The 127500-nt window shown below is 40.7% G+C and overlaps 1 protein-coding gene across 3 annotated transcripts; it reads left to right on the forward strand.

The window, feature by feature from the left end:
• Window positions 1–31555: 31555 nt before the first annotated feature.
• LOC137604848 (neuropilin-2-like) lies at window positions 31556–111835 on the forward strand. Of its 3 annotated transcripts, XM_068329005.1 has the most exons (19): window positions 31556–32543; window positions 42333–42513; window positions 53525–53706; window positions 61214–61441; window positions 63726–63881; window positions 63970–64139; window positions 67412–67567; window positions 74666–74810; window positions 78290–78465; window positions 78707–78880; window positions 80181–80325; window positions 88591–88665; window positions 89473–89637; window positions 93874–94142; window positions 94261–94357; window positions 96750–96782; window positions 105877–105939; window positions 108156–108521; window positions 109712–111835. In XM_068329005.1, the coding sequence occupies exons 1-18, from the start codon at window positions 32468–32470 to the stop codon at window positions 108482–108484; spliced, it is 2820 nt and encodes a 939-aa protein (XP_068185106.1). In that variant the 5' UTR covers window positions 31556–32467; the 3' UTR covers window positions 108485–108521; window positions 109712–111835. The 3 variants fall into 3 exon arrangements, with proteins under 3 accessions (XP_068185106.1, XP_068185105.1, XP_068185107.1); XM_068329004.1 differs by having other exon boundaries at window positions 108156–111835; XM_068329006.1 differs by lacking the exons at window positions 105877–105939; window positions 108156–108521; window positions 109712–111835 and adding an exon at window positions 100565–105465.
• The last annotated feature ends 15665 nt before the right edge of the window (window positions 111836–127500 follow it).

The following is a 127500-nucleotide window of genomic DNA, read 5'->3' on the forward strand; positions in this document are numbered from 1 at the left end:
TTACACAAATGCAGAGCACAGACAAAGTCCAGAGGACGAGAGACGGGAGGATCGTAAACAAAACGGACAGGTATTTTAACAAACGTTCCTCTACAGAAAACTTTTCTTTTCTGTCTTCTTTAAAATGTCTTGTAAGTCAATCCTTCTTCTGTACATTGGCATAAAAATCAATATATCTGGGAACACTTAGATTATTTTTATTTGACTGTGCTTTGATCAGCTTGCCATCAGTGCTGAATATTGCATATGTGTGCCGATAACAATGTTTTTTTTTCAAATTAAATCTACAGTTATTTATCCGAAATCAGGCTTTTTTTGAGCAAGGAGAAGAAAAAAAATGTCTATAAATGTTTTGGTCTTTATTATAGGATGGAAAACAAAGACCATCAAAAGAAGTTGCCGTCCACTCACAAATCTGTGTTTGTTCTCCTTCAGCTGCTCCATAGTGTGGGCTGATGTATGTACGGAGTTTGACGTTCAAAGGCTGCTTTCCAGCTCACTCGCCAGAATAAATGTTGGAACAGCGAGTTTCTGCACAACAGACATTATGTTGGAACGTGATTGTTTGCTTTTCAACTCACATTTTAGTGTGGTCATACGCTTTTGCTCGACTATCTGAAGCTGATCGTAAGATTTTGTATTTCTTCTTTCTGTATGAACACATCCACTTCCAGCTTTTTATGTAACAGGAGCTCCAAACACCTGACTCAGACGATTGACAGCAGCCAGCTGCTTGGAATATTTAGAGTGTGGCACTTCCAGTATAGTATCACACCAAGACGGCAATGGTCATTCCTGTTAAATTCGATGTTAAATTGAAAGACTGTGCAGCAAAGTTGTACGAAGATGTCTTGGAGTCTTCCCATTATTCAGTGCAGTGAACTTGTACAGCAAGACATCCAAGCTCATCCTACCAGTGTCATCAGTGGTGGAAGAATTCACAGCCACTAAAGCAAGAGCAGTTAGCAAACTTCTTCTGTATGAGGATGAGAAAGTCAAACAAGCTAATAAGTCCATCAAGGGTGGTAGGAAATGGAAGCCGCAGCAAGCAGTGAAGGAGACAAAAGTCCACTGGAGGCACCATGACGTCGTTAGAGTGGTCTGTCAAGGGCAAACAGGACTTGGAAACTTCAAAACCAAGAGGTGGCGCAAAACAAATGCCAAAAGCAGGAGAGGACTTGTGGTGGAGTGGATCCTTAACGCGGCAGAAGAGTACAGACGAGTTAAAGCAATGTAGCTCGCAGCTCAAAGGCAGTGGATCTAGTGGGACGGTGAATTGGAGTGTCCACTTCCCTGGAAAAAAATCTAGGGTAAAGACCAGGGCAAGCTGTCCTTCCTCTTGCAAGCAGTTAATGACCTGTTACCAACCCCAAGCAAGCTAAAGATCTGGGGGAAAGAAGGGGATCCATCCTGTGGGCAGTGCGAAAATTAATGTTGCAAGTAGACAGCAACATTAGTGTGCTACTTCTTGCAGAAGATGGGTTTGGGACCCTGATTACTGAGGAAAGACAACTAGGAGAAAGCAGCGGTAGTGAGACTACCTCAACATGGATATGGCTGATAAAAGCTTGCAGTCCCTGGCCGTGGACACCACCAATCTGAGGTGTTTGAGGATGATAGGGGCGAAACATCAAAGACGGATGGTTTGCAGCTGATGATCCTGAGGTTGATTCTAACAACGCTCAGACAATCCCATTCATTGAGTACCAGCAAGAGGAGAAGCATGGAACATCTATGCAGTGTATACATTACACAGATAGTCTGTCATGTGTCCAATTATAGAAGCTTATTTTTACACATCCATATATTTTAATGAATAAGTGTTGATTTAGATCCAGTGAATGGCCTTTTGATCAAAATTACAGCAAAGTGTCACGGTTCGGTGTGGGTGCTGTGTTGCTCTGCTGTGCTGGGGTGTGGCAGGAGAGGCAAAACTTTTGGGCGGAGTCTCATCTCCACACCTGTCCCTCATCTCAACATCTGGACTTGACCAGGTTTATTAGCCTGAGGCTTTTTAAGCCTGGTTCTCTTTCTTTCTGTCTTAAATTGTTTTGTACTCATGCTCTTGTGTCTTGTTTAGTGGTATTCTTAGGTTTCGTTGTGGTTCCTTGATTTCTGATTTGCCTGATTAAACAATGGATGAAAACTCCTAATTCTGTTCCTGACACAAAGATCTTGCAGAAAATGAAACTTTTTAGTGTCTTTGCACCAAGACACATAAACAGAACATTTTACAATTATTTACACACACACACACACACACACACACACACACACACACACGCACACACACACGGGAGGAATCTGTGTTCTTACACATCAAAACACCGAAGCTGCAGAAATGGATTTCACCTGGTGTGGGTAGAGTTTCATCCTTTAAGTCATGAGACTTTATTAGCTGCTTAAAACATTAGCGCAGAGGGAGTTTCCCTCCACTCAGAGTGCTGCATTCCTCAACACACACACACACACACACACACACACACACACACACAGAAACCCAAACCTTCATTTTCCATCCTTCCATCTCCAAGAAGCCAGCCTCTCTCCATTGCTCTATTACACCAGATTCACACTTCGACTCCCTCTCTCTCTTCTTCTCTCCGTGTCAGTCAATCCCTTGCTCACTCACTCACTCACGCACGCACACACACACACACACACACACACACACACACACACACACACACACACACACAGAGTTGGTGTAATGTTACGATGTGGCCTGTTAACATTCCCAGGCTGGCCATTGACGCTTTCCAGATTGTGCTGTTTATACAAACGCTACCACAATGGAGCAGCGGAGACAGAAGAGGTAAGGGGATGGTGGATTGAGGCCGTGCTGTAAATTATGAATAAGCAGGCAGACCTGACATGCAGGGAAACGTGGATCTGTATACCCAGAGTAACACACTTTCATTTGCAGCTCTGGGCGCATGTATATCCACCTACACAATTGGAGTACGTCCTGCAGAAGGACGCTCGGCTTTTCGTATCTCATTAAACTGTTGAAATGCCAGCCTTGTTAAAGTGGCCTTTTTGATTTAATTGAGAGGCAGAGTGTAAATAAATGCTTCAGTCCAGTTTGTTTTCACTGGTCTCTGCAGCGCTGTGCTCTCATTCAAGACCAATTCATCAAGAAGCTATCACCGTCATCAGTTTTTCTCCATTTCTTTGCGTTTATCTTTTATTTTTCGTCTTCAGTTCATTTTTCTTGTGCACTTTCATTTTCCGTCTTTTTCGTCCTCTTAGTATGTAAAACAGAACTAACTGGGGTGATCCCCAGCTGTATTTTAAGCGGGCAAAATGAGTGAGTCCCATAAAACAATAAATGTCTGTGAGCCGTTGAGGAAGATGTGGTGTGTCGTTCTTAATTCTAGTAACTCTCTTCCCTGGTTTTTTATTGTGGCTGCACGATTAGATCCCACCCACACAAACTATCTGTAAAATGTCAAAATGTGCAATGTTAGACAAAACTGAAATATCTGATCACTCAGTCTTTCGTCAATATAGCAGGTTTAAGATATTTCTCTGGCACTTCACTATGTTTGGATCACTTCAATACTTAAGAAGAAAAACAATTTCTTCAGGCTTTAGTGTTTGTTTGTGCCGCTCATATATTTTACAGGCATTGCATAATTTTTACAGAATCAAACTTTGCAAAAATAACTTGCAGGCTGTTTCAAAAGATTTGCTGTTTTTAAAAAAAATGTTTCCAATCACAGGAATGAAAGTTTGAGATTCTTCTTTCTGCCATTTTTGTTTGGTTAAACAATTGTTGCAAAGAGAATCTCTGAAGAAGAATGTAGATATTTTTATTTCCAATCTTACGTAGGTTTTGTAAAAGGTCCTGCTGATAAAAAATCAAATATTTATTAAATCCTTGTTCAATTGCCTCTATAAAAGTGTGTGTCTGGCACAAATGTAATATCGTACACAGAATAAACTCCTCCACTCTTAATCTGCTAAGACATTTTTCATTCAGTGAACACATAAAAAAAAAACAGAGGTGGAGGTGGATGACAGGTTTTATCCTGCAGAATGACCTCCAGAAAAATACAATGGAGAGGAAACACAGCTCAAGAGGCTGAGGTGTGGATCATGGACCACAAAGTCAAAGTAGATTATAGGAATAATACAAAGACAAGTATGCTTTCTATGTATGAATGCATTTAAATCTCAGTCCTCAAGTGGAGTCAGAAAGATTGACCCATTCAGATAGAGATAAAAAGATGTGTTGTCTTGTCATTTTAGCCTCGTCTATCTTCCCTCTCCACTTCCTCTCCATTCATTACACCTACTCCAGTTGTTCTCTACCTCTCTGACAGATACCCAGGCTTCTCCAACCACAAACAGCTTGCAGTGAAGCAAAGATCCGAGAGTGCATGCTCAATTGCTCGCTCACGCTACACACAGACCGAGCCACTCACCCGTGCAACCTCGCAGACCGACAAGGAAATGTGGTCCACACTCAAAAACAAACACAAGTAAACACAAAGCCATACACTCTTATATGGGTGCAAATGTCACACTCTAAATCCTCTCATTTCCTTTTTCCTGTCGCTGCTCAGTCAGGCGTGTGTGACACTCAGAGTGCAAACAGTCTGAGCAGGTTTTGCAAGGCCTCACACACACATTCACACACACACACACACACACACACACACACACACACACACACACACACACACACACACACACACACACACACACACACACACACACACACTGAAGGGATTTGCTTTCAAATATATGCACACTGGCCCACACATTCACACCCCCATGGATGCTAAAGATGTGGTTCAAGTCCTGCCAAGTGACCCTCACAGCTTCATCACAGGTACCAGTTGTTCCTGAATGGACACATTTGAGAATTGGGTAATAACGAGGTCCGAGAAAAAAAACGGATATATATGTCAACTCTGTGTGTGTGTGTGTGTGTGTGTGTGTGTGTGTGTGTGTGTGTGTGTGTGTGTGTGTGTGTGTGTGTGTGTGTGTGTGTGTGTGTGTGTCTGCTGGTCAGACACACACACACACACACACACACACACACACACACAGACAGTCGTCATCACCAGCAGCGTGCCCATGTCTGCCCTTCCTCCAAATATTCCTGTGTTCAAAATCTCTCAGTGACACTAAGGAACATGTTTTCATGGCATCATTTTTTACTGATAAATCCACTTTTTTTTAAATTCTGCATTCATTTTTTCCGTGTGTAAAGGGTCTGAAGATGAAATGCATCAGAAGTGTTTGCAGACAACAGGACAAACAGACTGACTCGATAATGACAACACACGATGAAGGACTGTAATGACCCACTTGGTGCTTCCTGGTGTCTGGTCAGACTCTCAACATGTATACAAAACTCACAGTCACATATTAGATTAACAAACGCATGCCCATGAGAGTTGTGCTGACATACAGTGAAGGCTGTGTGAATGTCCATTAACACTGTGAATAAATGAATATGCTCATGAGTTAATTTAAAATATCACAAGCACCGTATTGATCGCTCCATATTGCATTGATGACCACATTGACCGGGATAACCTCATTGTCTTTTCCACTCATGCAAACATGGATACAAACACAAACTCCTACACTTTGCTGCAGGCTAACATTACACATACAGGACCTATGAAAAAGCTCCATATTTAGTGTACTTATTATTTTTTCATGAAATCAAATTAAGTTTCTGTCTTGACAGTGTTAATGTAAAGACATCATTTTGGGTTGTATTGGAGACTCAATTTCATTTTTTCTAATGAGTTTTTTTGACTTTTTTTCACGAGAATAATGAATAAGCAGCTCAAACTTATTACTGGTTCATTACTGTTACGTTTGCATCACTGACATTTGTCTCCTACATCGCTTTTGTGTGAGTATTTAAATCAGCACAACTTTGAATGCCTAATGCTAACACTTCGCATAAACTTCAGGTATGCAGTATCAGAGAAGTGGGTACAGTGATGCTATGATACTACGTGTGAAGAAGATAGTTCCGTGCCCTAAGCGAGGCTGACACAAGTTGAGTCCAACACTGTGGACACTGTAAGCTGCCTCTTAGTTCTAAAGTTCAGATGTTCTTTAATTCTTGTAAGTCTGCATAGACACGCAGAAGCAATGTTGTCATTGAAGTCATTGACAATGACCTGTTTTCATTTAGGTACCACAGGAAAACGATTTAATTCTAACTCTGGGCACTGTCATATTCCAACCTTAGTGGAAAAACTTGGTTTCCAGGAAATCCTTTTGGAATTAGATCATATAAATCAATTCTCCGTAAGTCCTGGAACATTTACATCACAAACAGGGAACAGATCACCATAAACTATACGGGTCTGATTTACTACAGAGAGGATTAGTTTTCCTTGTTGCTGTATGACAAGTTCAGAATTTGTTAGCGATAACCTCTTTGTGACGTCCTATTCTTTCATTTCTTCGTGGACGAGATCGCTGAGGCCTTGTAGCAGCCTTAGAAGAAACATGACTGCGACACTTTGGACATTGATCAGTGTCTTATAATTGGCTGCAGATCTTACAATCATCTGGAGGTGAGCAGAGGAAAGTGTGTGAAAGCTGTGCTCACATATGCGTGTTTGCTTGTGTTGCTTTGCCTTACGCTGTGCACCAGCACTTTGGACACACTCAGCCTACATGAGCAGCTGCGTAGGCGGACCAGGAAGACACGTACTAAACCTTCTACTACAAAATCGAATGTTAACATTAGCGAAGGTACAAGGGGTTGTGTATCTGTGTGTGCATTCCTCGTACAGATTACTGACTTGTCTGATTTTTGTGTGTTTGTGTGTTTAGGGTCTTGCTGGCGTGCAGTTCTCTGTGTATTTAATGAATGAGGAAGGGCAGCAAAGGTTGAGCGCAGTGCTTGCTCCACAGCTGGCTACGACGTATCATAGCAACTCCACATGAATAATAATCATAAACACACACAGACACACAAACCCATACACAATAACGAGACATTCTATTCCAGCTACTCCTGTTAATCTCTCTCAGCTGTCTCTGCTCTCCACTGAGATCCAGTTTACATTAATCATTTATTTACTTTGTCATTACTTAAACCGCGATTTAGACTTAAAATGTGTTTGTTTCTTTTTCACTGTGCTATTCCACTTGTTTTTGATGGTTGTATTTGCACATAAAAGCCATGGTATTTCTTCTGCTTCCAGAATACTGAAACCCACATTCATTCCTCAACACTGATTGGAAGGTGGAGGTCAGGCAGTACGCAGGTTGTACCTTTTCTTTGAATCTGAAAAGAGCACTGTTGTTCTCAATTTAACATCTGTTTGTTTCCTAACCTGATTAAAAAAACTCACAGGTTGTAATTTTGAGTTCATTTTTGGGAAGGTCTGGTGTGTTTGGAATTCTTTGTGACATGGAACTCAACACCGACCCCCCATCCCTGATGGGACTTCTCACATTGCTCTGATCAGCTCTCACTGATGAAAATGTGTTTCCACTGGAGGCACATTAAAGCCCACAGCGCCTCGTCCGACAAGCTGTGAATGAACCTGGATTGTATCTGTTTTCTGAAATCATCAGAGCAGCTGGTTCCTCTCTGGCTTCACCCAGTCCTTACAATCTGGACACATTTCTTATTTCTTCATCTCTATGTTCTACATTTTTGTGTTTTGGAAATTTGACTAAATTGCGAGAAAAAAAAAAGAAAAAAGAATTGCTCAATTTATTTCCACAAATCGTTTTGTGTGAGGTAAGCTGGACAGACAAGAGCATACTTTTTCCACCTCGGCGAATGTTTGAATGCTACTTAAGGCCCTTTTTCTTAAGTCTGCCTAAATTTATGATGACCCTTTGAAAGAATTTGAGCGTATCTTTGGGAGTTAACTACTTCATTTACCTTGTATCTACAGCTTATTTTCCATTTAGAGATATGACGTCATGTATTACTGTGACAATGATATCTTTTACCCTGAATGGTGGTCTGCAAAATATCTGTTGGGCTACTTCTCTGCTTCTCCGGTGAAGCAGCACTCACAATTTCACTCACAATCCCAATTGGTCAAATGTTGGTGAAAACAGCAATTTTCCAGTACTTTTAAGAAAAACTGTGAATCCCGGAAGCAGAGTAGTGGTTGAATTGAATGCTGCTTATCCATTTGGCTTTCAGCCAAAGCCCATAAACACGTTTTCAAGAAGCCAAAACATGTTTAAAAATCTGCTATTTTAGAATTGAAACCAGCAGCTGAAGCTGTAAAGTTCGGCCATAATTTATGAATGAGTGAGACAAGATTTTAATTTTTAAAAGTTGGGTAAACATATTGTGAAAGCTACAAACTGAACTGAAAACTGAAAAATAGTTCTTCTAGAAGTTGGAATTAAAGACGGACATGAGGGATTGTTTGTCACACACTTCTTTCACATACTTGACCTTTCGTCATCTCACTTTTCAACTGTTGCTCTCTTTTCTCTTCCTCTTCCTCCCTTCTGTCAGTGGAACACTCTAGTGACTTCTACAATGCCCCCCCCCCCACACTCAATCACCTCTCCTTCCTCTCTATCTGCACCCTCCGGTTTCATAGGCTCAAAGTGCAAACAAACAAAGTCCAACGGGCATGCGACTAAATAATCGACCCGTGTTTGAGAAACAAACAAAGACCGTGAAAGTACGGAAGTTTTTTGCAGCGCTTCTAATCTTGCTTCCTCTGAACATACACACAAGAATCGAAGAATTGAAAAGAGGAAGTTATTGACTCTCCTGACAAACATGCACACGCACACACACACACACCTCTCCTCAGCAACATGGTTTGCTGTTCTGTGAGGTGAATGAATCAAAGAACCATGCAATGGTCATTTAGCAGTATACAAATGTATGTACACAGGTGCAAAGAACCCGTCACAAGGGATGAGGTCACCTGTAGTGTTTTTGTCAGTGGGAGGAAAAAGAAGAACCCAGAGAGAAGCCACACAGACATGAGGACGATATCAGAACAACAGAATGGATCCACATTCTCAGGCAGGTTTGAACCCAGGCTGTTCTCAATGAGAGGCGACAACACTCCCCACCGTACTTCAGGGCCGCCGCAGGATAACAATAATTACCTCCTGAACTAGAAAATACTGACAGACCTCCACCAAACAGGCAGCAAGCACTACACTTTGAATCTTAGGAAAGAGACAAAAATAATAGTCTGATGGTCAATACAACAGTCAGCAAATGAACCATACCAAAGTCACACCGTTCAGAAGTGAAGTTTAGTGAGTCTCTGACAACTCCAGCGTGTTACATCCAGTGTGTTACATCCAGCGTGTTACATCCAGTGTGTTACATCCAGTGTGTTACATTCAGTGTGTTACATCCAGCGTGCTACATTCAGTGTGTTACACTCAGCGTGTTACATTCAGTGTGTTACATTCAGTGTGTTACATTCAGCGTGTTACATTCAGTGTGTTACATCCAGTGTGTTACATCCAGTGTGTTACATTCAGCGTGTTACATTCAGCGTGTTACATTCAGTGTGTTACATTCAGTGTGTTACATTCAGTGTGTTACATTCAGTGTGTTACATTCAGCGTGTTACATTCAGCGTGTTACATTCAGTGTGTTACATCCAGTGTGTTACATCCAGTGTGTTACATCCAGTGTGTTACATTCAGTGTGTTACATTCAGCGTGTTACATTCAGTGTGTTACATTCGTTAGTCGGAGCAAATGAAATGGTAGAATTTCGAAGTGTTCAATAAAACCTGAAACTGTTGTCAGATGAAGTTCAAACCAAACAATTAATCATTGAATCCTGACCTGGTGCTCACTGTGGTGATGTCACCATGACGACTTCACTCAGATCTGCCTCACACCAAATGAAGTAATACAATGTGATTCTGGATACCTCTGAGCTCATGTGTTTATCATCAGTAGTTTATGAGTTATCAACAACTCAACAACAACAATACAGTGTGTACACCCGCGCCTAGATCTGGATCATGATCCACATCTGGACGCAATGATGCAGAGTGGAGGAACATCCTGACTTGGAATGTCTGGATGTTTTTGAGTGATTTATATTGTTATACTGTATGTTCATGAAATAGCAAAAGACTGCTGAAAAATAGGAGAAAAACACTGGTGACAGAAGGAAGCTTTAACAAACTGACACTAATTACAGGTGTGAGAACAGATTCTGCAGAACAGGGACTACTGACATTCACTTCTGTTGTCCACATAATGCGTTGTCATGGAAATATCTTCTTTTTTTTGGTGGCGTTAGCTCATTAAGCTAAATTAAGTCATTTCTAGTGCACGCATGTAGATCAGGGGAGAAAGCTGAATACAAAAAAGAAATTACACCCAAAACAGCGAAGGAACAGATCGTAATGAAGGCAAGAATGAGAAAAAATAAGAAGGAAAAATATCTTCCGCTGTTCCTTGAAACTGAGGCCTGTGGACTGAGGCCACACTAATGTGGATACAGTTGAAAGGGGAAATGATACTGGGGAGATCTTTGGTGTTTTCAGATCATTAAAAGTTTGTGGTCAACACAAAATTGCCAAAACATCTTTGAGAAACTTAGATTTCTTTGACTTTTTTAACTGCATGTCGGTTTCTTAACAGCAGAATTCTTACTGTGTGTGTGTTACAATTCATTTTTTATTTTCTGGATAAAGGTCTCAACTGTCACTTCTCATTGAGATGTGCACAGATCATTTCACAGTGGAGAGACAACTCACCAAGACCCACTAAAATCTTGGTTTTGTCTTCATTGGGAAAATCATTCCTTTGACTATCGTATCTGAATTTTGTGTCTGCAGTGGAACCAGCTCCCGTCCTGTAAAAATGACTTTAGGCTGGTCTGATCTTATGACATATATCAAAGTCTGTACTTTTTAATATCACTCAGTTGGTATGGAATAGTTAGTACTTTATTTAAAACCTGCTGTCATATTTTCTGTGACGTTCAACATGATGCACCAGAAGAAAAAAAACAACAACAACTAAATCAGTCTGCTAAATGCTAAATGAGTCAGTGACATATTTCAGTGGATTTATGGTGTAAACCCTGTATACCTGTGTCCTGTATGTGATTCGCAGACTGAAGCAGCTGTGTGGGAATTAACTTAAGCCTTGGCTTAAGTTTAACATTTGAAATTTTGCCTGATCAGCGTCATAGCTATAGTTTTTTCAGGGCTCAATTCTGATATTATTATAAAATTAACTTTTCAACCCCCCTTTTGTGGATTTAGTCCAGTATGTACAGGAAGAAGGTGTATTAATTAATGAACCTTTATGGGCATGTGAGCATTAAGTCATGAGACATGAAATAAAGAAAATGTGGACTGTGCTTTCACCATTCCCTTTATCGCCTGTGATTTCTGTGTGATTCATTATATTCGCCTTCTCTTTGTTTTCTTTCTGCTCTCCTGCTCTCTTTATGTGTTTTTTATGTTCTGTTCTCTTTCTCTTCTATTACTGTCTCTTTCTTCCTCCGTGATTTCTTTTTTTACAACCTCATTTTCCCTCCCTCTGAGAGAGAAGGAAAAAAAAACAGAATGTTGAGTTCATGAGCTCATTTGCTTGTTTATATTCATTTATTGAGATATAAACCACTGATGGAGTCCAACCGGTCCTCTCCAGCTGCCTGTTGCTGGTGTGTGTGCTTGTGGACCGGCGTGCACACGCTCTCTCTTAGGAGGATGGAAATGAACTTTGAAAGTGAGCCACAACTTTTTAATGTCTCCTTTTCTTTTGAACTCACTCATATTATCCGGCGCTCCCTGCCTCTGCTGTTTGTCTCAGTGCTTGCCTATGACTGCATGTATAAGCGACCTGGGCATCTCACCAACCTTTTGTAGCTGCAACATTTCTGGTATCCCAGTGGTCCAGCAGTTTGGCATGTCTGCTATGCATCATTAACGACCACTCTTAGACACGTTCCATTTGTTTTCTGATACATTTAGATATTTAAAAACGAGTTCTTGACATTTCAGTGATCTGTGCCGTGCTAAGCGACACAAGGTGTTGATGTCAAACTATAAAACAAGTACTTGCTATAAAGTTTCTGCTTTATCTACACTGAGCGCTCTAAATGACAGAATTTACAGCTCTAATGTGAAGGTTGTGAGTAGACACATCCTCCATTCTGCCTTTGTGTTATTAAAACGCATCCAAACACAAATCAGTGTCCAGGAGCTGTTGCCTCGTTCTTTAATGATTGTGCTATTTCTGTAGATGTTCGTCTGTCATCACCTTGATTGATTGCATCAGCACAACATATAGTCAGTGCATGCCTGGAGGCGGGGGCCAATCTGTTATATCCAATTAATCTGTCTTGCATTACATTAGATGTGGCGGAAGTCTATCTTGATGGGTGAGCACCTGATGATTTAAAAACCTCAATGCTGTATTTCTAGGAGTTTCACTTGGGGTGATTTTGACTTCATTTGGGGCTTTATTTGTATTTCAACTATTTATTTACTTTCATGACCTTTAACACCTACAGGGTGTTGGTCTGTGGGAACAACTGTCCACTTTGTACTTATATTGGCGGTGTGTAACGACCACACAGCTCCAGTCAAGTTTGACTTGATTTGACGGTTTGTGCAGCAATAAGTGTGTCTTTTTTTTAGAACATAATTCAACATTTTTTATTATAAATAGATCATAATGACACAAACAAAAGTTGCCATTAATTTTGCATTCCTGCCTTTGGTTTTTAAGCGAGGCAACTGATAGAAACGTATTCGAAGATGTGGGGAAAAAAGAAATCGCCTCTTATAAAACAGTCGACAAATGATATGATGTCAAGTTTACACAGCTGCTGTACCTGCCTTCCAACTTATGTTGCCTGGTAATATCCTGAGCTGTGTTCTAAAAAAAACACACACAATGATGCTTTTATTATGAGTTTATGTTGCTGTTAATGGTGCAATAGTCCAACTGTTTCATAGATTGCTTGTGTCTCATTTAACAGACGTGTCAAGACATCAGTCTTTGCTGTGTGTGTTTGTTTGTCTGAGGTTAAAACATAAAATCTTATCCATCCAGAGATGTGTGTGTTGCCTCTAAGTGGGTGTTAATTGATGCATTCTCTTCTTTTGTCTGTTTAATGGAAAAGCACTTCTCATTAAACTGTCACTCATGAATGTGTATTTGTGTGCGTGTGTGCGTGTGTGTGTGTGTGTGTGTGTGTGTGCGTGTGTGTGTGTGTGTGCGTGTGGAACAAGAGAAAGGAAGAAAGACGGGAGCAGGCCATTATAATACAGTGTGAAAGGAGAAGAGAGAGGTTCTAAAAAGGGGAGCCGAGGGAGGGAGCGCCAGAGAGGTGCAGAACAGACAATTACAACAATTAGCGTGCCATTTAAAAAGCTTTCCTTCAAAGCTGTTTGATATTGAAATGAAGAAATGCGTCTCTGCAGGAGGCTGCTGGGAAATTAGCCTAACAATGTGCTAACCGACACACACACACACACACACACACACTTGCTCTCCATCACCTGTTGAGGCTTCTTTCCTCGCTTTCCCAATTCAGTCATTTTCAGTCATTAGAATTAATTTACATTCAATTCTTTTCAGACCAATTCAGTTAAGCTTCATGCATTTGAGTTTGGTGTGTCGTGCTAATGGTGAATTTACTGTGTTGACAAAACATACAGACAACAAGATTAAGACAACACTTTTCGATTCAATCAGTTTCCTTTGTTGTCTGTTAAGGATTTTGATTTGTACATAAACATTAACAACAACAAGGTGGTATGATGAGTAGCTCTGATTCTCCATTCATTCATTCATTCATTCATTCATTAATTCATTCATTCATTCATTCATTCATTCATTCATTCATTCATTCATCTTCTGGAAGACGAGATGACCATGGTTGTCTTCAGCTGCTTATCCAGAGTTGGGAGTCACGGGTTCTGCTGGAGCTTATCCCAATTGACTACGGGTGAGAGGCGGGGTACACTCCGGATGTGACGCCAGTACATCACAGGACCACACGAAAGACATACAACCACTTACGGACATCTTGGAATGACCAGTTCATCAAAGCTGCATATATTCGGAGGTGGGAGGAAGCAGGAGAACTCAAAGAGAACCCATGCAGACATGGAGAGAACATACAAACTCCACCCAGAAGGAAATTACACCCTGAACCTTATTGCTGTGACACACAACAGCGCTGCCCACTGAGCCACCAAGCTGCCTCTTTTTCTGATTCTGATTATTTAAATATAAAGACAATGAAAGTGATGAAATCAATCATTGTATGTACACATTATTATAAAACATAATTCTGCAAATCTCATTTTAATGCCATTTAATTTCTATTTAATTCCCTTTATGTTTCCACAAAGCTGAAAAAATTGCATTTAATTGTACAATGTTTATTAATGTTTTAAAAGTGACCAAAATACCACATCGGTCAAAGAAGAGGAAATCAATGAATGTGGAGACTTATAGGATGAACGAGTGACTAAATATAAAAGTGGGACATGGAGGGTGTACTACATGTCCCAGCATGCCTCCCTGGGTCAGCGAGATCAGACAGAAGCAGGTGGCAAATGGGGTTACTGAGGTGTTCTACTTCCCTTATTGTTGAAAAGTCGGCCTAGATGGGACAGGATGGGTGAACGGTGGACAGATGAAACGATTTTTCTCATTATTTAAGTTCTTCTTTCTACATCTCATTGCTTTGACTTAGAGGTTCACACACAAATATGGGAGTAATAGAGGTCACAGTGATGGTTGAGACAGATAGATAGACCCATTGTGTTCAGGTCTGTGTGTGTGTGTGTGTGTGTGTGTGTGTGTGTGTGTGTGTGTGTGTGTGTGTGTGTGTGTGTGTGTGTGTGTGTGTGTGTGTGTGTGTGTGTGTGTGTGTGTGTGTGTGTGTGTGTGTTTAAGAGTCACAATCCATTAGTCTTGATGGAGTGGGGCAGCAGTGGGGGGTCACACCAAGAGGCCAACTGTGTTTATCAGTAGTTGACCATTGTTTACCCAGGAGAAAAGAGTTGTGTTAAAGCTCCTTATGTTTGTCTGTGTGTCCTTGCATAATAACTTTCTTTACGACAGGTTTTCTGTTTCTATTTGACTCTGTCATACATCTATTTCCTAATCTTTCATGTTTTTTTGTGCCGGACCGACCTGCTGACTGACAAATTAGTCTCTATTTAAATGGCAATCTTGCTGAACTAGAATCTTGAACTCTGCAAGGCCAGCTGGTGTAGTCACTGGGCTCTTCGACTATGTGGTCGACTTATTGACTGACTAACTGACCAGCTGAATGACTAAGTGACTACTAAATACCCTTTGCAGTGGCAATTCTTCACTGACCATTTGTCTTTTGTCTGTTTTATTACAGCGCCATAAAACTCAGGAGTGAGAGAAGAACCCTAAAGACATGGAGCTGTAAATAGAGAGTTGTGTGTGTATGTGTACACGCATGTGTGTGTGCGTGTGTGTTTGTGTGTGTGTTAAAGTGAGAGTGAGAGAGATGCTTCATTAAATCCTTTGTATTACATCCGGTGCCTTTTTGTAAGGCCATCCGCTATAAAGAAGGGAAGGAGAACCTGATTGTAGAAGAGAAAAATATAAAATACTGAGCTGCAGCGGTCTTTTTCAATGTCATCAACCCCCACTGCTACCTTCACTTCCATCTCCATTCTTGTTTCTTGCCAATAAATCTGCACAATCTACAGTTATCTCAAGAAAAAGAGGTTGCATCTTGGAAATAAATTTTAAAAAAAGAAGCTGAAAGAATATGAGATTGAATTTGGGAGAGAGTATCAGAACTGAGGAGCAGTTCACATGAAGGCCCTCTCACCTAAAAAGGCAAAACGTTTGCTGCATCCTGGTCGTTTGTTTTCTAGCTTTGTTTTTGACAGCAGGCTTCAGTCTGTTGTCATATAAGAAGGCAAGATGCAATGCCAGTGGAGACAGGTCTTTATTCTCCACCAGTGCAGAAGTAGCGCTGATTTAGATGCTCTTTCACATAAGGAATTACACCTGAACTAGTCTGGCCACTAACGTGGAACATTTATGCATTTTTGCACATGTCCTCTGTGTGATCAAGAAGTCTTACTGAATTATAGGAACTAGTGAAATATTTTTTCAGTGTTTCATGAAAAGACTGGACAGATGATTTAAATTGTCATTTCTCTGTTGGGAGTTTCAGTGGATGCAAAAAAACCCCAAAACATTACATGGATTATGATCATTCTCACTCATGTCCCATAATCTCAAAACTGTATGTATCTGATCTAGCACCACATGTGAAAATAACTCAGGGTTTTCTTTTGGGTTTTGTTTTTGAGTTTACATAACCCAGAATTAAAAATAAATCTGACTTCTGCCACATTAAGGTGAACAAATCTGGATTTGGTCTCTTCAGCCTACTGATATGAAACCAGCTGCGGTTTTCTCTGGTCTTCAATGAGAGCTGAACTTCAGCGGTTGCCATTCCCTCATTGACCACAAATGGCAACACTGATCCTGAAGCAACCGCACCAACAAAAATCATACATTTGAACAAGACTCAAAATAGCAATGTTTGCTTTGCTGGTGTGTTTTCAATTAGTGTACTTGAAGATTAAATGATGAAAGATTTTGAGGGACTAACCAATATGTTCGGTATGCAACCAGAAAAAAGAGAAAGAGAAGATGAAATCTGTTCAAAGCTTTTGAGTGGTGTCTTCATACCAGAACAGGACAAGAGACTGATGTGAAGAAAAAATAGAAGAGTGAAAAGAGAGGGGACCATTGGGAAATTCAGATAACAAATAAAGACTGCATCCATGCGTGAAAGAGAGTGATTTACAGTGATTTTTTTTAAAATCTCAGCACACACACTCAGACAAATTAGTACCTACGTTATAGAGAATCAAATTATCACAATTGTTACTACTGTGAGAGAAAACCAACCACAACTCAACTTTAGTGAGAGATGAGAAACTTTTATATTCAGTGGCAATGATTTTCTTTGTCGCAATATAGTAAAAATATTGTATTTATTTCTTAACAAAAATGTATTAATTAGATCTTTCCTGCTGTACCCTTATTGTGTCAATCCTTGCTCATTTGTTAGGCTGCTATTGACAGTGGACTGATTCAGACCCCGGCCTGCGGGCTGGATAACTGATCACAAAACTGAACAGGATTTCAAGACAACACTGTTGTTGTTGGGTGGGTGTTTTTATTGTCTAGTCACAGCGCCTGAGGCCTGTCAGCCATGTGTTTGATTGTTTGACCCAGATTTCAGGCTGATATATTAATCTAACATGATCACTCATGTCCTGTCAGAGATCTGAGGTGAACTGACATCAGTGTGTGTTACACTCCCATTGCCGCCTGTGCTTTCCTGTTTGAAGGCACACAGACAGAACTGTGTCCAGTGCTGTAGCAAAAGTGTCCTTACGTGTGTGTGTGTGTGTGTCACCAAGCTATTCAGTCCACATAACTGCATTACACGCTAGTTTTTATGCATGTATTTATGCATGTGTGTATTTGGTTTGTGTTAACACATTTTAGTAGCAATGGTAAATGAAACAGCTGCTGACCCCCTCCAGTCTCTGACTTGTCTCAGATGCTGTTCATCAGCCATTGCTCCTCAATTAATTAATAACCACTTATGTATCTATGTATCTGTGTGTGTGTGTGTGTGTGTGTGTGTGTGTGTGTGTGTGTGTGTGTGTGTGTGTGTGTGTGTGTGTGTGTGTGTGTGTGTGTGTGTGTGTGTGTGTGTGTGTGTGTGTGTGTGTGTGTGTGTGTGTAGATGGTGGTGGTGGTGGTGGTGGAAGGGGGGGGGGTCAACCATCCCATTGAAGCAGCATCTCCAAATCAAATTTGTGGAACAAGGACTCAACCCCTCATTTCCCTTTCTCATTTTGCTCAAGTTGCCCACACACACACACACACACACACACACACACACACACACACACACACACACACACACACACACACACACACACACACACACATAGATGCATGCACGGACACACATCTGTTGATTTCCTCTAGGTAGATTCTTATGGTAATCTGGGGGCTCCAGGTGTTAAATCTACCAGCTGCAGGAAAAGGGATTTTACTGGAAGCAATTGCAAGTTTCATCCATCTATTCATTGACTCACCGATCCTTCTATCTGTCCATCCATTTATCCATCCATCCATCCATGCATCCATCCATCCATCCGTCCGACCATCTGTCTGTCCGCCCATCCATCCATTCAAACAACCAGGCAGACATCCAGACAGAAATTTGTCTTCCTTTACTGAGAAATAGGATTTTCTCCATGAAGCAGCAGCGTTTTCCTCCCTTTCCCTCAATCCTCCATCCATTCACTTCCTCCTTTATCTCTGCCAGACAGTAAAAATAGGATTTTCCTTGGAAATGACTCCAATTACGATATCACTCCCTCCCTGACGGTCCTTACTCCCCTTCCCTATAAATAGATTTGTAAGTACAACTGTATACTCGTCCCCTGGTAACTCTCTCGTCATCATAGTGCTAATCCTCAAATACGCAAATATAAAATTTAGATAGCGTTGTAGGAGGTGAATTTTTTTCGTTTATGTCTTCCTACCTCTACTTGTGTTTATTCAGAAGACTTCCTGATTGACCCAGAGTGAATCACCATTGTCTAAAACTACAATAAATTAAACTAAAATAAACCTTGTTTGCTTCCTTGTCTTGTTTTTCTTGTTTCTGTGGATGACCAGGTCATGCCTGGACTAAGATTGATGTGTTCGAAGAAACCTGGTTTGATATGTTTACTTGCTGCTTAGCGTCGGTTTACTTGAATAACATTTCTTTAATAAAAAAGGAGACACTGTGTCACCATCTAGATCCTGAACCTGGAGTCTTTCAGGTAGAATACATGCAAGGAAAAATAACGTGTTGCTAAAACAAAGCAGCTGCATGAATAAACATTTAAAAAATTATTCTGTCTAATCTATCTGTTTAATAAACTACATTCATCTTCCAATCATTTTTGCAACTGTGAGGACCTGTACCCCAAATCAAAATAATCTGTGATCTGTGTGGCTTTTGTTATACAAACATTATTACACACATAAATCTGCACTTACAGGCACTCCGCATAAAACTTTCAGAGCAAAAGGTTATGACAAAAGGCATCAATATAACAGCCGTCTGCCTCCACAAAAAAATATTGTCTTGAATTCCCTTGTGATATTAGTTTTTGTTTGCAAATCCGGCAAGTAAGCTGGGTATCATAAACGCTTTGTGCTACAGATTTCTGATTTATTCCCTTTGGCTAAAGAAATACACATTTACTAACACTTCAAACAGCAAATACTTTAACATATAGATACAATCAATCACCAACGTTAAAGGTTTTATACTTTTGGGACTGAAATAACTTTATGGCTCCCTGCTTTGGTTCTTTCTATTCCCTTTCATTCGCTTTTGTTTTCTTTCTTCACATGTTCTTCAATTTCATTGTTTTCCTCCTCTCCTTACATTTTTGCTTGCCATTCCTCTTTCCCTCTTTCCTTCCTTCCTTCCTTCCTTCCTTCCTTCCTTCCTTCCTTCCTTCCTTCCTTCCTTCCTTCCTTCCTTCCTTCCTTCCTTCCTTCCTTCCAATCCTTCCTTCCTTCCTTCCAATCCTTCCAATCCTTCCTTCCTTTCTTCCTTCCTTCCTTCCTTCCTTCCTTCCTTCCTTCCTTCCTTCCTTCCTTCCTTCATTCCTTCCTTCCTTCCTTCCTTCCTTCCTTCCTTCCTTCCTTCCTTCCTTCCTTCCTTCCTTCCTTCCTTCCAATCCTTCCTTCCTTCCTTCCTTCCAATCCTTCCTTCCTTCCTTCCTTCCTTCCTTCCTTCCTTCCTTCCTTCCTTCCTTCCTTCCTTCCTTCCTTCCTTCCTTCCTTCCTTCCTTCCTTCCTTCCTTCCTTCCTTCCTTCCTTCCTTCCTTCCTTCCTTCCTTCCTTCCGTCTGGACATCGATGTCTGGCTAAAGCTAACATCGTGCTTGTATGTGTTGTGCACCTGCTGCAGCGGTGAAAACCTGCTATGAGATTTGATTGACCGTAATGAATTTGATCAGTACTGACTCGGCGATGTGGAAAAAGCACCCACTGAGTAATCCATTTTTGTCAAGGAAAATTATGTGTTTCAGCTAATACGTTTAATGCCCGTGCTTGATGCAATGCATTGTGGTATTCAAGATAATTCAAATTTAAGCATAAGAGTACATGAAGTGGATTTACAGTAACCACATAAATGTGACACGTTTGGCTTCCAGTAAACCTTTAACCTCATGGATATATTTCCTTATTTTTTTTCCATAAATACCTGCAACCGCCACACCGACGCTGCCTCCTGGATTTTCTTTAAATGCATTGTTATTTTTAATCCTAACTTGAACAAGTTTGATATTCCTCTCAATTTTGTCTCTCTTGCCCTGCCTCATATGGCCGCCTGAAACGGTTTGTGGGAAAGAGTGAAACCAAATCATTTCTTCATCCTTCAGTCCCACCAACACTCTATCCCCTGTCACACATCTGCTGAAATTCCTTTCCTTCAATCCTATAAGTGCGGTAGTATAAAGGTCAAAACTATTTTCCATTTCCGTCCTCTATAGGAGACAAAAATGTCACCTGCACTGTGTATGAGCTCTAGGAGAGCTTGGAAATGAGGTGTTCGAGCAGTGCATCCTGAGTGTGTGCGTGTGTGTGTGTGTGTGTGTGTGTGTGTGTGTGTGTGTGTGTGTGTGTGTGTGTGTGTGTGTGTGTGTGTGTGTGTGTGTGTGTGTGTGTGTGTGTGTGTTTGTCTGGATTGCTTCCTTTAGTTACAAGCTAGGACAACAACCAGATTACTTCAAGGTTTTTACAGTCAACATTAGCATAGAGAGGGTAATCAAGACAGGAAGAATGAATGAATGAATGAATGAATGAATGAATGAATGAATGAATGAATGAATGAATGAATGAATTTGCTTGGGGAAGAATTAAGGGAAAAGTCCCCCAAAACACAGGTGTTTTTAGTGACACTGAAGAATTGAAAAGGGTGGTGTTTTCATTTATTCGTTCGTTCATTCGTTCATTCATTCATTCATTCATCTACTCTTATCCTCTGCTTTGTGGATCATGGGGCCAGCAGTCTCAGCAAACATGTCCAAACTACCCTCTCTCTAGAGGTTCTGGGGGTAAACTAACCCACAGATATAATCCCTTCAGCGTCCTGGGTCTCCTCCCAGTGGTGAGTGGCCTCAGATAGTTCACTCACCGAAGCTGACCCCTGTTGATGTGAGGTGCAGCAGTATGACCATCACCACATTACAGTGCTTATGCATGGAGGTTATAAAGTGGAATGATGACATGAATCACACAAAGGTGAAGCTTTTCTCTGTAACCCGACACACTCATGCTCCCTAACGGCGTCTATTCAGTCAGCCCTCAGAGGGGGTTAGAAGCCGTCTTATCAGTGTTGGGTTTCGTGACCTATCTTCTTATCAGTGATGACAGGACACTCTGTCTGCATTTATTTGAGCGTTGATGTTGTAGATGATTAAACTATTACAGGTAATCCTATCAACTTACTAAGGCATCCCTCCGTAAACAAAAATCATTGTTCTTGTGCTTCCTTCAGGCCAAGAGTTACATTCCTCAAACACAGACATCGACAGTAATCCCTAAGGCTGCCGTTATCAATACCGTCATTAAACAGAGAAAGATGCACAGTGCATTCAGTTCCTGGACATGTGTGTGTGTGTGTGTGTGTGTGTGTGTGTGTGTGTGTGTGTGTGTGTGTGTGTGTGTGTGTGTGTGTGTGTGTGTGTGTGTGTGTGTGCGTGTGTGAGTACACACACCTTTGTGTACTACATACAAACCAGTGACCCATGTACTCTCCATGTCACAGTTGGGCGACTCAACCGTAAACAGGTCTGTGTTTAGTTTCTCTTTAACAATAGTTGGATGTGACTGTACTGTCTGCAAATGGGAAGTAGTGGGTCATGGTAACTGTGTGTGCGTGTGCGTTTCCTGTACATAAAAGTACAGATACATAGCTCTAATCACTGACATTGTATTGGTGGTGCCTCAAACAAAGAGAATGGAGTGACTAATGAACTGATCTGATAGAATGATAACAGTAAAGAATGAAACAATGGAGGAATGAAAGAAGGGGATGCTGGAGGTTGAAGGGTTTTCTCAGCCTCTCCCCACTTTCCCTTTCATAAAAGCTGTCTTGTTTTGTCGGATGCTGACTGATGGTGCTAAACGCTGTACCTCAGCTGTCAGACTGAAAACATCTTCTTGTTAATTATCGGAGATGTATCAGACTGATACCTTCCACAATGCACAGCTCTTAGTTGTTCGGCAGGGACAAAATACAATCAATTATATAAAACCAAATGGTCCAACATGTTCAAACAATCAAGATACACATGTGTTTTTGGAATAGCTAATCTCCAATGTTGAACAAAAATAATTTGCAAGAAGGACGTTAAGTGAATGAACCCTTGAAAAATTCATGAGCATGTTGCAGAAAGTAGCTTCATCTTCCAGTGGGTAAAGAAATAGAGCTGCAGCAGTTCATTAGCATTTGTTCCAAATGTTCAGAATTTGATCTGGTAGTCTCCCATCTCTCCCTTGAACACACAATGCCTCTGAGTGCAGCCAACAGAGTCATTCAAGGCATTTTAGTAAAGTAACGGTGAAGAAATATGAAAGGGGATGAGAATTTGTTCTCGGAGCTCTATCTGTTCTTTTGACAGCGCACCATCGCTCACAGAAGTAGCTATTATTGACTTTTTGGAAAGTTGAGCCTCCTGCCTAGCTTTTACCACTTGTGTGCCATTTGTCTTTATCCAGGATAGACCTTTATGTGCTCTTACAGTTTTTTTTCAAATTTTTACAAGTGTTTGTCCAAACAGTAGTCACATTTTCTAAACTCTAAACACAATTAGCATAGCATCGGTCTTTTGTGGCCATACCATCCACACATTTCATGTTGCTTTCACACAATATGCAGTCAGGGAACATATTACCACAATGCTTTCATTTTCTTAACAGCTATACCTCCCAACAAAATTATGGATTGTTTTTTCATTATTTACGAATGTCAACACACAACATCCCACAATAGCAAAAACAATATTCCAAACCTTAGATACAGTATAAAAACCTCTGCTTCTGCAATGATATCAGTTCAAAAACAATATATCGCAGCTGATAAACAATTGAATATTTTTTTTCAATTTTTATTTTTCAATTTTTAATTTTAGATACTTAATTAATCCCCAAAGGAAAATTCCTGGCACACTCTAGTTAGTCAAATCAAATCACATGCATATGTTAGTGTGTACAGGCCCTGAACACACAAACACACACAAGGGGGTCTGTACGCATGCAGGGGGGGGTCGAGTGGCGGGCAGCCCCTTTATGATGCGCCCAAATGAGCAACTTGTAAGGGGGACGGCACCTTGCTCAAGGGCGCCTCAACAGTGCTCCGGAGGTGAGCTGACACCTCCCACTGTCAGCTCACATTCCGGGTATTTTGGGTGGGAGTTGGAATCGAACCGCCGATCTTGGAACATTGGCCACTGAGTCAGTGCCCCCCCTTGACACACAGCTGATCATTACCAAGGGTGGATCCGGCGTACCAAGCGGTTCAATCCCAGGTGCATCACATTGGATGATATATGAGATCGTAGAGATTAGAGACGGTAATTTTGTGTTTTTTTACGTAAACCCCCCCGCCCCGCTTTTTTCTGGGCTTTTAATGTTGTTGTTTGTTTTTTGTGTTCATAACGCTCTTGTGTGTTTCATGAATATTTTGTTCACTGAAAGCTTTTTCCTTTTCTATCATATTGTAAACAGTATTTTTACTGTGCCTCCTGTAATAAACTGTAAAGGACAAAAACTGATTTGCTCTTTACTGGAATGCTTTTGAATGTGAACATTGCATGTGGACATAAAGTTCCCAACCAAGACATTTTGTGTGCATTTTGCATGCAAATACCAGTAAAACTGAAACATAAAAGTCTATTTTATTTTTATAATGTCAACAATACCCACTATTTTGAATCCTGGTGTACTTTGACTGACTGCATGTACCTTATGAAGTGAAAACAAGAATTATTGTTTGACATGGTAATTTCATTTTGAGTCAAATTTCCAGTGTTTTGGTAAAGTGTGTGTGCAGAGTTAGTATATATTCGCATAGTTAGTATATATTTAACAAAATGTGTTTTTGAGAAGAAAATTAAACATTTGGTCATTGTGCTTTGTAGGTGTGAGTCTATGTTAAGAGTTTAGAAAAAGTATTTGAAGTATGGGTAAGCGCTTGTTAGCGACTGAAGAAAACTGTAATTTACCCTTTAACTTATTAATGTCACGGTTTGGTGTGGCAGTTCTGGTGTGTGGCAGGGAGAGGCCAGGCTGGTGGGTGGAGCCACGGCTCCACAACTGACTCATCCACACCCCCGTTCTGATCGTTCACACCTGAACTTCATTGCGGTTGTTATGATGAGGCTCAATGACAGCTAGGTGCTGGTTCATTTCTCTTGTTTGATCCTGGAAGTCTGTTATGTTTCTTGCCTGTCTGGAGAATTCTTTCAGTTTTGAATAAATCATGGATGGAAGATTCGCTTTTGGTGTCCTGCACTTGGGTCCATATCCCGCCTTTCGTGACAATTAATCCTTTAGGTGCAACAACAACGCGTACCACCAAAGTAAGTTACAACATGAACAACAATAACAATAATGATAATGATTTGATAATGATGATGATAATACAGTTGAGGATTGAGAGATCAGTGCATTTTGTGATGGTTAGAAGAGGGCAGCAGCTATGGAGAGCGCTCTGTCACACCAGGTCGGGTGCATGGCCCTGAGTGTTGGAGACAGGAGGTTGGCATCATGGGAGGAGGAGGAGGCTGCGAGATGGAGTGTGATGATGGAGCTTGTCAGTTGGAAGGAGCACTGGATGGAGAGGGCTCGGTGAATGCGGAGGAGGATTTTGAGTTGTTCTTGAGGACAGGGGGAATGTAGACAGTGGGTATGGGTGGTAACATTTTTCTGCATGTGCCGTTTATGTGGGGCATTTGTGCCTATCCCAGCTGACTGGTAGGGTACATACTGGACAAGTCACACGTTTATTACAGAATCACACATTACATGACAATCTATTCACACTCACAATCATGCCTGTGTTCTATTTAACATAACCAGTTTACGATTTAACGTTTAGGCCTGTGTTGGTGGGAGGCAGCTGTACTACCTCCATACAAGAACCTAACGGTGCTCTCCCCGTACAAACATGCTGCCCTCTCACAATTCATACATTCTTTTTTTCTTGGTCAGTTTTAAAAATGATAGCAGTTTGAAAGCACAACTACATTTTGATTTGAAGACATATTCTGTCTGACAAGTTAGCAGTGCCTGTTGTTTCCTTCTGAGGAACGCAAAGGTGCTATCTGTTGCGACGCGACCATCTGAGTCAAGCATGAAGAGATGACATCTATATCAGACAGAGACAGACAGAGGATGATGGGGGGGAAAACTGGCGGGATGAGAGTAAAATGATTATAAGTATGAAAGGAAAAAAGACAAACAGAAGAAATGGAGAAAAACGAACAATCTGGGCAGTGACATTGCTGGACACTGGCTTCTTTGTGTGTCTACATCAGTGAACGCCTTGTGCTTGTGTGGGTCTGTCTATGTTTGTGTCTTGCTATCATCTCCGTGTCCTTGCTAATAGCTGAGCGGACTCCCCGCAGACTCCACAGGCTGTACTGTGATCATCGCCCCACAGTTGTGCATCCACACAGAAACACGCACATACACATGGATAACGTACAACAGGCTCAAATGTGCACATTAATGCATCCAAATGTAAAAAAAACAGACAATATAATGCAGAGGTAAATGTTAAATATATTTGCAGAATGTTTGCAAGAATATATACAGTATATATAGTGTGTAAGTTGGTGTTTGTACTCATAAGCTCCTGGTGTGACGCTGCGTGTCTGTGCAAGTGTGCCTCACTGCATGTGTGTAAATCTTCACAGATCTGTGTGTCTATATCTGTACTGTTGTGTGTGTGTGTGTGTGTGTGTGTGTGTGTGTGTGTGTGTGTGTGTGTGTGTGTGTGTGTGTAACATGTCTCAGCTCTGCTCAGCACTAAATGAGTATGTCAGTGCAGCCCATGTTAACTGTTGACATACTAATTTACAGTGGCTTCCTGTAGGACATGCTCAGTAATATGGCTTATTGATGAGGCCACAGGGAGTGTGTTTGTGCAAGTGTGTTTTGTAATTCTTTGTGTGTGAGTGTGTATTTTTACTACTGAGTGTTTTCAGTATGTGTATGTGTGTGTACGTATCCCCACACCGGAGATGAAATATCTGCCATGGTACAGATAAATATGGTCAGTCCATGGGTGATGTATGCACACATAAATATTTACTCTGTGTGTGTGTGTGTAAATGCGTCTGTTTGTGAAACAATTTGATAGATGTGGTGAATATTATCTGGAAACATGTACCTTCCAGTGGAGAAGAGAAGAGAAGGAAATATGATCATTGAGCAAAGAGATCTTGAACAGGAAATTGCACAATGGTGAAAAACTGGACAAAACACAGCTGCCACAGCGTCCCTGGAGTCTGGAGGTGTCAACAGGTTGATACTACACACACTTGTGCACATGCAGAAGAAGATCTATTACACAAGAGAGCTTCCAACTATGGAGTGGAGACGGACATCAGACGCATACACAAACATTTATTCATATGCACAGAGGTGGAGAGAGGTTGATGGAAACAGAGCTGCTGGTCCCTCTGAGATCACCACATTCTTCATGTGCCATTAACCTGAAAGATGGATGGAGGGAGGGAGGGAAGGGATGGTCATTGGAGGGATCAAGAGAAATCACACTGGGCTGAGAACATTTGGTGATTACTTTGGCTTACCTTCATAACATTACTGTTCCTTTATGCAGCCTTTTATTAGAGCTATACTTTAAAGTTGGAAAATGGTTAACAAATGCAAATGTAATAACACAAAAAAGTAGTAATGAAGTCATTTCATATTCACGTTTTGCATATAGAAGAGAAGAGGAAATACTACACTAATACAATACTAAGCCATCGTTCATTCTTAGCCAGATCAAACTAATGTCCCATTATGTCTTCATCCCCTACAGACAACATTGGCTGTACAGGTAATGTACAGGTAAGTGTATGCTCGAACCGGGTTAGCAAAAGGGGTCTTTTGCGCCTTTATTTTGCCTGATTGTTCTATATAAAGGCTATAAAAGTATAGGTAGCAAGCAGCTAACTCAACAAGAAGATGTCCATCACTATGGATTATGGAAGGGGAAGAGAAAAGGTTTAAAAAAACAACTTTGTGCATGTGGAGGCTCAAGGCAGTCGGTCTCCATTTCTTTATTCCCAGAGGTGAACTTCACTCAAACCTTGGAGGGGTAGGACGGAGGAAAAGAGGGACACAGTGGCACTGTGTGGTGGGGCGAAGGAGAGAAAGAGTGAGAAGGAGACTATAGTGACAGAGAAGCACAGACAAAAATTCATAAATTAATGAGATGAAGGGAGGTAGGCAGGGAATAAATTCAATCATTTGTTTACCTGAACAAGTGAGAGTGTGTTGGTGAGGTGTGGACAGGACCAGTTGTGTTTGTCAACAGGCCAGCAGACAAGTTCTTCCCCTGACGCAGAGCAAGGATCCCCTTACCCTCTAGTGTTACCCAGCTATGTCCAACACACACACACACACACACACACACACACACACACACACACACACACACACACACACACACACACACACACACACACACACACACACACACACACACACACACACACACACACACACACACACACAGACTCTTTGGTGCACCAAAATGCAGTAATTGGTAGTAAATAACAGTCCAGAAATAAACTCACCAGATAGATGAAACCATATTTTAACGACTCTCTAGAATCAACTTCAAGCAAAATTCCAATAAAATCTCAAATGATGCTTTTTGTACAAAGCTTTTTATTGATCGTTAAGATGTTTTGAGCTGGTGTATGAAGAAAAAATTGGCAACCTCAGCTGGCAAGACAATGCGGAGCAAGAGATGAAGAAATGAAGGGGCTTGGTTTTTGTTTAAATATAGCAATGAGAGTGCTCATATTCTATCAGTGTCTCCTGGAATGGTTTCACAGTGTTGCATTTGGTTGTTCACATAAAAATTGATAGAAATAGCTGTGTCAAGAGGGAGAAAAGAGCTAGGGAAAGATTCTGGCTCCTTCCCCACCTCTGCACAGCTGGCCAACCACAACCAAATTTGATGTTGGCTCTGTGTGACATTTCAGACAAGCCTGGAATGCTGCAAAGACAGTGGCAGCAGAGAGAGATCATTGAACCCATGACAAGAGGCCATCATGTAAATTTTACAATGTGATATTTGCTCTCAAAGATCAAAAGTTGTATTAAGATCCCATCCACCAGTTAAAAAGAGCTGACGAAAAGGTTTCAGATAAGATAACTGAACCAAAATAACTTGAAATTCCAGTGCTGTATTCCAGGCAGCCAACAAAGCATTGATGTGTGTGAATACAACTACTCATAAAAAATCTAACACATTTCAGGGAATTCAGCGTTATTGGTCCAGATGAAGCCCAGGCTGCCAACTAATGCTAGGTTCATACCTACTGTACATAGGGTGAGGCTGAATAATGTACTCCTTTCAATGAGACTCGCAGCATTTTGTCCATTTCCCTAAACTGATGTCAGCGGTGACTTCTGGGAAACCCAGTCTGCTGCTTGGCAAGCAGAAAAGGTGTCATGGATTAGCTTATCCTAGTTTCACAACATATTGCTGTAAGTTATACAGAAGAATGCATGAAGGGAGCGTCCAGGCAGCAGCAGTCCATGTGACGAGCTGCTGTGAATTCAGAGACATTCGTAAAGGTTACAGCTTACATTTCCCATTTGAAGCCTTTCTTCCAGCGTGTGGATACTCACATAAAGGGTGCTTTTTTTGCACCCGGTGTGCTTAGTTCCCACATGAAACCAAAACTGAAAATTATTTTATGATGTTTTCATACTTACACAGCAGTTTGATGACTGGATGTGAAAGTAGATTAAAAAAATGTAAGCAAACTCTCATCTTTGAAAACCACAGCATGCCTGTTTTTCCTCTTAGAGTAAATTCTACAAACTGTGATTCAGTCAACCGTTACATTGATTTTAACATATGACTCCTCTGAGCTTTCAACACAGGATAGATACCAGTTGGCCAGGGTGAGTTTGGTTCTTTTTAGAGCAAGGGAGTACAAGGGGAGGTGAGTTCAGGGGTCGTAGGACAAGAAGGAACCAGGGACAGGCTGTGGTGACTCCCAGTCTCTGTCCTGTCATGGGAAAAGAACGTCAAACCTTCAAACCATCAGCTGTGGGTGGGAAACATATGAATGACAGCTTGCTGTCGTCAACATGTGTCACTGATTGTTTGGGTCACATGTCCTGAACTCAGACCAGTGATTCACCTCCTGACCGGCAATTCTCACTAAAATAAAGTAGAGCTGATAAGAAAATGCGGATCTGACCTTTTGACTTCCCCTTGTGATTACTATAATAAATAAATAAATAATAAATTGTACACTTGTATCTGTTTGTTCACAGAAAAGCTAAAGGAGATATAAATAACATCACATGGGATCAGACCTTGTGTGATTTTTATATTCCATCGCAGAAGAAAAAGAGGTTTTGAAGGGATTTTCTTTCCATGAGATAACTCAGGGCACAACGTGATTTCCACTGAGCCGGCAGCACCAAGTTCAGCTGTGTCATTATGGTCTGTATGTGTATGCGTACGAGAGTGAATATGTGCAGGGTGTGTCCTGGGAGGCCATTACATGAGCCAAGGTTTGGTTATTTTTTCAGATCACAAGCTTTGGTGTTTGCTGCAGGCCCTGAAGCACACCTTCCACTCACTTACAACCTAAATTACACTATAGAGGAAAAGAGAGGGAGAGAGAGAGATTTTTAACATCACGTTTATTCACAAAAGTCAAATTACAAAATAATCACGTTGACACAAAATCCAAAACAGATTCATGTAAAGAGGATTTTCAATAGTACTGTGCATTTTCTGAACAAAATTTTTTGAACCTTTTAACATTTATCAAACTAAAAAAAACAGACAAAATTAAGAAAAGAAAAACAATTATCCGTTCTCCACAATCATCTCTACTACAGTCATGTCTTTTACTTTTTTCCTTAGTTTTTTCTATCTATAAAACTCTTCATCTGTAAAAACTGGTTCACCACTTCTTGTTTTACTTTTCATATAAAAGCTGACGCTATCCAGGAACATGTTGAGGTCAGGAAATTTTTTTTTCTACTTTTGCCCTTGAACCTTTTGTGTCTTGCAGGATTTTTTTTTACCTTTTGCGAACCATATTTTTCTGTTACTGCCTCTTTCAGACTGTTGTCATTTTCATTCGCAGAGCTATTTGTATCAGGAGGTGTCTCAGGTGTTTCTTTAGCAATTTTCTTCGATTTATTCATGTGTTAGTGTCTTTCCTTTAAAGCTATCTTTGATAATTCCTTGTCTATCACAATATCAACATCCTCTCCGTCCTTCTCCAGCAGAGACTCTACCACCCTTGTGGCTGTCTCTCTGGCCCCTTCAGAGAGAGAGAGAGAAAGAGAGAGTGGGCAAGCAAAATGCATTTTCCCCTTCAAATTATCCGCTAGCTGTTTGACATTCAACCCCATTTCTGTATATGTGTCTCAGCATCCTATAGCTGTTCACATTCTGCTCGTCACTGACCTATATGCCCTTGGTAAACAGCTTTTTGCCCTGGCCTGCAGACAAGTGTGTGTGTGTGTGTGTGCGCGTGTTTGCATCCAGGAGCTGAACTTTTATCACCACAATACCTGCTGCTTTGCATGACAAGTGGTCAGAAAGTCGTTTCTGCAGAAAAGAAAATCCTGATGTTAATTACAGCAGGTCAAATTCGATATCTAATGACCGTCCGTCCGTCCGTCCCTCTGTCCGTCCGTCCGTCCATCCATCATCCATATATATTTTTTAATCTTTCTTCAGATTCTTCAGTTTTAATTAGTTTTGATACACATGGCTGGCTTTTCCACCCTGATGCTGTAAACTAACAGTTTTTTTTAAAGCTCCCAGCACTACTACAAACGTCCCAAAGGTGTACACTGGACCTCTTCTTCACTTGTTTTCTGCCTTTCTTCTCTTTACTTCTTTCTATCTTTCTTCTCCCTACCTCCTGTTAAGAGGAGAGATAAGAGTGGATATATATAAGAAAATGAGAATCTAGATAGAGAAAAGAAGAAGAACGAGGAGAAATGTAAGAGAGGGAATCAGAAAAGAAAGCGGGAGAGGGTGAGGCAAAAAAAGAGGGAGAGAAGGTAGTAAGAGGGAGTTGGAACTTGTCTTTAATCAGCGAGGAGCTGAACGGAGGCGGGCCGAGGTGCCTACTGTAATCCGATACACGTGCACGCGCACAGCGCGCACGCACGGAGCGACAGGGGACGGAGTGAGCGGTCCTGCTCGCTGCCACTAACCCGACGGAGATCGGAGGGGGAAGAGCGGAGCGCACTGTTGGAGCTGCCGGGAGATGGAGCGAACATAGAGACACACACACAGACCGACAAGGACAGACGCGCACCAGGGAGAGAAGTGTGTGTGTTGCAGCGGAGAAACGCGCAGTTTGCACGAGTGGGGAAGAGCGACGCGTTTGTTTTCTCCCGAGCAGTTTTACGCACGCCGGACCTGCCTCTTCCAGGAGATGTTTTTTTTTGTGTGTGGTTTTTTTCTTTGTTTTTTAACTATTATTTTGCAAGAACCGATTGTAATCGTGACACCAAATTAAGATGAAACCCGGTGGGAAAATATTGTCCGTTCTTAATCACGCGTGCTTTGAAATAATTTGAATTTTTTGGAACATTTTATAGAGACGAGCAGAAAACACGTGTTACTTTCCACGTTTTGATAAACTGAGTTATATGAGCATTCATTTTGTGTCATTTAAGTCAGATACTTCTACTTTCTTTGAATTTTGCACCAAGTTCTGTCAGCCTTGTGTGTCTTCGAGGTTTACAGTTAGACGCTTGTCGAAACTGACAGGGGACAGCGCTGCGGACTGTGCGCACAGCAATGGATTTCGAGGGTTTTTAAATGTGTTTAGAGAACAAATGTTGCAAAATTTAGATCAATTTGGCCTGAAACAATACACATGTATTTCCCCTTAAAGAGAGCACACACTGACTTGTCCAAAACAACTAAAGTGTATCCGGTGTGATATTTTTGGAGAGCCCTGTGAACGCAACTCGGCGTTGGAGGTGGATTTTGGGCACTGATTAAGTTGCGCTTCAAAGATACAGACAAGAGTGGAGAGGGAGAGGAAAACAAGACTTTGGACTTTGTCCCAGATATATAGAAAAATCCACGAAGGAGGAGGAGAGGCGCTTTTCTCCAAATTAAACGAGAAAGGATGGATTTAATCACATGGCTTTGTGGATGTTTACTGGCTTTTCTCTTGCCTTCAACAGTAAAGGCAGAAGGAGGAGGTAAGTTTGACACTTTTGCTGTCCGCTAAAATCACGCAATCACGCGTGGGTGTAAAATGTTAAATTAAGCCGCTTTTGCAGAAGCTGTTTCACAATCCACATTAAATCAATAACGCACATTAGATCTGGGATGTTTGGCAGAGGATTTAATAATATCCCGTCAGATCAAAATGCGTTACGAACTAAGAAGATATATTTTAAGGAAAGCAAAATCATCTTTCGGAATTTGCAACTCGTATTATTTAAATAAAGTCGTTTCTCGCCAAAAGAGCTTGATGAATGGGGTTTCAGCACTATTGGGAGGCAGAATTGCTGTTTACGGTCTCATGCGAAGGACATGTGAGATAAAAAAAGTGAGGAAACAATTTTTAAAGCAGTGACCATCATAAGGATATTTATCTATTTTACCCTGTCACAATGACTTGGATATTCGGATGACGTTTTAAGCAAATTGTGATTTTTCAGAGTATCGCTGTAACGCTTCAGTTCTCTAAGCCTGTTTGGATGGTATCAGTAATTACTTTGACAAACCTTTTTATAATTGTATTTAATTTCTATTTTAAACCATAGCTGCATTAGTGACTGTCCTCTGGAGAGCTACTCCGTCAAGAAAAAAACACTTTAATGTTCCAATCATATAACTATCAGAACAAATGTCAGTGCTAGAGGTCCAGCGCGCATCGATAAAGTTGACTCCATCGCGTTTCTCATAAGAGGTAATTATGAGGCGGTCTTTAATCATTTAAAGAATTTTTGCGAGGCAGGACTTGGGCGTGGGGGTGGGGGTGGGCTACACTTCGGGGATGGGGCACAGCGATCGGCCGGGCTGCTCCTCCTCAGTCGGATGGAGAGCAGCGCCAACTCCGCGGACGCACGGAAGCCCCTCTCTCCGCCCGAAGCCGGCGGCTGAGGCTGCGGAGGATCGTCACCAGACCGCATGATGCTGGTTGCAGCCGCAGTCATCCATCAACGCTTTGTGCACATGCAGCGCACGATACAGCCTCAGCGACTGAGTCTGTTAGAAGTGGCAAAGTAGAAGCGCACTTGTCGGGTGAGAGTGCATAAGTATAGTCTACAAATACAGTCATTTGTGCTTCTCTGCTGCGCAGAACAGGAAAGTCCTTTAGTCCCTTAGGTGGTGGAGTAAAACCTACCTGTTAGTGAATCCACACTAAACTTTTCTTCTAAGCGGGTACCTGTGAGTTTACCTGGAAGCCTGCCTCAACCAGCTAATTAAGATCCAGGACTGTGCAGAATGACATTTAATGCATTTACAGAATATGTTCTTGTGGATCATTAATTCATTAACTCTTTCTATGTCTTCCTTGAGACTTAATGCCTTGTCTTAGGGCTCTTGACCAATTTTTCACAAGTCACACACTCTCATTGTCTTTCTTTCCGCTTCCTGCCTTCAGGTGGCTAGTTTGTATCTCGGGAGGTTGAGGAAAGGCAGGCTGTGGGCAAGTTGGTCATAGTCTAACTTTTATTGATTTAGGGTTTATTTGGGAGGCCACCTGAGGCTTTAACAGATCTCATGACTTGGAGTGAGCAGTCTGGTTGCCAAAGGTTGTTTTGGAGAAAAAGAGAACAATGGAGGGTTTCATGTTGTTGACCTCTGATGTGAGGATGGATGTGCCTTGAAACAAAATTGTTGTGTGAAGTTTTCATGTGAGATCTGCAACTCAGTGAAATTATTATCTAAAACTATAGCCTAGTATTTGTGAAACTGTCCTATCCAGATGGACGACAGCTGTAAATGACTTCACCACCAAAATAGAGAGCACAGAATGGAATTATTTTGCAGGAGGTATTGTTGTAACAAAAATCTTCCTTTAACCCAGATCATCAGCTTCCTTCCACTGCAAAACACCAATTCATGTCATTTTAAAGTCATTGTAAAATCTATATTTGTTCAGAGAAGGGGGGTGTTGATATGCTGTCAACTGATGCCAATAGTGGAACCTGTTTTTGAGGAAGCGCTCCCCTCCAGATGTCTCTGCTGACACCTTGAGAAAGGCTGGAGCTGCACATACGTGCTCAGCAGCAGACTGTGCAGGATGAAGCTTCCTCAGCAGTTAACTTTAACGGATGCCTCAGCGCTGTCGTCTCCGGAGAGACGAGTGGAGAGAGTGATGACTATGAAGTGTATATATATATATATATATATGAGAGAGAGAGAGAGATCGAGTGATAGGAGGGAGGATTGGAAGTACAGCGGAGGAAGTAACAGAGACTGAAACCGGCAGAGGGAAGCGGCAAAGAGAAGTGAACGAAACGGAAGAGTGATTTTTAGGCTCGCTGTTTGATCCTGTTTCTTCATTCCGTTTGATCACAGCTGTGCCTGGAAGGGAGATAAACGGACATAATTGGCCACTCAAGACCAGCTGTCTGTTTCTATGGTGTCTCTGCTGTAATATGCTGGATGATGAAACAGGCTCACATGGTGCACAGTTTGTAGTCCAGCCGCTGGGTGATTGCCTACAGGTATGCACCAGAGGCTGGTTTGTGAGACTTATGGCCCCAGCCAAACCAATGAGACAAGGACGTGTGAAACAGAGAGAGAGAGGGAGGGGGGATGAACTTTCATTGAGTGCATGAGGCAAACTAGGTAGACTTTTTCTGTTCCATGTATTTCACCCCCACCTGTAACCTGGAAGATATTATGCGATCGCCAAAGATATCTTTAGGCTTCTATGAATTTTGATATTTTGAATATTGGGCCACAGAAGAGAGATGGGGATTCTGGGTTACTTTTCCATTTTCTACAAAATTACGAGAAATGATTTGTTATTAACAGATTTATTACAAGTCTGGAAACCATTTTTAGACAGTCATGGCTTTAGATTGAGTCAAGCTTTCTCTCTCGCTTTATGCATTAACTTCACATATAACATGAACAATTGCGACGTTGCTCGGTAGGTTATCTTTGTAATGATTAACGGTTCTGTTGCTGAGGGTCATAGTGCTTTGTAAGCACTAACAAGACATTAATTAAAAAAAACATCCATGTCATCTGTTCACATCCTGGGGTTACAATCATCTTTAGTTAACGCTGTATTAGATTGACTTGTTGCCGCTAACACCCTGAGTAATTATTTTATTGCTACCGTAGTCTGGAATATATTGTAAACTTCCATTGTTAATTATTTTCACAAAGTACTCCAGAAAGAAAATATGTGAGCATAACATAATCAGTGAAATAACAGAATTAAAGCTGACAACAAAAGAACAAAGACACTTTAGTATTTATTGAATGAGAGGACATTTACTACTACATCATCCATACATGTTTGTCTATGTATTTAACATAGTCCTGTATGTTCCTTTTTCCCCCTGACACGAGTTGTTCTGATTTTCTCTCATCATCAGATGTATTAGATAATATGTTGATATGAAGGCCCTGACAATGTCTTACCATTATCTAGAACCGGGCACTGAAACAATGAGACAATAAAAAGAGAAAGCGTGTGAACAGAGAGAAGAGACGGGGGAAGAAGATGGGGAAACACAAACATTTGGTGGTGCAAAAACAGAGGGGGGGGGGTTGGGGGGTAAAGAGAGAGAGAGAGAGAAAGAGAAAGACCTGAGAGGGCATTAGCGAAATAAGAGGAAAGCAGCAGAGTGTGAAGAACTATCTGAGTGGAGCCACCTGCAATAAACCAAACCAGATTTATTCCTCCTCTCTGTTAAACACAGGAGGGTTTCTGGATAAAGTGAAGCATAGTACTAATAAATCCTCTGATTGGTTCACAGGTATAAAGTAAGACATCATTTTCTGAGTTATTATATTGAAAACGATGAAATAGCATCATGATTGAAGGGATGGTTTAACAGATGAATGTGTCGGATTATTTTTAAACTCCTACCGGTGTAATTTCATACAGTTTTGTTCACAGAGACCGTGAAATGTATTTCAGAATAGTCGCATAGCCTTCCAACGTGATGCATGATTACGCTAATCCATGGCAGGTGACTCAGATGCTGGAATCGTCCCCCAAAAGCTGATTCCATTTTAATTATCCTGCAGGTAACAGGTGTTTCCTTCCAGCTTTCTGGATTAAGAGTCATCCCTTTTCATCCATCGCTGACTGCCTCTTTGTTTTCTCTGTTATTAATGTGCGAGAAGTGAAAAGAAAGCTATAAAAACTTGGCAATCCAACTTTCCAAAAGCAGAAAAGTGAGAGAAATCACTGAAATAATGACGGTGAAACAAGACGTTGGTCCACTGGTATCAAGACGTTTGCAGCCAGCGAATAAACATTAAGCTAATTAACCCCTCTCCCTCTTTCTCTCCCATTCTCCCTCTTTCTCTACCGCCTCTAAAAGCGAATGGACAATTAACGGGTCCGACAGGATGCTCTAATTACAGCTATCATGTCATTAGTAAACTGTTAGTATTCTAGTGTCTTCATTGGCCAATGGTAATGACTGAGGTAATTAAAGAGGATGAGGAGATCAGCATGTGCGGGAGCGCATGTTCTTGAATTTGTACACACAAATGTCCTCCGAGGGAACGAGGGATAGTGGAAATGTACCAAATGAAATCATTTGCCCCATCCTCACTATTTTCAAAATCCTCACACATGAAGAAAAATGTGTTTTTGTTTGTGAGGATGCTAAGCCTTCTGCGCCCTCACTAGTCCCTCCAGAGCGTTGCCGTGTGAGGCCACAGGTTGTTTTCCTTTTTCCTCTCTCCCTTCACGGTGAATCATCCTGTTGTTTTCCTCTTTTCACGGCACTTCACCTCTCCTTTAATAGCACTCTCTGTCTCTTTCTCCACACCTCCCTATGTCAGTGTTTTCTCTCGCTCCGATTAAAAAAACCTGCGCCACCTTATCCTCACCCCACTTTGCCACGGTGGGAAATCTTTTTGGGCTTTCATCTTTTCACTGTTGTCTTTTCTCTAGGATTCTGTCATTCCCAGCCAATCCGTGTTTCCTCATCCCTGGTCTCTCAGCCCGGACAAGAATAAAGCTCAACTGTTCCAAATCCATTCACACAGCTTGTTAGTTTAACTCCAGCCTTAAAAGAATTATTTATAGCATTGGTTGCTTCAAGGAATACTCAAGACCTAGGTGTCTTTATCCAAAAATTTGTTATGTAAAAAATGCTGACACAATAATAAAGATTTCCCATCTAAATCCTACAAATGAAATCAGGATAAATCTGACTTTATGTCTAAATCTTTAATTAACAATGCTTTATAATATGTATTCACGTTTTTTAAAATATTTTTGAATCTATTTGTTTTTGTGGCACCTGAAGTATTACCTGAGATAAGACATGTCAAAATCCCACCGCACCATCACCTGTGTTTAGTTGAACTTCATTTAAATAGAGCAGATTATTGTCCTGTTAACTCTAAACACTTACAATCCTGGTATCGTTTGAATCATCCTCAGGTTTAGTTCACTTGAACCCGAGCTCAAGGTGTACTTGAAGAGGAATGCATAAACACAACTGGAGTTAATGGAACCAGATAGTAACACAAAACCCTTCTGCTCTGCAGGGCATCAAATCAGATTGTGAAGAGGGGCAAAGACCCCCCCTCCCCACTCCCCGTGTCTCAAGTGATAAGACCAATTATCCACCGAACGGAAGGTTTATGGTAGGATGGTTGGTGTCCTACAGTCCCCCAATCCTTCAGAGGTTATTTTAACAAACACCAACAACAAAACGCAAAAAATCTGTGCAAAAACTCTTAAAAGCTGTCATGGAGCCACTTCAGCTTGATATGAACCAATAATAATGATGCCGTTTTGAAAGGTCTGACCAAATGATGAACTACTAATAGACATACATTCTCTAAGATTTTATTCTGGATACTTGACCTAAAAAGTGCACAGTCTACCAGAGTCTCCACTTGTTCTAATAACCACCTATATTTCTGATAAACTTGTGGGCTTTGAGGCTTTTAGCCTTGAGAGATTGAATTTATTTTTGAACATTAAATCTACCTTTTTCTGTGACACAGTTCTTCTTTAAACCCCTACATCTTCATCTTGATCCTATAAATTATCTTTTCACTGCGTCTCTGTTATCAATATTAAAACCTTTTACTCTATTTTCCTCTACCCTGTCATATTCTCTCTCTGCTCTCTGAAGCCCCACTGATCAGACAGGCATCATTATTCCTGTGTGAGAAGCTTGATCTCCTGTCGGTTCTTTTTCTATATCACACCATAATTTTTCTTTAAAAAAAAAAAAAATTACATTCGTTCTTCTCTCTCTTCCCACCACTCATGTCTTTCATCCTTTTAGCCCTCCCTCATCTCTCCCTCTGTGTTACACTCTTTTCTCCTGTAATTTTCCACTGTAGTTTAATGCAAGTCACCTGGAGAAAAGCACAACCCCACCTGTTTTAGTGTGCATAACTGTATGTGTGGATGTGTTGTGTTTCTGTCCGCCGCACCTTTCTGAGCTGCTGACTTTTTCTTTTTGGCTGATGGGAGACAGATGTTCTGGCATTAGTCTTTCTCCCTTTCTTTCTCTCTCCTCTGTTTCTGCTCATTCCAGAGGTTTCCCAGGTTTTGATGACTAAAAGCGCCTTGGTTTGGATCCAAAGAAGACATTTCAGTCTGTTATTTGCAGTGTTCCTTGTATTCCCACAGCTATATAAGAGCTTTTCAGTGCACATACATCTGTATTCACAGTACTTAAGGTAACAATGCTTGACACAATTTGTTAAACCTCAATGATGCTGGAATTGTAAATAGTAAAATGCATGGGAATCAATGGAGGAAATTACCATATTTTCCCCCCAAGCTTTGATACAAAGGGTTGGAGTATACTGATCATTAAAACCAGGGGAGTGTTTCCAACAAGGTCACAAACATGAGAATGAGACTGACTCATAAATGGGTAAAACACACTCCTATGCACAAGCACTTAAATCTGTAAATGTAAATTGAATCGGTAATGCTGTCATTATTGGACTCTGACCAAGGAAATTAATTTGGAGTATGGTTCAGCTGTTTAGCAAAGTTCTCTACGACTGGCAAATCGACTGCATCCGAGTCAGGGCACACTGTCCAACCAGAAGGGAAATGAATCTGTTGGAAGGCTTACAAACAAGGTTGGAAAATTCACATTTGGGGCCAACAAACAACGATCCAGTCCAACTTTGCAAAGCAGCTCCATGTGTAAGCACATGTTGGGAAATGCATGCATGCTGATATGCATTAATTCCAGGTTTTTCTCACCTTTTTTTTTATGGATGCATATATGGTTGTATCCGTGTGTGTCTGTGGTGTGTTCAGGTATGCACACACTGAAAAAAAAGTTGCTGAATGGATGTTATCAGAATGCAATACTGAACGTGGTGGAGAGCTATAAATAATGCAGTAACCTGTCTTATATCCCTGCTTGACTGCTTAGCACCGTTTACTGCTGCTTACTTTCTGTGTGTGTGTGTGTGTGCTGTGTGTGTCTCAGCCAGAGGGTGATAAGCGATGTTCAGCAGTTTGTGCTTTTGTATTTGCTGTCGAAGTACAGCCTCTCCCTGAGAATCACGTCTGCTGATGCGTTCGAGAGAAAAAGCGTCTTGTGTGAGGTCCTGGGTCGAGAGGGGGGAAAATGCTAACGTATCTGATAGAACAAAGTGTCACAGACAAAATACCATTTTTATGTGTCACTTTGTTTTATGCTCTTGACTTAAACAACACAAATATTGTGAACTAACTCACCAACTAAAAAGCGTTAAGGTTCCAGTAGCTCATCGCAACAGAGGTTGAATTCAGTGACAATTTAATTTTGCCATCATTTCATCATTGTTTGCTGCTGCAGTGAGGAATACAAACCAGCACTTCTTTAGGACTTTAGTGCTGTGCTAAAAATGTGTTTGGCTGATGGTGCTGTGAGATTCCAGTGTTTAAACACTAATCCGAGTCGTGCTGAGATGAAATGACCGGGTTACATATGCCCTGTAACTCTACTCCTGTATCAGTGCGTGTCACCAGGGTGACTGTAAACATATAGCAGGAGATAGATGGGACTGGTCGGCCCACAGCGTGACACAGGAAGGACAAACAGAAGCAAGGGGAGTGATAGATAAAGTGATATTTTATATCCTACATGTTTGTTTCAGCTTCTCTTGTTGTAGGATTTAGTTTAAATATGGTGTCCCCTGAAGTGTTTATGCTGCATGCATGTGTGTGTGAGATAATGTTTGCATGTGTGACTCCTCTCAGATTAGGTTTACAGTAGCCAGTCTATTTAAAGCATTGAGATATGTTGTATTCTGCTGAGTAGTTTGACTTGGCCGTGTCACCCTGCTCTGCACAGCTGCAGTATATTACGCGTCGTAGCGCTGGAGGCGAAACGGCTGCACAGACCGAGAAGTTACACAGACAGTGGAGTACTACATGTAGTTTATACATATGTGTCCCATTTGTACTACTATTATCATGATCATTTGTGGTTTCCATCTGGTTTTACATTAAATATGGTGTTTTAAGTTCATCTTTATCTGAAGACTGAGTGCCTTTAATTTCTATGTAATGGACTCAATGCAGTAATGCGCTGAACTTTTAGAGAGGTATACGATAAGCACTTTTTTTGTACAAATATAAATTCAATTAAAACAACAATGCAGCGTGTATGGCTCTTGATAGCTTATTTGTTTATTCTTAAGCAGGAAATTAGCTTATTATCATGTAGACAAAGATGTCACAGCAGGCTACCGACACACACAGATGCTGTATTTCTGAGAAAGCTATTGTCTTTTAACCTAAGTATGTGTTTCAAATCAATCTGTCTTTGTGATGTAGTCATGGTTTGGTGCAGAAATTAGTTATTGGATGAGAAAGTGGGTCAGTGAGAACACAGAGCTTGATTAACTATCACTTTTTTGACTTAAATTGCACTGACTTTTGTCTGGAAGAATTTGTCTGCTTGTACTGAAAGACTTAGTGTTATTACATGTATTTTACGCAATATATATATATATATAAATCATATTTATTTATACTGTTTGATGAGGCCATTTGATGAAATGTCAAATGGCCTCTGTTCTTGAGTCAGACTGTGAATCATCTTGTCCCAGACAGGCTTTGATTAACAGATGTCGCTCACGACTTCCACCATGATGGTTTAACTTATTTTGGTGATCTTAAACAATGAAGAAGTTCAGCTCCTATAGAAAGTCTGCACGATCCATCAAACAGGGTAGACAGCATGGCGTACAATAGCTTCCATAGAAAGTAACACAGTACAGAGTTGTGTGTGTTATGCCACTGGGTGCCACCGATATATTGAGTTAATCGTCAATGTCAGAGTGGATCTGCAGCAGTGAATGAGTGGCATTGTTCAAGGCATAACACAGACGTATGACTGACGACAAGTGGATCCGCTCTGTGACAGTAACTGAGGCATCTGGAGAGCATACTGAGTGTGTCTGTGTATGTCTGTGTGTGTGCATGTGGTTCAGTCGTCATGGGTCAGAATGGAGTCTGGCGAGTTGACCTGTGACACCTCATCCACGCGCACACACATACATCTTTGTTGCTTATATCCTGTGTCTGCAAACAGAGCTCTTATCTGCATTTTATCAGTGTTTGCATTGTGAAGTCATGAAGACTCTCCTGGTCTGTCGAGACAACATTGACCCTGATGCAGCTGTCGATGTTATCTGGACTGTATTTAGTCCGTACTTAATATCAGTAAAATCTTCACTATCTTGTTAAAATGTGTGACCCTATGTAACCTACAGAGAAATAAATGTTCATATATTATAAGACAATGAACCTGTCTAATGCTACCCCCTCCTCTCTCTTTTTCTCCACCATCCAGCGTTTGAGCCATGTGGTGGCTACTTAGATGCCAGCGATGCCGGCTACATCACCACCCCCGGCTACCCACTGGAGTACCCGCCTCACCAGAACTGCCGCTGGGTCATCACAGCCCCCGAACCCTCACAACGCATCGTCCTCAATTTCAACCCACACTTTGAGATAGAGAAGCTGGACTGCAGGTAAAGACAGAATGGATGAGTGGATAATAAAAAGACTAACTCAAAAAACACAAATTTAGATTGCTCTAGAGATCAGGCTTCAAGCGAGGAAGGATGGGAACTGTTGAAGGCTCAGTCTGTTTCTGTGTGAGAGTTGTTGGGTGTTCTTTGATAAACTTCAGCCCACTCACCTTCTGTTTCTCTATACCATAATAATCAAATTGGCATGTCCCTCCGTCCCTTCCGTCTAATGATCAAGATCTAATAACAACACATTAATTGTTCCAGTGCAAATTAGAGGATTTGGTGTCCATCACTGTTTTTGGCTTTTTGGCTTTGGATGCATAGTGAGGCTGAAGGAAAGGCTGCATGCAAAAAAAAACAATCAAACTGAAATTCACACAGAAATTCTAACCAGGAAAATGGCTCAAGAGCGCTTAGACACAGATATGTGTTTTGCTAATTTTAAAAATGCTAGGAAACACAAATCTTTAAAACAGGAAAATAATTTCCACAGGTATGAAATCAAAATTTTAGTTAAAGAGTAGTCTTTTTTGTGATTAAGTTATAATTGAGGTCAAATTTGCATAATGTCTTTTCCACATCATCTGAATTGGATTCTGATGCACAGCAAGCATTGTAAAAGCAGTTCAAAGCGCTTAAGAATTGCAAAGAAAGAAATGGCAATAAGATATAAAAGACTTGGCACAGGTGGCTGATAGGATTACTGTACTAGGAGCTGTGGCTCATAAAATTGCAATTATACTAACATTATAACAATATATTTCTATAACAAAACACAGCAAATAATGTAATCATACAGTAAAAGAATACATAACTCAGCACATATTGTTATTCGAGGACCTTCAAATATCTGAATAAAGGATCTCAGACACAAACCCATTGACACAGAAACACACATTTACCAACCCCCCCCCCCCCCCCACACACACCATTATGTGTCTGTTCCAGAGCTTTCCCTACTAGTTATTAACATTTCAGCCATATCAATTATGGATGGGTGAATTTCCCCCTCAGATGTAACCCACTAAATTCAGAAATTTCTTTGTTGGAATTGAAACATCAATATTTCACCAGCTGGCTGTTTGTTGAGAGGCTGAGAGGTTGAAGGCGCCCGGCTGCCGACGCTCTGCTCGGTTCTGTTTTACTTTTGCACTGTGCTGTGGGGATGAAAAACATATTTTACTGTCTGTCTCCCAATCTTCTTAATTTTGTAGTTCAACTCTCCAGTTCCTACCCTTTGCTCTCTCTTCCTCCTTCATCCACGTTCCATTCTCCCCCTACCCTTTTACCCTCCTCTCCTTTTGCCCTTTTTTCCTCTTAGAGACATTCCTCTTTGAATGTCTCATATCCATTTAAAGTCCAATAGCTTCCCATGAGGAGAAATTCTTCTTGAACTCCTGGAATAAAGAGCTTCCTATAATTTATTTATTGTGGTGTGTATGTTTGTGGTCATTCTAAGACTGTTGGTGTGTGTCCAAACATCTTTCTTTAGCAGAAATGACAGGTTACATTGTTAGATTAATAAATCCTAAACTGTGGCAGGGAAAGTGAGATTAGCAGTGTTGGCGTAACATCTCAGGTCTATTAGGCTGTTATTTACAACTATCCACAGCACAGAGCTATTTAAGTCTTCAGGCACCAAACGCCTGAGGCGTGTTTGCCGGTATGTGTGTCTGTGTGTGTGTGTGTGTGTTGGCTGAAATTGAGCTGTTAAGTTCAGAGGGCAAAGAGGCCAAGGAGAAGAAGAGGAGGGTGTGTGTGTGGTGGAGTGGACGTACATGGACACCTACTGCGAGCAACAAGTCTCACCCTGGTTGTCAATCTGTCTGTCTTTTTGTGACACATTTCTCTTCATTTCTTTTAATAATATTTGACCTGTAACATTTTGTAATTGTCATACAAATCCTTTAAAAGCTTAAACGACAAGAAGAAGATATCCGTGTTTGTAAACAGAGACCACATTATGTGTAGTTAATCTCAATCTCTCTTTGTCACATAAAAATACTCATGATCCAGTCGCGTCTCAGAAAAATAAAGTCTTCTGTCAACCCGAACACAATTCCGTTGTGAATCTGCATGTGCCGGTCGAGAATGGCTTATTTCATTATGTTGAAGCAATTCAACCTATTATGACTCTGATTGCAGTTTAAGCAGCCGATCTGTAATGTACAATGCATCACATTTTGTCAAGCGCTCTGCTGGACCTGTGGGCAAAATCAATAAAGAGGTGGTCAGACGGAGAGAGATGTTTTCATTATTATTCATATACCGTAGCTTATTAAGCGCAAGGAGACAACAGGGTGGTGAGCCGGGTGAACCAGACTGACCGAAAGCCTGGGTCCCTTCCAAGATCAGCGTCCTGTAGTCAGGGTCAGTCATGACTCGTCATAACTGCCCATTTCCTGTCACATGATAAACACCGCATTATTCTATCGCTGGTGAGCAGATTCATTTATCTGACCACTGTTTTGTCAGTACAGATATTTTCTGTCCACTTTGTAGATCTATTCATTACATCCCGCTTCAAAGCGGTGATGTATTGTAATTGTCGGTGTTCGTGTGTTTGTCTGTTTGTTAGTCCACCAAATATCTTTGCAACCGTTGCAGATAGAAAGATGAAAATGAGATGATGACCATGACCTTGAGAAAAGGAGGTCAAGGTCAAATTTCAACTTTTGTACACTCAGAAACTGGATAAGATAGAAACCCTGGGGAGAAGGCCAGTGTGAGTAAGACCATAGATCAAAGCTAGTGCTTTAATCAACGACAGTAGGTCAGAGCACTATCTTGATCTTTGACCTATGCAAGTAGGTCAGGGTAAAATTTTGAATTCAGGGGTGTCGCGGGATGTTGCAGTCTGTGACAGCATTGGTTCTATTTTAATTTATGCTTAATGTCATGTCTGTTTTTCAAAGGAAGTTTTGAAGGAATGGTGTGAGTGTACTTTTTGTCATGTTCTATACATTTGTTGAGATGGAAAGGCTTGCAACATTTGTTTTGTATTTAACAGGAGGAAACCATGTCATGTGTTAGCTTAGCTTCATGTGGATGGATAAGATCTTAGAGATTTCCAAGAAAGGCTGATACATCTTATTGTCAGTCTAAAGAAGGAGATGTAACATGCTAATTGTGCTCTGGTGTAGATTATCCTTATTACTTTACGACAGATCGTGTGTTTCCACCCTTTGAACTAATCGTACCATTGGAAGTATTATTTAAATTGGAAGCAAAAAGCTTTCCAACTTAGCCTCTATTTGCAACTAATAACCTGTGTGATAGAGTGGCTTACTAATTTCCCGATGGGGATAATTACAGCACATTAAAACAAACAAACAAACAAAAAAAAACTAACCAAGTAAGAGTGTTGCGTCACTCCTACAAAGGCGACCGGGTTGCTCATGTTCGCATTCAAAACCAATATGTTAGTCACTCTGGTTTTTTGGCTGCTAGCCCTAACTAGTCATGTTCCTGTCCAGATCAAGGAAGACAATTGTGGTTATAATTTCACTGGAAAATTCCAGATTTACTTTCTTTGTGCTTTAAATCAAGCTTTCATATTAGAAACATGATAGATAGTGATGGCAAGTCTCGCAGGAAACCAGTATAAAAATGGTGTCATCACTATGCAAAAATATTCTTGATATAGGTCAAGAGTCTTGCTTTACTTAAACCTTGAAATATAAAATTTAGTTGACTCACAGTATTTTTTTTAGGCATAATGTTGTTTTCAGTGAATATCTTAGAGTAGAAACCCTCTTACTGTACTGAGGACACAAAAGGAGAAGATCCCTCTTTCATACTCGCTGTCTGAGGCAGCTGCTGGTTGTCTTCATTTTTCCACCACACACTGCTCTGTCTCTGAATGCAAGATCTCTATTTGGATGTGTGAACACACACAAGCACACGCAAACACGCGCAAGCACACACACATACCACATGCATGCACGTGTACACACACACACACACACACACACACACACACACACACACACACACACACACACACACACACACACACACACACACAGCTGCTTAGGGAAAAGTGCAGCGTCAGGGTCGGTTAAGGGCTCGCTCAAATCATCCTGACAGCTACCTCCGCTTTCTTTTCTCTCCTCTTTGCCCCTGGCTCTCTCTCTCTCTCTTCCATTCATCTCACCTTTCCTCACCCCTCGTGCCCCCTCACCACTGCCCAGTGGACACCATCTATTCCCTTTTCACAGCTCATGCACCTTGTCACTCCTTTTCTCTCCACCTTCTTGCCTACCTCTCTCCTCTCCTCCTCTTATTGAATCTAGCATCACCCTTCCTTCCCTCCAATACTCCTCATCTCCTCATCCTTGTCCTTCAATGGGGTGCCAATCTTTTATAGGCCAAATCATTATTCAGCATTGCATATGAGAAAACACAGGCAGCAAGCCAAATGCCACACTCTCTCTCTCTCTCTCTCTCTCTCTCTCTCTCTCTCTCTCTCTCTCTCTCTCTCTCTCTCTCTCTCTCTCTCTCTCTCTCTCTCTCTCTCTCTCTCTCTCTCTCTCTCTCTCTCTCTCTCTCTCTCTCTCTCTCGCTCATCACTCTTTCCAATCCATGTCTCCCTTCTTTTAAAATTCATCTATTCTTCCCCCCCTTTATCATTTATACACTTTTCCTCAGCATATATCTGCCTTCATCCACCTTTATCCTCCAGCCTGTGCCGATCCATCACTTAAATCCCGTCTCTATATGTGTGTCTCCTATCCTATCCTCCTCTACCTCATATCACACTGGAGGCAGATGTCATCTGTAACTATTGATATGAGGGGGAAAAAATCATGCAGCAGTGCACAAACACATTTTTGACCTCTCAAATACACGTGCATTCAGTAAAAGCCCAAGCAGAGAGGCTCATTTAGTTTTGTGGTGTAAAGCAGTAAGTTAAGAGTTGATTTATATGACAGCGAAGCTGCAATCACTGATAATGGCTCCGCTAATGATTTAGACCTTGTCTTAGTATTGTTTCAGAATCAATCATTTAACTACATGCTGGCTCCTCTCCTCCTGTACCTGGTAAAAATAACCTCCTCTAAGCTTGAAGTGCAAGTTGGGAAGATAGTATGCATACAGACACACCCAACCATCAGGGGAAACCCCAGGAGATGTGACCAAGATAATCTGTATAAGGGAGAAAGAGGTATAGTGATGTGATGTGACACTGTCCTTAGGGCAGGAGGGACAGAAGCGAACGTTTGAAGGAAGAACGAGAAGGTACGAAAGGGCAAGGACGGGAAGCGCTCTTTGGAGTTACAGCGAGGGTTCAGTCACCTTCTGTGGACATTTAGCAGCCACCCGTGTGACTGAATCAACATCTCAGCAAGAACTCCAGCACGACAATCCAGACAAACATCTCAGCGCTAAGCTGAATGACTGTAATTAGATAGCTACACAGAAAGGAGCCAAGATTACACCCAGGGAACGACAGGCATAGCGCAGCACAGCTTGAGCTATTTGTTCTCTTCCTCGTTATGCAAACATTGAAGGTAATGATCACTCCGGACGAGTGAAAAGAGATTTTAACTATGTTTTTACCCCCAATCACACCTCGTTCCTTGCAGGGAGCGGCAACTTGATGTTTCAAGGTAGTATAAATCAGCACTTGATTAACTACAGTATGTGCAGTATGTTGCAAAGAAGCATCTTAAAGCATTCTCAGTAATCCAAAGCGCTCACATTTTATCAGTGATGTGCGGTGAGCTTCAGGCACTGACCTCATCATAATGAGATGAAGATGTTTACAAACATACTAACCTACATTGTAGCTTTTTCAGCATTTAATAAGCAACATTGAGTGGTTTATTTTTAAAGTCTCAAAGCAGAATTATTTACACATACAAAATGTAACACACAAATAAGCACATTTGATTAAAAAACTTATGTTGTTACCTACACGTTTTTATATGTTACGTTTACTTATAAATGAATCCTCGGCTGAATCCCTGGGATCACTAGCGCCCCCTACCATGAGGCACGTGAACTGCGTGCCTCACTTTGTGCCTTTTCCCAGCAGTTTCAGGACCGCTCAACTCAAGGAAGACGATACACACATGCAGTTGTTGACAAAAAAAAACAATGCACATTATATACATTAGCTAAATTATGGAATTTTAGTTTATAGAGCAAACATGTTTGAACATTTCAATAGCGACATATAGAGAGATAGCATCAGGGTCTCACTGTATAGCATGCCAGCACAGCTAGCCGAGCCATTGCACAATAAATGGTGAGGCACGGCTGGCTGGTGCCTCACTGCAGGTCTCTGCTCCGTATATCAGCGTTAAATGTGAAAATTCAGCGATATTGAGTGAAAATAACCTAAAATTGTTGACATTAAACAGAAAATAACTACATAATACACATCACTGGATAAATATAACCATTTAATTTATTTTTTTCCCATTTTCCATTTTTTTGTTTTATGATGACAGGTGAGACACTGCCTCACCCTGCCTCTCCTGACTGCACGTCACTGTATTTTATTGAAAGAGTTCACATGGCAGTGAGGACTCAGTTACAATCGGGAACGTCACATCAGCAACTTTCACATTGCTAAAATGTCACACTGCATTGTTGGATTGTTGCTACATGCTGTTTGCAACGATTTTCACGCTTTTGTTGAATTTTGTCAGCACTGAGTAGCAGATAAATTCACACATTTAAATATATTGCTAAAGGCAAAATATAGAGAACTGTACAGTGTTTAGGGAACAATTTTATATGAACATTTGGTGATTGAAAAAGGTTTGTACTTCATGATTTGTTTGTCTCGCATGGTGGTGAGGTGGGGAGTTAAGGAAATACTTGCACACACTCAAGCAGACACACACAGACACATAAACACAGACGCACGGGTAATGATGATGATATTAGTGGTGTGATTTACTAACACTCCCTGATGCCCTGAAGCACTGGCGGATCTATGCCTAAGACTGTGTAGTGTGTTTGTGTATCCATGCATGTGTGTGTGTGTGTGTGTGTGTGTGTGCGCGTGTGTGTGTTTGTGTGTTTATGGGAACAGGGAAGGGGGGAGGGGTCTATCTTTGAAGGACTGACCCTGATCAATGCGTGTTAAAGCCGTAATGAAGAATCGATTGGTTGTCCTGGACACGCAGACACACACACACACACACACACACGCACACAGTCCATCTGTCTACTGTAACAGTCCTATTACTTGATATCAGCAGACAGCGACTGCTTATATTCTTCACAGATGAATATGCTGTTTATAAGGCGAGAGTTTGACGAGTAATGAATATGAACTGACATCGTACTACTCAAAACACTTAAACATCACAGGATGCCAAGTGTTTTATCTCAAAGCTTTAAGAAACTCTTACATTAAGTGAAGCAGTGCATTGTTTCATTAGTTGTTGCTGACACTTCTTGTCTCTGGAGGTGTGCATTCATGTGAAGAAGAAATAGCAGTGTGGAAAGCGACAGCAACAGCAGGGAATTATCCTGCTTTTGGACGCATCTGGGTTGGTTCTAACTCAATGGTTGTATGCTTTTATGAACATATTCTATCTTGACTGTTCGGGTCATTCAAAGATGTGGATGAAGCTAAATAAAAACTTTTATGTTATATTTTACATAATTTTGCGTTCACACCGACACACATTATTAAAAGTAATGCCTGCTCATTCCTGTGTGCGTGTGTGTGTGTGTGTGTGTGTGTGTGTGTGTGTGTGTGTGTGTGTGTGTGTGTGTGTGTGTGTGTGTGTGTGTGTGTGTGTGTGTGTGTGTGTGTGTGTGTGTGTGTGTGTGTGTGTGTGTGTGTGAGTGCGGTGCAGACGCTCTGTCTGCTGCTGAGGGCACCCCTGATGTTTGAAAGAAGTGTACAGGTGTAGGAAGACAACTCCTGACCGGAAGACTCCGTGAGAATGTGTGAAAGGCAATTAAGACTGAAGTAGAAGGGAGGAGATGGATGGAGGAGGGGTGGAAGTCTGCCTGTACTAAAACCTTTTACTCCACAAAGCTGGTCTACTTCACGTCAGACCAGCTTTGTGGAGCTTTCTCGCTGACGAGATGCCCCTACCTCCAAAATACAAACACACGCACCCCAACCCCTCAAAATGTCAGATGCCTTTGTTTTGAAGTCAAACCATTGTCCAAGTTGACCCCTGTATCTTCTTGTGTTACATATTTTGCAACCAAAGTTGACTTTTTTCATAGCTTTCATCATGGAAACAAAGCAAATAACTGCACAGCATGAACAAATGGATTGGTAAAAGGAATGAATGGATATGAGAGATAGAGAGACGATGGAATTAAGGTTTTTTTAAAAGGATTGGATGAAACCCCTAACTCTTCTGTCGATCCATCCGAGTGGCCGCAGGCTCTGTGTGCGCACCGGTAAGTTTGTGTTGATGACGATCTCTTGCATGTGTGCTTGTCCTAATGGAGCAGAGCAGAAGGGGGGGGGGGGTGGACGGACACCTGTCTCTGTCCATCTGAGGGAAGGAGTACATGGATAAATGCAGTGTCATGTTCTCTCAGTGACTATGTCCACACAGCTCTGCCTGAATCTGGAATAATGTTCTGCGTGGATGAACGTGACAAATAGCGGCCTCTCACGTTACCATTAGAGGCGCTAATAAAAACTGGCTTTAAATTCAAATATTCGTCAATTCTAAAAATCGCTCCTTCATGTTGGCCTCCTCTGCTTCACCCATGCATTGGCAATGACCGTTGGTTATAGGCCTGACGGTTAAAGAAAAGAGAAGAGACAAAGAATGGCTGAGAAAAAACATACGGAAATGAAGGAACATTATTGACAGAGAGGAGCAGGAAAATAGATCATGTCAGGATAAACAACTTAAACAAAGTTGTTACAGAATAGAGGAAGAGACTGTCACTGGCATGAGACATTCTCCTGGGAAAATGTCTCACACACACACACACACACACGCACACACACACACTGCAAGAGTGGCACAGATTTAAAATCAATTGAAACCTGTATTGTAACCAATTGATCCACCCAGGGTTTGTGTGACTGTATCACTGCTACGACTTCACAGAGGCACCGAAAGAAAACCCAAACAGGATTGTGGTTGAGATTATTTTTTCTGTTTGTTAAAGATTGTGGTCAGTGTCCGATAAGTGACACAAGCCAGTGTGTGTGTGCAACTCTATTGATTACTAAATTTGAATTGACTTTATTGAAACACTCATTTAGGTTGTACAGTGTAGTGTACAGAAGTCACCAAATCTACCATATGAAGTGACACCCTATAATTATGTCTTTAACACTTACTGTATATTATATAATACTTTAAGTATACATATCTCGGGTTTTCAGGTTGTTGTGTGTTCAGTTGAAATCTCAAACAGAAGCATATACAGATGGAAAAAAATGTGTAAATAGAGTTTGGAAAAATAGAATTGTGACCACGTAATTCAGAGTTAAGTTCTTGTAGGTAAGCTGTTGAAGGAATTTCTTTCCAGGAAGCTATTTTAGAGACAGGCAGGTGTGTCTTTGGTATCCAGACACAGAGGCAGCGCTCCTGCTGTGTGCCTGGAGATAGGTTCTAACATTTGTGGTCAAAAAACATGAAAGAAGTAGGAATAAAAATAGAATCTGCCTCAGAATCCTCCCTGCATCAGTGAAACAAAGTCCCAAGCAGTTTTTATGCTCATGTTTAATCTTCTGCAAAAAAAATAATATACAGGTATGTACTGTACTGTACATGTATTTTGTAGCAGATTCAGATTTTAATGCAAAAAGAATAAAGAACTGTAAAGTTTCATTTGAATGTGTTGATTATCTCCCGCTTATTTGTATTTATTAAGAATTCCTTATAGTCTGGATATTTCTTCAATTAGTGTCCATGCTATTATTTAAAATTCACCACAGCCCCCCTAGAGTTAACAGTCAGCAGAAGCTGGCAGATATTTCAAAGAGGAAATAATAGAATGACCTCAATCCACTCTAAAAAGTGAAAAATGTGTGTCTCTCATGAACAAGGGCCTTCAGGCTGTGTTATAAACATTATTGAATTAGATCTGGAAAGAGATGTAAACTACAGTCGTTTGTTCCACATTAAAAAAAATCACTAGCTTTCAAGGCCTGTCGGGTTCAAGCATAGTTCAAAGACCTTGACCCTTACATGCACTCTAACTGTATATAAAGGCCTATGAGGTATGTCTAATCTGTCATTTTTCTTGTCTTATCAGTCATTTCTTGTGAGAACACAGTATTGAGTGGCTTTAATAACGTCATGAAGCTTGGAAGTTTTTGCGGAGGAAGATAACGAGGTAAATTAGTTTTGTGGGATGAAGAATTGGCGAAACATGTGATGCCACTGCATTCTTGTGCAAGCTGAAAGGGAACACTCCATCTTACATTCCCCTTCCCTTTCTGTTTGTATTACAAAACAGTTGTAATCCATAAAATGCTGATCTGTAGCCCTTAGCAGTTGGAGTATATAATCAGTCAATTACAGCGCAGCCATAGAGTTTTTTGTTTTGCTTTCTTTTTATTTCCACATGCAGGTGGTTCTTCCCCTCACCATCTGTAGACTGCCGATGTCTTTTGCGGCATTCATTTGAATTGTAACGACACCTCTGCTTCTGCCGACAGAAAATGTACTTTCAGTTTCCCCCCAGCCACTGATGAATGCAAACAACTTGCTCATTGCTTCTGTTTTCTAGCCAGATCTAATGCAATGCCTGCCAGATGGAAAACTAATAAAGCAAATAGTATAATAACATCACATTCATAGTAGCTCGGAACAATTCAATAATTTCCTTTTTCCTCTTATTAAAAACTGACCCTCCCCTCTCACAAAAACCACCTCATGTGTGTTTTAATTAAATTTCTTCACGCCAAGCATGAAAAGTTGTATATATTTAGTTACTGTTGCTTTAATCTCCAAATTTCAGCAAGCTGTACATGTGAGGATAGTGTGGACACGCTGTAAAAGTCTGGTGTGTGTTTGTAGAAGATATTTAATGTTTGTACTGTACTCCGCAGATATGATTACGTGGAGATCCATGACGGGAACTCGGAGTCAGCTGACCTACTGGGAAAGCACTGCAGCAACATCGCCCCAGCACCGATCATATCGTCGGGGCCATCTCTCCACATCAAGTTCGTGTCCGACTACGCCCACCAGGGGGCGGGCTTCTCGCTGCGCTATGAAATCTTCAAAACCGGTAAGCCGATGCTGTTGTGGCTTTTTTATGCTCCTCTTCGCTCTTCTTTGAAAAAATGTTTTGAATAATTCAACAGTTAAATTTTTTTTAGGTTTTTCTAAATTCTGAAGGGTCCCACAAATATTTCTGAAACAAATGTTTGAGAAAATCACAAGTAGAAAACTTTTTTATAGTGATGCATCCAAAATGGTCTGTAATAAGTTTTGTAATTCCAATCAATACAGAATTAATGAGGCATTGAAACAAACAACAACAGATACGAAAGTCTCCTTGCTGTATGTAGTCACCCTTGAAGGCATCACATTTTGTTCCAAGCTGTAGACAGATGGTTGATATCACAACAAAAAGGGAGATTCCTAACAACCGTTCCAATACTCCATGATGAGCCGACATGTGACACTCTTTCCTTTCACACACACTCTGTTGAAGTTGAAACTGTTATGTTTAGAAGAGCTGAATTGTGATTCATCGCTCTGCTTTGATCCAGTAGCAAAAGCAACAAGAAGTTGGGCAGCAGGACAGAAGGTGGAAGGTGGGCCATCATCCACCTGAGGCTTTGGAAAGTAATTATTAGTAATTAGCAGCTAGCTCAAGAAAAAGAAAATCAAACTGTGGGAAATGGGGCAGCAGCATAAATAGCTGTCATGGAACTGTGAAACCATACTAACTTGGTGTAAAAGAGGATAGTGTTGTGCAGAGTTGCGAATTATAGACAAACAAGAGGAACCTTATCTCTGTAAATTTCCCTTTCACATGGTCAGACTTAAATTGAATGGGATCTGAGGAGGATAGCACTTTTATATATATAAAAAAAGCTGTTAGCAGTTATATTACAAGTGACTCACAGAGAACCCAACATGCTTCATTAGGTGACCAAGCCTTGTTCAGCTCCCTGGTGTCATGGGACGTAAAGGCAAGAGGCGCAGCAGAGGACCCTTGAGAGACCTGTGGACGGTTCAAGCGAGTCATTGCGCTCCTTCATGGCACTTTGTGCGCGTCTATGTGTGTGTCTGTGTGAGTGTGTGCCTCACAAGGATCCCCTTCACGCTGCCATGGGTCAGCCAAAGCGAGACCAATTGAGATCAAGGGCAAGTGTGACAGAGGGGAGCATAGTGTCGGCCCCACAGCCATCTTGTTCCGTTCCCCCTGAAAGCATTCCACACATGTCTTCTTAATTGAGTCCTGAGCTCCATTCCCCTGGGACACACACACACACACACACACACACACACACACACACACACACACACACACACACACACACACACACACGGCTGAGGTTACTAACACAACACGTAGAGTTGTCAGTGTTTCTCACTTGCCGGCACCAGTCTGTTGGGATATCTTCTGTGTGTGTGTTTTGGTCTTGAGATGGTCCACCTGATGACTTAAAACAGCAAGGTGTTAGTGTTCACGCCCCCTCACCCTTGGGGGAGAAAGACAGAGACAGACATGAGGATAGTGAATTTACTTCGCATTTACGACACTCAACCATTAGACAATTATAGGGTCGTTTTTTTGTGAAGTGCTACTCCGGTTCCTTTTTTTAATTTAAAAAATAAACTTCCTAAATCTTGAATGAGCTTTGAAAAACTTTAATAAATACATGGGTAATACGCAGTCTTCTAAAACTGTAATCAATTTACTGACATGCTTTAATGGCTTGCCACATGACAATACTGTTAAAAAGAAACAGGTCTCATGAGGTGACAGTATGTCTGCTCTGTAAAAACTCATCTTGGTCAGGGGAAGTTTCCTTTAATTTACGCAAACATTGAAAGTTGGGGGAACGTGCTGGTTGTGGTATTTACACAGTACACTGTCTAGAAGAGGCTGTATAAAAGGTATTTTTACATATGTGTGTTTGTATTTACGTCCGGCCCTCCTTTGCAGTTATAACAGAGCGAAGAATCAAGCTGTTACCATACTGTTAACAGGATCTTGATATTCTGGAAGGTGCAGCAGAGTGCTTATTTGTGTGGGAGACTAGTGAAAGTGAAATGTCTAAATATGAAGCTATGGTTGTTAAACCAACACATTCTGCTTTGCTCATATAAAATGTGTAAATTCATCGCTAAACACTGAAATATGAGGGGGAATAAGGATAGAGGAACATTTGGTGAAGGTGATTCAAGCACAGTCGTATTATATTATTGTCAGTAAATTGGACTGTGCCCTTATGAATCGGATCAGTCCTGAGAAGACCTTGTTTAAATGGGATGGGAATGTTTTTGCTTAGGAGTATGAACTAAAAAATGTGTTTGAAAAAAAAAAGATCTTTTCCTTGTTTTGTAAAGTCAAGAGAAGGACATTTTTTGTGATATTTTTGTCCGGTTTGGTTCCCAGAATTAAGTTTCTGGGAAAAACATTTTTTCTTTTATTGCATACTGTAATAATGAGAAGCATTACATCACACTTGTATTGGGGGTGCCCCCTCACCCCCACCTCTCTGGGTGGCCTGATTACTGAACCCCTCACAGATTAACAGTCTGGAATGGCCCACATTTTGAAATTAATTGCGGAAAACAAACACAGACGCATGTGTGTGTTTTCAGTCTGTTTTACATACAGCACACAAGCACAACTGGGAAATATCAACACAGATAGATGCAAAAAACATCATGCATGCATAGTAACAGACATCTTTATAGGACTAGTGTATGAAATATTAGCACAAAAAAAATAAACATGCAAAACTTTGTTTACTTCTCTGTTACTATGGATACTGTAGTAAAATCTCAGCCAATGTGAACAGAGCCAACAGAACATGGTGACCAATCAAAATGCATTGTCTAGGCAGTGTGCCCCCAGCTGTTATTGTGACCCAGAACTCACCAGACACATGTATGTGCGAGCACACACACACACACACACACACACACACACACACACACACACACATAAAGATGACGGTTGCACAAAAATGCGGGGCAGTTTGCACATTTACAATATCAACTGATTTTGAAAAACATATATGACTAATTTTTGTAGCTTAAGAGGATTCTTATGTCTGACTACTCATCAGCGCTTCATCCCTGACTGCTGCTGTAATCTGAATTAAGTTAAATCACTCGTCATATTTTATACGGTTTACCGCATGGCCATCCGTTTTTGACTAAAATAAGAAGTTGTGCGACTGTGTGAAAAGATTTCAGTAAGCAAACACACACACACACACACACACACACACACACACACACACACACACACACACACACACACACACACACACACACACACACACACACACACACACTATTGTGCAAGCTATCTTGACAATCCTTCCAATAACTGCTATTGTTTACATTCTAACAAATACCTTTAGGGACTTCCTCTCTGACTCTCCCTCTCGCATCAAGCGGTTTACTGCGTGGTCAATCCAATCACATCGTTGCTACGCATTCCTCCACCGTTAATTGAGAAAAGTGGATCCAGATCTGAATAAAGGGCTCTCTACGTTAGCTGATTGTTTAGAAATTGAATCAGAAACTGAATAATTTTCTTGGTTTAGCATACTGAATAGTGGCTTTACTTACTGTTTACATTACTGTTTACACGGCTGAAAGTGACTTTTCACTCTACCGCCCACTGTGAAAGATTTTAGAATAATAATGATATGACAGATAAATACAAATTTCAATGCGGAGGAGATGTTATTTTGTAGAAGAGATGCTTTTTGAATCAGGGAGTCAGTGTTTTGAGTAACAGCAGATGGAAAATGTTCCGAGACGCCTCGGTTTCATCTTCATGTCAAACCAAAGAACAGATCTGAAAACACTTTGGTGACTTCCAGCATGAAAGTAACGCTGAGTTCAAGCTTTTATTAAATTGCGTTAGGATTGGTAAGGGGGTGGTTGTCTTGTGACAGTTTGCTTTCATATTTCGACTGTAATTTGATTGAATAGGGAATTTATGATGAATGGAAATCCCTGCTGAGATTCAGTGACATAGGCTGAGATAAAATGTCTATGGAGTTTCAGAATCACCAGCCTCCAAGTTGACACTCTTATATCTCACTGTAAGAATGTGGATGTGTCTGTCTGTATGCAGTACAGATTGTTAAAGAGAAGGACAAATGGCTGTTGGTTTGATCTCGACTAATAGCCCATTGACATGAAAGGCGATTTAATGAACGTCTGCATGCCAGCTTACTAGACTCAGACAGAACACACACACAAGGCAGTCGCACACTTTTATATAGGAAGTACACACTCAGTCCGGTACCCAATCTGCCCAGCAACACACACACACACACACACACACACACACACACACACACACACACACACACACACACACACACACACACACACACACACACACACACACACACACACACACACACACACACACACACACACACACACACACACCTCCTCTAACCCTGACCACATAGTGAAACACGTGTTTCTTTCACACTCATCCAATTCAAACAGATGGGAAGTGAAGAGAAAAGAATAGGAAATGAGACAGTGGGAGGGATGGGAAAAAGGGAGCTGTGGAAGATGAAAAGATGCATGGGAAGATGGTAAAGAAAGAACAGCAGGAGAGGAGAGAGTAAGAGGGATCAGAAAAGAAAGGGATACAAAAGGAAGGAGGAATGAATGAGGGAAACAGATGTAGATTTAATCCAGAGATCACTATGAGCATTATTTAATATTTCAAACCAAGTTGGAAAATGTAAGTTTGGAGTGTACTTGAAAATGAAAGAGAAGAAGACGCACAAGCATAAGAGAGGATGAGGAGAATGACAGGAGGAAGGAGGGCAGGAGTGTTTTTGGTATGTTCATGAACATGAAATAATGAGAGGGGAATAAAATCGCTTCTGGCGACAGAACTGGCAGGCAGGCGCGCACACACACACACACACACACACACACACACACACACACACACACACAGCACGACCCAGCGACTAACTCTGCGGGGGGTGGGGGGCTGGGGAGACGTAAGGGGAACCCCCAGACAACAATGTGTATGTGAGTGTGAGTATATGTGTGTGTGTGCGTGTGTGTGTGTGTGTGTGTGTGTGTATGTGCTTGAGGCCACTGCGTGAGGGAGAAGGTCAAAATAACAAGCGCTGGAAAGTGGGACAGAAAAACATACAACCAGTCATACATCAAGATAAACAGATAATCTAAACACACACCCTAAAAATAGACAAATACGTGAACGTTTATCAGAAAGAACCACTGATAAACCAGTCAGTGAAGGGTTGTTAGGGGTATTTAAACTTTGACAATATGTCAATCCCATTTGATTATTTTGTTCCCTTAATCAATGAAGTGGCTGACAACTCTGACAGATGACAAATGATGAAAGACTAGGATGAAACATGTCTCGTGCAAGGTTCTCCCTTAATAGCAGACACCCAAACAGACTGGACAGAAATGGGTTACCATAAGAGGCTTTGTGTGTGTGTGTGTGTGTGTGTGTGTGCGTGCGCGCGCGTGCGTGCGTGCGCGTGCGTGTGGTCATACTGGCTTGACTGGAATAATGGTCCAGTTGGTCCAAGTGCATATCATCCATAACGTTGGTGTGTGTGGGGGGTGTATTAATAGAGATGGCATTTCTGTGATTCAGAGATGAAGTGCCTCAGATTATCCCAGATCATTGTGAGTGTGTGTGTGTGTGTGTGTGTGTGTGTGTGTGTGTGTGTGTGTGTGTGTGCGTGTGCGCGCGTGTGTGCGTGTGGCTGTCTAAAGCTCCTAAACTGATAGAAAACCCCACAATGATACTGGGCTTGCACTAGGAGGTAGTATGACTAAGCCACTGTGGCTCAGTGTAAAAGAATTGAGTAAGCCACAAAAAGCCATATTCTGTGTCCAAGACAGCGGCTTGCTGTAATAGCAAGTAAAACTTACAAGTAAACATTGAGTAATACCAAGAATCAAATGTATTAAAATCAAAGTGTCGAAGTCAAAGTTAAAATGTCTTGTAGTCCAAGTAAAACTTACAAGTAAACATTGAGTAATATATTTGTATGACTGCATCTTCACATTCAGGTTGATTGGCCGTTCCAAATTGCTCGTAGGAATGAGTGTGTGTGTGCATGGTTGTATGTCTTTGTGTGCGGCTCCGCAGTGCACTGGGGTCGTGCCCGGAGTGTCCCCCACCTCACGACCTATGCCGCTGAGATAGGCTAGAATACATTTTAACTTTGACTTAGACAACACCATATTTATGCCAGTTTAGTTTTTTTTTTTAAATTCAATAACATGATTTTTCATTTCAATTTATAAAGGCATATAAAATAGCAAGCGAGGTGAACACACATTTACACGCATCGCTGTTTATTCCTGCTGGTCATAGAGATCAGAAGTCTAAGACTGCAAAAAAGTATTGATAATATCTATCATTTACCTTCTGATCCGTCTGTCACAACTCCTACCCCCTCTCAGCATTCACCATTTGTTGTTCAATTAGAATTTCAATGCAAAACCTACTATAAAACTTCTCATTTTCTTTCAATCAATCGTCCTCGCCTTGTCGCACACCAATTTGCGGGTTTAGCTTGTAAAAAAAAGAATCTTTTTGTTTTTCATTGGACGAGAGGAGGTCATGACCCGAGTGTATAGTTAATGATCGGGAGCGTTCGGGTCACTTCGGCTAAATTCCGTCGGCATGCGGAAATAGCGCCGCTAGCGAGCGGCACTAGTGGAAATAGCCTTTTTTTAGTTTTAGCCTTTTTTCTGTAAAAATAAGAACGCCACTGTGGCTACACAGTTTTAAAACCTTGTAGCCAATCTGGAATTTACTTCGCCTATGATGAAGTGGCGAATGGCTAGTGCAAGCCCAGTGATACCATCACCAGATTCCTTGTCTGCCTTGCTTCATATCTTCATTGTATTGTACTTTTTGCTCTCTCTCTCTACTTGATCTCAATGTTAATAATCAAAGGGCATTGCATCTGTTGCCTTGAGGTTACCTTTATGGAGAGTAACCAGGAAGGATGCGGCATCTTCCTTGAGTGCACCACAGAAAAACAAGCATTTCATTTGACACCTTATCTTGTACTTGCTGGCATTCGGTCCTGTGTAGTCTTGGCAGCTTGCTCTGTCTTTAACGTAACAGTTACCATAGTGTAAGGTAGCAATGTTGCTTTTTTGGAACTGCTCCACCTGAATGAGTTTGTTTAATCTGCTTTCTTACATGAATATTGAACATTGCATCACTTTGAGTCTGACTCAAGTCTATCTTCTATATTCAGGATCTAAGTGAACTGGATTTAAAGTAATAATATAGAGGTATTTTGTATGGAGCCCAGAAAACTGAGAGCTGTTCAGGAAATTATTCAATTAGCTTTGACTTTAGGAGCAACTTTGAGAGTCTGTTCAGGGTGATACTTGAGTTTAATCATAGTCTGTTCCCCTTTCTAAATTAATTCCATTTGCATTTTTCACAGTTAATTAGTTATACCAACTTCAAACTGAATAATTGTTTAGTATTTACTACGTGTATATATATATATTAAAAAAACCTGTTTGTCTTCATGTGTTCATCCCAGGTTCAGACTGTTCTCGTAACTTTACCAGTCCCTCTGGTCTCATCGAGTCTCCTGGCTTCCCTGACAAGTATCCCCACAACCTGGAGTGCTCCTTTATCATTGTTGTCCCCCCCAGCATGGATGTCACCCTCACCTTCCTCACCTTTGATCTGGAGAATGATCCACTGCCAGGTGGAGACGGTGACTGCAAATATGACTGGCTGGAAGTATGGGATGGCCTCCCAGGAGGTAAGATGCTTCTCAATTTTTATTTTTTTTTGGAGTGTGAGGATCACCTGCACACACCGATGATGATGATGATGATGATGATGATGAATGCGTCAAACAATCCATCCCTCTCATGAGGCGTTGCACTAAAATGATGTGTACTCTGACTTGCCTACATCATTATTGACTCCGGTGGAATAGCAACTATTTTAGTAGCTATGCGTTGGTAGATGAAAGCTGAGCTCCCAGGCAGGATGTTTGCACTGTTTGTGGAGAAGCCACATAAGTTTTCAGGGGGAAAATAAAAACAGTGTTGCTTACAGGAAGGAAAAAAGAGGTGAGGTGAGAACAGGAATGGTAGAGGGCTAGGATATTTCTGGTCTATCCTTTAGAAGGACTGGAAGAGTTTGTAAGGACAAATCCAAAGCACCGATCCCTAAGATGTAGTTTCAAGAGGTGGAAGAGGTATAGGTATGGAAGAGGAACTCTAGAGGAGCAGAAAGATCCCATACTGCTGAGAAAAAGGGAGAGCCATGGTGTGAAGAACTGAAGGCCAGAAGGCCTTTAGTAGAGAAAAAAGAGAAGGCAATATTTACATAATAAGTTTGACAAGTCTAAGATAATTTCACAAAAAATTGAGAAAAAAAAAAGACTGACCTTGATTGCTTGATTCCCAAACTATGTTAATTACGCTCCCATTAAAGACTGAAGAGCGTCAACAGTAAAAGAGTGCAGACAATGGTGTACTTTTCTTATGAATGACTATGAGATTAGCCTTGAGGACTGTAGTAGACTCAGACATATGGTGCAACTTCAAGAGGACAGATAAAAGGAGAATAGTACATATTTCCATGGGATTAAATAGAGGACAAGAGAAGTTCAGCAAGGTTGAGAGAAAAAGAAATCAAGATGAGCAGAAAGTCTAGAAGAAAGCTGCAGAAGAGAACGACAAGATGAAAGGATTCTACTCTGAGTGATGGAGAGAGAGACTGCAGGAAATACAGCTGGATAAAAAGAAGGAAGGAAAGTGAAATTAAGTGGGTGCCAGTTGAAAGGGAGGGAAACATACGGGATGAGATTCAAAGTTGAAGGACTTAGTCTCATCCGTTGTAGGAGTCCTATGCAGGAAGAGTAGACTGGAAAAATACAGGAAAGGAAGGTAAAGAAAATGAACACAGAGGAGAGGTTGAAAGAGGAAGAGCTGGGCTAAAATTTCAATTATTTAAAGAAAAAAAAATCTATCATGCGAGGAGCAGACTTGAGTGTGAAGCAATAATGGTTGTTTGTGAGTTTATACATGAGTAATCATGTTTCCCGACACAGACAATGCTACTACGTGCGCTAAAATAGGAAGGGTGTGTATCTGTGTCCATGTTATCGCACAGTTTGTGTCTGAAGGACAAATGTGCTGTCTGTCACCTTAATTTGCTGATAAATTACAATAAAGCTGTGGTAAAAAGAGAGAGAAATAAGACAGTTGTCTCGAGCAAGAAATATTAGATATCAAGAAATTAGTTTGTCCAGACTTTCTGTACAAACTGGGGTCATTATTCACGGGATTCATCTCTCTGGATTTTTTTTAGCTTCTTTCCTTTTTTTGTTCTTCCTCATCACCATCAAGAAAAGAGTTATTACCGTTATTTGTTCAAGAGCCCTATTTCAAATATCCACCCATTCCAAAAGGGTTGGAAAAAAAATCAATAGCGCTGATCGATTGCTAGCTTTTTTCTCATATTCTTTCTCCTCCTCCTCCTCCTCCTCCTCCTACCCCACAAACCTACTCGTGTGCATCTGTGTGAGTGTGGAAGATGAGTCAAGGCATAGCAGGATAATTGTACAATAAATGTGCCATCCTTTCACACACACATACACACACTTGCACACACCAGGGCTCTAAATCACACTCACTTGTTTGTGTTGACGTACACAAGTTGTGGTATTAGAGAAGGGGACAGTCGAGGAATCACTGAGATCCGTGGATTTACCATGAGAGCCATGTCCAGTGCAGTGGTAAAGTTGATGGATGAAGTGAAGAGAGGTGGCGACATGAGAGAGCAAAGTGATGAGCACAAGGAGGGACCGAAAGAGATGATGGAAGACGGGGGAAAAACAATACAAGTAATACAGATAGAGAAAACATACGTGAGGATTATTGGATTGATAAAGGAATGGGGCGCTAATAAATCATTTTGACTTCTTCATAAGGATCTCACTCCTCCAGGAGTTAGATCCTTAGGAACACTGTTAGTTTTATGTTTAGTCACGTTCTTGGCAGAATTATAGGGGTCGTCTTTCTTTTTATCAGTTGGACCTCTGATTGGTCGATACTGTGGGACCAGGGTGCCTCCAGAGATTCATTCATCTACAGGGATTCTCTCCCTGTCTTTCCACACCGACATGGCCGTGGCCAAAGATGGCTTCTCGGCCCGATACAACATGACACACAAGGAAGTCAGCGAGAGTAAGTTTAATTTGCTTTTGTGATTTTATAATGTAAAACATGAAGAGATAGAATATCAGTCAAAATCCCTCTTTTCATTCTCTTGTAGCTTTTCACTGCAGCAATGCTTTTGGTTTGGAGTCAGGAAAGATCACAGATGATCAAATCACAGCCTCCTCAAGCTTCTACGATCAACATTGGCTGCCGCGACAAGCCAGACTCAATTACCACGACAACGGATGGACGCCAAAAGAAGACAGCAACAGGGAGTACATACAGGTGAGAGTTTGTCTCAACTTTGCATGAGAAACCTGCAGCTGTGCTCTGGTAAAAGATGTTGATTACAGTTTAAGCGCAATGTTTTCTTAATTTGCACCGGAGTGTATTTTGCCTACACTTAATTACAGATGAACTTAACCAGCGACACAATCTTGGACTTTGTTGTTTGTCACCAAGAACAGTTCAGCCATATATAAACAGAACTGCCGCAGGAATACATATGTATTACAACACCCATAAACTTATTTTTATTTGAGTTTTAGATATTTCTTTTTTATCTGGTTGTGCCACAAATCGAAGATCTCTATCTTGAACTACTTCACTTCTGTTCTTGAAAAACATTGCTTCTGGTTTGTGTGGTTGCACTCAGGAGAAATTGCCCTCAACTTGTAATACCCTTTTTTTCTTATATCTTCTGTTGCTCATAATAACTGCATCACAGCTATATTTGTGTTGGTGCATGTGTTAGGTGTGGTGACACCAAGCATCTACATGTTTGAGTAAAGGACTATTTCCTGTATTCAGGAAATACTGTGTGCCATCCTTACCTCTGAGCCTGAGTTATGAGGCTGTCTGGATGAGGCGGGGGAGGTTCACTCACCCCTCAGAGACAAATGAATTCAAAACCAACCTGCTGGGCATTCTTCAGTGAGAAGCCTTCCGCCGGCAGATTATCTTGTTGGGTGTCACCTTCCTGTATCCTTGCATGGATTGTTCACAGATTTTGCTTTTGAATAAGGAGTCAATGACAAGTGCTTCCCTTTGTGAAAGTATTAGTGTGAATATTTCTTAAAGCCAAAGGTAGAAGTATTCTGCTACCTATAGTTAAATGAAGTTTGAGATACAGTGCGCTCTTGCGCATTCGCGCATCATCGCTCGCAACTTCACCTCATCGCGGATGAGGTGATTATATATATAGTGATTATATAGGCCAAGATGTGTTACTTAAATAAATGATCACCAGTTGTTCAGTCAACATGAAGGGGACTGGCAAGGGATCATTTGTTTTGCTCAAAGAGACAAGAACCGGGTGAACACCTCATCTTTTAAATTTGTAGGAAGTATGACATGACTGCAGAAAGACAGATGTGGAATAGAAGCAGTAGTTCTGGTTGTCAAGATTCCAGCAAGGCCAGCCTCTGGGCCAGGAAACACAGGAAAGGCCCATGGCCAAAAGGCAGCATGAGGCCAAGGTCCCATTAGTCTCACGCTTCCTTCCTGCCTCACCTCAACTACAGCTGACAGATCATCATGTCCTGCTCACTCTCAAAATTAGCTGACATTAAGGAATTTTTCTGAAGACTAATCGCATGAGAAATTTCACCATATTTTTGTCATTATTTTATCCATGCAAGTCCTCAGCAGATGGAAAGACCCTTAATTAGGATTTTATTGTTTGTGAAACATCAAATCTCTGCATGAAATCTATTCGACAGTTGGCTGGAATGAAACTCCTACTACTCCTGTTTTGCCTGCCTGCCTCCCTCTGGTCACCGGTGTTGTGGTAGGGTTGCTGCGTTCCACAGAGGCTCTCAGCTGTTCCTCTGCGTTAACACCTCGGTCAGAGCATGCATGTGTGTGTATGTGCAGCGTCTTGTCTTGACAAGCAGCTGTCATAAATGCCAGCATGCCTCTCCTTCTTGCTTCTTGCACCCCATGGTGTATTATAACGGTGTGTGTTCCTGTGGCCATGCATGTGATTGTGTAAGTGTGTGTTTTGCTGATATGGTGCCCGTGCAGCTCAGGTATGTATGTGTTGCTATGTTGGCTCAAGACACACGTGTGTGGTTGTAATCTTTCTTGAGGGCTTGTTCTCATAGATTCTGGCCGGTTCTGCTCTGATGTAGTCTGGTCCATTCTGTCCTTTACTGCTCTGGTCTGTTCTGGTTTGATCTATTCCATGCTAGTCTGACCTGGTTGTTGTCTGTGTCTGTGCTGGTCTGGTCTATTTGTTTTTGTTCTGGTCTGGACTGGTGTCCTGGTCTGGTCTAATCTAGTCTGGTCTGGACTGGTCTGGTCTAGGTTGTTCTGGTCTGGACTGGACTGTTCTGGTCTGGTCTGATCTGGTCTAGGTTGTTCAGGTCTGGTCTGGTCTTAGTTGTTGAGGTCTGGTCTGGTCTAGGTTGTTCTGGTCTGATCTAATCTGGTCCAGTGAGCTGTGGTGCAGATTGATTATTTGAGGGCTGGTGGCTCTGTTATTCTAACAACTCTGTGATTGATGAGAAGTTGTCTCTGAAAAGGCTCATTTAGTATCTCTATCTCTCTCCCCTTGTCTCTCTCTGTCTCTCTCTCTCCCCTCAACCCTCCTCTTCTCATCCATTCTTCTCCTTAGTTCCGGACTATTGATTAGTTGTCTTAGTGGATCTCTGTCTGGCCCTAAGCATGCAGGTGTGTGTGTGTATGTGTGTGTATGTGTGTGCGTGCGTGCGTGTGTGTTGGTTGTAATCTAAAACACCTGTCTCTCTGACAGATAACAAACGGAGCGTTTTACCTCCCCCAGTGTTTTGCACTCTCCCCTAGTGGATTGTACCAATAGTACAGAATAGCTGCTACAACCTACAGTAGAATTTTTCTTATCCTCTGATCTTTATTTACCAGCAGCTTCTCTTTTTAATCCCCTGTTCTCTAACATAATTTTAAGATAGGAAAAACAGAAAACATAAATCAGGTAAACATGTAAGTGGTGAAACATTAATAGACACATCTTACAGCAAGCTTTGATGAAACCTTCAGTTTTTAACATCTGGTCCAATGAAACATAAATAATAAACTGAAGCTATCCAACATCATCATCTCTTATTTGTTTGATTTTGGACACCATGGAGAAAGACCAATGTCTATCCTCCTAGGGGACCTTGAAATGAGCAAGTGGAGTCCTGGATACTTGTATAATGCAGCACATCTAACTGCATGCCAGACACGCAGTGTAGCATCTACAATCAGGATTTGGAGGTGATTATGGCTATTGTATGGGAGGGGGAAATTAAAATGAGCCCCAGGTCATTACTATTGATCTGCCAGCAGAGAGACACAGGTGAGACAGGAGAGGAGTGAAGAAAAAGGGGGGCAATGGTGAAGATGAAAGATGGATTCTGATAAATTTGTGTGCAAACAGGCATTTCTGCATCGTCTGTAACCAATTTTAAGGGATTTTTTTTATCAGATCAGACGATAGAATTTATGATCAGAAAGGCTCAAGAATTTGTCTGTGAGGTCTTTGTGATATGCTTTATGAATATTTTTTAAACTTCCTCTCACTTCATTGCCAACAGGTGGACCTCCACACGCTGAAGGTGCTTACAGGCATCGCTACCCAAGGAGCAATATCAAAGGAAACTCAAAAGGCTTACTATGTCACCACCTTTAAGATGGAGGTCAGCACCAATGGGGAGGACTGGATGGTCTACAGACATGGCAAAAATCACAAGGTGGGTTTAAGCTCATGCACAAGCCCTTGCATGCTCCTTCTGTGGGATGGCCCACAAAGTATTCAGGTCGGGTTGGAAAAATCTGGATGCTCTTAAATGACACGCATGCCTCCCAAACACATGGAGAGAAAAGTATATGACATGGAATATGTGCAGCAAGAGTTGACCACAAGATGAAATCCAACCAGTGGCTGCAATTATAGCCTTTCCACTGCTGTTCATTTGGCTTCAATTAAAGGTTTACCACCAAGCCAGAATCAGCACACGTCTCAGAAATCCAAGAGATACCTTACATCATTGAATGTGGCTGCACTTAGACCGCGCTGCCTGCTTCTGACGTCTCATCTGGTTTCTGTTACTCACTTGCCAGAGTTAGTCTGAATGTCGGCGTGGTTGTGCAGCTTTCTAGGCTGTTTCTCTCAGAGGTGTTGAAGCACGATGAATCACCAGTAAGTGAGCTCCAATCTGGGGTTGCCTTTAAGAAATGAAACAGACAGTGCTGAAGCTCTTTAAACTGGTTGCGACTGCAATTAAAGTGAAGGAGCGTTCCAGTGGTTTTGGCTGTTTTTTCCATCACATTCGTTCTCCCCTTGCTATAGTGGTCACATATGTTTGTCCTGAGGTCTCACGCCACGTCTAGATTTCTGCCGTGAGACCTTAAACACCAACGCATGTACACACACTTGCAGATGAATGTATATAAATTCTCCTCCTTGCCTGCTATGAGAGGGAAATAGGAGATTTAGTCTAACAAGCTCGGAATCCTCTGTAGACTGCAGATCCCTGAAGACTTATAGCTGCAGCTAATTCCCACAGCACTGATGGATAAAACAGAATGAGTTGAATGAGAACTGCAGGTACTGAAAAAATAAAGAAATTGAAGGAAATATATATAAAATGTGGAAGGAGAGTAAAAGAAATTATTTTAATCAGGTATTAAAGCTGTTAAGCTTTAAATTGTCCAAAATGTGTAAGTAAAACCCACCATCAGTCAGCAACAAATCAATTCACCATACAGTCACTTGTGCTGTCAGATGAATTGTCAAAAACCTAACATGCAAAATGGGTTAATGATGATGCTTTGGGGTCAGTTTTTGGGGTTAGCACCCATAATCCTCCTTGATTCCCTTGTAACCCTGGAAAGCTGTTTCAGAGCTCAGTGCCTCAGGAGACCCTACTGTGTGTGTGTGTGTGTGTGTGTGTGTGTGTGTGTGTGTGTGTGTGTGTGTGTGTGTGTGTGTGTGTGTGTGTGTGTGTGTGTGTAGAGCTTTCTCTTAGAATATCACCCACCCCCTTGCCTTCAAACACACAAATAGACACATGCACATAAACAAACCGACTGACCTAGCCTTTTGAGCCTCTGAACCCCCTCCCCCCAACCAGCACCCACTCACCCACCGACCCCCATCCCCGTGGTGAGTAATCTGATGGTTCAGCTCAGGGTCATCAGTTCTTTTATTTGATCTACTGTTGCATATCAATCACAACGGAGGAAGCGGAGTGAAGTCAGAAGAGAGAGCTGACAATGAGTGGTGGCGTGGGCATCTTTGATAACTGTGCTTCTCAGCAGACGCACCTCAGGCTGCCAATCAGCACCAGCCTCACCATCACAACTGTCTTTGTCAATGTTTTGGCTGTGTGTGAAGTGTTTGTCTTATCTTCAGAAGATACGTGACTTATAAATAATAATTCAACAATCTACAGCAAAGTTTTGTGCTTAAACCTTGTAAAATGCTGAGTCTGCATTTACACAACATTTCAATACATTTTTTTGGTTATATGTATATAATTAAGGGCAGATGCTGGATCCAGACATCAAGTGGGACTTAGTTGTAAACTTTCAATAAGTTCATCATTCTTTATATTCAAATGCACATAAACGTCACCTATGGCTTTGTTGTTTCAATTCAAGGGTTGAATGCAATTTCCCCAGATGTTCTCTCCAGTTGTTCAGCTGTTTTCATCCATTATTTTAAAAAAATTACATTTTTATTCGCTAACATCTTCACAAACTTCTCCAAAGTCTCCTCTTCCGTCCACTTCATCACCCCCTACCTGTATACTCACGTCTTTATTCACATCCATCTATTTTTGCATCCACTATCATCTCTTCCTTTCCTTCCCTCAATACTCAATCACTCCTTCTGCATTTTTCCCATAGTTCTTACAAAAATCCTCAAGATTTGGTGAGACAAGTTAATACTGCCCGAGCAAATGATTTTTTGTTCTCGCTACAGTGATCGTTTGGTGTGTGAGTATGATAATGTAGAAGAATAACTGAATTATTATTGTATGTGTGAGATGCATTAAGGAAGGACGGAAAGAAAGAGGGAAAGAAGGAAGGAAGGAAGGAGGGAGGGAAGGAAGGAAGGAAGGAAGCAAAAGGACGGAAGGAAGGAAGGAAACAAGGAAGAAGGAGAAGTTAGTCATGAAACAAAGAATATATGATAGTTTTCATAGCCGCATACACACAGAGAAACATGTGTATTTGTCATGCTTCGTCTCAGTAGAGTTGTTCTCCATTAAGCTGCCGCTGTGCATACACTCGGGTCTGAAACATCTGGGAGCTGACCTGTAGGGGCGGCGCCGCTGTCACACAATGTCATGCTGATTTGTGTGATCTGTAATGTATTTGATACTGTCATTAAAGGCCAGTTTTCAACCAGATTGCACATACGGAATACAATTCACAAAGAAGGAGGGCGGACTCTTCATTCCGACTGACTCACTGTGATAAACTGGTGGACATTATATTAGAAATTATAAATGTTGTACTGGCTCTATATCGGAATCACTCAGTTGGATTTTTTTCTTTGCATTTTTTATCCACAAATGTTCCTGGATTCCTTTCTTACTGTGCAGCAGCCAGTTTTCACACCTCGTCTTTATCACCAGGTCATGTCAGATCATTTGACTCCTCGTGTGCACTTGCATTAAAAGAAAACAGAAAAAGATTTAATGACTCCATCAGCATTCCTTTAACTGTTATATGATTCAGAGTACAAAATTTGCCGCCGGCGCTAGTTATGGGAAGTTGCCCACATGATGAGAGGGAGGCTGTGATTTTTAGAGACCTGAGGTCTCCAGTTGAGAAACGGTGTTGCCTCAGTTTGAATCTTCGTCTGGAGGAGTCTGAGACCTTTTATTGGGGAGAGGTGCATTTAAGCTCAACGTGGTACAAATGTCAATGTGTAGCCCTCCTGGATCGCTGCAGGCGGAGCTGCCTAAGGCCATTACAACGCTGGACCATAGCCAAGACCAAAATCTCCTATTCCCATCTTAATCTGTAGGAGGGAGGATGGATGGAGAGAGAAGGATGGAGGAGGAAGACGTGGGTGGAATGAGAGGGATGGAGAGAGACTGTGATGTGAGGAAAGTTTTGGAAAAGTTGAAAAAAAAATTGCAAAGTAAGAAATACAGGCGAAAAAAAGAAAACAGATTCAAAAGGTCAGTCAAGAAGTAGACTGATAGAGAGAGGAAAAACTGAGCAGCTCCGAGGAGAAGGGAGGTTCATAGGGGAACGAGTGAGTGAAGGAAAGAGGCAGAAGGGGGGAAAGGAGTGCTCGCAGGGGAAACACTGAGCAAAGGGATGGATGGATGAACGGGGAGAAAGAGGAGAGGAGGAATAATGAGAAGAACAGACAAGGGTGTTGACCACAAATCCCTCAAGATAGATCAGAAGTCTCAGAAACACAGCCTGGAAGGATATCAAGAGACGGGAAATTAAACAAAACAACAGAGAAGTCAGAGGAGGGTGGAGCCAGCCGGGGCGAGGAGAAGTCAGGATGGAGGGTGAGGTTAAAGGGGAGAGGGAGAAAAGAGTTTGTGACAAATTAAGATGGAAAGCTGGAATAGAAAAAAAAAGAGAAAGGGACAAAAAGGGTAATTTCAGGGTGTCATTCAAGTTGTGAGATATGTAGACTGAACTGCCTCACCAGTATAAAGCTGTCCAACACAGGTTACTTCCCCAAGGTCTGGGGTAATGTGTCTCTGTTCTGATGGAAGAGGGGGTGGAGGCTCTTTTACTATTTTATAACTCTATCCACACACACATTAAATGAACACAGTATGGACATTTGAATAATTTAACATGTCTGGACGAGTCCTTGCTGGCTGACTGACTGTGGCTCTGAGGGCTCACGACGTGACTGCGCACGCACGCACGCACACACACACACACACACACACACACACACACACACACACACACACACACACACACACACACACTTATTTAGGCCAATTTGTCTGCATGATCTGCAGGTTTGATGCTCATAAACTGTATGACCACCTCAGTCACAGACATCAAAAGCAGACACCAGGAACTTGAATTAACAGACACACAACTCTTACACACACACACACACACACACACACACACACACACACACACACACACACACACACACACACACACACACACACACACACACACACACACACACACACACACACAATAAGAACCTGAGCTGGGTTGCGGGTGAAGTCCATTAGCAGATTGTTGCAAGAAAGAGATTCTTAACTGTGAATTGAGGACTTTGAGTCCTCAGTATCTCCTTACACCTCCTCACTGTGGATCCTCCCTGCAGAGCCACAACCTACAGGAGGTGTCTGTTGTATACATCCTTACAAATCTTTTAATAAGTGTGGAGTTGGGCACTGCTTGCTATGATTTACTCTATTGACCTGCAGCGTAAGCTGTTCTCTTGACTGTATTCCACCTTTCACTGAAGACATTTCAGTTTAGTAAAGCGCTGTGGAAGCCAACTGTAATCAAAAACAAATGTACCCACAGAGCATCACAGCTTTATGTACAAGTACCCAAAAGCATGCACATCCAAGTGTTGTACAGTAAGTATCTGCACACATTTTCTGAGGAAATGTTTCATTGTGCACCGAGGGAAATCAGAAAGCACCCGCAAGCCACGTCTCCTCAGAGGGAGAGTTCATAATTACACTTTTACACTTAAACCTACACACACACACACACACACACACACACACACACACACACACACACACACACACACACACACACACACACACACACACACACACACACACACACACTTGTAATTACAGTCCACTTCCATAATCCCATTAAGTCTTTTGGGGCCTTTTGGCATTTTTCCATCACTTAACTGGTCACAGTTTGTGGTAGTAGACCGATGTAAGGACGTGCTTTCACTCGATCTGATTGCATCGAACACCCAGCAGGTCACAGGTTCAATTCCCAACTGACCAAGTAACATGTTTCTGTTCCTGTGAGTCAGAGAGACCTTTCATCCATATTTCGTTACCCCTGACAGGTCCTGCTGTTTAATTGATTGAGAGCCAGATTGAGAAAATAGTGAATTTTCATGCACACACAGACACACACAACGTCCTGGGAAGTGCACATCTATAAATGAGTAGCCAAGCAAGTAATTGCAAGGCCGTTGGCTGTGTTGAATGAGGTTTACTTCTCTCTGTAATGAACCCACCATGTTGTATTTTCACTACTAATGTAACATAATAGAAAGAGCGTGAGAGACGGATACAGAAAACAGCCTTTCATGTTTTCAAATGAAGCAACAAGGTAGCTTTTTCCTCTTAATTATAAAGCAGAATATCATCCTGGTTTTGACATAGACGTGTCTTAAGGAAGACAGGAAGTGGAAATGATAGGGAGGAAGAAGAGCAGAAACCCAGCTGTGTTTCCATGTGGAGATTCCAAAAGATGACGGTAAGACAGGGAGAGAGAGACAGAGACATGACACTGTCGGATAGAGAGATATAAAGTCTTGGTGTCAAGAGACAAAAAGAGCGCTTCTGGCCATGTGAGGCTGCATTGGATTTCCTTTTTATCTGTATTTGTGTGTTTTGTCAGAGGAAATTATTCTGTGTGTGAGATGTGTACACGTGTCAGGTAGTGTGGGACCTCAGAGGGTACTTTGCGAGGCAGTGCAAGTTCTGTGCACGTGTGTGACTGCATGTGTGATTGTGTGTGTGTGTATACAGTATGTGCTTGACAGTTGTGTCTTGAGTATTTTTTCCAAACATTGTGTTGTGTGTTGAGCAGTGAAAGCCTGTGTTTTTTTTTTACTGTCAGTCATAAAAAAAAGGAAAGCTGATGTTTTCATGTGTGTGTGTGTATGTGTGTCCCAGCGCCACCATATCATTATATGTATCATCATGTCTTCTTGATTTATGGTGGTAAAGTCAGGAAGACATGGGAAGAGGACACTCATTCTCCCTCCATAACTTCCACACTGATTTATCACACATTGCATCCCCTCAGAACATGTGGGAGAATTTGCACTTGTAATTAAGTGTTATGTTCAAGTTGTCTTGTTACTTCTAAAATGATAAAATGACTATATTACATTTCCGTATTATGTATGACTTTTATCTAAATACACCATGTAAAATAAGTCACTTTTTGGGAGGTGTTTTTTAACTGTAGACTGAGCCATACTAGCAAACCAGCCAGCTTGTTGTACCCCCATTAGTCATGTGATCATGCAAGGCCAGGCCAAATGCAACACAACGCTCCGGTTCAAAACTTAGCACACAGACATACACATATTTTAATTTTATTTGACCTTTGATCTTAACCACAAATGTGAACCTTTTGGCGAGGGTAAAGAAAAGTTGGCAAACATTTCCTCCAGTGGTTCATGGATCACCAAAGTCCCGAGTAAAAACATTCAAACAGCATCTGCATAAAAATGCAAGGCAATGCATGCAATAGTTGTTGAGGTACTTCAATGGAGTCCAAATTTGTGGAGTGATTTGCATGATTAGAGTCTCAATATATGATGAAACTGTCTGTGCAGGAACTATACCAGCTTCAGCCTTTAAAAATGTGACGTACATACTGAATAATGAAGCAAATGAAAGTAAAAGCTTAAAGATTTTATGATGTTAGATGTAAGTCTTTGTTGATCAAGAAGCTTCCTGACAATTCACTCTTGTATTGTCATTAAAGTGTCAGCTACTGTGTTTTTCCCTTTCTGTTATCTGTCCTTCCTGTAGAGGGTAACATGGGAAAGACAAAATCCGTTCAACCACTTATACAGTTTCATTAAATTCCATCTGTTCTCCCTGTTCACATAGGTTTTCCACGCCAACACCGATGCCACAGAGGTCGTCCTCAATCGGATCCCGCAGCCAGTCCTGGCCCGCTTCGTACGAATCCGTCCTCAGATGTGGAAGAACGGCATTGCGCTGCGGTTTGAGCTTTATGGCTGTCAGATTACGGGTAAGAAAGATAAAGCATCTCGTGCTGTGGAGGTTTCTCAGACTTTCTTTACAGCCCATCTCCTCACGGGGCTAACTCTTGTGAAAACACAAAGGTGGCCTTGCCAAATTTTATACCAGTAATGTACTAGCTGTGACAGTGTTAGAAAGTGGATCATGGCACGAATAACTCCTTCAGGAAACATTTCCTGGAAACAAAAGTGATGCATTTTCCCTGAAATTTGTCCCACCTAATTATAAATGATTAATTTGGCCACCCATCAATTCACCGAAGCTCCTATTCATGCTTTTCTTTCCGTCATTTTTCTCCTTTTCTTTCACATCCACACAGCGCAACCGCTCTCATGAGCGCTCGCACTCTTGCCCTCGATCCCTTTCATGTGTATATCCTCCCTCATTGTCTCCCACTCACACGTCGCACACACATACATGCACACGAAGTCACACACTCAGTCCTAATAGAATAATACTAGAGTGTGATGTGTGGGTGATCACATCAGAGAGTAACAGGCTCTCAGATTTCATCTGCAGCCCTGGCAAACAAACACAATTTCAACCAGTATAATCAGCTCAATACTATAAATAGATAAAACTTAATTAGACTCTGTGTGTTTGTGTGTCTGCCTGTGTGTGATAGAAATGGCAAAAGAGAGGTTTTAAATCCGTTTGTGATCTGCGTGTGTGTGTGTGTGTGTGCGTGTGTGTGTGTGTGTGTGTGTGTGTCAGCTCCACCGTATCATTATTGGGTTAGGGCCTCTCTCTGCTGCCATTGTAGTGGCCATTGAGAGGGACAGATATGCTCTTATCGAGGAGGGCTATTTCAGCACCTACACAAATCACACCAAAACAATATGATACTGTGCCTGTGTCCCTGTGTGTGTGTATGCGTGCGTGTGTGTGTAGAGAGAGAGAGACGGATGAGACATATCAGATATCTTTGTGCTCTTGTTTACCGATTGCTTATTTTTTACCCTGTTTTAACACATGAAATTGCATTATATATCACACTGCCTTTCAATCTACACTCTCAACAGTGCATCTTTTGGCCCTTTATGTCTCCCACTGTTTTGCCCATCTCTGTTTTCTTGTAATATCTCCAATCCATCACGCGCCTGAGGAAAAACATTGACTTTATATGCAAAGTCTTGACAGTTTCAGACTAGTTTTACGATTTTCTTCAGAGAGCTGACTGACTTCGTAACTTCACAGAGAAGCAGAGGAAAACGCTCTCCTGCCACAGATCCAGCACAGAGAGAAATTTATATCCAAACACACCCGCTAATAGCAGTGCAGTATCTTTATCTTCCCCTACACATAGACATGTTGACAAGCATTCACCTGAACACACCACCACGGGGAATGTGATAATTCCCTACACAGGCATATAAAGGCAGACATAAAGCAGTCACTCAGTGACATGTCATCAACTTAAATCACACTTTTATGTCTTTCTCACTCTGTTTTTTCTTAACTTTGGACCAATCCCTCGTCAGCGTTGCCACCTTTTCTTACCTCTGATTCTATTTCTTCCTCTGTCCCTCTATTGTGTTTTCTGAGAGCTTCCACTTTTTACTCTTTCGTCCCCCGTTTTATCTCGCTTATAATTCAATCCCTGATTTATTCAATTCACCGTTTCGTACTATCCATACCGTTTTTGATTCCTCCTAAATTGCATTTCATTTCAGCCCAGCAGCGCCAAGCAGTAATCTATTTCAGCATCTTTTTTTTTCTGCTTAAACATGTTTGCAAAAGTGTGTGTGTGTGTGTGTGTGTGTGTGTGTGTGTGTGTGTGTGTGTGCGCGCAGTTGTGAGCAGGTTGACTAAGGCGGCTCAATGGTGTGCTTCTTGCTAGACCTGCTTTGAGTAAGTGTGTATGTTTGTGTCTCTGTGTGTGTATGTGTTTGTGTGTGTGTTTGTGCAGTGCTGGTGATATCAATCTATTTCTGCTGCTGTCATCTCCAGAGATGATGTTCTCATCATCTCCCCCTGCATACATACATTCAACCACTCTGCTGGAGTTCAACTGTTTAAAAACAGATGTAAAAAAATAAACCAAAAAGAAAAAAACAGCTAAAAAAAATAAATACTAAAAATTATTACTATTATTTATTTTGCTAATCAGTTTCAGTGCTTTCCATAGAACTTGAGGGACCTCTTTTTAGCGAGGCTTAGCTGTTGTTGTTTATTGTTGATTCATTATTTACCATTGTGAGGCAGGGCTGTAGACGTCACGGCATTAAACATTCATGTCCATGTGGACCTAAAGAATGTCACCATCAATCACCATCACCCTTTGCTGTCGATCTGATCTCCCTCTTTCTTTTTTCTAGTATCTTTCTCTTGCCTCTTTCTCCTTTCTTTTCACTCTTTTGTCCACCGTTCTACTTGACTTTTTGTCTGTTTCTTTATCTCTTTATTGTCCTTTAGCTCCTCTTCCTCACTTTTATCCTGCAAATTATTCTAACCTTCACTCGTCCTCTTCTTCCAGCTTCCATCTCTGCTTCTATCCTGTACTTTTTCCCTTCCTCCTCCATTTTTATAGAAATGATCCTTGTTGTTTTTTCCTTTTTTTATTTGTGATTTCTCATGCTAATAGCAGAGTCTGATCCTTGTTTGACTGAAGCGCATTTTTAATATGAAGAATCCCCTTTGGTGGCTGGGTTAAAGTTATGCATTAACTTTGCAGCTACAGGAAGGAACAGTACATATTAACACGGGTTGATGGAAAGTAGCAGAGTGTAAAACATTTATTTAAAAAATGCATGTCACAATAACACAAGAGTTTTGATCAAAGATGATATCACTGAGAGTTGCAAAAATATTTCTGACCTTAGTCACATTGATTTAACAGCAGGGGCTTCCTTTGGTTTTAATGGACTCTGAGAATAGAAAACATTCTGCACGTAAGAAATTCAATAGGCTCACATTTTACTTTAAAATACTGTCATCTTACCTTTTCGTTGGAAATCTGATAATGCATTTATGTCTTTCTTTACCCTTTATTTTATTCTTCTTCTATAAAATCTTTCATTTGTTTAGGTTGTATATTTTGTCTATTTCATGTTTTACTGTGTGGCAAGTAAAGAGATGCACACATAGTTGAAAACGTTTATTCATTGTTGGTTCATTCAAAAAAGCTCTAGCATCATAACCTTTGTTAAAGAAATACCCATTTCACTGTCTTTTCCCATCTGCTTGTCTGCTTTTCCTGAGAGTTTGGTTTTCAGACAGTTCCTGAATGCAGCATTATTTTTCAGCTGACCTCATCTGTCGAATCACAGATGTGCTGATCAAAGGAAAGTGTTTCTAACTTTGAACCGCGGCACCAAAGGCATTAACATTCCTATTTCCAGCTGATTCCAGCAGCAACAACCAAAAGATTATCTTGGCAGTCTACATTTTCTTGAAAACAAGAAAACAAACAGATTTCATTGTATAGAAATCAAGTGTAATGTGAATATTTTTCTCTCATCTATTCAGATGCACCCTGCTCAGAAATGCAAGGGATGCTGTCTGGGCTTCTTTCTGACTCCCAGATCTCTGCTTCATCCATGAGGGACATCCATGGCTCCATGGGGGCTGCCAGGCTGGTGGCCAGTCGGTCGGGCTGGTTTCCCAACCCGACACAACCAGTAGCTGGAGAAGAGTGGCTGCAGGTCCGTCACCTTATCTTTTTGACAGTCACTTTTCTATTTTAGGATTTGTCATGCAGAATTCTGAGCTTTTCTTCTATTACATACTAGACAAGATAAGGGTTTGTAGGTAGGGTTCAAGTTACCTGGTTAGAAAGTTAGTATTCCAGCCCAAAATGCACAGAACCCCTAGAGCTTGTTAAAAGTTGTGTCTTCCGTAGTGCAAGGACTGAGTCCGCAAAAATAAGTATGTTTCCTATCACAGGTTGACCTCGGTGTGCCAAAAATGGTGCGTGGCATAATTACCCAGGGTGCTCGAGGGCTGGAGGGTAGCACCAGTGCTGAGAACAGAGCATTTGTCAGGAAGTACAAACTGGCCCACAGCTTAACCGGCAAAGACTGGACTTACATCATTGACAGCAAAACTGGATTCGCTAAGGTAAAGGAAGGAGCACGCGCACACACACACACACACACACACACACACACACACACACGTGCACGCACACACACACACACACGTGCACGCACACACACACACACACACACACACACACACACGTGCACGCACACACACGCACACACCTAGGGCACTTGCATACAGTATGTACTATTTATTCATTGCCTGTCAATTGTTTCCCATTTGTAGTTTATTTATATCCGTCTTTTTCTCAATCAGTTTTTGCTCTTCCTTTCTTTCATCCCATCTTCCTCTCTTTCTTTCTTTTACGATTTACTTCTGTATTCTCTCTCTGTCCTTTTTCCTGTGTCTCTCATCCAACATCTATTTATCTCTCATGGGCGTAAATTAAAATGTCTTTCCCGTGTCACCAGTCATTGCTGGCAGTTTTACACACTGTGAGACAGGAACCTATAAACTTTGTTCTCCGTTCTGAGATGCTATAATAGCACTACTGAGCTTCTGACATTACAATACGGTTTTGTCTCATCTGCATGTCTTTTTAAATGAGCATCTCATGAAATTTATCACACATTTGTTTTAATTCCAGAAATGGGGAAGGCAGAAGATACATTTCAATTAATGAATCAAATATTAGAGCCCATATTTTTGAGGTGACAGCAAAGTCTAGTCAGTTTTCAGCTCATAATAAATCTTGCGTTTTTGCCTGAGGCTGCCGTGAGCTGCCTCAAATAATTTCTTGAAAATCACAGGAAACACAGTGTCTGTTGTTATGACACATGCCACGCTGTGCTTGAAAACAATTCTGATTAGCTGTGTTTTATGACTTTCGAAGAGACAGGCTCCCCATTTTGCTATTGTTTTTCAATGAGACGTGAATGGTGAAATGACAAATTTAACTAGCGCTGCAACATTTACATCTTCCCCGTCGTGCTATGATAGCCATCGTCTATGCTGTCTTTACCACATAACAATGTACCAGCTTACCTACCATGACAGATGTCACATATCAAACTAACATTGGAGTAAAGCTTATCACTCATTATTCTCTGTCTTACACACATCTCAGACAGCTTTGGCTCTTAGACAAGCAATAATACTCGTGACACATTTTCCTCTTGTGGGATTTTATTGTACTGAGCTACAATCGAAAAAGCAGCTGTCATCAGCGAAGCAGACAGAACTGCCATATGAAGTACCTCAATTGTCGAGAAAAAAATCATTTATACTGGTGCAGAAATGTTTTTTATCTTCTTTGCTTTGAAATCAAAATACAAATTATGCTACTCTAAACAGTAAAATAAACATCTGTTCACAGATTTTTGAGGGAAACGGCCATTATGATACCCCAGAGGTGCGGAGGTTTGATGAGATAGTGACCCAGTACATCAGAGTCTTCCCAGAGAGATGGTCCCCGGCTGGGATTGGCATGAGGTTGGAGGTCCTCGGCTGCGACCTCCCTGGTAAGAACACATATGTTCATAAGTAAAATAGTAGAAGGCAGAACAGTGGTACGAATATAAAAAACTGCCTCTCTCACTCACACCAAAGTTTAAAACTATGACTAGTGTGTTTCTATAGGCTGAAGATAAGTACTTAATGCAAAGAGACCTCTTTACTTTAATTTACCTCCACATAAATTACAGCACGTTGTTGATTTAGTACAATTAATAAAGTGTAAATGTAATCACGAAAAAAATAACCAAACTCTATAAATATAACACTTATTCCGATGCATCTGTATATATATATATATGTTATAATCGACACATAAATAACTTCAGTGATTTAAATATCCTGTGCCATCAATATTAAATCTGACATGTGTTAATAGTGTGTGTGTGCGTGTGTGTGTGTGTGTGTGTGTGTGTGTGTGTACATGCGTGCGTGCGTGTGTGTGTGTGTGTGTGTGTGAATTCTTTTACCATATATGTACAGATGTATTTGAGTTTGAGCGCAGAGTCATTTAATTAAAGGGCATTCTGCATGTAGCTGAGATTAATCGTCTCGTTCTATAAGAGCTATGCAGCATGTCTGGACAGGGATTAACGTGACTGGGTCATAGGACTTTAACTATTAATGGCCAGCTGTGTATGTGTACTATATTGTGGTAACCTATTATGTTAACAACATGTTGCTGAAGTAAAGTAGTAGGTACAGCTTTTTCTAAAAAAAATTTTTTAAACTTTTTTTAATAACTTTTTAAAATAATTTTTATACTTTTGGACTTGTGTAAATATTTTGATGTAGGACAAAAAGTGATAAATGCACATCATTAGTCAACATGTTCACTGAATAGTGTTTATTGCAATATGCTGCTGTTTTCTGAGTCTTATTGTATGTGGTGAACAAATTATTCTCAGCTGTACAGACATTTCACAGTAATCAGTTTATAGTGCACCTCTCCTCAAATACTGGCTTAATAAAACCAAAAAGGACTTGCTGAAGCAACGACAGTCGGTCAACGACAGGTCTCTACAGGTCTATACAGGTCTGTACAGGTCTACACTGGTCTACACTGGTCTACACAGGTCTATATGGGTCTATACAGGTCTGTACAAGTCGGCACAGGTTTGTACAATTCTATACGGGTCTATGGTCCTTATTTGTCATAAGATCTACTCATGACATGTGAGAGGTGAAGACAAGAATGGAAATCTACAGGTACAGGTGAAGTGGATCTCTCCCTGTTTGTGTGTGTGTGTTGTGTGTCTGTCTGTTAGAGACAGAGAGAGACCCAAAGGGAACTATGTACCCTAGATGTGTCAAGAATAGCCAATAGGTTTGTGATGATGTGTGTTAGTGCAAGTTTTACCAGGTTGTCATGACTACTGAAATTTTAATCTTGGTGTAACAGATGATGTGAATATGATGGTATTATGATGATATGATGTGAATAATAGGGCAGTTTATGCCAGGGAATTGATTTTACAAGTGAGCATCGGGAAAATATATTTTCTATAGCACTGTTGTATCATCTATTTAAATACACTGACCAAAAAGATACAGTAAAACTGAATAATGAAACTTTCTTATAGAGTTTTCTCAAATTAAACATAGTGTTTTTTGGACTTTGCTCTAATTTAACTACTCCCCCAGGTAACAAATCCTTAATGAGAGCACAAATGAGTGGTTCAGTGGTTTCTTTCTGCAAACTTCTCTTTTTTTCATGTTAAGATCCTGGTGACTGGGAGAGAGCATAGTGTAAAATATGCATGCTGTGGTACAGAAACCCTCGGGCGCAACAACAGTCCAGTGAAATATAAGAATAAAAATATTTGCATGTTGTACTGGTCTGATTTTTTAAGATCATTTTCCAGTTGTATATCATGAATGGCAGCTTTAGATTTCTTTAGAATGGGATGAATCATCCTTATACATCCCATGTGACTGCACCAGCAGTGTTTTCTCCTCCCTACATTTATTGCCTGTTATTGCATTTAATGACATTATGCACATAATTTTTGCAGCCACCATCTCCAGAATCTCATTGCTGCACAACCCTTTGGCATAATTTGTACTTTTTCAGATATTGTCTGGTTTTTCTGCGTGCCAGATGTTTGCCTCCTGGACGTAATCCGTGCATTAGACATGATAGCAGTTCATTCCCACTTCGCCTGATCACCACAGCAACAGCTCCGTCTACCATTCTACACACGACACACAACCATGCAACCACTCAACACAGAGTCCAAGTCTTATATATTTTTCTGGCAACGTTAGGTTAATGACAGTGAAGAAGGTCTCTCACATTAGACAGTTATTTTGCTTATGCTTTAAATTAATAGATGAGTGTGTTTGCACTTGTGTCTGCATCTGTTTGTTTGTGGGTGTGCATGTGTATGCATGCAGGAAAAGGCCAAACAGCATTGGTCCTCTTTTTTCTTTTTTTTACGTTTTATTTTGCAATATTTATTTTCAAGCTTCTGCTCACTGTTGATATCAATAACAAAAAAGCATGTATTTAAAGTGAATTATTTTAGTCATAACTGCTATTATAGATTACAGATCTGTTGTAATCACGCTGAAAACAAGAAGACAAATATCCTCTCATTGACAGTTTCTGAAGGCACTGTGGGTTTAAGCAGCGTGCTATTTAGCTTCATGACATTTGAAATTAAAGACAAAGATGTGTCAATTACAAACCTCATATCAAGCACAACTTTTAGAGCAAAGAAGTTGTTTCTCCATCACTGTTTAGGTTTTCTTTTTTTACAATGAGTACCTACATGGCTTCAGGGACATTAAAGACTTTCTGAAAGTGGGACAGGTTAAATACAAAAAAAAAATAATCACAGATTCAGGTTTGCACAGAGGAAAGGTAGTTTGTCATGTCAGTACTGTAACGACTGATCCTGATCAATCATGGAGACATGATGTGGTTTAGGTCCAGTAAGTCTAATGGATGGGAAGTAGAATTTTTACCAAGCAGCTTGTTTTTCCTGTGCTGTAATGGTTTGAATATAAAATAATATTTATTCTTGTCTCAAGCACTCCTCACCTAGTTACGGTAGGCAGGCACGCACGCATGCACGCACACACACACACACACACACACACACACACACACACACACACACACACACACACACACACACACACACACACACACACATTCATTCCACTTGTTTGGCAGGAAGAAACACATTTGCTGGTAGTTGTTAAAATATGTCCTTAGGTTCTCATCTCTGCTAAAAATGGTTGCAGTATGGAATGGATATTTAAGGGAAGCGATTTATTCGCCTATGGCTCAGACCACTGATAACATTTTTGTCTTTAATCATCTGTTGCTTTTTGGATCCTGTTCACTTGCCGCAAAACAGTTTCTGTACTGCCAACCACATTCAGACATGTAGATTATACTTTTTACCTCTTTTACCTCCAATAAAACCACAGTGGTTATCCAGTGCATTTGGCTACTACATAATTCATGGCTAATGGCTTTTTCTAATGCCTCTTGTGTTGCATTTGTTTCTCAGAGCGACGCAGAAACATATAAAAAAGATAGTCTGACAGAATCAATGACTGACCAAGGGAAATACCTCAACAACAAGTAGTTTAAGGCTTGATTAGTAGTCAGAAAACCAAAATTAGACGACCTGAGTCCAATCAGAAGTAATTTCTGTTATCATAATTATTATTTTTAATAGTGGTAGTATTGGAAAAGTATTGATCACACATGTAAAAATGGAAATTGACTCTCAAAATTTTTTTGAGGGATGTTGGAGTGTTTCAGACATCAACAGTGGTTTCTGATGCACAGCATGGGGTTACTGGAGTGATGATAAACTCACTTGCCCACCACTGCAGAGGGGTGCAGTATTTGGCAGCACTACCTCTGAGTTACTCATTCGTTCCAGCAAACATTAAGCTGGCAGCGGGACGATCTTTCATTGTCAAGTGGCTGAAAGTCAAGCACACGCACACACACACACACACACACACACACACACACACACACACACACACACACACAGACACATACACAGACACACACACACACACACACACACACACACACACACACACAAGTTATTTTAAACTATATGCAATCATTCTCCGTCCATTTCAGGGAGGTTGTAAACTTTATCACTCCATTCTTGTCCTGTTTGAGACGTTTCAGATGGTAGCACTTCAGATTGGGTGCTGGTTTGCTGCCGGTGCAGCAATGTGTGTTTACATTTGACTGTGTGCAGAAAAGCCTGCGCTCCTTTCATCTAAATATTTAACTTTGGCTCACCACCTTCTTGCATTGCCTGTCTCCTTTTGTCTGCTTCTTTATCCATCTAGTTTTCAACCATCCATCCCTTATTGGAGTTTTTTTGTGGCTTATGCAAAAATTCAGCCGCATGGTCATACATCAGCTGTTGTTTCCTCACAGTACTGACCTTGAAGACACAGTTACTTTAAATTGTTTAAAACACGTCCTAAAATAAAGCTGCTTTGTGATGTAGAAAATCGTCATGTCTTTCTCCGGTGCAGTTAACGTCCGCTTCAGCTTAACACTCATTTTCTTTGTCGTTGACTACTGTTCTCTGATCGTTAGTCATTTCATTACCAGCAGCTTCTTTTTACTTAGCACTTAGCTTCACACGTATGGCTACTATTACAATCGCATACCTTATGGTGCTTTGTTGCAGAGTCAGCTAAAGAGCAATTCAGTGTCTGTCGTTTCCTGACATAAAGAGCTTCTTTGCTTCTTCAGTATTAACTGCATCTGCTTTTTTTTTTTTTTTAACCACTCTTTAAACTCTATTATTAGTGGCTTTTTAACTACAGTCACATGTTGGGTTTCACTTTCCACTGGGTTACAGACACCTCCTTCCACATCTACCAAACATTAAAATTGTGGTCCAGTGCAGCACATACTGTAAAACCAAATATTGCTGGTAGCCTGTGCATGGTTGGATAATTAGGCTTTTAGTCTCAAAAGAGTTTCCTGCTGTAAAGAATTCATTTTCCCACCCACTCATCTGCAGAGGGAGTCCTGATTAGTGCAGCACTTTAAGGGAAGGGAAGGGAAGGGAACTAAACCTGCGCTTTTGTACAGCTGTCTAATTTAACGTTTAGAACACTGAATGATTTCCATCTGAACACAATCATGCTTTTAACCCTTATTTTTCATTTGATATTGTCTTGAGCCACACTTTTGCCCTATTTCCTTCCAGTAAGGACACATTTCCATTCTTGCTGCAGGTCATTGAATGATTCACACATACAAATGTTAGTCTAGTTTTGATTCTTTGTGATAATGTTTAGAAAGACTAAAATTTACTGACTGCATCTGGGTGTGTATTTACTCATTTAGTATACTAACAACATAACGGTTAGAGGGGTGTATCACAGCAAATAGTTGATCATTCTGAGTGGAGGTTCCTGTTATGATAAAGATATTTGTTCAGTAACAATCTGCAAGTCATCACTCAGTCAGTCCTGTAATCATAATGTAAAGAAACCACACATATTTACGCACACACACACACACACACACACACACACACACACACACACACACACACACACACACACACACACACACACACACACTACTGTGTCAGTAGTCATTATTTAGGCTGACAGAGGTAGATTTATACCCATAGCTCTTTCCATAATTGAACAGTTTTCGTCTCTCTGTTTCCGCCTCACCCTGCTCGGTCAGCAGCTTTACGATGAGCCCTTGGGCTTGTGTGACAGTGTGTGTGTGTGTGTGTGTGTGTGCGTCTGTACACGCGGCAAATCGAACCAAACACCCTGCAGTTTCTCAGTCTGAGAGAGAGAGAATAGGTGTGTGTGTGTGTGTGTGTGTGTGTGTGTGTGTGTGTGTGTGTGTGTGTGTGTGTGTGTGTGTGTCAGAAAGAGAGAGAAAAAAAAAGACATAGTCATAGCAGGAAGCTGTAACTCAGTTGTATTCAGGATGACCCGTCTGCAGGATAAAGATGTGAAGGCTTGTGTTTCTCACATCCCTGTTTGAATCCTTATGTTTAAAACATCCACCTCACACAAGCAACCAAACCCACTGCATCTGTGTGTCGGTCAAATTCAGTTCAGCAGGTAAAAGAAAAAGCTCCTGCGAAAGTTTAAAACTACAATTCTGAGTAAATTTTAATTTTAAAGCACTTTATTAGAATATCTTAGTGATCTTCAAAGTAGCTAAAGAGAGGGTCGGGAAGGATGGATTTCAAATTGTGGATGGAGGATGAGGAACAGGAGATGGATGGGAAGAAGTAACAGGAGAGTTGACAACAACAGAGCAAAATTGGACTCGACAAGTGGGGTGGAGATGGAGGCTGACACAAGCTGTGTGTGGTCACTAATTAAGAAAGTGGTGATGAGAGGTGGAAGGGGTCACGCTCCCATCGCTATTTCTCTTCTCTCATCCCTCTTCATCTATATCAGTGCTCTGTTGCCCCTTCTTCATCTCAGTTTCTCTCTCTCTCTGTGCCATATGGGGGCTAATTACAGTGGTAAAGGGCACCAAATTAAAACGGCTTAATGTCAGCAGCTGGGAGCTACTTATCTAATGCTAATATCTAATTCTGTGCCTGCGTTTGTGTGTGTGTTTGTGTGTGCGTGTGTGTGTGCGCGTGAGGACACTCTGTTAAGGATTACATAATAATACTGCATATCTTCTCTGGTTTAACTCAATAAACTTAAATTATACACACAATGCACAATAGAGGAATGAACAAACCCAGACGCAGTGAAAACAACACTATTAGCGAAGTCTGGAAAAGGTTAAAAGTTCACACTAAACAAGGGAGATGCTTATAGATCACCCAGGGAGTCATGGAAACATCCAGAACAACCAAACAAGTGGCAAATCAACAGGGGTCTCATATTGACTGTGCTGGTTAAAACTGACATGGAATGACACCAGACAGAGTTACAGCACGGAGGGAAGTGCTGAAATGTTGAGAGAAGGCCGATGGATTGTAGAAAAGGAGGAGAGGAAAGACGGCACAGTCTTAACCAAATAAAGAGAAAGATCTGTGCCAGATGAACCCAAAACACCATTGGAAATCAGAATGTGTCTCATGGAGAGATGACAGAAACAGCATGAGAAAGAGTTATGGAATAGAAAATTGTGGTTGTGGTAAAACAGAAACAACATAGGATAGGGTGTCACTTCAATGCCAGAGAGAGAAAATGAGAGATGGTCTGTGTGTGTCTGAAGAGAGAGAGAAAAATGTTCTGGTTTTGCAAAGTGGGACTAAAACCGGTCATATTTATTGTGTCAAATGAAAGAGAGTTGATGGAAACATGACGTCGCACTGCTGAGCCAAACGATAGATGAATAGCAAAAGTGAAAAATGAAAAACAGACCGTTTAATGAATGTCAGAAAAAAAAAAAACGAGAGAAAGAAAGTTTCCAGGAATAATTTGGCGAGAAGTTTGCGGCGTTCGCCTTCCTCCACACGAGTCGGACAATCTCCCGTTCCCTTACATCAACTCACTGACTTGCTAACTCCATGTGTGTCAGAGGGAGCTGATAAAGAACTCACATCCCTTTAAGGAATCCTAACCAACAGAAGAGAACTGCTTATTAAGACCAGAAGGTCTTGGAGTTCCTCACATACCACATCGCTGACGTGTGCGTGTGTGCGCGTGCGTGTGTGCGTGCGTGCGTGCGTGCTGCTGTTTGATCTATCACACGCTCATCACATGCTGCTGTGTACCAAGGTCAGCTCCAGTGTAGCATCTATCATCATAGCCTTTAGGGTCTGTGTGTGTGTGTGTGTGTGTGTGTGTGTGCCAACCTGTAGTGGGTGAAACAGTGTAGTGTTTCACTGTGTCCTGCTGAGTGCCAGCTATCTGTGCGTCTGTCTCGATCACACAATCCTGTAAAAGCACAGTGAACACCATCTCTTACTGTATTGTATCTGAATCCTCCTCAGAATCAACTGAGGCCTGTTGAACATAAACCGTCTCCCACAGTGCTGGGAAGCAGCTGCAGAACAAATTGTGAATATTTCATGTATTTTTTTAAGGCAACTCCAGTATGTTCTCCTCCTATCATCCAACATCCCTAAAGCAGATCAACTCATGACCACGTGTGTCTTAGATATAAAGTGCTATCATGTTTACAACATGTCGCTGTATGACATTAATACAGAACACAAGTGTAGAAGGTAAGCGAATTTACGGTGTGACATGCTTTACGTTTAAAGCTTCTGCGTACTCAGCTTTTTCTGTTATCTTAACCGTAATGTTCCTGTTCCTGTTGGCAGAAACCACCACCGTACCTGACACCGCCACCCCTACCCTGCCCCGGGAGGAACAGACCACTGCTGTAATGAGACCTGGTAAACACACAGACGCACAAACAGTTCAAGTGCCCTCCCACACAGCGTTCATTTTGTCTCTGTCTCTCATCCACATGAACTTGTGCACACACACACACACTCGGCACTCGTAAGGTCAAACTCATGATGTCATCGTGCACCACGGAGCCTCTGGGCTTTAAAGTCTGTTAGATTCAATAGTCCCACAGGACGATCTGTTTGAGTGAAAATAGGCTTGCACCCAGAGATCACACACACAAACACACACTGGGAATATGGTTTCCTAGCAGCTTTACAAGGGTTAAAAACTCCTCACTGATTCATTTTGTCGATATTACCAAAAACAGTAACTTAAACTCAATCGATCGTCAGAAAAATTAAATGTGTTCTATATTGCTCTTGTCAGCACTCTTAAATTTGATGCAATTATTACACCTTCTGTTTCAATTTATAGCTACACCCTCTTTCATGCTTTCTTTATTAGTGTTTTCATTTTATCATCTCTGCCTAACAAACAGTAAATTAGTCAAAAGGTGTTTTGTCAAGATACAACAAAACTAAAAGACTTCCTTAACATCCTGTCAGAAACTGATATTCAATACTTGTGCATGAGTTGTTGTGATGTGATATTTCAAAAACGCTACCACCAAAACATCTGAACACAACATATAAAAACAAGTAGTTGTTACGGAATTAAGCCTCATAAAAGAATGATTACAAACTGGCGATGCAGTGCTTAAAAGACAATTGTTGCTATATTTGTTGCTATAACAGAGGAACCGTCAGATGATTTATTCACTTGTTGTATTTTTCTTTCGTGACCCGCAGCCACGACGCCATCGCTGTCAGCGGTATGCGACTTTGAGCAAAGCTTGTGTGGCTGGTCGGCTGATCCCCAGTCAGGTGTGAGCTGGTCCCTGCACACAGCCAGCAGCAGTTCAACAGGCCACAGCTCACACGGCACCAGGCAGGATTTGGCCCTGGGATCAGACAGTAAGTAGTTGATCGGAAGTAACATAGTACAGTCTTCTTCTTCTTCTTGTTCTTATTCTAGTGGAGAATTTATTCTGATTTTTAATCGGATTTTGATACGTATCTTGTATTTTACATTCACACTGTGCATCTAATCAATCTTTTCAATCTATAATAAAATATACAAATCCAGAATAAAACATTTCAGGCCAGGTCTTATTCTCTGTCACTGTAAAATGATTGTCCACCATTCTCATCTTTGTGATTGTTCCTCATTTCAAGACATTGCTCATTTTGTACACATCAGGATTTGAAAGTTTTCAAACTACAGCTATAGAAACATCAGCACTGAGCCCACCCATCCAAGAATATACATGAAGTCAAAGAAAGCAGAAAAAAGAAAAAAAAAGAAAAGAAAAGGGAAAGGTCTAACAACTTTAAGGCAAAATTTAACTTTCATGTTTGTGTCTAATTAAGAGCAAAGTGTTTGTCCTATAGTAGAACATTACAGATCCTAGTGCTGGGAGGAACCACTGACAGCAACCATGATGCAAGTATTTCATTCTGATTCACTAAAACTGGAAGACAACTTAATTGGGGCTGTAACAGTTTCCATTTTCCTAACCTACTTTGTTATGTTACTGTGCCTTTTCTTTTCATGTTTCTTCTTTTAGCCTCTTTTTATGTTGCTTTTCTTATTTTTCCCATTATTTCCGTTTTATTCTCTCTAGCAGCAGCATTAGCTTGCTCCTTTCATGTGTCATAATTAATGTACTTCTTTGTTTGCTCCTTCTTTTCTCCCCTGTCTTAGTCAGCATTAATCTTTCACCAACAAGGCCCTTCTGCTCAAACCTCATCATCTCAGTCCTCCTTGTTGAACTCATCCTACAGTTCATCATTTTCACCTCCACCCGTCTAACTCCATCACCTCATTCTCCCCTCCGTGATCTCCCTCCTATTTCCCTCAGTGGTGCTTCCTCTGTTCTTCTGCATCTGTCCATCTTCAATGAGACAGCGGGAATATAGCCATGTCTGTTTTATCCATCACACACACACACACACACACACACACACACACACACACACACACACACACACACACACACACACACACACACACACACACACACACACACATGCTGCATGCGTGCACACATACTTTCTTTACTTTGTCCAAACAGCTCACACATATCACCCATAGCAGTCAGATAATTCAAATGATGGCTTTGACAGAAGTGCTGCGTTAGCTCTTTAGTTTACCCGAGGCCACAGGCACACACACACGCAAGCCCACACACACACACACACACGCAAGCACACACACACACAAACAACACACTTTTTTTATACAAAAGGTGGGACTGGACCATGGATAAAACACCCAAGGAGTGTGAGTTGGTTTTGCACGGACACACACATGACCTTGCCATTCACCAAGTTTTCCTCCATATCTGTTAAAGTCATCCAGTTTCTGGTTGACTGAACATCTCCCTCGTGAACAGACAACGCTGTGGCATAAAAAAAAGCTCATCGCACTAGGCTGCTGTGTGAGTGTGATTGTGTGTGTGCTAGGTTTGTGCATGTCAAAGTGTGTGCAATAGACATAACGGAATCCCTGTCTACGTGTGAGACGTGAACATGACATTAAGTCTTGTTCTACACCAACATTAGCGTGGCACCCTGTCTGGAAGCTGTCTCCATATGCAAATCAAATTCCCAATTCTTGTCGTTGAAAGCGCTGTTAGGGTTTTGAAAGTGAAAATCCGACTTGAACAGAGCTCATAAGTTATTCTTTTGATCTTAGATAGGGCAAGACAGAGATTCTATGCCCCGTGGAGATTTTCCCTGAAATACACTGTTCAGACTGCTAGTTGTAGGAAGTGGCCATTGATAAGGAGGGGAATGAAGAGAAAGAGACAAAAAAATTATATCATAGTCAATCACCTGTCGGTATGCTATCCAACAGGTGATAATTCAAACTCTAAATGATTAAATAACTTCCCCAGGACCTGTTAACAATGTTAAATTGCTCCCAGATGAATATGAACATAAATTGTTTGTCCGCAGATTCAGCCAGGTGGATAAAAGGTTATGGATGATGGATGGGAGGACAATATCTTTTACACAATATAAGCAAGCGTGCCTTCAGAACTGACTGGTCTAACAATTTGTTTCCCAGTGGTTCTGTAAAATCAATCGGAACAACATTTCAGGTGAATGTTAAAGTCAGAGCCGAGTCATGTTAAATATATATAGTTATGCATTAACATTTAGTAACCATGGAAACGTGTATTCAAATCATATTTGAATACAGGTCTCAGTCTGAACAGCTCAAACACGCCGATCAGTCTTGGGTGTCTGTGATGTCACTCAATGTGACGCAAGAGTCAATGTGCGTTACGGAGCGTGGACGATGCCTCAGCTCCGACGCTGTTGCTACGGCAACCTGGCAGATCAGCTGATTATGTGGTCCAGTTTGAACAGAACAAGATCGCATTTGGATACTTGCTAAAAACAATGTGGATATGAAAGGGAATCTGATTGAAATCAGATTTGCCTACAGTCTGAACTCTGCCTAACAAACAGTAAACTAGTCCAGAGGTGTTCTGTCAAGATTCAACAAATCTAAAAGAATTCCTTAACATTCTGTCAGAAACTGATATTTAGTCAATTTTGAAATTATTTAATTTATTGTTTTCAGGAACAAGTACGTTTCAGTGTAAAAGTGTAAGTACACTTGCACTTTGAACAATTACGTTGTTGTTTGTAACATACAATCAAACTGTCTTTTCTCTTACCCTTGTCTATGTATATTAATGTATAATGTGCACATCTTATTTCTGTGTGGTACAATATTGCAAAATATTGCAATTTCCTAGTTACCTTTTTATTACTTTTGAAATGTAAACCTATTTGTAGGTATTGTTGATGTTTATGGTGTTAACAGGACTGGACATTGTAATGTCACTCGTGTTGTTTTATTTCTTTGCCCCATTCACCTTTGCAGACCTGTGGTCTCCATTTAAACTTAGATTCAGCAAACATACATGCAAATGTGAAGTGATGCAGTAGGATGCAAGTCACTTCCAGTTACACACACACACGCACGCACGCACACACGCACACACACACACACACACACACACACACACACACACACACACACACACACACACACACACAAAATGACTGACAGATGAACTCAACCACACACACAAACACACACACACACACACACACACACACACACACACACACACACACACACACACACACACACACACACTAACATAAGTGAACACACATACACACTCTCCCCTCCCTCCGTCTACACCAACCCTACATCCCTGCCTGTTCCTCCATAGAGAGTTGTTAATTAATTCCCTCCCTTTGTAAGCTCGCCAAGATCAAACGCAGAGACACAGAAAAACACGCCAACTTTATCTAACTGTACTTAATGAGCAACGGTAATTTGGATCCTTTTTCTTGCCTTCAAGTGAAAAAAACAGTTACCTCAACCCAAATCCATAATTCATTAGTGTGATGTACTGCAGATAGATGGCTGGATGGATGGCTGGATGGATGGATAGTTGGATAGATAGATAGATAGATAGATAGCGGAGAGCAGCGAAAACAAGTGAATTAGATTAAATGACAGTGTGTGTGTGTGTGTGTGTGTGTGTGTGTGTGTGTGTGTGTGTGTGTGTGTGTGTGTGCAGATGACACACACACACTAGCGCAGACATACATGTGCGGAGGCATTGTGAATGTATTGATGGCTGTGCTGACTAAGTAGCAGAAGCAGGGAGAGCAACAGAACGAGTTGTCAGCATTCAGAGTGATTAGGGCTGTTTAGCTGAGTTGTGTATGTGTATGTGGTATCCATAACCATTAACAGCCATGATGAAATGCCAGCCTCATTTGCGGTCAGGACTCGTACCACAGAATGATGGCGGTGGTAGCTGAAACTCCACGCAGCCAAGTCTCTCTGCATTGCTACCGTACTGTTACAAAAGCGAGGAGAGAATCTCATGTCTTCACAAATCATAAAATTCATGAAAGTGGAATGCATTATGAATGAAGGAAATGCAAATGCAACAGAGAAAATCATTTAAAATTACAAGCATTTGTTTAAAGAGTGGTGATGTATCACTTTAAAGGCTAATAATGTCTTTTATTACAAGTCGTTCATACTAAATTCACCAGCAATCTTTTAAAAATGCATTATCTGCCACCCTTCTTTCTCTCCTCTTCTAGACTTCTCAGGGAACTACCTCCACCTGGATGCAGGCGCCCACACCCAGCGGAAACGAGCTCGGCTGCTGAGCCCTGAGGTGGGCCCCGAGGAAGGCCCACTCTGCCTCCTCTTCTACTACCAGCTCCAGGGGGAGGCTCAGGGGAGCCTGAGAGTCCTGCTGAGGGACAGCGACCAGGAGGAGACGTTGCTTTGGGCTCTTAAAGGAGACCAGGGGTCTCACTGGAGGGAAGGACGCACCATCCTGCCCCAAAGCCCCAAGGAGTACCAGGTACGTATTTTCTAGTAGACAAAACCATGTGCACTGATCGGGAGCGAATGATTGATTCCAAGAGTTGCATCTGTATTTGTGCAACAGCTTAACATTGTCTCCCCTCTTCATTTTGTAGGTGGTGTTTGAAGGATTTTTCGATCATCCAACCAGAGGCCACATCAGAATAGATAACATCCACATGAGCAGCAGCATCGAGCTAGAGCAGTGTGCTCGTAAGTCCCACACCCGAACCTCTGGCTCCTATCTGTCCATTCTCCTATGTCTGTTTGTCATCACTTTCCATATATGGTCCAGTCTTCCATTCATTCAAAGCTGTGACCAGGTTGTAGAACACTGATGGGGCCATTATGGTAAAAATAATTCTGGCTTAGAATATAATCATATCTACAAACATTTTTTTTTTTTAAATTAAAAAAACCATCAAGCATACTCTTATCAACCACAATGAATACAAGTAAACTCACTAGGTTTGAGGATTTTCATAAAGTAATGACCTTGTATATTTAAATGTAAACTTCTACATTCTTTTTAACCTCAATAAAGTCAGAACAATGTCTCAAATTCTTTAAAGCGTTTTGAGTCATGAACAGGTGCTGTTTTAATGAATCTATGTAGACTGTTTTAATACATACATATCAGTTTACTTGTCTGGAAGATTTAAAAAATCTGATAAATGATTAAAAAAACAATTATGACTCCATCAAAAGCACAATGACTGAAATTAAGACTCGAAGGATTTTTAAAAAGCTTTATTTAAATTGCTCTTTCATACTTCTTCTGAATTTTATGTCTGTCTGGTATTACAGTTCTACAGCATCCCCTTAAAGGAAGTCTAATATTTGAAAGTACTTTACATTAATTACATCAGCTAATTTTTTTTTGTATAGAAAATTATCAAAACTAACATTGATGTTTTCTGGGGTTTGGGATGCCATACTGCTTCTTGGGGGTCAGACATGTTTTCTCAGATGTCCATTTCTCTTCACTAAATAAAAAAAGAATAGTGATTTTGCATGCATGGTTGTCAGATAGTACAATGAATTCCCAATATAAGAGATGTCACCATAGGTCAGAGTCTTATTTACTGACTGGCAGACAGGCTTTCATTCATGTTTCATGTTTTTATTGCTTATTTTTCCATTTCTTCTGTCCCCTCTCTAACCTCTTCTTCCTTATTGTGCTGCCATTCCGGCTTGTCTTCCTTCTGTTTTCTCAGGGTTTTTTTTCCCCATCATCTGTCCTCCTCTCAATTCTATAAGCGATGTTATATCCTCCGGCAAATAATAAACAGCAGTAAATTTCAGTCCTTGTTCCCATGGACCTTTAACTTACCTCCACCCTCTTTTTAGAACTCCTCTGTTTCCCCCTCTCCACCCTTTCCTTACTACTACTTTCACCCTCATTCTCCACCCAGCCTTTTTTTTTTTAATTTTCCACTCGGAATACTGCCATGAACAGTTTGTCTCTTGCAATGGGAAAAGAGAGGGAGACAGCAGTCTGAGGGGAAAAAAAGACAGAAATGACAGAGACAAAAGGAGGAGAGACATTTGAGGAGGACACACTTCCTCCCTTCCAACCCTGTCAGTCTACTCTTTTGTCTCCCTCTTTATTGTCTGCATTTTTAAAAAATAATAGAACACATGTCACCCAGGAAGATTTATTAACTGTTAGACTCTTGCACTATGGCAGAACTCAACAAATCTTTATTGATTTCCTCGTAAAGCACATTTAGCAAAAGTGCGGTGCCCGAAAATTTTAAGAATCAGCGGTATTAAAATGTATTTCTGTTAGCAGCTGTCGGCTTACAGTTATACCATGGCAATTTAATCATGAAAGTGTGCCACAGAACTCAGAGACTGAGATTGACTGTGGATGCTTGCCATCTTCTTAGACACTTAGTAATGAAAAAGTGACAATGAAAGTTATTGACTAAGCACAACATGAAGTATAAAAACTCTCCTTAAGGTTGATGCTGTGGATGCTGTGGATGCTGTCCTGTTTGGAAGAAGCATCAGAACAAAGATTTTAGTTGGTAACTCATGCTGAGTGTGAATGCCTGACCTCAAGTCAACAAATTAAATCTACTGTGCTTCTGGAACAAGTGATATAATTTTGCAGGCGTGTCATTTTTGGGGTAATTAACCTCCCCAAGAGCAAAGGATTTGTTTCTACAGAACCCCTTTACCCAAACCCAACTATTTTGTCTTTCATCCTGACTTCTGTGAAGACACGCTCATCAGTGCAGGTTAGTTATGTGCTGGTCTTGACATTAGCACAGTGCACATGTTAGCAGGAATTCCTTACTTACACATGGTGGCAGGATCATCATGGATAATCCTCCTGACTCTCGCTAGCATCATCACGACACAGACCCACACCGTTGAAAAACTATTTAAAACTATAAAACTAGAGATGACATTCTTAAAACTGCTGTTAATAGTGCAAAGGATTTCTTTTGTTTAATGCATGACTTGTAACTCAATATCACATGTCCATTGTCAGCGTTCAAACTAGCTTCTCTCAGTTGCATTCGTTAACCCAACTAAATTTTCCCTGGGATATCATGAATAACATTATTGTCTCTCTCTTGTCTCTTTTTCACAGAGCCTTTCCCTGCCTTAACTCCTGGCATAACAAGTAAGTTCTACTTCATGTTCCATATTTACTTCCTTTGTCAATTGTCTTGTATTTTTCGCCTGTTTCTAACTTAAACTCACAGCGCTACTCTAGCCCTGGGCTACCTCATCAGTTTGACAACATATTTTACATTAAAATGTGATCAGCCTTGAAATCCAAACGTCGAGATTCAGAAAAAAATAATTCTGTTTTTTTCATATTTACACCTTGTATTATACGCTAGTGTTAGTATTTAAAACAGTGTCAGGGTGTGTAGTTTTCGCATTGATTGGTGGCATCGACAGCGTTGCAGCCTGATGGAATGGACCCACTGCATCGTTCCAGCATGACTCCCTGCATGCTGAGCTGATACTCCTGGTTTTGTAGTTTGGTATGTTCCTTGATGGGAAAATTACATTTTCCACCACACAGACTATCACCACATCAGCCCTGGCAGACTGCAATACCAACATGTGGAATTGCAACCGAGAGCAGTATTTTCACAGTCCACATCTTGAGTAATGGTGTGCACCATGCTGTGTCGGATAAGTCACGGGTATATATGTATGCAACAAATGTGGGCACACAATTGTGCTCATGGTGCACTTACCGCTTAGAATTACTGAAAAGGTTCATAACATAAAGCCAGCGATGTCATCGCATTGAAAGAACTAAGCAGAACTTGTTGCCTTATTATTCAGTACTTTTTTTTTTTACGACTCTCTCCTCTCTGCTTGTCCTCTTTTGTCTCAACTTTTCTTTTTCATTTCCTCCCTTGATTTTATTTTAGCTTTCCTTTTGTTTTTCTTCGCCTCTTCTGACTCAATTTCTTTATCCAGCAAAGTGCTGATCCCACCTGAAAGAAATGCAGAGCTGATAACCATCCAAGTCCCCCCCTTTTTTCCCCCTTTCTTTTTCTCTTATTCCTCCCCATACAAGCCAGAGCAGATTAAAAAAAAAAAAGGGCTTAGACAGATTACACTCCTCAATCTTTTTCCCTCAGAGTCTGGGTCATTACCTAAAACACGTCTGTTTTTGTTTAGAGGCCTGCAAAATATGAGCAATGGCATTTTTATGGCGCCTGGGCCTCTGTGACAGCAAATTTCTTCACAGTGTATTAAAAAATATTGCATTTGGCCATCCTGAATAGTAATCAAGACTCTTATGATTTGTGGATCATTGATCACGAGGCTAGGACAGAACGATGCATCTTTTTTTTTTTAATTACTGTTCATTACTGTGTGAAAAATAATGTTTTTGAAGCTTGGTGTGAAAGCACAGTCATTAGAAACCGTTCTGTTGGTTTAGAGCTGTATTACTGATGACCCGTGTGTGTGTGTGTGTGTGTGTGTGTGTGTGTGTGTGTGTGTGTTGTGTAAAAATATTAAAATCATTCTCAACATCCACCACTTGGATTTCATTCCATTACGGTTGAATGTACGTAATAGAAAACAAACATTTCCACAAATAGTCAGAGCCAAGAGTCGATCGTTGCCTGACTCATATGCTAAGTATCCAACCTGACGGATCCTGAGCAGATCACATGACTCCCAGCATGACAGCAGTTGTCAGAACTATCATACGTGTGTTTTCACAACACCCCTGAAAGAAGCATTATATTTCTAGTTTGAGGCACCTCTTGAAAAATGAGCCAAGAACAGGAGTGTTTCTTTTTGGGTGAGCACATGTATCTGAACCTCATTCAAGACTTAGTGTTTCTATTTATTTGTATATCTTGGCGTGGTTAATTGGAAGGTTAGTTTGTGAGTTGTGGTCACAAATGGCAGTTTCTTTATATTTTTTTTAAATTTCAGCACTCATCAACATTAATGGGTAAAAATAAGGAATTTTGTGGTTTATTAATGAGAACAAACAGATATAGATGAAGCTGAACTAGATGCTGAGTGATCAAGGAAGAAAGACTTACTCGGGAGTGAATTTAAATTGAATTTATAAACCAAAAGTCCATCAGTAATAAGAAAAGTAGTGAATCATGGTGGTCATATGAGAGAAGATAATAGGCCTACACTATGAAAGTGTCCAGTGAGTTAAAAATACAAAAGATATAGTCATGAATATAATAAGGAAACACATCTATTGACCCCAAACTGATTCTAACTCTCATATAATGGGAAAACTTCAGGAAAACTAGTTAAGAGTTAGAATACAAATTTAATATGATTCCTTTTAACTAGCCAGGCCCAATCCTAACAGTAGATGTGTGGTATGATATTAACCAGTATGCAAAACTGGTGGGTTTTTGTTGCCATGACAACTAAGGAGGCTTTCGGCCTCTGATAAGAAAAGAGCTGCCTGCACTCCCTCCAATCATGTCACATGCAGACAGAGGAGCAGCTAATTTTTAGAAAAACCTTATTTTTTTAAGCTGTCCCTCCTCTTTATTCCTCCCTGTCTTTTTTGCTCAAATTCTTTCACAGTAAGTTGACAGGGTATTGACTTTTCAGACATACCCTCTAATGCAGGATTAAAGATATCATGGCGGGATTAACTCTCTCCCTTCACTTACCCTCCACCCTCACCCTCTTTCCTCACTTTTCACCACCTCTCTCCATTTCAATACTTCCAATAATGCCTTCCCTCTTATCCCCTCTCCACCCTTGTAATTTCTCTCTGATTTCGCTGTCTCTCTATCTCTTTCTCTTGCCACTCGACTACCCTTCAATGTGATCTTTCCCTGATAAAAGCAGCTGAATACTACCAAATACAGCCACGTAATCTTCCCAACACCGAACCTGCACAATCAAGGCTTTGCATTCCCTGACTGATTCTTAACACATGGCATGTGCCTATGCGTGTCAATGGGTGGCCAATGCTTGTAATATTTGCATCAACCAAAAATACTGTGTGAACCCAGCTCAACCAAAGCACACGTGAATCAACATCTGTCTAAATATTGATAAAAGTGAGATAAATCCAGAAGCTGACAGTCATTGATACCAGCAGAGCACAATCATTTCATTGCTCTGCTGCAGTAATTGACCATTTGCAACCCCTTTGTTACTCTTATTAGCCCTGTCATGATTTCCTCTCTCAAAATGGCATCTATGCACATTGATGTCAGATTGAACACAATGTGTGCTTTGCTAGTGAAAACAGCAAATTGTATCTGTTACTAGGAACATTTTCTTGATTAACTGATTGAAAATTGTATTCCTGATTGCGTTTTTGATGTTTACTCTTTTTAAAGTAGGACTTCTTCCAAGGGGAAGGGGGGTGTTCTTACACCTGCATTTGAAAGCCATAACATCATATCATCTACCTGATATGATGTTAAGATTAAAGACAACTCAGACTGTTTGATTCTGATAAAATCTGTATCAGTAGTTCATGGACTGTGCAGATAATTTTAGAATTATATTTAGGACATGATAAGAAAGCCTATTGCTTGAATTCAAACAAAGTAGTTTACTTTTAAATAGCCATTCCTTTGAAGAAGTGTCTGTAGAAAGCTCTTCAAGTTTAGGTATGCTCAAGTTCACAGAGAAAACCAACACAATCCTCAGATTGTATATTTGTTTTTGCATTCTTAAAAATGGATAGGGCTAAAAGTACTTAGTATTACCCCTGCTACACACAAACACAAGTCAGCATGTGGAAAAATTCAAAGCTTGACAGACCTGCAATGCCTGGTTAAGGTTGCTATGCCATGAATTGACACTAAATTTCATAGGGAGGGGATTGGGAATGCTTAAATTAGATAATCAACAGTACTCCAATGCAATCTGCATGCTTGCCTCCCATTTTCATACTGCCAACCAGTAATGTGTCCTCCTGCCCTCCAGGGGGTGCCATGTCTGGGATGGAGCCCACAGTAGACACAGTGGCGGTGCAGCCTATCCCGGCCTACTGGTACTATGTGTTAGCGGGAGGTGGTGCCCTCTTGCTGTTGGTCACTGTAACGGTGGTGGTGATAATATGCTGCCGTCGGTACCACTGGGCATCCAAGAAGACCAGCGGCAGTCATCATCATTCAGTGATGTACCACAGCAGCCAGCATCCAAATCAGCAAGGTCTCCAAAACTGCTACCAGAGCCAAAACCTCAGCTATAATCTGATCCACAGCCCCAACCAAAACCACCTGTACACAGGTGCTGGGCAGAACCTCGATCCCATGCTTACCATCAGAATGGATAAAGACGGCAGCTATGATAACCAGTGGTGAAAAAGATGGGGTGTAATTGATTGCTTTGTTCAAGTGAACTGTTCAACCGATGTAAAAACGCCTGAAATAAGTGATAAATAGCCATTTGCACATTGACATTTGTGATGGGTCAACGTGGAAGACTGTGTTCTGATGGCTGATGTGATCATCCAGTCAGGATGTGCCTTTACTTGTTGGTTGGAATCGAAGCTCTGACATTAACTTCAGATGAGAGAACTGCAATTCTGATGGCCGGTGAGGGCTGGATAGCATCATTAAAGTGAAACTTTCAGAATCCTCTACCAATGCAACGCTGACGCTGGTCAGAAGCCTAACAGACTGTGGACTAAACCCGCGTAATTTTAGTGTTCTTACAACACATTTTCCACATCTATAAGTCAGCTTTGCTCTGGTTTGCAGCTCAGACGCTGCCTGCCTCCAAATACCCAGTCCCACAGGAGGGATTTACACCTAGGTAGAGGCAAATAGAAGTCACAATGTTTTCTGCATTGTGCTCTTACTTTGGGTCTAAATGAAACTGATGTTTACTTGTCCACTTTGAGAGGCTGAGAGTGACAGAGGAAGATAAAGAACAAAAAAAAGGAAGAGGTGCAGGAAGAATTAGCGCCGCCCGGCCAGCCATGACATTCAGACAGTTACACATCCACTGTGACTGTTGTTTTGGTCTGCGAACTGGCGAGGGATCAGCACTGCGCTGTTTTTTCTCCGTCGGGTTTACATGACAGGATGAGACAGCTTACACTGGATGCTGCAAACCTAGAAATAAACATGTATGCACGGACATTTGGAAATGTTTCACTGCATTTTTTTCTTACATCCTGACATGCCTTTTCTTTCTTTCTTTTTCTTTAACGTGTGCTTTAAATCTGTTGACTCTTCAGTTTGTGATTGAGGTACTGCCTCAGTGTCAAATTATTGTATGAATGGACTCAATGCATTGCCTGTGTCTAAATAAACATCTTTGTATGACTTGCACACTTTAGATTGGATTGACAGAAGAAATCCAGATATAATTTGTATCCTGACGCTGCAGATTTACTTTGTTTGGAGTTTGTGCAACGTTTAAAGCAGTTGAATATTTTCTTGTCATATTTGACAGAATTTTTTGTGTAAAACTTCGGGAAACTGAAGATTGATTTAGCTTTTTGACAGGTGAGACCAAATATGCTGTGAAAAAAAGTGTCTTACTTATGAAGCCTTTTAGAAGACGGCTGATCCAGGATCACTGCTGTGCTCATCTGAATATTCTTTCACCGTGACTTAAAAAAAAAAACAATAGGGAAAAAAGGCTGATTCCAGTGCAGTACTACTGTCAGACACACTCACACAGCCTTGTTGGTGTTTCCTTAATCATACGTTTGTTTTATTTGCATTAATTTCAGATGGTGACATGTTGCACTTTTGAAGTTGTGCTACATTTTATTTTGAAATGCTGACATAACATTAGCACTTTTCTGCTGCTTAACAATCATTTATTTAAGACGCTGGCCATTGATGATTTACTGTGAATCTTGATATAGAGAATATGTTCATTAATGTATTGCTTTTTAACCAAATACCATAGTTTTCACATCACAGTTGGCCTGTGCTTCTGATGTATAGTTACATGTTTGTTTATTTTTTTACTCAAAAAGCTGTTGCTTTCGGGCAGCATCATGTCATTTGTATTCACTGAGATGATCTTAACAACTTTTCTTGACTTTTATCTGATAGCAAATTCTGAAGTTGAAACCATTCAGTGAAAGTGAATGTTTAAATTGAAGCAAGTTAACATGTAATTTAAAAGTTATACAGATGTAAAAAGCATGAAAAGTTAGCTTGGCATTACTTTAAGTAGATGAGATTTAAATTTGGTGCAGCTCACCACTTTTGTTGTGTACAACTCTACATTATTGTGTTCACAGTTCAAAGCCCCCAACATTTTTTTTAATATAAACAAAAACTTCTTGTTCCTATTCTATTGCACCCCTTCATCAGAAATCCTCTCATTAAAAATCACAGAAGGTCAAATGAGAAGCAAAAATTGAAGGAAATCTCTGTGAGGAGGGGCCCATTAAGCCAGGCCCCTTTCCCTCCAAACAACGTTTCCAGAGATGGACAAAGATGAAAGAAGTAAAAATAAAAAATAAAAAAAAAATCCCCCTTCTCTAGACTTTCTAAAGACTTGACTTTTTTTCTTGAGAGGAGGACTGACAGGGAGGCAGGTTAGCGTTTTGGTTGAAGGAGGGAAAGAACTGAGGCAGGTTGTTTCAAACTCCAAGTCAGGTGAAAAGAAAGACTGTGTGATAGACATATTTTAAGAGCAGCATGTACACTATTATACACACTGTCGAACAAAACAGATATAAGTTACTGAAGAAATTAAATTCCTTGTAATTCAATTATTTATATCAGCATTTCATGCATATTTAATATGTTGATATTGACATATTTAATGAAATTTGTCTTGAAAAATGTGCTGTAGTCAACAAGCAGTTTCTGAGCTTGCTTATCCATACTCGCTCACTTCCACTTCGATCGATTTGTGCATGATTTACACATTATGTGAATGAGGTCAATGTGGGTCTGAAAATCCAAAAAGAGAAGTGATACATGTTTGTATTGATGCTGTGCTTTCAGCACACTTTTGTCTTTCATTCTCGCTCTATCAAAGTTTTTGCAAGATTTGTAAAATGTGCTGGCACCTCGTCACGCAGTGCTTTTAAATCAATCTCCCCTCACCTCTCCCATTTCCATCACAGAGCACTTGGAAGGGATTTAATATTTCTAATTAGTTAATGGAGCTGATTGCATTCATAAAACCCTGCAGTAGGCACTTCCAGGCTTCAGGCCATCTCCAGTTTTTTTTTTTTTTTTTTTTTTTTTTTACATTCTGCCTCCTCCTCCTGCAGAAATAATACTCTAACACGTCCTGCGGCCCCCAGTGGAACAGCATATGGTGCCAAAGAGGCATCCATGCCTTTGCCTGTATAAAAGCCCCGTTTTTATTCCTCTCCTACACTAATTGGACAGTGGAGATAAAATGAGGCTATGGGGAGTTTTAATGTCCTTTCAGATCCACATGATTCTTCTTTTTAGGATCCTTGCCTATAGGGGCTTTAAGCTTGGATCATTAGAAAGTGTTCAACCACAGTCCAAAGAGTGTCTACACATTATTTTTTCACCTTTCTTTTCAGTCAGTCTGTAAGTGATTTAATATTTTGTCAAGGCCTGTGGTGATTTTAGTTGACCGTGAGAAAGGTTTTAGATCCTTGAGATGAGATCGTACATTTACACAATCAGGACACAAAATAGGAAATATAGTTTTACATTTCAGTCTGACCTGCAGAAAATATTTTCATTTGTGGTGTGACCTCTGGGATCAGTCAAATTTGGCTTTTTTTTTATTTTACAGGATGGTTTTGACATCTTTCAAGCCATGTTTCTATTGCTATGGTTTCTCCAAGCTTAAGAGGGATAGATGTTTTTTTTGTTTTGTTTTGTTTTAGTATTTCACTCCAATAATATGCAGTTGTAAAGTACAACCACATGTCGTATTGGAAATTCAAATTTGATGATGTAATTTCTATCAAATTAAGGAATGATGTTGAAGTTCAATTTTTTTATTAGAATAAAGCAAAAAGATTTTGTTCTATTTCTTTGCCACAGTGAGGGATGAACTCAAACCACTTCAAAGTGGTACTGGTTTCGATCCAGTTAAACTGGATAAAATCAGTCTTGCGGTGATAAACTCTTAAACATTCATCCCTAACTTTGGCCCCTTTGCTATTATATTTACTGTGCACTTTCTCTGCCTCTGTGAAAAAAAGCCTAGACTTTGTCTTTTTGACATTTTCAAACAAACATTTGAGAATGAATGCACCCAATTTAAGATAATATTTGTTTGTTGCTGTTGTATTTTTATGAAAAATGTGTTTTGCTTACTCTGAAAATGGGTTTGGTAGTCAGTTTTAGGTCAATTCTCAACTTTTCAAATGTGATGACATCACTGCAACAAAATCATGTCATATTTGATCCATTAGGACATCAACTTCCTCAAGAGCTTTTCTCATTTTAAGGTATTCATTTCTTACCTACTATTACTTACCAACAGAGTATTCTAAGTTATGATAATTTTTAAAGGTGTAATCTGAATGTTAAAATTGATCTTATAGAAAAATGACCTTATCCAACTGAGGAAATGAGGTTCTATATCTTTTTCATATCTACCAAATTAGTTTTTCACCTCTTGTCTTTTGAATATCTATTAGTTTTACTTCATAATGTGTTTTGGGTTCCATTGCCAGAGCAATAAATGATTATCAGCTGGCCAGATATTGCATTATTTTTGTTCTGAGGATTGTAATATCAATTTCCTTGAATTAAACTGAATTGAAGCAGAATTGAGCTCCCAAACCCTACAAAGCCTTGTACTTCAGCCTGCCTCAGAAATATGATGTGATATTTTAGCTTGTTCAATTTTGTGGTCTTGGAATAAAAAGCAAATATATTGCAGGGAATGTGAACGTAATAAAAGCAATATTTTTCTAGTAAAGCACTGTGTGTCTTTTTATTCCATCTCTTTCTCACTACCATTCCCTTTCAATCTTAAATCTATGTTTCATTTCAAAGCAAATGAAAAGAAAGAAAAGATGCTTATCACATAATGAAACCTGCTACCTTTTTGCAGGTAGACTCGGTGAAATGTTTAGCAGCTGCTATGTTATTGTCCCTGAATGGCCTGAGCACCGATCAAAAGGGTTTATGGGAGATCTGCTTGCTGATCTCTTGAGAAAGTTTAAACAAATCTCTGACTCTATTGAGCTGTTTGTGTGCTTTGATACCGATCTACAAATGTAGCTTGTAGATCGGTATAAGAAACGGGGTGATGTTATCTCAGCATGTTGTAGACTGGCTGGAAGGATTAATGCTGTTGTTCTCTCTTTTAAACAGATCCCAGGCCTATGGATTTTGGAAAAGATCCTGTTTTCAACCACAAACCATCCATCGATGGAGGTGAGGCTCTCCCCTTCCCTTCCCCCGACACCCATCCCATCCCCTCCACTCCCATCCCCTCTCCCATCAGCTGTTAGAAAGCGGTGTTGCCACACAGCTGCACAGTAAGGCGGTTCCCGGTTCGAGTCTCGCTCTGTGAGGAGCTAATCGGAGATCCCCGTGTCTGTGTGAGTTCCCTCCGGGTTATTTGGGCGCGTCTGTCCCTGTAGAGACTGATTGCAGTCTTGTGGGCACGTTAGGGAGTCGAGGTGGGCTGAGTTTTTTGGCCCAGGCTCTTCCCCGAAGCAGACCTTCAGTGGCTATAGCCACAGATATAGATCACACCTTGATCCTGAGCTGGGGGAGGGGGGGGGGTATACCTTCTGCAGGCTTCAGTGTCCCTGGCTGGTGGGACTGTTTGACTTCATTAAAAGATGGTTTGGAGGTTTGGAGGAGGATTTCTTTTATGATTTGTTCATTTTTGGACCCAAATGTTCTGCTAGAAATACGTCTGTTACTGTTTTGTTATTTTTTTTTGTCCACTGCTGCCAAGCTGGCCATCTAGATTACACGTAGGAACTGGACTCATGGTGCTGGGAGCACTGGTCTTACCTGTGCTGGTGGGATTGGTGTAAACTAGACTAAGGGTGGAATACTCTAATCACAAAGTGAAAGACAGTTTGTTGACTTTCAACCATACCTGGGGACCTCGGGTGTTGGAGCAGTTTATGTTCTGTGGGGGAAGATGAATTAGGATATTAATTTTTGATTATAGTGGTATTTTGATATTGTTGTTTTGTGATGGGTTTCTTTTTGTTTTAGTTGATTTAAATTGAGTAGGTAGTGAAAATAAATGTTTTTTTGAAAACCTCTTCTCTCCTCTCTACTCCTGTTCTCTTGAAGCCTGAAGCCATACCAGCTGTTTTACCTTAAGAACAGTGAAATGGCTCTTGAGCAGAGGCATGCTTGTGGCTCTTCCTTTTATTTGTGGTTCCAGAGAGAAAGCCTGTGGCTGCAATGACACACAGTCTCTAAACTGTGTGTATGTGCATGTGTGTGTACGCAGACAGAACAGAAAAAAAGAGTGTTTAAAAGTGTATGTGTGTGTATGATGCACGTGAGTGTGCGAGTGTGTGTCCTCTTCTCTTTCATATTCGTGGCAGACAAAGTGAGACAGACAGCTTCCTCCTGGGCACCTAGAAAACATCTGCCTGCTACAATCATGGATTACTTCCTGTGTCTGTGTGTGTGTGCGTGTGCGTGTGTGCATGTGCGTGTGTGTGTGCGCGCGCACATCCTTGTTTCCCCTCAGCCCCTTGACATGTACAAGAAGAGTGCTCAGCCTTTTTGTAACAAGTCTGTTTACTGCCTGTTTACTACTTCCCTCTGTGCATTCCGGTGAGTGTGTTTGTGCGTGTGTGTTTGTGTTTATGTATTAAACCACTACTTGCCTTGTTCATGTGTATAAATTCATTATGTAGATTTGCATGATTGCATGTGTTTGTTAGATGCCCACACTTCCCCACTTTCGCAACACACACACACACACACACACACACACACACACACACACACACACACACACACACACACACACACACACACACACACACACACAAACAAACCAGAGAGCACCTGGACAGTAATTTCATGTCATTATATCAGTATTAGCTGAGGCCCCTGTAACCAGAATGAGGTCCTCTGCATCTAGTCAGAAGAACGTTGAATAAAAGAAATAAAGCTCACCTTTACTTTCCTTCACTAGACTCAAGGGTTTTGCTGCAGACCTGAAATAGTTGTTCTGTTGCGGCTCTTAGATATTTCTGTGCTGGTGACATTATTGAGTCATTTCTGACTTAATGTCTCCATTCCACTGGTACTTGTCCTTCTTTGTAACATTCACAGTTGGCCTATGTAAGAACACATGCTCAACTAAACTTAGACAGACTCACATTAAATAAAATACATGACTGCGTTTTCAAGGTTTATCGTCATCCATCTATTACATACATTCTGGTTGTGTTCATAAGCATGGGAACTTTCATATCTCTATGACCGCCGGTGCTACACAATAAGTTCATAACGCGATATACAGAATAATATTTATTTTTCATAACTCCAGAAGGCATCAAACACCTGCTAATTGCTTCTTATGTAAAAGTCAATGTACACCAGTTGTTGTTTGTTAGCTTAATAATTACATTCAGAATTTGAATTATTTCCCTTTTTCTCTGCAGATTACATCTTTCCCGGATGGCCGTCCTCCTTTTCCACCCCCTCTTCCTCTGGTGTGAACCCCCCCTCTGTCACCCTTGTGTCAGAGAAGGATAAAGACAACGCCTGGTTGTACACGCTGGATCCCATCCTCCTCACCATCATCGTGATGAGCTCTCTGGGCGTCTTGCTGGGCGCTGTTTGTGCAGGACTGCTCCTCTACTGCACATGCTCCTACAGCGGCCTTTCGTCACGTTCCTCCACAACGCTGGAGAACTACAACTTTGAGCTCTACGATGGGATTAAACATAAAGTGAAGATAAACCAGCAGAGGTGCTGCTCGGAGGCATGAAGGAGAGAACGAAATGTCCTATGGTTCCCCTCCAAAAGTAAATTTATTCTCATTTTTGGACAAAATGAAGCACTATCTGTTATTTAAATCCTTAGTGTGCGCTATGTGGTTCCTGCTCTGATGTCTGATGGGGTGAAATTCAACCCCATTATCTGTGGGAAATTGAGAACTCGATCTCCTAGAAATGCTACAAGGCCTGAGCTGGGTGAGCACCTCACCCCAGTCTCCTGTACCTACAATACCGAATCTCCTCTGCCTGCAGGAGACAACCTGCTTGATGCTAAAAGCCTGTGAATGAATGAAGGAATGAGTATGAATGATAGTTTATCGTACATAACCCACCAGCCCTGGGATGAAGCTACAGGATCAGATGGGCTACAGCCCCTAGGAAAATCTGGGCATTTGGACCACAAATGACAGCAAAGTCTTGGGATTTTTTTTTTTAGTTGGTAATGGCATTTTTTAATGAAGAGAAATTCATGAGCATGTGCCCATGACTGGTACTTTACAGGGCATTTGTCCTCATTAGCTTGAATTTAAATGTGGCCAATAGAGAACGCATGCAGAAATCGAAATGTTGCAGCTTCTGACTGTTCACTTCAGCACCGGCGGATCCTTCAGCGTGGGTACTTTTGACTGAAATCAACACATATCAAGTGAATGCCTATCCCTCCCTATAGAAGTATCCACTCAAAAGAATCTAGATTTCTAAAGGCGAAGAAGGAAAACAGGATGAAAATGGACCTTTTCTTTGTTATGTTTCTGAAAAGTTTTAGATATGAGTTTTGTGAGTTTCAGATGTCTGTTAGCGTTGTCATAACGGAGCTCACTTGCTCCTTCGTCTGCCCTCGGTCTGCCCTTCGTGAAACAAGTGGCATAGAAGAGTAATGGTGAATATTTTTGTTTTGTTTTAGACTTGTGTCAGTTTGAGAAAAGGTATAGAAAAGACAGCTTCAGTTCATCGCTGCCCCGTAGAGCTCTTACGCCATTTTTAGACTTTCTTTAGCGTTGTGATGGACTTTACGGTCTTAAATGTTACTTTAGTCCTTTTCTATTTTGACTTTTTTTTTCCATTTCAGATTATCAGAGTAGAGAGACGATAAAGGAAAATGGAAGACAGGAAAACAGAAGTTTATCTGAATCTAACATGCTGTTATGGAGTCGTGCTTTAGATTGAATATTCTAGGGTTTGTCTTTGTTATATATCTATATTTTTTTGCTTTTCAGACTGTACGATGCCCAAATGATGGACAGACACTGTGTGAACAAAATGTCAGTGATTTTTTTATTGCAACCTATGGATTGCCAAAGAGCTGTGTATGTGTTCAGGGGTCTGAACAAGTGTTAAAAGAGGCCAGGTGATGGACTGAGAGGGAAAAATCAGCCTGCCTTTTATTCACTGCTCTTTGCATCATCAACCCCTCCGAATGAAGGATGCTCCAAAATGGAAAGAGGTAGAATATCTAAAGATGAAGAACAGAAATCATACATCGACTTTCTTGGACACACAACTGAGCCTTAAGCTAACTACAGTATACGCTGTATCGGAGGACAGCCATCAAGAAGGGCCAGTGCTGCTGGAGAGACTGACAGGAGGAGACACACACACACACACACACACACACGCACACACACACAAAGAAGATTAAGAGACAGGAAGAAAGAGAGGATGGGAAAATATGTTTATTATGTTTACGTGCAGGAGAAGTAAAACATCTTGACCTCTTAATCTTTCGATGCAAACATTTCAGGCTACATATGTATTTGTGTTCGCGCCGCGCAGTTGCTTCACCCTGGAAGTACATCCATGTGACATCATGGAAAGCATTTTGGTGGAATATTAAAGGCACCCTGTGTATTTCTGGACCACTAACAGCACCACAGAGCGATTGTTTAACAGGATGGTTCCCATTGGGTTTTAATCTCACGTTCAAGAAAACTGTTAGTTAGCGAAGACGCTAACATGGACTTAGTAAAAAAAATTGGCTTCTTTTATGGAAAAGGACACAAGCTGAATGTAAACATTACTTTGTAAGAGAAAACAGCAAAGAAAAGCAGCACAGGGTATCTTTAATAACTCCCCAAATGATTTATTTTTAAATTATTTTAAAACATACCTACATGGCTTTGTAATATGATTTATCGACAATTACTTGTGGATATTAAACTATTTCTATAGATTACAGTCAAATACCAAAAACATCGAATTCCATTTTTTCTAAATGATCTGCTTTGAATGGAAATTATAGACGACTGTCATAGTGCTTGTGAAACATCAGCAGACAGTTGCCGTATTAATTGCTGGCAGTATTTACATCTGATTCAAGCAATATTTGACTTCTTATCATGAACAATCACACATGTGTAATAAAATACTCTTGTGATTGCTTGAAGGGGCAAACAGCTAATGAGATGAACAATTTGAACACAAAAGAGTTAGCAGGATGGCAGATGGTGAGAGAAACAAAGAGAAAAACTGACCACAAAGAGAAAAAAACCCAATAAAATAAATGGCATGTTCAGAGGGGAGGTCAGTGACTCTTGCAGAAATCTTATAAAAATATGAAATGGTGGGACCAGACTATGCTCTCTCTGCTCTTTTTTTTTTCTTTCTCCTTCTGCCTGGCTGCAGTGGCTAAAGGTCAATTCCAGAAAGTCAGTTTTGTTATATTTTGAATCTGTCAAATATCCAGGTCAAGCTGTTGTCCTCTGGGGGTGTGAAATGAAAAGGGAAAGAATGGAAGGAAGGAAAAGGGTGGAGTCAAAAATACCACATGTATTGATTTTTTTTTGCCCAGAGTTACCATTCTCTCTTCTTTCTCTCTCATCTGTCCCTGAAATGAAGAAGATAATTATATAAAGGTGTCAAAGAAATGGCCAGAGAAGGAGAGATGGAGGGAAGAAACGACGGTGAGAGAAAGAGAGACAGATGGAGGGTTTTCTGTCCATGGAGCTGCATTCTCATTGGACTGTTTTCCAAGTGCCTTGGAGCTCTCTTGTTATGTCTCTCTATCGCTCTTTCTCTCTTTTTCTCTCACACTCATACAGTGATGATCAGTGAGAAAACAGTAACATGCACAGTTAAACCAATCATGCAGATTGGGTCAACTGCAGATTGATTGACTTCAATGCTATCAATCTGGGAGTCCGGAAAGTATTACCGCTTATGTCTTGATACACACACGCAGATACACAAACAAAATAAGACATGTAAACACACACACACACACACACACACACACAAAAACAAATACACACATACGGCACTGGCCAGATAACTCAAACTGTTGTTTGTAGACTTTGTACAGAAAAATTTCTTTTTTAATGTTATTATTATTTAATAAAGGCTAAATAACAAATGATTGTATGTCGGGTGTTTTTTTGTGTGTTTTTGTTTGTTTTAGTTGTGAATGATTAGATTATCTGTCTAGTTCTTCATGTTAGTCTGTGTGTTCATAGCAGAAAATGAGCTGTCTGAGCTGGACTGAAGAAGAAGAGCTTGATGAGCAGGTGGTGAAATAAAGCTCCAACATCATCATCTGAACCAGCAATGAGAAAACTCAACAACGCAAATCCCTTAATCCATTTCACAGAATGAAGCACCCCTGTTTCATGTTTAAACTAAAGTGGGTTCATTCCCAGACACTCCTCTCATACTATTTCTGTCACCATTTCTGTTTTGAGTAAAAAAAAAAAATTGATTAGATTCCAGATTTGACCACCATGTAAAATCAATCCCAATCCAACATCTTCATTTATGACAAAATATCTGAAACACAATGTCACTCCGATCAAGTTCAACTACGTTTAATGCTAATAAGCCAACATCAGTAAAACTCAAGCAGACTCATTTCCAATAAAACCTCAATAATAAAGGTAAAGCTTATTTGTCTCTGGCTTCTTCTCCGCCATTATTTGTTTTTCCACCCTTTCTTTATTTTCACACTTGAACTTGCACATTCACTCCACTTCATCTCAATCCATCTAGAGAGCGTTCAGGCGTTCGCACCCTCAAGAGGCTAAAGCATGAAAGATCAAAGATTCTCTTCATTTATTCAAGCCGTGAAAGCTGGCTCCTAATTAACACTTACCCATGAACACACACACACCAATGCACCCATCCTGCTGCAGATTAGCTGGGGAATTTAGAGTGATGAATGGACATAAATTATGGCAAGTGTCTTAGGAAACAACACAATACAGTCAGAACCAAGAAAATACTTATTTGGGAGCTCACATCAATGTTGTGCACAAAAATTAATAAAAACAAAAGTTAGTGCCGAATAAAATCAATACTGAGATTTATAAACCGATTTACATAAAACAATACAGAAGTATTGCATGAACGTCAATGGCTGTAGTCGTAATAACGTCACACATACAACATAACATTTTTTTTAAGAAAGATTAAAATAATAGGTCCACACTTGAAAGTTTGAATACTGGTCGCGATGCTGATGATGATCTGGAGAATTCCAGTTGGGTTCTGGGCGCCACTAAAATCTGCTGACAAACTATTAAGGGGTAGCCAATGAAGTAGCCGGGACAGGTGAGTCAGGAGCCAAGGGGACGGTTTCATTTTGGAAGAACTGCTTATTTTAATTTTTCATAAATTCACCACACACTGTACCCCTCCCTGACCATCTGCCCCATTTTACAATGCTTCCTAATTGGCTGCAACTGTATATAGTGCAATGCAAATTTGATTTCAGCCCTCTAAATAGCTTATAGAGACAAGTGATTTCTTCACATCAGCATTTCTTCACCTCTTTCTTCTTCTTCTTCCTGATTACTCCAGTCCTCGTTTATCCATCGCTTCTCCAGCTGTCTGTCACTCTTTTCCTGGTTCCAGACAAACCTGGTTCTTATGCTCCTTCTGACATGAAAACACACAACTGTACACACAGATCCACATGCATATGTAAGCAGTGGCAAAATGTTGGAGCAGACACCCTAATGCAGCATAAGAGTGTCGCCACACGGCACTCTAATTATACCTCAATCCCAGGTCCTGAAGCAGGACCTGGGAAGACGAGAACAGTATGTCTGATGCTGAGTGCAGATTAAAGAACAAATATAAATTCAAGTGTTGCCGTTCGATTGTTGAGTCTGCAAATGCTAGTACACACTTCAGATGGGCTTCTAATGACTTGTCTTTGCTGAGAGACTAACCTACTAACACAGATTTTAGCGCTGTGCTGCATGGTGCAAATCACTGAATACACACACACACATACACACACACACAGACACACAGACGTACACACACGCAGATACACACACACGCACACAGTGGTCTACCAATACAATGAAAAGTCTAATTAATATTTTAGTCATATCTAAACTGTTGTGCAGACGGAGGGAAAAATATCTATATGTCTGTTTTAGCTTCAATATCTTTAGTATGAATAAAATCATTTTTTTTAAAAACAACCATCAGTGCCATTTCCATTGATCTTCTTTCGTTTCGATAAGTTTAGAGGTTATGAGGGTGTCATATTACGCCTCTTCCCTCAGCTTACCTTATATTTTTCCATTACCACCTCCCTGTCTCTTATAACACACACAGCTCTTGTAAAAACCAGCAGGCACTTTCCTCATAAATGTGGAAAGTCTGGTACCTACTGGAAGGTAGTTCCACTTGTTTGTCTACACATGTGCAGCTCTTAACAGTCAGACCCAGAAAGCCACAGCGCCTTCTTGCTGTACAGTAATAGCATTAAACATTTAGATTCCCCATTATGAACCATTACTTCAAATATGGCGACAACCACATATATTAAATTTGCATAATCCATAATAAAATCTAATGAGTAAACTCAGATTTGTGCATTAAATGCTCATTGCTTGGACTCGTATTGGCTCCCCACATCCTGAGAATTGAATTTTGCAGTTAGTGTGTTATTTACTGTATGTGCACTGATACTTGTTTGTGCAAGCATGCCCAAACTGGATTCAGCTTCCTTCATTACTTATACCTTGTTGGCATTGCAAATGAAAAATGTTGCCTTCAGCTAAGACAGAAACTAGTAATTAGAACCAAATTGATGTATACCGCAAAATTCCTGCTTTTCCGGCACGGATTCTCCTTCAACCTCCTGCATTCTGTCTCCATCTTCCACCTTTTTTATTTCATTTATTGAAAGTAGTAATTGCAATAATTTGGTCAAATATTAATTTGATATTGATTGTACTGCTTCCTTTCATTGCATCTTTGTACACCTGTTACACTTTTCTTTTTTGCTTTCTCCACTCCCTAGTAAATTCACTGTAATTTACAATCCTTAATTATTTGAGTGTTATTCTTAGCCTACAGAGCATCGACAATACAGGTAGAAAGGGTATGGGACTAAAAAGCATTTTAAGATAATAAGCTACACAATGAAATTGCATGTTGTTTGGCCTCTTACAGAATCTTATTTTTCAATTTGAAGAAAACAAAGTGAGCTAAGTGCAAAATGTCTTCTTTACCGGGTGCATGAAATCCATTACATGTTCTTTTATTTCTTTTTTTATCTTCCACCACCTGGGTGGGCGTCTGGGTGTGCGAGTCATTCATGGTCTTGGCAGCTTCCACCTCCGTGTTCTCCTAATGTCCCGAACTCACTGACTGCACGCTGCTAAATCAAATTATATTTCATCAGACAAAAGCATTTTTTTCTCACTACACTGGTATAAATATGATTGTTCCAAATCTAATCTCAGTATAAGCTTTATTGCTTTCTCTTTTGTCTGTATGGCTGCTTGCCAGGTGCTGGCACCTAGCCCTGAATCTTTGCCAAATAGAAAAAGTTACACTGAAAAACTTTTATTTTGTATAATCAATGTTTATTTTGCACACTTGGCTATCCCATCTCTATTTTGTATCCAACCTGTATGTTTTCATCATTTATTCACCTCCCTCCTCTTCCCCTTCCTCCTCTTCTCTTCCCTTACTTGATTCAATATGTCTTGCATCCTCGGCTCCTGTTGCACAGTAAACAATTTTCCTTCTGTCATTCCTTCATTACTCACTGCTTGCATCAAAATTTTTTCATCATCAATACTTCTTTCAGTTTACTGTTGTTTTTTTTTCAGTCTTCTTGTTCATTTGTTAAACATTCCATCAGTCACCATCCCTGCAAAGCACATTCTGTTACTATGATATCAGTCTTTCTGTTCGGTAGTCCTTTGCTTATCTAAAGCGGCTGCTCAGCCACAAACACTCGTGCTCTTAGAGTTGACTGTTGACACTGCAACTCTTGAACAATCCAAACCTGTGGTTTCCCCCTTTTAGAGAGCATGTGTGAGTGTTGAGTTACGAGGATCCAGTCTCGGTGTGGTCTAACCTTAAACTCTCAAGTAGGCACTACAGTCAAGCACACATTCTGCACATAAATAAACGTAAACACCTACAGAACAGATGTGTTGCAGAAACAGAAAAGGAGACCAGCACAAAGGCATACACACCATACTGTACACACCACACTGGCATGCCTCCTGCTGACTCCTCATCCTATAAATAGCAACAATAGCCTTCAGCAGAGCCTCCAAGAGAGCCGCAGAGTGGTCGACAACAGAGCCAACACTTTCATCTGGGTAGGTGGCTCATGTGTTTGTGTGTGTGTGTGTGTGTGTGTCTGTGTGAGTGTGTTGCTCACATTTTGCCAGCAGAAGAACGCCTGTGTGTTCTGTACTCCCTATCCTCCCCCACAAAGCCAAATTTACCTTAATGCTGAGGCTAATGCCCACACATACCTGTCTTTATGTGTTGGATCAAACCCGAACAGCTCGCTGAGCAACCTACAACTTTGTGTTACGTGAAACCACGTTTTGAACATTTTTAAAAATGACTAACAGTGTATTGCAGGCAAGTACAGCCCAAGTGGGAGTTCAGTGCCTGCATGTCCCTTGTAAGTGGGTTCAAAGTACAATAAAAGCTCATATATTACAAAATCCAAAATACTAGGTATGGGCATTGATTCTCTAAAATATGAGCACTCACTAATAAATACGAAAAAAGGTAAATTAGTTTCTATAATTCATTACCAAAAAAAAAAAACATCCATGGTTTTTACCTGGTGGTAGTTCACTCTGGTGCCACAAGAGGGCAATAATACACACACAGGCTTTTTGCAATGAGGAGTCACAAAAGAAGGCCACAACTCACATGCAGTAGCATGCTAGTTGTTGTGTTACTCGCTTAAAATTAAGAATGCTGGGTAACACTGAGTAAAAGTTTATATTATAATTGAAAGACTGATTGTTGCAAATAATCGTGCTATTGTAACCTGTTTTATAAATCAGAACAATCTCTGTGTTAAATATCTTCTGAATGAAATTTTTAAAAAATTACATGTTTAATTATCAATCTTTCACTTATATTTTACTTGAATTTTAGTCTTATTAAAGAATTATTAGTTATTATTATTAGTTATTGTAATTTTTATTACTGTAACATAGACTGAGAGCAGTAATCCTGAGGGGATCTTCAGACGGAACCAACCACTGGAAGGTTCTGAGTCTGTGGCCAATATATCCAATTCTAATGGCTGATGTACACGCCAGCCTTCACCACACATCCCTTTAGCCTAGCTTCACCCATGTTAACGCTCCTTCACAGTGCAGGTGATTCTGGTACCAGGAACCAGAGGGTCTGGGATCCCTTTCAGTTGGTGCAGCACAGGAAATGAAACTGTGCCAATGACTTTGTTCCATTTACAACATTTTCTAGCGCCGTCACAGGGAAATGAAAACTGTGGTGGCTTTGTGACATGCACTGGAAAACGTCACATAATGAAATCAGAGAATAATACTCGGATGACGCAAACCAGGTCTGTCATCTTGAGGTTTCCAATAATGTCTGTCTTTTCTTGTCTGCGTAGCATTCCTTATCTCTCAGAGGCATTAAAGGTCTATCAATAATTTTGTAATAAAGAGAAATGACTTCACATGTTAATAGTGCTTCAAAACATCAATCACAGATCACTGCACGTGTGTGTATGTGTGTATGTGTGAGTGCGTGTGTGCGTGCTTGCATGCGTGGTGCGTGCGTGCGTGTGTATGTGTGTGTGTGTGAGCGTATGTGTGTGTGTGTGAGTGCAAAGGCGTTATTTGTGTGGAATTGTATTTCACCATGTTGTGAATTTGCCATCAGCTTGGGGCAGTGTGTGCTTATTGGATTGTTCATAGACTGGTATATTATTCATCACCTGATGGAGAGTGACAGATGAATCTGTGTTTGTGTAGCACCCAGTGGTGGAGGAATAACTTCAATCTGCAGTGGAGGAATTCACATAGAAATGAATGTTATTACATTAAAATCTTAAAACAATGAGTTTGTACATTGCTGATCAAGCCTTGGCTAGCTTCTCTTTTTCACAACATACAAGGAATTGGTCAGAAGTCTGTGTGGTTGGATGTCTGGTGACCGTGAGATTAATTAAAAATGAGTATAAAATGGGACATTTGAAATTGAAGGTATTCAAACTTTAGGAAGCATGTTTCAGATCGATAACTTCTGAAAACCATCATCCGCTGAAGACACACACACATCAGAAATCCTACCATGGCCATAACAATTAAAAAACAATGTCCAACTGTTTGGTTTTGTTTGTGTGGCACACTGTAGAGCTAATCCGATGAAGATTTGTAGAACCACAACTGTGATCTTAGTGTATGGTGTTTGGTTTTTAAAAGTTACACCACCAACTCGTGTTGGAATATAGCTAACATATTGCTTACAATCGTTTGCCCAGATCTTTGTGTACACTGATCATTTAGAGAATGTTTCCTAAAAGAAAATGTGTGAATGGGGCCTTGTGCTTTTCCTAAGTGGTTGGCTTGAGTGACTGTCTCTTTAAATGCTAACGAGACACTTCTCACACAGCCTCAAATGAGGGCAGTGCTTGCTGGCAAGTATAGCATCTTGTTTCCATAGTAACTCTTGGGGGGGGGGGTAATAATTTGTTCCGGTCTATGCAGGCGACAACAGAATGGTATCAATGCATTAGCTCTGGTCCTTGCTTTATGTTGACCCGAGCTACAAAAGTCATCAGACATGAGGCGGTTCTGGAAAACGAGACTGTGTTTTGTGAGGAAGGAGGCACAAACTCTTTAAGGGTTGTGGAACGGCATGGCTTTTGATTTTTTTAAAAAGGCATTGGGTTGCCTTATTCCATTTAGTATTTTGTTTTGTTTGTACAGTATTTATATTTTAAATATTCAAAACATAAATGTTGAATATTTACCTTTTTAAATGATGCATTTGTATTGAATTTCATATTTAAATGCATCCTTCAGAATCTACCATTTTTATGTGATAACTTTGCCTAACAGAGCTTTTATTGTCAAAACCTGATCACACTTCTGATCCAAGATATGGAGGCTTGTCTTCTGTGTTAATGCACTTATACTACTCATACTTTTCAATGCAGGATATTTACTAATCGTATTTTTTTATCTTGTAAAAAAAGAAAAAATATATTAATGCTGCAAATTAACAAGTCAAAGACAAGAAGCAAAGATGATAGCAAGTTCAACTGATTCCTGCTGAGTTAAAAGGGAGTTACTGGACTCCTAACACATCTTGCACAGCATGGTGTGTGTGCTGGTAGTGTGTAAGATGCAAAGTGCATGTTATGTGCCTTCGAGCGTGTATCTTTGTGTATTTGTATCTCCTTTTCTTGTGTTCACTCAGCATGCCATTGTAAGTGACAGCTGGTGATTTCCAGCAACAACTGTTCAGACTGAGGAACCCCAGTGTGCAGCTGTAAATAAAAGCTCATTCTGATTTAAACAACTGAGCCCCCACACCTTCTGTCCTGGCTGGTAGTGAACAGAGCACCGAACGGACATCGTTGGCAACTGGCTGGTCGACACACAAAGCATTTAGCAGCTTAAGAAGTAAATATGTTCCCAGGAGTTGTGAAAACCAAATCAGCGCTAAGAGAAGCGTGAATGTTGGGAGGATCATCCAACTGGATGCAAAAGTTGCTTCACATCTGTGGGAAGTCTAAATAACCAGCTGTTTACTCACACAGTCACTATGGCAATATGTAATATCTGATGTAAATTTTAATGGTTAAGATTTTTTTCCCCATGCTGTAAAAAAGAAAAATCTACAGTATAATTACCACTAGAGGACTACAGCCCATAACTGAGAGAGTGAACTTGAAGTTGGTGCTTCATTAAGTTACACCTGACTACAATTAATCTGGATGCTTCCAAAGGAAACACACACATACACACACCTACACACACACACACACACACACACACACACACACACACACACACACACACACACAACCTCCGCTGACATCTCAGATGTAAAACAGTGCAGGATCCACATAGAATGCCAGGGAATGAATGCCCACCAGGCCTGCCTTAAACAGGCCGTGGCGATTCTGTTTAAATTGTCTTTTTTTCCTTTACCACATTTCTACTCATTCTGTTCCTCTTTTCTCATATTCCTGTCTTCACTGTCTTTTCCTTCCCTACAGGCTACAGACACTCTTGTCTTATGAGAACTCTAGATCTCAGTCCCTGCTTTACAATGGCTCAATATTGTATCATCTATCACTCTGCATAGAGCTACAGGCCGCGTCAGCCCCAACGGACAAGAATCCACATTTATTACAGGGGATGGCACCCTGCATGTGTGGTGGGAGAAGGGGACAAAAGGGAAATGAAGATGCCGTTAGACAGAAATGAAGATTCAGATGTGTCAGAAAGACAGACAGTCAAGGACAGTGGGAAAGGAGAAAGTGTGACAACTGAAAAAAAAAAGTATTTTCTGAGCTCGGAAGGGTAGCAAGAAAGATGAAAAGAATTGAAAGGAAATAAAATAAGAAGGGGGAAATAAAGATACAGTAATGCTAAAGAAGACTAATGAGCTCATGTGATGTGTATGACCATGACGGACATAATGCTTAAAGGCCAGTGCCCGGCTGTGTGCTTTAGGTGTTAGGTGCACGTTTGGTGCACCCCTGTGCATTTGTGCCTGTGTGTGTGTCTGTGTGTCTCTGTGTGTGGGTGTGCGTGAGTGTGTGTGAGGCTTCAGTAATCATCCATGTCATTCTGACTGATGACTGACCACAGCTGCTGTTTAAACATTTAAAATCTTTCAGGACAGAGGAGCAGAGGGAGCAGAGTGATGGTGAAAAGATGTGAAGAGAAAGACGGAGAGCAAAGAGGGTTGTAATGGACAAATTCAATCCAGCACAAGCAGAGTCACACCAACACAATGGCTGTCAAACTTTCCTTCCTTTGTTCACAGCCCTTACTGGAAAATATGATGTAACTCATTGTGCATCCAGAGTTTTCTTTTACAACAAAATTGTATTTTTATAATAAATCATCATATTGCAAAATCAAAAGCCATTGGTCAACTACCATTTTTGGATGTGGAAATATTTCCTGTCCTTTCTCAGAGAAAGAGAAGATTAATGTCAATCAATTTGTGTCCATTTAGAAAAGTCAACTGTATTTATAATTATATTGATATTCATCTTTATAAATAAAACTTGATTGATTGATCTATAATGAGGATCAGTCAGCTCTATTCCTAGAACCTGCAACCCACACTGCTGACTTAAAAGAGCCTTACTCACACACCCATTAATCCACTCCTGGATGGTTTTATACCAGGGCATGTCAACCCACAATGTGTAAATCAGCCGACACAGAGATGTTGAATGAACAGAATGAGTGGATTTATTATTGGATGCGTTGGAAGACTTGGTTCATTTATCAACATTTCAAGTAAAGTTTACATTTTTACTCATAAAATCATGAGTCATCGGGCAATGATTTGGCATCTCATTCGGGATATACCCCACCTTTCAACTGTAGACAGCTGAGATAGGCACCAGTAGACCCAAATAAGTGGCTGTAGATGAGACAACTGCAAGAAAAAGGATGGATCATGACTCATAAATAACATTTGAATTTTCCTGACGGGACCTCACAGACTGGATACGAAAACCCTCACATCGGATACAGGAAACACAGAGGACAAATAGTCAGAAAAGGCCAAGGTGGGACATGAGTTCTGACTTATAATTCTCCACCGTAAAGAATCACATTGACGACAAACTGTAGCATTTTGTAGAAAAATTAAATGAATTTATATTAGCCTAAAATATTACCCAGAATGATATTCGTACAGATTTATTGGGGTTTCTTTACTGCAAAATCAGGAAAAAAAGTAATATTTTTCTGAAAGATGGGTGGGTATGCAACTGTAAAAACTAGCCATAGTACTGTAAGACAGTTGTAAAGTAAATTAAATTCTAAATTGTTTAATTAATGGACAAAAGACAAAAAACACTAGACATGATTTTTATGCAATTCAAGGGAGAAAAAACTATATTCCCTGGGGAAATGCAACCATTCTGTGTTTCGTAGATGCTGGTGGAAATTGTTGGACTTTAGAAAACTAACAGGTGTGCGACACAATAGGAGGACGGGTGGAAGTGAACAAAAGTCACAAAGAGAGAGAGTAAAGGAAGTACGAGCTGAATTACAGTTGGGTTCACAAATAAATAAGAGTTTTGAGAGAAAAGCCCTGAGGGATAGAGGAGTGTGAAGATATGTGTGTGTGTGTGTGTGTGTGTGTGTGTGTGTGTGTGTGTGTGTGTGTGTGTGTGTGTGTGTGTGTGTGTGTGTGTGTGTGTGTGTGTGTGTGTGTGTGTGTGTGTGTGTGTGTGTGTGAGAACCTGCCTCAGATAGTCTCTTCACTCCAACAGTCTGGATGCTCAACTGTTCTCAGGCCCTCCAATATAATTCACCCGTTCCACCATGTCAAGTTCTCCAACACGGCCCTGCAGGGTCCACCACGCCTCCATTTTTCCTCGCTTCCATATATGGGTGCCCTGTCCCCCTGCAGCGCTCAAAGGGATTATTATGTTTATGTCGGCGCTGCTCCAGTGACCCTGTGACTGAACAGGAGTTTGTGCTTTCATGTTCCATCAGTGTCAGATTTTTTGTGGATTTGTAAGAAAACATTGGAATAATATTTTTTGAAATACTGGGAAATGTACTCATTTGTTTCCCTTCTTTAGTTACAAATGACAATCACAACCTGTGGAGTTCGTTAATCCACTGAGGCAAAAATTCAGAAAATATACACTCCATGGGAGAGGTTAAAAAATCCAGTTTAAAAGAAAGTCTAGATTTTCATATACAAAATATAATAGTAGATGTTCAGATTTGATGCACCTAATGTTAAAACTTCTACATGGTGTGAAAAAAAGTCCTATAACTGCTCTCCACAAAATTTAATTTTCTGATCTTTAACTGTTTTGAAGAAAACTTATACAGTGTGTGTGACACACATACATGTAAGTATGTGCGTCATACACACACACACACACACACACACACACACACACACACACACACACACACACACACACACACACACACACACACACACACACACACACACACACACACACACATACACACGTAGAATCCATTCCTCACCCCTATTACCTACTTCATGATAGGAGAATAAAATATTTGACCCTTTCACCAGACCTGAACCAAAATTTAATGACTTCTTTCCCAGACTGTAACCAGTAGTAGTCTGTCGTATTAGTAGTCGGTACAAATCCATCGAGGTAAAATAATCCCGCATTTATCTGTGTGAAATGTGGCAATTAGTTCAGTAATGTTTGCATAATCCTGGTGACAACAAAACAAACCACCGACATATGGAAACAGTCTAAGACCTTTGGCAGAGGTAACCAGCAGGTTAGTGTACCCAGTCAGAGCACAGTCCAGCCCATAATCATAATGTCACAGTCTGTTCAAGGTGGGCCTTGTGCTTTGATTTTGCCAATTATTCCATTTAGAGTCCTTTTTGTAATGTATAGTCATGCCAGTGAAGTAAATTGAATCTGCAAGAGAAAGAGCAAAAGATTGAGACAAAGAGTCTGAAGAGAGAAAAAGGCAAAAAAAGAAAGAAAAGAAACACAAGGTCTTTAAATGAGTATGTAGAAAAGCGGCCTGGCATCAGAACAGACACGCCCCATCGCACAACAGTCGAGACATTAACTTCTTGACTCGCTTTTACCCCCTGCCATCACTCTCTCTCCCTCCTTTCCCTTCCTCCCATCTGCGCTGCCACTGCACCTGGCCTCTCCACTTTCTCTCACTGAATTTCCTATCTTTCATTCCTTTTCAACCTCCTCTCCTCATTTCTTTTTTTTGTTTGCACAATCGTAACGTCCTCTTCCTCTCTCCCCTTTCATTGGAACTGAATAGTTTTATCTTTCCTGTCTCCCTAAATCTGTTTTTTACCATCATCTGTGCTTTTGACATTCCCTTCTCTTCTCTCTCTTTCCATGTGATCTCTACATCTTATTCCCATACACTCAAAATGTCTTTATTTCAAATGGAAGCTGTTCCATTTGTGCCCTCCCTCCTCTTCCACCAAGGAGGCTCACTATATCCCCATTTTGGCCTAGAATGGGTGAGCCACGTCTGTGAACAGGGAGTCGGGACCGTAGGGTGACTCTCCAGAAAAATTCTGGAGGACTTTGAGACAGTAGCCATATGGTGGAGCATTGAGCGAACAGCTCCACACACTCAGACAGGAAGACAGCATTGCCTCTGACAGACGCTCAGTGTGAAGGAATGGATTGAGTCCCCTGTGGCCAGTGGGCAGGTCCACCACTCATTAGTTTCCCATGGGGATGGATATTATTCACAAAGCTGATCACTTGAATAAGTGTTTGTGTGAGTGTGTGTGGGGGGGGTGTTGTTCATTGGATTCAAGTTAAGTAGAGTTACGAAAAGGATTTAGTGCACCAAGAGGAAAAAAAGATGTCAATCCTTTCCCACCAACATTTCCACAATAAAAGAAGCCCTAGTAATCTGTGTGGTTTGCTTTTCCTCCGCACCTCAACGTTCTGGAAAATTTATTCAAATCAAACTGAGGATATTTTTGCTCCTGGTGTCCTGTTGTTGCTTCTATTGTATTGTATTGTAAAGAAAAGACAATAGCAAAAGCCTGAAGAGAACATCTGAAGGAAAGAAGACAGATTTTTTTGAGTCAGTGTAGAGGATGACCGTGGAAAGGATGAGATACGTTCACATCATCAGCCACAAAGAATACAACTACTCTATGATTAAATTAATAAAAGAATCCTAACACAGATAAATTAAGGGATTAACCGTTTTCTAATATTTATTCTGGCACATTTGTGTGTTTTACATGTGATCGCAATTAACATGAAATATGTTTCTGGGTTGTTTTTTTAAATGTATGTCTGTATATATGTAAAATATATACATTAATGTTGTATTTATACTGATTGCCCTTTTGTTAGCTTTTTTTCAAATAAGAAACAATTTTACATTCATTTATGCAACTGATTCTAGCCTAGTCATTGTGTTCCTCATCACTACACACACACACACACACACATACACACACACTGGCTAAATTAAAAAGATTAGTCACTTTTGACAACTTAAGTGTGCTTGTTCGGCTTACTCATTACAATCTGAGTTCGTGCAAAAAACTATTTGCTTCTAGTACAAAGCTTGCTGTTTTGTCCATTTGAGTCACCGGATGTAATGCATCCCTATTATTACATTACCATTGCCTTTCCAGTCATTATAAAAAAACATATTGTGTGCTTTTTTTTCTTTTCTTAAATGCAAGTTATGTTTCAATAGATTGCATCAGAAATGTTTTTTTGATTTACTGTCCACATGTTCTGAAAAGACAATGACAGATATTGGAGGGCTCACTGAACCCATACAATTACTATGTCTTCTTACTTTAAGATTACTTTCTGAACTGCTTTATTCTTATTAATGTAATTAATTTTCTTTCCCCGGTTACCCAATCATGCACTGCCATTTTATTCTCTGTGATCAAATTACAGCTATGGGAAGTGGATATTTAAATTTAAAGTCTTTTGTGGCATTTATGCATTTCTCATTGAGATGACATTATGGATAATAGAAAGTGAGTTGGGAAAGCGATGGGAAATGACATGGCCAGCTGGTCCCCAGCTGGACTGGCACTGGGAATGGTGGGATTCACAGTTAGCATTTTAATCTGCAATAAATCACCAGGGTACCACAGCCAAATGGAAAATGAATTTTATTTTGTCTTCATGTATGTGGGATTGGCAGGGTCCGAATCATTTAAAATTTTTGGCACATTCAATTTTATGAATTACTGTTATGTAGAGATCAACTACTACAGATTCTACTATAAAATGTCTTTGGATCATTACAATACTCAAGCAGTCTGCCAAAGCACCTCAACAATTTGTGATGATTCCAAAGACATTGCTAAAGAGTACGGACTAATTTATTAAGGAAAATAAATATTTTGTTCATTTAAGATGTTCACTGTGTCGGAATGGATGATCTCATTGAAGCAGTGAATCCTAAGTGATGCACATGAGTTGTTTTGTTCAGAAAAGGTTTCTCAATGTTTGGAAAAAAGGGAAATAAAATTTTGACTTGCTAGCTCCTTTCACATCGGGCAGCGCTGTTGTCTGACAATACAGACAACAGCGCTGTTGTCTGTTGTCATGCCCAGAGTGTACCCCTCTTCTCACCCATGAGTCCGCTAGGATAGGCTTCAGCAACCCCCATGACCCACAAAAGTAGAAACACCAGTTCAGAATATGAATGAACGAACGAACGAACGAATGAACGAACAAACGAACCAATGATTGCACAGGGAGAAATTACAATTTACCAGTGTAGTATTTATGCAGTAGAAGAAAGTTGATTGTCGACATTAATGCAGCAGATTGTGGGAAGTGAAGGAAGACTTTCTGTATCGTGTTTCATTCAGGGATTGAAATCCAGTCATAAACTTCTTGTATTGCCCTTGGTGATAAAAGTAACTCTTGAATCCCAAACTAATGCTGCACTAGCAGCCTCATTTGCATGTGTAAAATCTTTGTGCATTAATGTTGTTTTGACACTCTCGTGGGCTCATATTGGGTCGAGAATAACGACACCAACTGTGCTCTCTAAAAACAACCAAACTCTACCAGCTACCAGCTTTCTTTCTGTGGTGAAACATCAGACACAACACCACAGTTTCTTGACAGAAGACAAAACTTTGTTTCGAGGCTATGTTTGATATTTCGGCCCAAATTCAGACCCAGATACCAGACTGTAGTATTAAGGGAGTTTATCTTCAGTGAGGAGTAAGAGGCTGGTTAGGGCAGACGACTGGTGGAGGGATTCTCAGCGCCCCACTGAGCCTTGGCTTTTCAGAGACCTGCATCTGTTGAAACTTGGCTCTCGATGTCTCAAGTAGATGGCTGGCACTGCCTTCCTGAACACATGGAGATCTCTATAAACAAACAAGAAGCATTACTGACAGGAGGAACAATGCTAGTAACATATAACTATTACCGAAGATGCTCAGAATCTGGCATGGTAAGGACAGACAGAAGGGGAGAAGAAGAAACAGGAAATGAGCACTTGGGAAACCAGTTTCACATCTATCACTTTCTGTTTTTCTTTCTACGAATTTTATGACGGAAGTCCTCTAGGAATCTTTCAATTTTTCTAGAAAAATGTTTTAAAAAACATTAGAATTTCTTTGAAATGCATCATAAACATCTGGTGACAATGCAAATGTATGTTTATATTTGTTTTAAAGATGAGTTCAGCATCTCAACAGCTTTTCATTTCCAGCATGTTTGGATTGGTTTAAGTCCCATTTCTCACGTTTCAGAAAACATTTCTGATAATGTTGAGTGCTGTACATTACAATAAAGTCTTCTTACAAGTAAAAAAAAAAAAGATCTGGAGAGTATCAGACAAACTTGAAAGTACTTATGTTGCCACACAGCCAAGAAGCCACGTAATTTTTAAAAAATAATGATATAAACTTACGTTTGCTAGAAGTGATGTGGATCTTTGTCTTACCCATCAGTCAAGGACAAAATAACAGCAGAGGCAGAAATTTCGTACCCAAAATGTCATAACGGCTTGTTTAAGTAAATGAATGTAAAACATTTTAACAGAAGTAGCAACAGTAA

This window comes from Antennarius striatus, chromosome 12 (genome assembly GCF_040054535.1).
Source record: "Antennarius striatus isolate MH-2024 chromosome 12, ASM4005453v1, whole genome shotgun sequence".
Taxonomy (NCBI): domain Eukaryota; kingdom Metazoa; phylum Chordata; class Actinopteri; order Lophiiformes; family Antennariidae; genus Antennarius; species Antennarius striatus.

Coding starts and splice junctions, on each gene's coding strand:
- LOC137604848 (XM_068329004.1), top strand. CDS start 32,468: ATGGATTTAATCACATGGCTTTGTGGATGTTTACTGGCTTTTCTCTTG. Junction 78,466..78,706: donor CTGGAGAAGAGTGGCTGCAG/GTCCGTCACCTT, acceptor TTCCTATCACAG/GTTGACCTCGGTGTGCCAAA. Junction 88,666..89,472: donor CACTGCTGTAATGAGACCTG/GTAAACACACAG, acceptor CGTGACCCGCAG/CCACGACGCCATCGCTGTCA.